At 39.6% G+C, this 144,179-nt stretch overlaps 1 pseudogene; it reads right to left on the minus strand.

Annotated features, from left to right (window-relative positions):
• Window positions 1-56,013: 56,013 nt before the first annotated feature.
• LOC132418334 (melanoma-associated antigen B4-like) lies at window positions 56,014-57,442 on the minus strand (annotated as a pseudogene).
• Window positions 57,443-144,179: the final 86,737 nt, after the last annotated feature.

Below are 144,179 nucleotides of genomic sequence, written 5' to 3' on the forward strand. Positions count from 1 at the left end.
ATTGAGTATAGTTCCCTGTGCTATACAGTAGGATCTTGTTTTAACGACTTCAAAGTATACAATTCAGTGGCCTTTAGTACACTCCAGTGTTGTACAACCATCACCTCTATCTAGTACCAATGCCTTTTCATCACCCCAAAAGGTGACCCCGTACCTATTACTCAGTCACTCCGTATTCTCCTTCCCTCTAGCCTTTAGCAAACACTGATCTGCTCTCTGTCTCTATGGATTTAGCTATTTTGGACATTTCATACAAGTGGAAGGGTGTAATATGTGAGTGACTCTGTCGCTTAGCATAATGTCTTTGAGATTCATCCATGTTGTAGCATGGGTCAATACTTCATCCCTTTTCATGGCTGAATAATATCCCACTCTATGTATATATCAGATGTCCATTGATGGACATTTGGGTTGTTTCTACCTTTTAGCTATTGTGGATAGTGCTGCTGTGAACATTCGTGTACAAGTATTTGTCTGAGTACCTGTTTTTAATTCTTTGGGATGTAAACCTAGGAGTGGAATTGCTGAGTTGTATGGTAATGCTATGTTTAACTTGTTGAGGCACCAAGCCTATTGCTTTGAACTCAGAGAGCAGTGGTACAATAACTTTATTAATGATGCCTTACCTGGCAGCACTTTAAAGTGTTCATAATTATTGTTCTCTCCTGGCAGTAGAAATACTAAATTTAAATAAAAGAAGCCTGAGTCACACAATGCAAACATTTTGTTTAACATTCACTCTAGTTCTTATGTATGTGACAGCATAACAGCAAGAAAGATGAAACAACCTCGATTTTGAGAATTGCTCCAGTGCGTACCAGGAATTACATTTGACTGCTAACAACATAGGTTTGACATAACAGAGGTTTCTAATCTTTAAATGCAAGCCTTCTCAACCTCAGAATTATTGACAATTTGGGCTGGATGGTTCTTTGCCGTGGGGGCTGTCCTGTATACTACAGAATGTTTAGCTTCATCCTTGACCTCTACCTACAGGATGCCAATAACACCCACCCCTCCTCTCAAGTTGTGGCAATTAAAACATTGTTAAATATTAACAGACATTGCTAAATGTGCCCTGGGGGACAATGTAAATGAAGTTCAGGGCTCCTTTTGGTGGTTCCACAATGTCACTGATAATCAGTTTCCTTTTATTTATTTATTTATTTTTACTGTGCCATCCTTAATGTGGTATTCTCATCCTCAAGGTTACCTCATAGTGGGAAGATGGCTGCTGCAGCTCCAGCCATCTGTTCCAGGAGAGAAAAAGAAGGAGCTGAGTCAGGCCCCTATAAAGACATTTCCCAGCAGCCCTGCTGAAAGACTTGTGTCTACATCTCATTGTCCACTTTTATCTGCAATGGAAGCTTGGATACATATTTTATTGCTGGGCCTCTTTCCACACCCAACAAAATAATTGTTCTGTTACCAAGCAAAGGGGAAGAATGTATATTGCATAGCCAACTCACTGTCTAAATCACAAAATAGCAGATTCATTTCTGATTGAGACCATGGGAGAAGATCACATCCTGATGGGGAGTGGTGGCTTCTTCCAAGGGCAACTGGTGTTCACAGTGTCTGTCCCCCTGAAAAGCTGTTTATCCTAGGACAAGAAATGAAGTGGGTTATTGTTCTGGTATGCAAGGAGCCTTAACTTGGCGCAGACTCTAAGGTGTAAAGAGGGCAGGTGCGATTTCAGTGCTGTAAGTCAAGTTACCTTGAATATAAGGAGATAGACCCAGGCTGGTCAACCTTCCGCCTCTATTTGTCACTGAAGGCAAAGGTAGCAGTAGCAGCAATATGCCCAAAAGGATTTGGCAAGGCAGAAATTTTGGAGCCTCTAGCCTCAAGCAGGTGCATCTGAGCTCCAGTCCTATCAACAATATGCCCAAACCTGAGGTAGAATGAGACTTGGTAGCAATCGCCAGCATATGGAGCTGTGTGGGGCAGAATGGTCTTCTCACAAAGATCATCAGAACCCTGGGTAGCCAAATGGCAACAGGATGGGAAGGCGAGAGCAGAAGTAAAGCGAGGGCTCTTGATAGAGTATTCTGTGTTCCAGAATACAAAGATGGCAGGGACTCAGGGCAGTCACAAGAAGTAGGTCTGTGGCAAGAAGGGATTATAACACTTGGAGTATAACAAGAGAGAACTTTGTTGTCACTGGTAAGGCTGGGGTTGTGGGTTGAATTGTGTCCCCTCAAAAGACACGTTGAAGTCCCAAACTACGTTCCTGTGAATGTGACCTTATTAAGAAAGAGGATCTTTGCAGATTTAATCAAGTTAAGATGAGTTGGTTCTCCATTAGAGTGGGCCCTAGTCCAATAGGACTTGTATCCTTTATAAGAAGAACAGACAGACACGGGGAGAAGGCCATGTGAGGACAATGCCAGAGATGAGAATGGTTCATCTGTAAGCCAAGGAGTGCTAAGGATTGCTGGCAACCACCAGAAGCTAAGAGAAGGCGTGGGCTAGACTGTCCCTCAGAGCCTCCAGAAGGAACCCACGTTGCCAAGGCCTTGTTTTCAGACTTTTGGAATCCAGAACTGTGAGAGAACAAATTTCTGTTGTTTTAAGCCATCTAGTTTGTGGTATTTTGTTACGGCAGCTCTAGGAAACTAATATAGCTGGGACATATGGCTGACACACATAAAATAAACACTTGCATTGACTCAGAATCTGTCTAGGCACATTGGCCTTTTATATGTTGTTTAATGTGAACTATTGTGATAGGTAGTACAGATTTCATCTCACTAGCTTGTCCTTAAAATACCCTCAACTATTTCTGCTGTGGGGTCTTCTAACAAATGCTTTTCTGATGATAACATTGATCGAATGAGCTCCGACCTCTGGGATTTCGCATGAGATGATGTACATGAAAGAACTTTATCAGTGATAAAATTCCATGCAACTGTTAGTTACGATTGTGTTGTTAGTATAGTTTTATAATTGGGTACCTGAAAACTGAGTGGTCAGAGGAGTGTCAACAACTGCAATTAGATTTTTACCCTGGGTGATTCCAGGGGCAAAGCAAATAACGGTGAGACGTGAACATCTAAGCAAGTCCCCTGAAGAAAGTCAGCCCTTACAATTGCATCTTGTTATAAAATTCAGCCATAAAATAAAACGGTAAGAAAAGCATTTGGAACAGGAAAGTGCCAAACAGAGCCCACTGGAGCTTCGCTTTTCTGTGATGTTAAAACAAAGCCTGGCGTTCTGCGTGCTTGACAGATGATTTCAGAGCCACCTTAGGCTACCAGCAATATATGAGCTGCCCTTTTCTTTAATGGAGAAGCACCAAGAAGATGCTGCTTCTGCCTCTCCTAGAAATAGTCTGGTTATGCAAAAACATGTTAAGACAAAAGACTCATAATTTCAAGCCTTGAGAGAATATCCTCCTCCTGTGTTGTAAAATAAAATAAACTTGAAGAAAACAAAGGATAAGCTCTAAGTTCCCAAACTTAGGCTCAGACATTTATGCCCTAAGGTATGAAAGCCATCGTGGCAAAGGCTCTAATAATATGGTCTAATGAGTTGGAAAAATGATGGCATGGTGGTTGCGTTGCTGAACTCTACGGCAGACAGCCCAGGCAGAGCTCCAGCCAGTGGAGTTTTCCAGAAGGATCTAAAAAAACGGGCAGAACAAAATCATGATGGAAGAGCCTCTTGAATGACAAAAAAAAAAATGGAGTGTTTTATTTTCCATGGTTTGTTTACTTCCTAGGGGCTGCCTAAATCCAATCTTAACCTTTCTGGAGTCCCTTTTAAAAATCAAAAGAGCCTCTGCAAATCAATTAGCAAATTCCTTAAGAGGTAGACAATATATGTTCTGCCTGTTTTTCAATCTTAGTGATATTAACATTTATTGTGCACCTATTACCTCTCACCATTCTGACCCATTCACCTGTGAATGAGCTCTAACAAATCAGATTCCCCCCCTTAAAATGGACTTTCTATAATACTGTGTAAATCTCCACATTGGGATGATTCTCTTTTGTCCTGGATGCTAGATACTTGTCAGTGTAGGCAAATTTTGAATGTGATCCGTTTTGGAAATTAGGTCACTCTTTTGAGTAATATGGAGCTTAAATTCCAGTCAGCTGAGACCATCATGTATTTTGTATAGGGGTTTCTATGTTAAGTCTACTGAAATTGTGTGATTTATTTTTTAGTTTAAGTTTTATTCTACAATGTTAGTTTCTGCCCTAGTATTCTGCTTAATTGACTTCTTTATATTTCTAGTGTCAAAAAAAGTTCTTCTCAGCTGTATGTAATCTTAAGCATTTTCTTTACCTTTATGATAGGTACTGATGAGAATTAAACTGAATTGGACTAAGAGTGATGTGGTCCAGATCTAGGAACCTCCCTGTAGGGTGACAACAACTCATTAATCTAGAATCTTATAAAACAGAGTTTAGTTTCATCTAATATAGTAAATAGCTTTCCATTTTACTCAAAGAAATTTAATTCCAATCCAGAAAATATTTATTGACGAGAAAAGGGTTGGCAAACTACTGACAATTCGAGCTGGCTTTCTGTTTTTGAAAATAAAGTGGGATTGGAACATAGCCATGCTGATTTGTTTACATATTGTCTGTGGCTGCTTTTGTGGGTTGCAGTGACAGAGTTAAGTAGTATGGCCCATAAATCCTAAAATATTTACTATTTGGCCCTTAGCAGAAAACAGTTGGACCTTAGGAATAGAAGGACTTCACTCCTGTAATTATTTTTCTTTCCGCATAATCAATTTCCCCATCATTGCCAATAGCAGGCTGTAGTTTCTTCTGTCTTAAAACATAAAACAAAAATACCTATCTTTTTTTTTTTTTTTTTTTTTTGCGGTACGCGGGCCTCTCACTGTTGTGGCCTCTCCCGTTGCGGAGCACAGGCTCCGGACGCGCAGGCTCAGCGGCCATGGCTCACGGGCCCAGCCGCTCCGCGGCGTGTGGGATCTTCTCGGACCGGGGCACAAACCCAGGTTACCTGCATCGGCAGGCGGACTCTCAACCACTGCGCCACCAGGGAAGCCCCCAAAATACCTATCTTGATTCTTCTATTTTTCTGTTCCCCTTTACCAAAACCAAAAACTTGTTTTCTCTACTTTCTATCCTTCCTTTCTCTCTTCTTTCTCACTTGAACACATTGCAATGTGGTGTTCATTCCTAATCACTCCTCTGAAATGACTTTGTTCAAGTTGCCTGAGTGACTTTCACATTGCCAGCCCGAGAATTAAACATTCTCAGTTCTCATCTTAACGTTGACCTATCATCTCTGTTCAGATGTAGTGGAGTTTCTTTTTCTTAAATCACTTTCTCCCCTTGACCTTCAGGACATGGCTCTCTCTCACTTGCCTTTGTGTTCTTTTCACCTTCCTGCTTCTCAGCATTGGTGTGCCCTAGGGCTCCATCGTTAGATCTCTTCTTTTCTCTATCTTCTCTCATTCCCTAGGTGCTTTTCATACATTGCACAGTTTTAAAGACTGTTCCTATATGTGATGACTCCCAAATTGTATCTTTAGCCTGCATCTCTAGACTGAACTCCAATGCCAACCAGACATCCCCACTTGGATGACTAATAAGCATCTCAGACTTAGCAGGTTATAAAATAAAGTCTTGATTTCCCTTATGCAAACCAGCTCCTATTATAGTCATCCTTATTTTAGTAAATGTCAGTGCCATGTGGTGTTCATTGTTCATATCAAGCATATAGGATTGATTTCTCTTTCATACTCCATATCAGTCCGTCAGCAAGTCCAGCCAGTTCTAATTTTCAAAATATACCCCCCAAATGAGACTATTTTTCATCATCTTTGCTGCTACTGCACTGATCTAAACTATCATTATCTCACATTTGAATTATTTCAAAAGTCTTCCAACTAGTTAATCCGATGCTACTCTTGACCCATGCCCTACCCCAGCCCCATAATCTTTTCTAAACATGACAGTCACGTTGATAATATTAAAATGTAAGTCAGGTCATGTCCGTTCTTTGCTCAGAACACTCTAACAGCTTTGCCTCTTAGAATAAATTCTCAAATCTTCCCGTTGCCTGCAAGTCCCTACCTGATCGAGCCCACTTTCCTTTCTGATGTCATCTTTACCTTGTTTCTTCCTCTGCATCCACGCTACCCTCCTTGCTGGCTTGCACACACACCAAGCATGTTCTAGCAGTTGCCTGTGCTGTTCCCTCTGCCTGAAACCTTTTATTCCCAAATATTCACATGGCTTTTATCCTGACCTCTTTCAGATTTTTTGCTCAAAACTCACCTTAGCAGGGAGGCTTCCCAGAGCACACCTCCATAACTCTCTATCCTCTTACTCTGTTTTATTTCCAGAGCATGTATTACTACCTGACATAAGACAAATATAAACTAAAATAACTGGACAGTACATATATTAACATCTGACAGTTTGAAACAAAAAGCCTTACGTGAAGAAGATCATTACATAAGCATAAGTGTTCAGTTCATCTGGAATATATAAGCCTCAATATATGCAGTTAACGACATGACCTCAATATAGCAAAAGTGGGTAGAAATGAAATGAAAGTTCCACAAATTGACAAATACAACTCCCTCAGTAATTGATCAAACAAATTGTTAACAATAGAGAATTTTTAACATCACAGTGAACAGTCTTGATCTAATAGACATATTTAAAATCCTGCACTCAACAATTGCAGAATATAGTCCTGCAGAATACAATTTAAACAAAATGACTATCTGCTAATTCATAAAACAAGCCTGATCACAATGCCATTAAGTTAAGGATAAATAAAAAGATAATTTAAAAAACCTTTTTATATTTCAAGAATTTAAATGTCCTTCTGAATGATTAATGGGTTAAAAAAGAATTATGGATCAAACTTACCAATACTTACAAATAAAATGTAATAAAAGTTGAATACATCAAAAATGTAAGGTGCAGCTGAATAGATACTGAAAAGGAAATGTACAGCCTTACATGCTTATATTAGAAAAAGAGGCTGAGAATCAATGAACTAAGCATCTAAAGACAACATAAGATTTTTTAAAAAGAGAATAATCTTACAGGAAGTAGAATGAAGGAAATAATATATGGATAATTGTATAATTTAATGAAAGAGAAAACAGCAATTCATTAGGGATCAACAAAAATCCAAAGTTAGTTCCTTTAAAAGATTAATAGATATATAAACTTCAAGATTGACAAAAATAATGAACAAGAGAAAAACCTAAATCCATTATATTAGGAAAGAAAAAGAAGACATAATTACTAATAATATTGAGATAAAGTACACTTGAACAATTTTGTCAGTAAATTTGAATATTAGAATGAACAACTTAAGTTTTCCAAAACTGAGGAAGAAATAGAAAAAAATAGACTCGTCAATATTAAAGAAATGTAAACAGTAGAGAGAAGTAGACATGCTTAGGCTGGTTTTGCAAATGCGACTGCTTTCTTAAAAGGAAGTTCTGATGGCTCTATTTTGAATTCCATATGCACAGAGGTTATAAAAGACCAAAAGTAGCATCTCTTGGGATGTAGAAAATGTCCAATTTTGAACTGAACATGAAGTGGGAATCTAGGCTACTTTTCTCCCGATATTGGTGTCATCTATTCCACACTGTCAACTATTTCCTCACATCATATCCTTAAACTTTTTGGAAGGTGAAACAAAAATACATAAAGGTTTATTTTTGTATTGTTCATTAGTACACTTTCCAAAAGAACGGTGTGCGTGTATGTGCGTGTGTGTGTGCGTGCTCCTGTGTGAAACAAACATTTTTAACATGCTAAATTGAGTTGCTATCCATTACCTAATTTTATATGCTATTCTCTTTCTGGGAAAAAAAAATCACGTTACACTACCAAGTGCTGAGTTTTTAAAATAGAGCAGAAATCTGACAATTGGAAAGGAAGAGCTGCTTTTGTTTGATCGAAGTAACTTCTCATCTCTACATATAAAAGGGCCAAAATAGAGTGATTGGAAATTTGTGTGGTTCTTACCTAGACATTTTATGGAAAAATTGAATATAAAAGAATTAAGGTTATATTATCTAATAATAATAATTATCTATTATCTATTATCTAATTATATTATCTAATAATAATAATCCCATAAAACCTAAAATGAAAAATAGTGGAATTGTAACCTAGAAAATCCAAGCAATAATTCCATTTCCTTATACATTTAAAATTTTCAGGTTGATATTCATAGCTATTGGATGTTAAAAGGGAAGTGCTAAGTCCAGTCCGTTCTCCTCTTAGGGTTTTGTTGGTCAGAATGGACATAATGGCATCCAGCTGCTGATGTGTGTTAGCAAATGTAGTTTGTACCTGAAGTTTATTGGTCACTCCCGCTTCCACCCTGAATCTGGACTTGCCTGTGAAGAGACCTGGATTTGTAGGGCAGTTTCAGAGGCCACTGGGAAGGACCACAGGCCTGCTCCACACACCATAACCAGCAGGACAGTGAGTGACACTGGTGGACCCCTGCCCTTACCGACAAACACAGAAGGATGTGTCGTAAAGCATTAGGGAGCAGAAGAGAAGGAGGGCTTGTTCCACTTGAGAGGAAGCTGGTGAAAGCAGTAGCACAGACCAGCCATCTTTAACTTTCTTATTCCTGTTGCCGGAAAATGTAGCCCAACGTCAAGCTTTTCACCATTTAGGCTAGCTATGCCTGTTGGGAAGGAATGAATAAAGGATAGAGAGAAAGATGGTGGTTTCCTCCCTAAGGCCTTTGCGAAAGTGTGAAATTCTTGGCAGAAGCTCTTTTCTGAACAGCAATATTGGGTTCTTCTTATGCCAGTCTTTCTCCTATGCGTTAATTAGCTTTTGCAGTGTAACAAACCACCTCCAAACTTAGGAGCTTAAAACAAAAACCATGATTTTGTGGGTCAGCAGTTTGGGCTGGTCTCAGCTGAGTTTTCTCGTGTCTGTGGTTAGCTGTTGGGTCAACTGGGTGATTGCTGCCTGGTCTGGGAGGACATCAGCTGGGATAGCTTGTCTCTGCTCCATGAGGTCTCTCAGCCCCCAGGCTTGCTCAGGTGGTAACTACTTGCAAGAGAGCAAGGCCCAGGCTCAGAACTGGCACAGTGTCACTTCTGCCACATTCTGTTTGCCAAATCCAGTCACAGGGGCAACTCAGACTCAAAGAATAGGGAAATAGACACCACTTCTGGATTGGAGAAGCTTCCAAACCACGTTGCAAAGGGTGGGAATAGAGTAAAAGACAGAGATTTGGGACTGTTTCTACAATGGATCTACCACTCCTGAACAGCTCCACCCATACCCAGTAGAGTGTGCTGCTACCCTGAACCTACTTATATATTATTTTTATTTTTTAATTTTTTTCACATCTTTATTGGAGTATAATTGCTTTACAGTGGTGTGTTAGTTTCTGCTTTATAACAAACTGAATCAGTTATACATACACATATGTTCCCATATCTCTTCCCTCTTGCGTCTCCCTCCCTCCCACCCTCCCTATCCCACCCCTCCAGGCGGTCACACAGCACCGAGCTGATCTCCCTGTGCTATGCGGCTGCTTCCCACTAGCTATCTACCTTACGTTTGGTAGTGTATATATGTCCATGCCTCTCTCTCGCTTTGTCACAACCTTACCCTTCCCCCTCCCCATATCCTCAAGTCCATTCTCTAGTAGGTCTGTGTCTTTATTCCTGTCTTACCCCTAGGTTCTTCATGCCATCTTTTTTTCTTAAATTCCATATATATGTGTTAGCATATGGTATTTGTCTTTCTCTTTCTGACTTACTTCACTCTGTATGACAGACTCTAGGTCCATCCACCTCATTACAAATAGCTCAATTTCATTTCCTTTTATGACTGAGTAATATTCCATTGTATATATGTGCCACATCTTCTTTATCCATTCATCTGATGATGGACACTTAGGTTGTTTCCACCTCCGGGCTATTGTAAATAGAGCTGCAATGAACATTTTGCTACATGACTCTTTTTGAATTATGGTTTTCTCAGGGTATATGCCCAGTAGTGGGATTGCTCGGTCGTATGGTAGTTCTATTTGTAGTTTTTAAAGGAACATCCATACTGTTCTCCATAGTGGCTGTACCAATTCACATTCCAACCAGCAGTGCAAGAGGGTTCCCCTTTCTCCACACCCTCTCCAGCATTTATTGTTTCTAGACTTTTTGATGATGGCCATTCTGACTGGTGTGAGGTGATACCTGATTTTAGTTTTGATTTGCATTTCTCTAATGATTAATGATGTTGAGCATTCTTTCATGTGTTTGTTGGCAGTCTGTATATCTTCTTTGGAGAAACGTCTCTTTAGGTCTTCTGCCCATTTTTGGATTGGGTTGTTTGTTTTTTTGTTTTCGAGCTGCATGAGCTGCTTATAAATTTTGGAGATTAATCCTTTGTCAGTTGCTTCATTTGCAAATATTTTCTCCCATTCTGAGGGTTGTCTTTTGGTCTTGTTTATGGTTTCCTTTCCTGTGCAAAAGCTTTTAAGTTTTATTATCGAAATCAATTAAATAAGCATTTATTGAGTGGTCACCATATATTTAGGACTGTATTAGAAACTAAAAATAATCCTCAAAGGCACATGTGTAATGGTCTCTGCCCTTGTAGATGATATTTTTAACCCCAGAGAAAAATGGAAGCATTTTATTTCTCAGAGTCAACTGTAAACAAATCTGAAAATAGGTGTCAGTCTTCTGGAGGTCTCAGAGGTATATAATTTCAATCAGCTTTTCTATCCTTCACCCTGGGTCACATCCTGTCAGGTAAAGTACAAGAGATTCTAAATAAACCTTATGATATGAGGAAAACAGACCACTTAAAAACCTGTAGAAAAACAGCCTTGGAGATTCCTAACTGTACCATTTAGCCATAGAGCAATGGTGTAACGGCAAAAAGAAAAAAAACACGCTTTGGTAGTGAATTACTATTTTTCCAGTATATGCAGTATTTGTTGACTATAAACAATAGAAGAAACAAAAAAATCATTCATTCTGATTGTGTTAGATATTTTGGAACAGAAGAGAAAACAGTAACTTGATTGTTTCAAGCAGTTTGAATTCAGTCTGCCTTTGAAATAGGGCAACGCTTTCATTGTGTAATTGAAACCGCTCTATCTCACCACTTACTTTTAATGATAGCAGTTAAATATTGTGTGAGATCATAAATCTTTCTTGAGAGCATTATAGACTATGCCTCAAGCTTCATAAAGGGCATAACTATTCTTATGGGGGCAAGTAAACACAATTTAATAGAAAAATTAGAAGAGGAACCCACTATCAGCCTATTTATGAAAAATAAGAATATATAACATTTTAAAAGGCCAATATGAAACTAAATATTTCAATATGGAAGAAAGTCTGTGATGTTCTATAAACAACACTGGATTTGGAGTTAGGAGACCTCAATTCTTACCTGATTCCATCACTAACTTATTTTGTAGACTTTAGGTGAACAATATCCCCTTTCGAGGTACCACTTGAATCCATCTGTATAGTGGAGGTTATAACTCCAGGCTTATTCCCTCATGGAGACTTGTGAACATCACACAAGCAATTGTGGAAGGACTTTGAATTGTACCATGCACCATGCACATATATGGCCTAATTACAGGTGGATTTTTCTTCCAATTGTAAACTTAAAATTGAGATAAATCTTCAATTTGATTAAAAGGAAGCCAAGCTAAACTTAAGTAATATGAACTTGGGAAATTATAAAAATAGCTTATTTGTAATTTTTGTAGTAAAATTTAAAAAGAACTATCATTGCATTGCAAAACTGTGATCCTTTAAAAATTTTTTTTGAGAGGGAAAAATACAGTCTTCTATTGTATTCTACCCAGTGGATTGCTAAACCATCCCCTCCTTGGAACTCGAAATTGGGATGATTCGTAAGTAGGTTGTGAATTTTTTTCTCTTCCAACAATCTGCCTTCCTGAAGAGGAAAGGAAAAAAAGAGTTTCTCTTTTTCTTTATTCTGCATTTTCAATATCCTGCACCAAACGTCTTGCAAGGCATTTTCACAAGGCCACCAGCTCAATAAACATGAATTCATTTACCTTCTCCCTGAAAATGAACTCTTCTAAATTATCTATTTTTTAAAATGCTGCTAACATTCTAAGGACTCAAAGCTCAAAACCCTAGGCTCACCTTTGATTCCTCAAGCCTCGTCAGGTCCTATTATACCACCTCTCTTGTCTCATCAACGTTAAGTCCTTTTTATTTTATTTTTCAAGAAAACTGTCACATCCATTTCTCCACATCTCAGAAACCTCCTTGCCTCCAGCGGAGTTAGCAGATATGCAGCGCCCCTCTCACTAGCCCATATCAGACCTTGCTAAATTGATCAGGAAGATATTTCCTACTGAGTTATAACTTGAGAATCTTTCTCAACCTAGTTGAAAGGTAGACCCCACCCCCCCAACACGCAGCAATTTGCATTTACATAGGAAATAATACCTATTTGTCATACTGGTTCTGCATGACAAAGTTCAACACCCTTGGGCTGACATTGGAGGTTCTCTGTAATTAAGTTCTAACCTACATTTTCAGAATTAACTCCACTGCTTCTTAATAAAAATACTCCAATGAGACTCATCTGTTTTTTTTTCTGATTAAGAAATTTGGATTTTATTTGAAATATATAAGGAGGGCATGGAGTTTGGGGTTTTTTGTTTTACCATTTTTAAATTTTTATTTAATTTTATTTTTATATATGGACTATAGTTGATTTAGAATGTTGTGTTAGTTTCAGACGTACAGCAAGGTGATTCAGTTATACACATGCATATCTAATATGTTTACTTTCCTGATTCTGAACTTTTCTCACACTCTTTCTCCACAATTCGTTTTCATGTCACCAAAACTTGACCAGCTCTATCCCTTCCTTTCTATGAAACTCTACTGGGGGTTTCTTCCTAATCTCATTCCTATAGTCCTTACTATCGGGAGTGTTATATACATATACTGCTTTGATCTCTTAACTTTTCATATGCATATCTTATTTTCCTACATAGTATTTAAGTAGTCACCATAGGCTAACTGAAGTAACAACTCCAAAACCTCTGAGGCTAAACTCAGTAAAGGTGAATTTCTCGTTCAAGTCACAGTCCAGCAGAGGAAGAAAGAGATAGGAGGTTCTTATCAAATTTTCTATGCATGTAGTGGCGTGGAGGGTATACATTTTTGACTATACTATTGGTTAACTTCAATGAATTTTTCTGGTTTGCAAAATTTGCATTAAAATGCAAAAGATGTATATGCTTCTATAAATGCATTTATTAAATTATATAAGTTTAAATACTTGGTAGACTCCTCCATCCCCAATCCTGATCCGCAGATAAAACTATTAACAGTTTATATGCCTTTAGAATTTTTAAAAACATTTAGACAATTGTATATATAGTTATTTATCTGGAGAGATGATTCTTTTTTTTGGAGGGGGGCGTTGGATCTTGGTTGCTACGCGGTCTTTCTGTAGTTGCAGTGAGCAGGGGCTACTCTTCGTTGCGGTGCACGGGCTTCTCATCGTGGTGGCTTCTCTTGGTGCGGAGTGCGGGCTGTAGGCGCGCAGGCTTCAGTAGTTGTGGCGCACGGGCTTAGCTCCTCCGCGGCATGTGGGATCTTCCCGGACCAGGGCTCAAACCCGTGTGCCCTGCATTGGCAGGCAGATTCTTAACCACTGCGCCACCAGGGAGGTCCTGATTTACTCTTAATAGGATTATATCATACATGCTTTTCTTCAATATACGCTTTTCTCATTGTAACTGTTCAAGCTCTATGTTGTCGGCATTATTACATATAGAACAACTTCATTTTTTTTAAGAGCTACATAGTAGTTCATCATGTAGATAAGCTTTAATTAACTTTATATTCTATTGATGGGAATTTGGAACAAAAGGTTGACTTCTTTAAAATTAAAGGTGTTAACACAATATGCTACAAATTGGGAAAAATATAAAGTTATATACTTGGCTCGTGTCATAGCCACAATAAATACCAGATAGATTGAAGATTTAAATATTAATTACAAAAGTAAAATTACTAGAAAATGACTCAAGGGAATATTTCCATTAATTTATGGGAGACTTTTACAACAGTTACCTAAAACACCAAAGTTTAAAGAAGAAGAATGAACAGATTTAATTTCATAAAAGTTAAAATGTTCTGGATTAGGGAATCACCATAAATTACATGAAAGGATACATGAGCTGGAAGAGTAGATTTAGGATTTTGGACGGTAGACAATTTATGGAACGTCTAGAGGAAACACACATAAGTGCTCTATGGCTTTCTCAGCATGTAGAGCTTTTGAATGTTTGCAACATCTCACGTTGGTAACTCACATAGCCTGGGTTCGCCTATAACCTCATGACCAATTCTAGACATAAGCTAGTTGCTCATATAGTATCATGATTTGTGGGGTTCCTCTAGACCAATATAAAGTATCCCAAACTCTCTCCTTATTTTCAAGCCTAACAGTTTAAAATGCAGCTATAATATTGGAAGGGACGCTTTAATTGTTCTCCGTTGTTAATACCTTGTGGCTTGGTTACTGAGAGTAGCTAGTGAAGATCAAGATTCTGAGAGAATGGGGCATAGGAGCAGTGAATTTCGAAGGCAGACTGAGAACAGTAAATGATCAGAGGTCTATTCCAGAGAAAGCAAGTTTGCATGGAGCATTAGGTGGAAGGACTCCAGGTATGCTTTACAGGACATGTTTCACAAAAGTAAGCTAAAATGTTGAAGTAGGCACTAGGAGATGCCAAAACAAAACCCATTTTTTTACAAATATTCCCGGGGTGGGTGTTGCATTCCTTGATCAGAGAACAGTTGATTTCCTTTTTTTTTTTAATGAAATAGTTGAGATGAATAAAATTAGAATTAAAATTCTCTTGAATATAAAATGTCTTGTTTGAGCAAAACTTGAGAAATTAAAAAGGTGGTTGTGGAAGAGTACTTAATTTTATAAAATGTATTGTGGAATATCAATTCTGGGTATTAAAAGGTGCTGTTCAGGCTTCCCTGGTGGCGCAGTGGTTGAGAGTCCACCTGCCAATGCAGGGGACCTGTGTTCGTGTCCCGGTCCGGGAAGATCCCACGTGCCGCGGAGCAACTGGGCCCGTGAGCCATGGCCGCTGAGCCTGCGCGTCCGGAGCTTCTGCTCCGCAACGGGAGAGGGCACAACGGTGAGAGGCCGCGTAACTACTAAAAAAAAAAAAAAAAAAAAAAGGTGTTGTTCATCTTAAATGCCTGCATGCTTATAAGCCCGGTACCAAATTAGCCCCTTTCAGGCATTTAGTTGTATATATGGTAAAGAATATTTTCAATGTTTGTTCCAAGGATTTATCCCAAGCATGATTGATGTCTTGGAATTATGTGTAACTAATTACGCTACTTAGCAGTTTGAATGTCCCATTGGTGTGAAATCATTGGAACTGTAATAGCATGGCACATATCAGAATGCTCTGATTTATTATCTGTCACTGATAAATTTAGAGTCACACCATCTGGGATGATTAGCGATTATTTACTGTCCCAGGAGGAAGCTGGTGAGAGTGTCCTTTGTGTGGAAATAGATTGCGTTGGAGATTCACAGGGCTGCCTCCCTGGCTACCCGTATGGATATGAGTATATTTTCCTCGAAGCTTGAAAGAACTTTATTTATAAAGGTGTAAGCAAACATTCTTCTTCTGCCTTAGGGAGGAATCGTTTTTTAGCCTCAGCAATTTACACACTTGCCTTTCAATTTGGACTTGACAGGGCAGTGATTTATAACTCCTCCCTTGTTTCTTTCTCCATGGTCTAGTTTCAGGTAAGACTTGAGGCAGGTGGAAAGAACTAACACTTTACAGTATTAGGAGAATGGGCATATGGTATGGAATCCAATGTTTTGACAGTTTTTGGTACCACTGGATTACCTTAAAACACCTGGACCATTAGGTATTTGGGAATTCATCTGTATTGCAAACGTGGCAGATTTCCAGCATTTGTCTTTAAAAAATGTTTTTTTATTGGTTGTATTTTACATGATAATAAGGTTTCTTTTCACAATTCCTGGCATTTTTCACAAGACTCTTTCTCCTAAACCTTATTTGTCCAAAGAATGTAATTTGATTTGACGCATGACTCTGAAAATATTTTCTGTTTGGTTTCTGCATTCATGCTAATGGATTATGTCATGATAGAGATTTTAATAGAAAGGCAAATGTTATGTGTTCAGCAAATTATCTAAATCTTTTTGACACCCCGCCCCCCACTTCTTAAAGGGTAGGTACCTTTTTTTTTTTTTGCAAATTCCGCTAATCCTGTTTTACAGTGATTATAATGTTCCATTGGATACCAAGTAACATCCCCTAGAGGTTTCATAGAAATATAAAAAGTTGTTTCTCTTTTGTTTGTTGGTTTTCATAAGCAGTGTCTCGGTATCCTTCTTGAATCCTATTTCATTTATTATTTCTTAGATGAGTAGTAGACCCAACTCTTAGAGGATAGGTAATTTTATATCTTTATCCTTAAACCTCTTCCTCTGAAATATCTTGAATGTTTAAAATCATAAGTCAGCAGATCATCTTTTATACCCAACTCCCAATCCCTCTGGTTTTAGATTAATTAGATTCCCTTACTGCAGTATTTTTGTCAAAGTCATTTTGATGGTGGTAGTTAGAGAACAGAGAAACCACCTGTACTGTAGCAATTAATGTTTTATATCTCTGGAGGATAAACCTTTATATGTTTAAAAGATAAGTTTTAAATAACTGAGGTTTTCTTCCATCATTGTTTTGCTTAACCTTCAGAATAATGTGGAGTGAGGCCCTTGCTTGTGGACACTTACTTACTTAGGACTTTTAGATGCAGAAAGCAAATACATTAAATCCCAAGTTTTCTCTTGCAACTTTATCAGTCAACCTCATTCACTAACTCACTCCTGAGGCTGAGTCAGTGTGTCTATCTGAGCTTGTCTACAAAAGAATGTAAACAGGGAATGAAAACTGCAAGCAAATGTGGGAAATTTACCTGAAGGGTTACTGCTTCTCTCTTTCTTTTACTGTTAAACACTGCTTAAGACCAATATGGCCTTGTTCTTGGCCTAAGGATGACATTGATACCTGGCCAGATGAATTATCTTACTTGTGGTTGAGTCCCTGTGTTTTAAAGATATAGAGGACCTATTTGGGTGGTGTCCTTAAGAGTTCACACTTCTCTGTTGACCTTTGGGAGCACCAGCATCTGTCTCTTAATCTGATGGACGATAATGTCCTTACCTGAAACAGGCAACCAGACAAATACAACCTGCAGCAACAGACTGAGAGAAATCCTCATTAGACAAGGTAGCACATTGGATCACCAGAACCTTAACATAAACTCACATGAGCAATGTTAGTCGGAGAGCTTACTATCAGCGTGGAAACTATATTATCAGATGGAATTGCCTCCAGAAGGCTCTTAAGGTAAAGGCTCCAAATGTAGGCTCCTGCGTAGAGGTGTTGGGAATGAAGTGTAATATTTTAATAGCAGCATTTATACAAAGTTAAAAAAACTTTAAAAATTTATGAATTATAGATACATATTGAAATATTGCTTGTCTTTTCCCAAATAGTTAACAATGACGAGAGAGTATCAGCTACTCAGAAATCCTGTCTTATAATCAATTTCAATAGCTTAATAAATAAAGTCCCCTGGATGTGGACCAAGATAGAATTTTATATACTTACTATACTATTAGTAATTTATTATACTATATATTTTTCCTGCAAAATGTTAATTGGTACAACCATTATAAATGTTCTTTTACTATAAAAATAAAGCCATACTTATATAATAGAGTAAAAAAATAGAGATTGCAAAATACAATTGTGTTAAGGTTACCCCCATTCAGGATCTAACTATTCCTTTAGTAAGGGATTAATGTATAGCTCTGTAGGCAAAAACAACTTAAAATAATTCTATTTTTTCTTCTTATGACATTAGCAATATCACATAAATTAAAATAGTAGGTATCAAGTAAGAATGCTATATTTAATTTTACATTCCTATTTGGAACAACTGTCAAGTTCATTTCTGTTCTATTAAGATCTTCAAGGCATAAGAGCCAAGTTGGGCAAGTAGGCTGTTAGGTCTGATTGGAGAGACACCTTTATAAGAATAATGCTAGAAAGCATTAATTATGATCCAGCCAATTCACATTATGGATTCTAAGAATGAAAGCACTTTATACACTCAATAATTAATTTTCTAAAATGGATTGTTTTTCTTAGATGGATGAATAATTGTATATTCAAATTATTGCAAAATGAAGGTGACATTTTTGTAGAACATTTCCCCAATTTATAGATGATATTAATGGTGAAAAACAATGCAATCCAGGGGACTGAAAGTGTCAAGATAGGAAAGAGAGGAATATTTCAACCTAGATTTTGTCAGTTGCACAGCAATGCTTTGGACAGTCACGTGACTTTTCTCTGTCTAGCTTTTACTTGTTTTTTTTTTTTTTTTTTTTTTTTTTTTTGTGGTATGTGGGCCGCTCACTGTTGTGGCCTCTCCCGTTGCGGAGCACAGGCTCCGGACGCGCAGGCTCAACGGCCATGGCTCACGGGCCCAGCCGCTCCGCGGTATGTGGGATCTTCCTGGACCAGGGCACGAACCCGTGTCCCCTGCGTCGGCAGGCGGACTCTCAACCACTGCGCCACCAGGGAAGCCCCTAGCTTTTACGTTTAACAAGTGACAAATGGTATAGATGCCTGTGAATTTTAAAAAACCTACCTCCTCAGAGCATGGTAGTTGTGGGACCCACACAACATATTTTGTCTTTGGCTCCATATCATTTGGGCCACACGGGCAGCAAGTCACAGAAAATCCAACTCCACCAGGTATGTACGGTGAAGAAATAGACTAGCTCACGCATAGAGAAATGCAAAGGTGAGACAGGCTTCAGGGACGCTTCATCCAGTGTCTTTGGTCCCATTTCCCCGTGATTCTCTTCACTCTGCTTCCTTCGAAGTGTGGGCTTCTTCCTGGATTTGACATATTTGTGCATGACAGCTTGCAAAAGGAAAAGAAGAAAGAGTTCCTATGAAAGCTGTCCCAGAAAAATGAAGAATAATTGTCTTGAGACACCCCCCCCCCAACCAAAGACCCATCATTGGAAATCTCACTGGCCTTCAAGGAGTCAGGTGCCCATTTCTGAACCAATCACTTGCAAGGAAGAAGACTAGATTACCTTTAGCCCAGTTCGGCCTATTTCCAGACCTGGGAGGGGGTGGATCTGGCTCCCCTTGAGGCACACTGGGCTATGTAAGGAGAAGGGACCAAATTGGGGTGCTGTTTGGAGGGTGGAACAGGGACTAGATGCTGAGTAGGAAGGAAACACTGTATATTACAACCTTTATGTTACCGTCTCTTTCGCTGCGCTCTTACTATAACACCCATATGTACCTACTCTTGTAAGTGTCCTACATTCTAGACCTAACTCACTAATCTCCCAAATTTCAAAGGTACCTCTCTGTGTCCCATCTTCACAGGACCTCTCTTTTAGTTAAGAGCTGAAAAAACTATGTGAGTTAAGGATAAGATATGATAAAAAATGATAATACCTTCAAGGAATATTTGTATTTTTATGTAGATGGTAGTTAACCCAAGGTACAAGACTTATGCTGGCCAGGAGACAGAAGAAATTATATGATAGGACATACCTCCTGGGGATCCTCAAATCTATACCACACAGGCAGATGAATACATACCATCAAAGTTGGTGAACATTAATATTGTAAGACAGATTGCCAGATGTGTGCTCTAAGGACTGTTGGAGCATGGTAATCACTGCGGGGGGGGGGTAATGGGATGGAGTTAATAAACTTGATGGGTTTATACTTTAGAAGTTGAATGTGTATATGATACATATACATAATAATATCTACATGTATCTATTTAAATCAGTAGCACCATAAATTATTCTGAATAAGCTAGGTGCCTTCTTTGTGATAAGGAAATACTGCAAAAAAAAAAAACCCCACATGTTTTGAATACTTTGAAGTCATGCAAATTCCCAGGCTTCCTAGATAATTCTCAAAGTTATAAAAATGGATTTTATAACACATTCATTATATTAGATGAGTTGCTTTTTCTTTGTAATGCTAACAGTAAATTGTAAAATTTATGAGGCTGCTTCTAGAAAAACAACATTGGTAGAGGAAGTAACTTGATTTTAGAGGATAAAAGCCTCTAAAAACAACCGGCTGAAAATATTAAGAGTAATGATCACTACTGTCCTGAGATGAAGTTTTATCTCATTTTATCTTCACTCCAACAGTGTAAATAAAAACTTCCATTTTTCAGATGAGTAGATGGAGGCTTGCAGTCATTTGATTTTGTTTATTGTTGGTCACACTGCTTGTATGTGGTAGGGCTAAACTTTATTTTCTTCTTGGTACTTTATCACAGCTGGCATCCCAAACTGATGACAGTGCTGTACAGAATCAGCTTCTTAAGTAGAACAAATGATTGTGCAGTTGTATGATTTGAAGACCCCCAAAGTGTTTTTCCTCTGTCTTTAGTAGTTCTAGAAATTCCACCATTAGTTCATTTCATTCTGTTAAAGAATGCTGTCTCCTAGCATCCCCAGTATAAAGGCAAACTTGGGGACATAGTATCTCCCTAACATATTTGCGTGAATGAGTTTTCTTCCCTCACAGAGGGAGGAGCCTCACTGAGCGTATAGGAATTCTGAGTAGGAAGAGAGCTGAGAGGAGCATCAAAGCTGTGGCTTAAATATGAATTTTGCTGGAAATTAGCTTTCTTCTCTAATTTGCTTTAATGTTATTTGTGGGAGGCAGGTGCCTTGGATTTAACTTTGCACTCTGCCATTTTCCAGCTGAGTGGCAGCCGGTCAGTTAAATTCTTTTTCTCTTCTGTGTAAGATGTAAATAACAGTGCTTGCCCTGTGTCCTCAAAGCGTTCATGAAATGATCATATGGGATAAAATAAGTGTATATATTTAAACACTATAAAGTGTTCTACAAAATGTAGTGATCAGTACCATTATAAATGGTAAAAAAATTCAGTTTTATGGGCACTAATCTAGGATTTTAAATGCTTTTCAAGAAAAAAATAAGTGCAGAGAGTGATACAATTATTTCTGTTGACTTACCACAACTATAGATGTGTGCATTCTATTAAGTGTATGTAGACTATAAAAGCTGTGATTCTGTGCTCATTTTTCCATTGTTGTCTTTCCATAAAAACCTAGAATCCTCATTTTTAGTGCTGTCAGTCTTGCATCCATCAATTTAAAGTATTTCCTACTAGTGAGCTTTAATTATTCCTTAGATGCTTGTGATAGCTAAAGCTAATAAAATCTGGGTCTGTGATTATAAACCGTCACCAACACCTCAACCATTTGGTAATGGAGGTAGAAATCCTCCACTACATCCATCCACATTTGCTTCTCTGAGACATGTTACATGGAAGCACCAAGATGACAGTTCGCTCTATAATGTTATTAGTCTCTGAATTAGGCTAATTCATTGTTGTCCTCTAGTCTTAGCATTTTCCACAAATGCTGAGCTGACATTTATTTGGTCTTGGACTGTTGCAGGATCATTCTCCCGTTTTAATTAAAATAAAGTTTAGAAGGAAATAGAATGGCAGCACTGCTTCCCTTGGCAATAATAAAGTACTATGGTATATACAGATATTACCCCTTAAGCCCTGTCAGTTTGGCAGGCCTTTACTTATTTCTGTATAGACAAAGTAATAGCATTATAAACATTTTGGAAGATAGAGGATATTTTGCCATAATTTTGCCCTCCTTAATACTGCAACTTACATTTTCATATTTATATATGCCCTTTCAGTATTTATCTGAATATATACTTTAAAAATAATTGTAATCATAGTATATGTTCAGTTTTTATTGTTGCTGTTACTTTGCATGATAGAATAAGCACTTTATGTGTTGGGTATATACTTATTTTTATTGCTTATATAAAATGACCACCTAATCTGTAGATAGACGAGTTTTTAATGTGTTTTTCTCTTTTATTAAAAAACACCACCTTGAGAAGTGGGTACTTTTTTTTTTTTTAAACAGAAATGTATTTTTATTTTATTTATTTATTTTTTTGCGGTACGCGGGCGTCTCACTGCCGTGGCCTCCCCTGTTGCGGAGCACAGGCTCTGGACGCGCAGGCTCAGCGGCCATGGCTCACGGGCCCAGCTGCTCCGCGACATGCGGGATCTTCCCGGACCGGGGCACGAACCCGTGTCCCCTGCATTGGCAGGCGGACTCTCAACCACTGCGCCACCAGGGAAGCCCGAGAAGTGGGTACTTTTGACCGTTTTCCCAGCTCAGCCAGAGTGATTTGGACTTAGATCATTCAGACAGTTCTGTCCAGTTTTGTATGATCAAAGATATGTAATTTCAAGATGACTGACTCAGTGCGGGGTACAGTTCTGAAACAGAATGAAATTTATCCTCATTTCAGGGGCTTAATTACATGACATTAGCCTCAATAGCATCTGTTCTAACTAATGAATCAGCATTAGGTTTTTGAAATAAAGGATGACTTATGGAAATCAACTTTTGAGTTTCATGAAGAGACTTGGTGTTGGCTTTAAACAAACCCCTTATCTAAATACGTCCTTTCTTCTTTTCTCTACATCTCACTTATTTAGGAAGGGCCACATTTTGACCTTCAGGATTGTCATTCTCTCCTCCTACAAATTACCTATGTTTACAGTTTTCCTGTCACTGCCATTTCTTAAGTTGCTCACATAACTAGACTGGGAAGAAGAGCTGTAATCTATAAGCAAAGTCTGTAAGTTCAGCTCTGTAGTAGTTTTATTTCCAAGCACCTTCAAAGAGATATAATGTGAAGATCATTGAAATATAAATGTTATTAAAATTCCCAGAGGCCCATGTGATGACATGCAGACTTTGGCTCCTTAATGTGCATGAGTAACATGGTCTTTGTTACATTTCAGATAGCTCATTTATTTGATGATTCAGGGCTTCTCAAGCAACCAAGAGACAAATATATCTTTCTTAATATGTGACAGTAATTTTAAAAACAGAATGAAGTCAGTTTTTCACTTTACATTTGGCTTTTTTCCATGATTGATATGCTGAAGTAGATTTCTCTACAGTGTGGTACAGATTCCAACTGTTGATGCCAGGAAGCAGAGCACATAGTATGTCTGTGGCCAATATAGAGAGTTGAGAGGTGGGGGGCTGGGGGGGCCAAGGTGTATTGAATTGGTCAACACTGATAAGACTGGTGTTACTAGGAGGTAAAGAAAGCAGTGGTCTATATGAGGACATAGTTGACAGGACATTGAACGGTTACCCTGGAAATCCTGGGCTATTGATGCTATATGAAAATGTATATAGTCCGTGTGTCTGTCCAATGAGGAAATAATTCAGAATACTTAGAAGAGAGAGACAGATGCACACATACACAGGGAAAGAGATTGAGAGAGATTGGTCAGTGCAGTCTTGCAAACAGAGGGGAAAAAAAAGGCCAGCCCTAGGTAAGTAGTGGCAGGCATTTTATTTGTTAAGTTGGAATCAGTAAACTTTCATAGGAGTCAGAGTGGACTTTGAGCAATTAAAAAAGCAAATAGTAAGATTAAATGACCCGATAAAACAAAATGGTAAAGCTGGGCAGACCAGCATGAGTCAAAAACTTATGAAAAAACATCACCAGAATTTGGACAAGGCAAGGAGAAGACAGATCCAGAACATATAAGCAAACAATGGAATAAAGTAAGTTTCTGAGTATATCATATAAGGATTTTTACCATCTCCCAATGGGGAAAAACTGACGTATATAGCACATCCCTTTTGTGTGTCCTTTTCTGGTAGGCTGCGTACAACATAAGATGGGTGGATAATAGCTTTCTTGTGTATGGCTCTATATACCAGAGATCTAACAGAGTGTATGACATACCGGAAGGGCTAAAAATATTCTTTGAAAGAGTAAATAAATGAAACAGGAACTTAAGTGAAGACTGGGAGTTTTCTAGGCAGAACAAGGGGGCAAAAGATACTTGAGAAGTACCAACATGAACAAGGTAAAAAGGCCTGAGCCAGCGTGGAGTGTTAAATGGACTGCGCGGAGGTTGATGTGGTTGTAGAAGAAAAGTGTGTGACATGAAATGGGTCCTGGAGATTAGGGGGGAAGGAAGGAAACAAGCCAGGTGAGAAAGGATCCTGAACCGAGCATTTAGAAACTTCATTTTTATCTTGGGGATCAGAGGGGAAGTAACATCATAAACTTATGTTCTAGAAAGATTACCATGGTACGGCTTGGAGGATGTATAGGAGATACCTGTTGCCTCTGTCATAATTTTCTTTAAGACTAGCTTTGATTATTCAACTGGACTGTTATGTGGTAAAAGGAATTCTGAAAGAGGCTCTCTTCCTTCTTTGCCCACGCTGCCTTCATTCATCATTTGGACATTGACGGCAGCGGTAGTTAGATCTGTGGCTCCTTTGAGCAAAGTGGCAATGAGGAGAGAATCTATCTTTCCAGCCCAGATCATTGTGCTGAGCTCTAGATCCTTTTTATCTGACTATTTAGTATATATCTTCACTTGGTTGTTTAACAAACATCTCAAATGTAACATGTTCAAAACTGAATTCAGCACTTTCCTTTCCCTAAGTGGCTCTTCTTTTAGATTCATTATGTTAGTAAATGCCACCCACACCACCAAGTTGCCTGATCCCCAAATCCAGGCATCCTTGTTGAATTCTTTCTATTACCTCCTCCACTTACTCCAGGACTAATAAATCCCCAGTGTTCCTAAATATCGGTTGAATGTATATCTTCTTTCACTGTAGCCCTTTGGACAGCTTAATTATTTACTTTAATATTTGCAATGATTTAATATTTGTCTTCCTGTATATTTCTTAGGCTCCATGAACAAAATAACCATTTCTGTCTTGTCAACTGTAGTATTGCTAGCACCTAGTATTAAGACTGGAATATAGAAAATTTCATGAAAGTATTTATCAACTAATATTTACCTGCCTTTCTCAAGGTTCACTTATATTTCTTACGTCTAACTATTCAGAAAAAATAGCTACGAAGCTCCAAAGCTATCCTGGATCTTACAGGCTCCGATTAGGGAGGCCCCAAGTTACTTTTTAGTGGTAGTGGGCCTTGGGGTGCCTTCTGATCCCTAGGTTCCTGGACAGTCCTGAAACTGTGTCTCTTTCAGGATGGGATGTTGTGTACCTAGCTTGTACAGCAGAGCCTGTAACTAGGCACTCCATAGGAGCATCACACATATTTAATGGCTGACTGATAAGCAATTTGGCTGCTTACAGCAACACAATACTCTGCTATTTCTATACTACACTTGGTTTAATTTGAAATTGTCCACTTAAAATTATAGGACTGTAGTTTTCTTCTTTTCTCCCTGTTTCTTTTTTTTTTAAATAGAATTTTATTTATTTTCTTTATTTTTGGCTGTGTTGCGTCTTTGTTGCTGCACGCGGGCTTTCTCTAGTTGTGGCGAGTGGGGGCTACTCTTCGTTGCGGTGCGCGGGCTTCTCATTGCAGTGGCTTCCCTTGTTGTGGAGCACGGGCTATAGGTGTGTGGGCTCAGTAGTTGTGGCGCAGGGGCGTAGCTGCTTCTCGGCATGTGGGATCTTCCCGGACCAGGGCTTGAACCCGTGTCCCCTGCATTGGCAGGTGGATTCTCAGGCACTGTGCCACCAGGGAAGTCCCTCTCCCTGTTACTTTCTTTCTTCCTTCCTTTACTTTTCTTGATCAAGAGATTTAAAGTTCCACTAATTTTGGATGAAAGGTAGTGAAGACTCTTTGCCCATTCCTTCCTCACACTGTCATAGTCACAACAAAACAGGAAAGCTCTTCTGTTGATTAAATATCAGTAGCTTTGATGAAATACTGCTGAGGTTTATAATTAAAAAGTTACCCAAAACAACCATATGGACCTTGTCTCTTCTTAGACCCTATCAGGGCTTCTGTTTTTTCCCCCAGTCCATCACTTGTGTTTTTTCTTTCTCTCCTCATCCAACTTAGTTTCCACTGCATGCCATTTTCATAACTCTGTTCCATTACCATATGGAACTCTCTTGTTCCCCATTCTTTTTTGTTGCTCCTATCTAGAAAAAATCCATCTCTGGATGAACTTGGTTCTCTTGTACTTGCTTCTCTATAAATTAATGATAACTTTTCTTAAAAGGGTCTTCCACACTGCTTGGCACTTCCACTCCATTTTTCTGAGCAGCTCAATTCCTCACCATAAAAACCATTCGAATAGTTTGCTGCTCTCCACAAACTTTTGCCCACCACATTGTCCCTCCCACCCTATTCTTAAACCATACTTGGCCTTCTACTCTAGAGAAAAAGTACGTTATCACATGGGAACTTTATCTTTCTACTGCAAAATATATTCACTGGTATTTGCTCTTACACACTTCTCTTCCCTCCTAGATGCATGGAGAAGATGTTCTCCTTACTTAAGGTTAAGCCCTGCACTTGTTCTTGGGATCCCATGTTTTCACGATCTTTATGCTCTCTTGTATTTATCCCTTTCTTGCATATTTATTTTCCATTAGTTCAATACATTCCATTGACTTTTAAACTAATTCAGGTCCATCATATGTAACAAGCAAAACACCTTACTTGACTACTCAGCTACCTCCAGCTCTCTCTCCAAGTAAGAGTTGTCCCTACCCTCGTTCTCCATTTACCACCACCAACGTACTCCCAGTCCACTTCAATCTGGCTTTCAGTGTTATCAGTAAATTAAAATTTTTGTCCATAAGGGCAACAATATCACTATTTATGAAGGACATTTCTTAGTTATCATCTGAGCTTACGCCTCAGCAGTCATTTGGAAAAATTGTCCATTTTCTCCATGCTTAAATATCCATGCTTTGCTTTTCAGGGTTTCAGTTTGACACCTCCTGTTCATTTGTTTTTTCCCCTATCTCTCTGGCTGCTTCCTTTCTGTCTCGCTTGCCAGCTTGTCTTAACTGGCCAGTAAATGTTGAGGTTTTTCAAGATTCAGTCTTAGCCCTTTTCTCATTCTATATGCTTACTATGTAGTAGTTCTCAACCCTGGATGATTATTAAAATCATATAGAGATTTTTTCCAGTTTTATTGAGAATTGACATATAATCTTGTATAAATTTAAGGTGCACAATGTGATTATTTGATATATATGTGTATTGTGAAATGATTACCACGATAAGTTTAGTTCACACCCACCACCTCATGTACTTAGGAAATATTTTTTAATATAAAATATATTGTTAGCTATAGTCATCATGTTGTACATTACATCCCCAGAACTTACTTAACCTAAAACTGGAAGTTTGTGTCTTTTGACCACCTTCACCCAATTCCCCATCCCCCACCCCACACCTGCCACCTCTGGCAACCACAAATATGACCTCTGTTTCTATGAATTTGGTTTCTCTAGATTCCACATACAAGTGAGATCATAAAGTATTTGTCTTTGTCTTTGACTTATTTCACTTAGTGTAATGCCCTCAAGTTCCATCCATGTTGGCACAATTGGCAGGATTTCCTTCTTTAAGGCTGAACTGTATATATGTACCTCTGTGTGTGTGTGTGTGTGTGTGTGTGTGTGTAATCACATTTTCTTTATCCATTCATCTGTCAATGAACACTTCTGTCTTGGATATTGTAAATAATACTGCAGTGAACATGGGAGTGAAGATGACTCTCTGAGATAGTGTTTTTGTTTCCTTTGTATATATACCCTGAAGTTGAATTCCTGGATCATATGGTACTTCTGTTTTTAATTTTTTGAGAAACTTATGTGCTGTTTTCCATACTGGCTGTACCAGTTTGCATTCCCACCAACAGTGCACAAGGGTTTGCTTTTCTCCACGACCTTGACAGCATTTGTTATCTCTTGTCTTTTTGATGAAAGCCATTGTAACAGGTGTGAGGTGATACCACTGTGGTTTGGGTTTGCCTTTCCCTAATAATTAGTGATCTTGAGCACCATTTCATGTACCTGTTGGCCATTTAATTATTTTCTTTGGAAAAATGTCTATTCAGGTCCTTTGCTCATTTTTAATTTGGATTATTTGTTTGTTTTGCTGTTGAGTCGTATGAGTGCCTTTATATAATTTGGATATTAACCCTAATCAGATGTGTGGTTTGCAAGTATTTTTTTCTGTTCCATTTGTCATCTTTTCATTTTGTTGATTGTTTCTTTCATTGTGCAGAGGCTTTTTAGTTTGATGTAGTCCCACTGTTTTTTTTTTAATATCAGATATGTATTATTTTTTAAAAATTTATTTAATTTATTTTTTGCTGCATTGCGTCTTCATTGCTGCGTGCGGGCTTTCTCTAGTTGCGGCGAGCAGGGGCTATTCTTTATGGTGGTGCATGGGCTTTTCGTTGCAGTGGCTTCTCTTGTTGCGGGGCATGGGCTTTAGGAGCACGGGCTTCAGTAGTTGTGGCACGTGGGCTCAGTAGTTGTGGTGCATGGGTTAGTTGCTCTGCAGCATGTGGGATATTCCTGGACCAGGGCTCGAACCCATTTCCCCTGCATCGGCAGGCGGATTCTTAACCACTGTGCCACCAGGGAAGCCCCCATTTGTTTGTTTTTGATTTTATTTGTGCTTTAGATGTCACATCCAAAAAATCATTGCCAAGACCCATGTCAAGAAACTTTTCCTCTATGTTTTCTTTTAGTTATATGGTTTCAGGGCTTATATTTAAGTCTTTAATCTATTTCCAGTTAATTTTTGTGAGTGTGTAAGTTAGGGTCTAGTTTCATTCTTTTGCATGTGAATATCCAGTTTTCCCAGTATTATTCATTGAAGAGACTGTCTTTTCTCCATTGAGTGTTCTTGGCTCCCTTGTCAAATATTATTTGACTGTATATGAATGCATTTATTTCTGGGCCCTTGATTCTATTCAATTGGTCTATGTGTCTGTTTTTATGCCAATACCATATTGTTTTGATTACTAAAGCTTTGTAATATAGTTTGAAATCAGAAAGTGTGATGCCTCCAGCTTTGTTCTTTCTTAAGATTGATTAGGCTCTTTGGAGTCTTTTGAGGTTCCATACAAATTTTAGGATTGTATTTCCTATTTCTGTAAAAAAAAAAAAAAAAAAAAAAAAGAAAGAAAAAGTGCCACTGGACCTCTTGATAGGGATTGCATTAAATCTATAGATGGCTTTGGGTAGCATGGGCATTTTAACAGTATTAATTCTAATCCATGAACATGGGATATCTTTCCATTAATTTGTCTTCTTCAGTTCCTTTCATCAATATTTTATAGTTTTCAGTGTACAGATATTTTACCTCTTTGGTTAAATGTATTCTTAAGCATTGTTTTTGATGCTGTGGTAAATGGGATTCTTTTCTTTATTTCTGTTTCAGTTAATTCATTGTTAATGTATAGAAATTATATTGATTTTTGCGTGTTGATTTTATATCCTGCAATTTTACTGTTGATTACATGTAACAATTTTTTTTTTTTTTTTTTTTTTTTTTTTTTTGCGGTACACGGGCCTCTCACTGTTGTGGCCTCTCCCCTTGTGGAGCACAGGCTCCAGACGTGCAGGCTCAGCGGCCATGGCTCACGGGCCCAGCCGCTCTGCGGCATGTGGGATCTTCCCAGACTGGGGCACAAACCTGTGTCCCCTGCCTTGGCAGGCAGACTCTCAACCACTGAGCCACTAGGGAAGCCCATATCTAACAATTTTTGAGTGGAGTCTTTAGGATTGTCTGTGTATAAAATCATGTTCTCTGGAGACAAATAATTTTATACCTTCCTTTCCAATTCTGATGCCTTTTATTTCTTTTTCTTGCCTGATGGCTCTTGCTAGGACTTTTCTACTACTATGTTATAGTGGTGGTGAGTGTCGGCACCCTTTCTTGTTCCTGAAGTTAGAGGAAATGCTTTCAACCTTTGACCGTTGAGTATGATGTTAACTGTGGGCTTATGCCATATGGCCTTTATTATGTTAAGGTACATTCTTTATATATGTAATTTGTTGACAGTTTTTATTGTGAATGAATGTTGAATTTTTTCAAATGCTTTTTCTGTATCTAATGAGATGATCTTGTGGTTTTTATCTTTCGTTCTGTTGATGTGATATATCACACTGATTTATGTATGTTGAACCATCCTGTTTATTCATCCATGGATAAATCCCACCTGAAAATAGTATATGGTCCTTCTGATGTGCTGCTGAATTTGGTTTGCTAGTATTTTGTTGAGAATTTTTGCGTCTGTATTCATCAGGGATATTGGCCTGTAATTTTCTTAACGATGTCATTATCTGACTTTGGTACCAGGGAAATGCAGGCCTCCTAAAATGAGGTTGACAGTGTGTTCCCTCCTCTTTGGTTTTTTGGAATAGTTTGCTAAAGATTGGTGTTAATACTTCTTTAAATGTTTGGTAAAATTTTACCAGAGAAGAATTCTGATCTTGGTCTTTTCTTTCTTGGGAGCTTCTGGATTACTGATTCAATCTCCTTAATCATCACTGGTGTGTTCAGATTTTCTGTTTCTTCATGATCCAGTCTTGGTAGGTTGTATGTTACTAGGAGTTTATACATTTCTTCTAGGTTCAGTTTGTTGACATGTGCAGTTGACCCTTGAAAAAAATGGAGGTTAGGGGCACTGACTCCCTCACAAAGTAAAAAAAAAAAAAATCCACACAGAAATTTTGACTCGTGCCAACCTGAACTACTAATAGCTTACTATTGACTGAAAGCCTTACTGATACCATACACAGTTCATTGACACGTATTTTGTATGTCATATGTATTATACACCGTATTCTTACAATAAAGTAAGCTAGGGAAAAGAAAATGTTAAAGTCATGGGGAAGAGAAGATACGTTTATAGTACTGTATTGTATTTACTGATACTGTAAGTTTATGTTGTCTGTTTACAAGATGAACCATCTATCAATGACGACATCGATATTTCCTTAAACAAAACACTGTAGATGTTATATGTGTCACTAACACTCAAAATGGAAAGATAATGTGAAAAAGAAATTCATGTTTATTTACATGTCTAATGATTCATGCATTGACAAGAAAGAAGCAGCAATATGATTGCTTTATAGCACCCTAGTGTACTCAATACTGTTGCTTCATGGTAGCTTAGCCTATTCACTGGTGAATGAATCATTATAAAATGTTTATGATACATAGTATTACAGTTATATTCATAATACAGTATTGGAAACATTGTTACATTAAAAATAAACTTACCTGTGACCATAGGCTAATACACAGTTTTTCCAATTATGAGAGACATGTTCTATGAGGTAATGTAATTCTTTGAAAACAAAGTTATAAAACAGTAAGAAAACTAACACCTTATTAGTTTTATATTAAATTACTCATTTTATGCCTATGTAAGGATAGATTAGTGTCTACATACATTTTATACATTCATGGCATACCTAACTTCTCTTAATTTTTTTGATATGTCTAGGCTATGTGGTTCATCTGCAAGTTTTCTCAAGTTGTCACAAATCTCCAAAAATTTTTCTAATGCATTTATTGAAAGTACATGTATAAGTGGACCTATGCAGTTCAAAGCCGTATTGTCTAAGAGTCAACTGTTGTTCATAATAGTGTCTTATGATCCTTTGTATTTCCGTGGTATCAGTTGTAATGTCTCCTCTTTCATTTATAATTTTGACTTGGGTCCTTTCTCTTCTTTTCGTGGATTGTGTAGCTAAAAGTTTGTTAATTGTGTTTATCTTTTCAAAGAACCCACCTCTTGGTTTTTTTTCAATCTTTTCTATTGTTTTCCTGTTCTCTATTTCATTTATTTCTACTCTAATCTTTATTTATGTGGAGGTGTTTAAACGTAGTAGTCCTACCACAACCAATTACATCAGAATCTCTTGAGCCCAGGCATGAGCTTAAGAAAACAAAGCAAAACAACAACAACAAACTCCTCAGGTGATTCTAATGTTCAGCCAGGGTTAAGCACTGATCTAGGTGATCTCACCCTATTCATGGCTTTTTTTTTTTTTTTTTTTTTTTTTTTTTACTGTCTGTAGGAAGATGACATGCAAATATTTCTGTAGCCCAGACCACTCCTCAGTGCTTACCCTTATGTGTGTTCAACTGCCTGCTCAATTTCCCTTCTAGAATATCTCAGAGGAACCTCAAACTCACATATCTGTTTCTCTTCCTGTGTCTTCTGTTACATTTAATAGACTCATCACACATCCCCTAGACAGGCCAAATACATAGGAATCATTCTTAGTATCTATGTGTCCTTTTCTTTCTGTATTGATTCCACCATTAAGTCCTGTCAGTTTCACCGCTTAAATCTCTTAAAGCCATTACATCTCCCTGTCTTCATAACCCATATCCTAGTCTACAACATCATCTGGTATCAAGCAGATTACTGCAGTAGCTCCTAACTAGCTCTCCCATTTCTGATCTCATCCTTCTAATTCTTCTCTGCACTATAGCAAATAAGCAACTGTTTAAAAGTGTACATATAATTCTTCCCATCACCTCAATAGATTTAAAACCTTTTCATAAATATACATTGCTATTAGCATAAAACAGAATAACCACAACATGGTCATTATCAGTTTAGGATTCTTTAGCTGCAAGCAACAGAACTTGACTTAGGTTAATTTAAACAAATGGAAATTTATTAAATGGATATTGGATGCTCTCAGAATTAATGGAAGGGTGAAATACCTTGAAATCAGAAAGGAAGGAAAGCTACTTTGTATGTGTTTGGGGTGCAGAGGGGGTGAAAGGATAAGAAATTGAAAGAGCAGACATTTTTTTCATGTTAGGAATAGTCCGCTCTGGATATAGCTTCTTAATTAGTTCAGTGATTAATGTATTTTACAATCTAGGACACTTTTGAAAATGAAATGGAATGCTAATTATAATTATGCCAGGAAAAGGGGCATAACCAGGATTGACTCAGGTAAATTGGAATCTCCAGTCAACCTAACATGACTACAGCCCTGGATGACAGCTTGACCTCAGCCTCATGAGAGACTGAGTGAAAACCATCTAGCTAAGCCATTCCTGAATTCCTTACCTATAGAAATTGTGAGATAATAAATGTTTACTTTTACGTCAGTGGGTTTTAAAGTAATTTGTAATACAGCAATAAATGCCTAATAAAATATTTTGTTTATGTGACGGATAAAAGAATTTTTCCCCACTAGGGTGCTGCTTCCCCAAGGGCATTATTTGTGTTCCTTGTTTGTAAACAAATCAGTGAATGACTGAATCACTGTCATTTGATTGTATCTTGAGAGCCGTTATTCTGGAATTACTAATGGGTTCTCTTAGACTTAATTACACAGAGTCTTTGGGAAAGTCATGAGCCTATGGGTGTTTGGAAAATAAAATTTGGTAATTGTAAGAAGAAAAGCCAAGATTTTCACCTGCTTAACTATCAAGTTAGATCCAGACTTTATTTTAGAGAGCGGTATTATATTTTCAATGACTGAATAAATGAATCAGTCATACAGAAACAGTTATTTTTTAAACCATAACAGTTTTAGAAAGGCAAACACTGTCACAAGCAGGAGGTACACTGTGAATAATGCTGTTTGAAATAATATTGGGCAAAGAGCCTGGCCCAGTTTAACTAGACAGTAACCTATCACTTGCAGAGTTGTTTTCTGTGAATGACTTCTGCAGCTTTGGCTCCTTGATCTTCATGCAAAATTAACTTAACCATCATCAAAGTTTTATGGTCTATAAACTAAGCCACTTCAGCTTTGCGTCACCCATATGACACACTGAAGTGTGACCAGAGAAGAGAGAATAAGCCATGGTAGAAATGAGAAAATAGTGGTGGGAGAACTACGACATAAAGGAAAATGTGCATAAAGATATAAACAAGGCATTTGCAAATTGACATTCTGTTGCAAAGACTTTTTTCCTCACTGAGGGAAAAATGAGTAGAAGCAAGGAGAAAAGAGACCAAAAGGTTACTTATTCAAGACAGGTAAGCCCATTATTAATGAGTAGAACCACCGTATTGGTTAGATACTGACTACATTACTTAGGAAAACATAGCATGAAAGTAATTTTATCATTAACAAAGGAGGGAAAGCTCTCAATTAGACAAGACCACTGAATTCATTAAGGAGATTTGTCTGTTTTATTTCCATTTGTTTGTCATAGCTGAGCAAACCAAATTTCAAACTGCAGTCAACCCTTGAATGGCATGTTGTAACTAATGAAACAGTATTAAAAGAAATTGACTTCATATACCACCATATCTTATGGACTTGTCATCTCATATGATGCTAACTTTGAACAACTGTTCCCTAAGATAAACCGAATTACCTGAGTCATTTTGTACCTTGCAGAAAAATTCAGCATTCAACCCCTCAAAAGGCTTTTTCAAACTTTACAGCTTATGCTATTAGTGTTACATGTGATTTGTTCATGAACAGGCATCACTTATGAGCTAACGTTGTACTTGAAAAAAAGCAACCAGCTTGTCTATTTCAAAATTAGAAAATAAAAATAAAGAGGCATTGAGAACTACAGTGAAGTCACAATTTCGAAAGCTGATAGTTTATTCTCTTTGTGCTGATCATGCTGAGAGCTGCAAACTAAAACTACCATGTATTAAATGACAAAACCTACAGGTTGTAAAACAAACTGCCATTTTAAAATCATTGCACGTCAAGAAAAAAAACTAATATCGTATAGTCCACAGATGAAACTGTAACAACCTGTGATATTTTTGTACTTTCTTTTAATTATGTCAATTATGAGTAATTTATTTTTTCTAGGAAAAAATGAAAACAATATTTCTCAATAAAATGGTTATCACCTACCTGACTTACTTGAATATTCAATATGGAATTCTTCTTCTGTAATAATTTCTGACTATTATAGTCATTCTTTTTCCATCAGCGCCCAACAATCTGGTATAAGTTGTAGAAATGTGCCTGCATGAATTTTGTGCCCTGGCTTCTGACCATATTAAACATTGAAACTAATTACTGCTAGTTTCAGAGACAGAAGCGATGCTTTCCCTACATGCCCTTGCATCCAGGGATACTTTATTAGGGTTCTCTAAGACCACATTTTGTCTTACTTATACTCTAACAATTTTTGTACTTTAGATAACTTAAACTCTGAATTTGAATATCGTTTATCTCTGAGGAGAGCATTGTGGATGATTTCTAACTAAAAGGATGAGGAAAGGAGGAGAGTAGGTAGGTGAAGAAGACTGTTGACTAAAACACACTCCCACCTAGTCAGAATCTAATCTGAAATGCTATTGGAGCACAGGGGAGGCCCACCTGGCTCAACGTGGAAAGAGCAGGAGGCTCCAGAGAAAGCTTCCTAAAATAAGATTGGACAGGAGGATGAGGGAGGAAAGGTGAGGGGACTGTCAAATGCGTTCAGGTCAGATGAATTAGCCGAATGAAAAAATTCTTTTGGTTTCTAGAGCATTTTGGATTTTGGAACTGTGGATTGTGGATCTGCGATATCTTTATTTTAGATATAAGAAAACTAAAGCCTGGGATTTTTAAGTAACTTACTGGATACACGATTCAGACAGTGGTTATAGAAGACAAGGAAAAATTAAGAATGTTATTGCCTAGAGCTGCATCCCTGTTCTACCACTTACTAACACTGCGACCTAGAGCAAGTTACTTCATCTTTCAGTTCCTAAGCGTCTGTAAAATGGGGATAACATTGGTTGTTGTAGGGGTTAAATGAGTTAATACATTGCAGTACTTAAAAGAGTGTCTAGCACATAGTTAAGTACTTACCAAAGTTAATACATGTTTATTTGTTCATATTATCATCTTTGGAATTCCCCCTCTAATTGCAACTACCAGCCAGGAGAAAAGTGCACGTTGCTGAATTTCGCTTTGCCTACCTCTCGATGCATCTTTTCTTGAGGAGACCCTAATATATATATTATATTTTTAATTCAAGTAAAGGCTAAAGAATGAAGGTAGGATTATTCATACTGTAAAAAAAGAGATTTGTGGAAAATGTCTTTTTTATTTGGGGAGATTTTTTTAAATGTATTTCTCCTTCATACATTATATCAACTCAAATTATTTTACGATGTTGAAGGAATTGTTAAATATTAATATCTCTTAAAAGGAGGCAACTCAAAGTGTGAGGTCAGTTTAAAAAAAAGTTAAATTTTAATTGGAAATAGAAGTTGGATCTCCTGGATTGCTGTCTGCTTGTGTTGAATTGAGGCCCATCACAAATGTTCCGATAAGAGCACTTAGAAGCACTGGGCTGCAATGGCAGTTTTAAAAGAATTTTATAAGTATAGCTAATTCAGATCTATGATTTTTTTCTCCTCTCCCTCCCCTTCAAAATCCTAGAAAATAAAAACCAGTAAACAAATGTTACTGTCAGTGACCTTGAGAAAGAGGTTAAATGTGCAAATTGCTCAGTTTTTCTTAGGTTTCAAATGGGAGAGAATGAGAGATGCAGGGCAGTTTTTCTTTTCCAGTCTCATTAAGGGTGTCTTCTGGGGGTTGCAAATTAAAGTAGCCTTTTGTTAAATCTGTAAAGGATTCTGGTGTGGAAACCTAGGGCCATGGTTGACATTTTAATATTTCTTTCACCCCATAGGGCTAATATTCTCATAGCTTTTTAGTTCAGCTTCAGCTCTCTCTGTCTCTTGTGACAGTATCTCAAGTTTTATAGCTGTAACTACGTTATTGAATGAGAATGCCAAGCAAAAAGAGGCACACGCCAGTCAAACTGACACTGAACTCAGATGTCAAGGTTATATCAAGGAAATGAAATAAGGCCTTTGACTGTTTCCCAGCTTTCTGCCCTTGGGCCTGTGGTTGTTTCCTAACTGTGTTAAATCAGATTCAATCCCTTGAGACATCATAGAACTTAAAATATTTTAATAATAGGAATAATGGAATGTTTAAAATATATTTTTCTCAGAATTATAATTATTTCAGTAAAATATTTATTTGCCTCATCTAAAATCCAAATGTAGGTATGACAACTTACTAGTTAATGAAGTATTTCTCCCCCATACTCCCTTCTCATTACCCCATAGGCAGCCATTTTAATGTGTTTTTATTGCAAAGTATGTATTGCTGTTTTACGTATGTCAATTTAATTTACTTCAAAGGCTATTTAAAAATCTAATTCATTTCTTTTTTCCTTAGCACCATATATTTAGAAACCTTGTTAAATTTTTTTTCGAATACTCAGATTCTAGCCTTAATTAAAGTGACATCTATGTGATCTGTTAGTTGAAGATTTCTGAAAAACCTTTTCTGCCTGAAAATACACCTTTCATTGATCTCCAATCATAGACTTTATTTCAAATCACATTTTGAAAGATGAATAGACTGAGTTACAGAAACATCTGTAACTTGGTCTGTGTGTCACTCTAAGTTTTCAGAAGGTTATTGACTAAAGTCCTACCTAGTACAACCCTTCTCACTTTGCCCTTGGAGATTGTTATTAAATCAGATGTAAAGAGTACAGTTAGGGACTTCTCTGGTGGTGCAGTGGTTAAGACTTCACGTTCTCAATGCAGCGGGCCCGGTTTCGATCCCTGGTCGGGGAGCTAGATCCCACATGCCTGACGTAACTAAGAAGCCCACATGCCACAACTAAAGATCCCACATGCCACAACTAAAGATCCCACATGCCACAACAAAGACCTGGGGCAGCCTAAATAAATTAATAAATAAAACATATTTAAAAAAAGAGTAGAGTTATTTATACTCCTCAGTTCAAGGCACACAATTGGCCAGTGTAATGTCGCTCTCTTGTTTTGTCGCTTCATTTTCCTTTTTTCTCCCCAATTTCTACTCCCAGTCTCCTCCCCTGGACACAGGCAAACATTTAATTGGTAAGGTCTACCCTTCATTTCTCTGTGCTCTAGAAAACTTACATTGTTTTAAGTGCGTGAATTTTTAATAAACAAAACTGTTAGTAACATTGTGCTATGCATCTCATTCTGTTTCTTATTTTTCAGCACCATAATTTTTAACATTCTATTCATGTTACTGTGTGTACATCTACTCTGTTGCTTCAAACTGCTGCATAATCCATTGTAAGCATTGATCATATTTTACTTACTCAGTCCCCTGGTGATGAAACGTAGCTTATCTCCAACTCCTTGCTACCCCAAACAATGCTGTGATAACCATCCTTATACATGTCTTCTTAGAGACTGTAAGAGAATTTCTCAGGGATATATAGCCAGGAGTGAGGATTCTGAGTCAAATGGTATAGATACACTTAATCTGTCTCAGCACTGTCAGACTGCTTTCTAGAATATTCATGCTTGTCTATACTCTATATTACCCTATGTTCCTTAACACTTGGAACTATCCAGCTGTGACATACTGCATTTTCCAAAGATGTCTGCAACAATGTCTCCCATCCCACATTCTTCTCTAGAAAACTCGCCACTTACTGTCAGGAAGTCAAGTCCAGTTCTTCTCCCCTTGAACGTAGGGAGGCTTTTGTGAGTGTTTTGGCCGAAAATAATATGGCAAAAGTAATACTATGTGACTTTTGAGGTCACATTATGAAAGGTGGTTCAGCTTCTCTTTTGCTTGGTAGAAGACTTGCCATGAATCCTTGAGCTTACCATGTACAAAATCTGACTTCCCTGAGGCCATGCTCTGAGGAATACCAAAGTAGCCCATGTTATAGACCACAAGGAGAAGGCCATACAAGGAGAGAGAGATGTCTCTCATCTCCTGGTTTCTCCAGCTCCAGACACCTTTGACCCTGGGCCAGAGCCTCTCAGCCAAATTGTTCCTGAATCCCTGTCCCACAAAGACCATGAAAAATAATAAAATGGTGGTGGTTGTTTTGAGCAACTAAGTTTTGTGCTAATTTGTTATACAGTGATAGTAACAGGAATGCCAGTTTTCTAATTTTTGCTAATCTGATATAAATGTAAAGTGATAAATTTCTCTAATTACTAGCGACCTTGAGCATCTCATATTATGCTTGAGTTAATTGCTTTCTTGAATTAATTGCCTGTTCATTTTATTTGCCCATTTCCTCTTGGGTCTTTGTTTAGAAGCTGTTCCTTTTATGTTCTAGATGTTAGTCCCTGTCATTTTAGATATTATATATTATTTCTCCTGTTCTGTCATCTATCTGCTGACTCTGTCATTGAACAGAATCCTTCATTTTGTTGTTGGTATTGAAGTATAGTTGATTTACAATATTAGTTTCAGGTGTACAACATAGTGATTTAATATTTTTATAGATTATACTCCATTTAAAGTTATTATAAAATGTTGGCTATATTCCCTGTGCTGTACAGTACACCTTTGTTGCTTATTTTATACAGAGTAGTTTGTACTTCCTAGCCCTCTATCCCTGTTTTGCCTCTCCCTGCTTCCTTCTAGCCACTGGTAACCACTAGTTTGTTCTCTATATGTATCTGTGAGTCCGTTTCTGTTTTGTTCTATTTTTTAGATTCCACATATAAGTGATAACATACAGTATTTGTCTTTCTCTGTCTGACTTATTTCACTAAGCATAATACCCTCTAGTTACAGCCTTGTTGCTGCAAATGGCAGAATTTCATTCTTTTTTTATGGCTGAGTAATATTCCATGGTATATATGTACCACATCTTCTTTTTCCATTCATCTGTCGATGGGCATTTAGGTTGCTTCGGTATCTTGGCTGTTGTAAAAAGTGCTGCTATGAACATTGGGGTGCATGTATCTTTTTGAATTCATGTTTGTTTTATTTCTGTTAGATACATACTCAGAAGTGGAATTGCTGGATCATGTGCTAGTTCTGTTTTCAGTTTTTTGAGGAACCTCCATACAATTTTTCATTGTGGTTGTACCAATTTACATTCCCACCAAAAGAGAACCAGGTTTCCCCTTTTTTCCTCATTCTCTCTAACATTTGTTGTTTGTGGTTTTTTTGATGATAGCCACTCTGCACTCTGACAGATGTGAGGTGACATCTCACTGTGATTTTGATTTACATTCCTCTGATTAGCAACGTAGAATATCTTTTCATGTGCCTCTTGGGCCATTTGTATGTCTTCTTTGGAAAAATGTCTATTCCATTCTGTCCATTTTTAGTCAGGTTTTTGTTGTTTTTTGCTCTTCAGTTGTATGATCTGTTTTTATATTTTGGGTATTAACACCTTATCAGTCATACCATTTGCAAATATTTTCTCACATTCAGTAGAGTGATTTTTCATTATTTTTTTCTGCTGTGCAAAAGCTTTAAAAAATTTTTTTTAATTTTTATTTTATTTATTTATTTATTTTTTGCTGTACGCGGGCCTCTCACTGTTGCGGCCTCTCCCGTTGCAGAGCACAGGTTATGGACGAGCAGGCTCAGTGGCCATGGCTCACGGGCCCAGCCGCTCTGCGGCATGTGGGATCTTCCTGGACCGGGGCATGGACCCGTGTCCCCTGCATCGGCAGGCAGACTCTCAACCACTGCGCCACCAGGGAAGCCCCTAATTTTTACTTTTTATTTTTAAAAAAAATTTTATTGGAGTATAGTTGATTTACAATGTTGTGTTAGTTTCAGGTGTGTGGAAAATCTTTTTAAGTTTAATTAGGTCCCATTTGTTTTTTTTTTGCTTTTGTTTCCTTTGTCTTAAGAGACAGATCCAAAAAGATATTGCAACTATTAACGTCAGAGTGCTTGCCTGTGTTTCTTTTAAACACTTTAAAAAATATATTTATTTATTTATTTATTTAGGCTGCGCCGGGTCTTAGTTGTGCTATGCGGACTCTTAGTTGTAGCATGCATGCAGACTGTTAGTTGTAGCATGCATGCAGGATCTAGTTCCCCAACCGGGGATTGAACCCGGGCCCCCTGCATTGGGAGCACCGAGTCTTACCTACTGGACCACCAGGGAAGCCCCTTGCCTGTGTTCTCTTCTAAGAGTTTTATGGTTTCCAGTGTTACATTTAGGTCTTTAATCAATTTTGAGTTTATTTTTGTATATGGTGTGAGCAAATGTTCTGATTTAATTCTTCTACATGTAGCTGTCTAGTTTTCTGGCACTACTTATTGAAGAGACTGTCTTTTCCCCATTGTATGTTCTGAATACCTTTGTTGTAGATTAACTGACCCATAAGTGCAGGGCTTTACTTCTGGGCTCTCTGTTCTGTTGCATTGATCTTCATGTCTGTTTTTGTGCCAGTACCATATTGGTTTTATTTATTTATTTTTAACATCTTTATTGGAGTATAATTGCTTTACAATGGTGTGTTACTTTCTGGTTTATAACAAAGTGAATCAGTTATACATATACATATGTCCCATTATCTATTCCCTCTTGCATCTCCCTCCCTCCCTCCCCCAACCATCCCACCCCTCTAGGTGGTCACAAAGCACCGAGCTGATCTCCCTGTGCTATGCGGCTGCTTCCCACTAGCTATCTATTTTACGTTTGGTAGTGTATATATGTCCATGCCACTCTCTCACTTTGTCCCAGCTTACCCTTGCCTCTCCCTGTATCCTCAAGTCTATTCTCTAGTAGGTGTGCATCTTTATTCCTGTCTTGCCCCTAGGTTCTTCTGACCATTTTTTTCCTTATTTATTTTATTTTTTTTTAGATTCCATATATATGTGTTAGCATACGGTATTTGTCTTTCTCTTTCTGACTTACTTCACTCTATATGACAGACTCTAGGTCCATCCACGTTACTACAAATAACTCAATTTCCTTTCTTTTTATGGCTGAGTAATATTCCATTGTATATATGTGCCACGTCTTCTTTATCCATTCATCCGATGATGGGCACTTAGGTTGTTTCCATCTCTGGGCTATTGTAAATAGAGCTGCAATGAACCTTTTGGTACATGACTCTTTGAATTATGGTTTTCTCAGGGTATATGCCCAGTAGTAGGATTGCTGGGTCGTATGGTAGTTCTATTTTTAGATATTTAAGGAACGTCCATACTGTTCTCCATAGTGGCTGTATCAATTTACATTCCCACCAACAGCGCAAGAGGGTTCCCTTTTCCTCCACACCCTCTCCAGCATTTACTGTTTGTAGACTTTTTGATGATGGCCATTCTGACCAGTGTGAGATGATATTGCATTGTAGTTTTGATTTGCATTTCTCTAATGATTAATGATGTTGAGCGTTCTTTCATGTGTCTGTTGGCAATCTATATGTCTTCTTTGGAGCCATGTCTGTTTATGTCTTCTGCCCATGTTTGGATTGGGTTGTTTGTTTTTTTCATTTTGAGCTGCATTAGTTGCTTGTATGTTTTGGAGATTAATCCTTTGTCATTGCCTTCATTTGCAAATATTTTCTCCCATTCTGAGGGCTGTCTTTTGGTCTTGTTTATGGTTTCCTTTGCTGTGCAAAAGCTTTTAAGTTTCATTAGGTCCCATTTGTTTATTTTTGTTTTTATGTCCATTTCTCTAGGAGGTGGGTCAAAAAGGGTCTTGCTGTGATTTATGTCATAGAGTGTTCTGCCTATGTTTTCCTGTAAGTGTTTGATGGTGTGTGGCCTTACATTTAGGTGTTTAATCCGTTTTGAGTTTATTTTTGTGTGTGGTGTTAGGGAGTGTTCTGATTTCATTCTTTTACATGTAGCTGTCCAGTTTTCCCAGCACCACTTACTGAAGAGGCTGTCTTTTCTCCACTGTATATTCTTGCCTCCTTTATCAAAGATAAGGTGACCATATGTGCGTGGGTTTATCTCTGGACTTTCTATCCTGTTTCATTGATCAATATTTGTGTTTCTGTGCCAGTACCATACTATCTTGATCACTGTAGCTTTGTTGTATAGTCTAATGTCAGGGAGCCTGATTCCTCCAGCTCCGTTTTTCTTTCTCAAGATTACTTTGGCTCTTCAGGGTCTTTTGTGTTTCCATACAAATTGTGAAATTTTTTGTTCTAGTTCTGTGAAAAATGCCAGTGGTAGTTTGATAGGGATTGTATTGCATCTGTAGATTGCTTTGGGGAGTAGAGTCATTTTCACAATGTTGATTCTTCCGGTCCTAGAACATGGTATATCTCTCCATCTATTTGTATCATCTTTAATTTCTTTCATCAGTGTCTTATAATTTTCTACCTACAGGTCTTTTGTCTCCTTAGGTAGGTTTATTTCTAGATATTTCATTCTTTTTGTTGCAGTGGTGAATGGGAGTGTTTTCTTAACTTCACTTTCAGATTTTTCATCATTAGAGTATAGGAATGCAAGAGATTTCTGTGCATTAATTTTGTATCCTGCTGCTTTACCAAATTCATTGATTAGCTCTAGTAGTTCTCTGGTAGCATCTTTAAGATTCCCTATGTAGAGTATCATGTCATCTGCAAACAGTGACAGCTTTACTTCTTCTTTTCCAATTTGGATTCCTTTTATTTCTTTTTCTTCTCTGATTGCTGTGGCTAAAACTTTGAAAACTATGTTGAATAGTAGTGGTGCGAGTGGGCAACATTGTCTTGTTCCTGATCTTAGTGGAAATGGTTTCAGTTTTTCACCATTGAGGACGATGTTGGCTGTGGGTTTGCCATATATCGCCTTCATTTTGTTGAGGAAAGTTCCCTCTATGCCTACTTTATGGACTTTTTTTTTTTTATCATAAATGGGTGTTGAATTTTGTCGAAAGCTTTCTCTGCATCTATTGAGATGATCATATGGTTTTTCTCCTTCCATTTGTTAATACGGTGTGTCACGTTGATTGATTTGCGTATATTGAAGAGTCCTTGCATTCCTGGGGTAAACCCCACTGTATCATGGTGTATGATCCTTTTAATGTGCTGCTGGACTCTGTTTGCTAGTATTTTTTTTGAGGAGTTTTGCATCTGTGTTCATCGGTGATATTGGCCTGCAGTTTTCTTTCTTTGTGACATCTTTGTCTGGTTTTGGTATCAGAGTGATGGTGGCCTCGTAGAATGAGTTTGGGAGTGTTCCTCCCTCTGCTGTATTTTTGAAGAGTTTGAGAAGGATAGGTGTTAGCTCTTCTCGAAATGTTTGATAGAATTCGCCTGTGAAACCATCTGGCCCTTTGCTTTTGTTTCTTGGAAGATTTTTTTTTTTTTTTTTTTTTTTTTTTTTGCAATACGCGGGCCTCTCACTGTTGTGGCCTCTCCCATTGCGGAGCCCAGGCTCCGGACTTGCAGGTTCAGCAGCCGTGGCTCCCGAGCCCAGCTGCTCCGCGGCATGTGGGATCTTCCCGGACCAGGGCATGAACCCACATCCACTGCATTGGCAGGAGGACTACCAACCACTGCGCCAGCGGGGAAGCCCCTGTTGGAAGATTTTTAATCACAGTTCCTGTTTCAGTGTTTGTGATAGGTCTGTGCATATTTTCCATTTCTTCCTGGTTCAGTCTCGCAAGGTTGTGCGTTTCTAAGAATTTGTCCATTTCTTCCAGGTTGTCCATTTTATTGGCATAGAGTTACTTGTAGTAATCTCTTACGATCCTTTGTATTTCTGCAGTGTCAGTTGTTACCCTTTTTCATTTCTAATTTTATTGGTTTGAGTCTTCTCACATTTTTTCTTGGTAAGTCTGGCTAATGGTTTATCAATTTTGTTTACCTTCTCAAAGAGCCTGCTTTTAATTTTATTGATATTTGCTATCATTTCTTTCATTTCTTTTTGATTTACTTCTGATCTGATCTTTATGATTTCTTTCCTTCTGCTAACTTTGGGCTTTTTTTGTTTTCTTTCTCTAATTGCTTTAGGTGTAAGATTAGGTTGTTTATTTGAGATTTCTCTTGTTTCTTGAGGTAGGATTTTATTGCTGCAAACTTCCCTCTTAGAACTGCTTTTGCTGCATCTCATAGGTTTTGGGTTGTCGTGTTTCATTGTCATTTGTGTCTAGGTAATTTTTATTTCCTCTTTGCTTTCTCCAGTGAGCTCTTGGTTATTAAGTATTGTGTTGTTTAGCCTCCATGTGTTTGTATTCCTTACGTAGTTTTTTCCTGTAATTGATGCCTAATCTCATAGCGTTGTGGTCGGGAAAGATACTTGACACGATTTCAATTTTCTTAAATTTACCAAGGCTTGATTTGTACCCAAGATATGATCTATCCTGGAGAATGTTCCATGAGCACTTGAGAAGAATGTGTATTCTGTTGCTTTTGGATGGAATGTCCTATAAATATCAATTAAGTCCATCGTGTTTAATGTATCATTTAAAGCTTGTGTTTCCTTATTTATTTTCATTTTGGATGATCTGTCCATTGGTGAAAGTGAGGTGTTAAAGTCTCCTGCTATGATTGTGTTACTGTCGATTTCCCCTTTTATGGCTGTTAGTATTTGCCTTATGTATTGAGGTGCTCCTATGTTGGATGCATAAATATTTACAATTGTTATATGTTCTTCTTGGATCGATCGCTTGATCATTATGTAGTGTCCTTCTTTATCTCTTGTAATAGTCTTTGTTTTAAAGTCTATTTTGTCTTGTATGTGAATTGCTACTCCAGCTTTCTTTTGATTTCCATTTGCATGAAATATCTTTTTCCGTCCCCTCACTTTCAGTCTGTATGTGTCCCTAGGGCTGAAGTGGGTCTCTTGTAGACAGCATATATACGGGTCTTTTTTTTTGTATCCATTCAGCCAGTCTGTGTCTTTTGGTTCAAGCATTTAATCCATTTACATTTAAGGTAATTATCGATATGTACGTTCCTATTACCATTTTCTTAATTGTTTTGAGTTTATTATTGTAGGTCGTTTTCTTCTCTTGTGTGTCCTGCCTAGAGGAGTTCCTGTAGCATTTGTTGTAAAGCTAGTTTGGTGGTGCTGAATTCTCTTAGCTTTTGCTTGTCTGTCAAGCTATTAATTTCTCCGTCAAATCTGAATAAGATCCTTGGTGGGTAGAGTAATCTTGGTTGTAGGTTTTTCTCCTTCATCACTTTAAATATGTCCTGCCACTCCCTTGTGGCTTGCAGAGTTTCTGCTGAAAGATCAGCTCTTAACCTTATAGGGATTCCCTTATGTGTTACTTGTTGTTTTTTCCTTGCTGCTTTTAATATTTGTTCTTTGTATTTAATTTTTGATAGTTTAATTAATATGTGTCTTGGCATGTTTCTCCTTGGATTTATCCTGTATGGGACTCTCTGTGCTTCCTGGACTTGATTAACTATTTGCTTTCCCATATTAGGGAAGTTTTCAACTGTAATCTCTTCCAATATTTACTCAGTCCCTTTCTTTTTCTCTTCTTCTGGGACCCCTATAATTCGAATGTTGGTGTGTTTAATGTTGTCTCAGAAGTCTCTGAGGCTGTCCTCAATTCTTTTCATTCTTTTTTCTTTATTCTGCTCTGCAGTAGTTATTTCCACTATTTTATCTTCCAGGTCATTTATCCGTTCTTCTGCCTCAGTTATTCTGCTATTGATCCCTTCTAGAGAATTTTTAATTTCCTTTATTGTGTTGTTCATCATTGTTTGTTTGCTCTTTAGGTCCACTAGGTCCTTGTTAAACATTTCTTGTATTTTCTCCATTCCATTTCCAAGATTTTGGATCATCTTTACTATCATTATTCTGAATTCTGTTTCAGGTAGACTGCCTATTTCCTCTTCACTTGTTAGGTCTGGTGGGTTTTTGCCTTGCTCCTTCATCTGCTGTGTGTTTCTCTGTCTTCTCATTTTGCTTATCTTACTGTGTTTGGGGTCTCCTCTTCGCAGGCTGCAGGTTCGTAATTCCCGTTGTTTTTGGTGTCTGTCCCCAGTGGCTAAGGTTGGTTCAGTGGGTTGTGTAGGCTTCCTGGTGGAGGGGACTAGTGCCTGTGTTCTGGTGGATGAGGCTGGATCTTGTCTTTCTGGTGGGCAGGTCCACGTCTGGTGGTGTGTTTTGGGGTGTCTGTGGCCTTATTATGATTTTCGGCAGCCTCTGTGCTAATGGGCGGGGTTGTGTTCCTGTCTTGCTAGTTGTTTGGCATGGGGTGTCCAGCACTGTAGCTTGCTGGCCGTCGAGTGGAGCCCGGTCTTGGCATTGAGATGGAGATTTCTGGGAGATTTTCGCCGTTTGATATTACGTGGAGCTGGGAGGTCTCTTGTGGACCAGTGTCCTGAACTTGGCTCTCCCTCCTCAGAGGCACAGCCCTGACTCCTGGCTGGAGCACCAAGAGCCTGTCCTCCACACGGCTCAGAATAAAAGGGAGAAAAGAAAGAAAGAGAGAAAGAAGAAGATAAAATAAAATAAAGTAATATAAAATAAACTTATTAAAATAAAAAATAATTATGAAGAAAAGAATATTTTTTAAGTAATAAAAAAAACAGAACCCTACGACTCATGGTAAAAGCAAAACTATATAGACAGAATCACACAGAGAAGCATACACACACACACTCACAAAAAAGAGAAAAAGGGAAAAAAATATATATATATCGTTGCTTCCAAAGTCCCCCTCCTCAATTTGGGATGATTTGTTGTCTATTCAGGTATTCCAGATACGCAGGGTACATCACGTTGATTGTGGAGATTTAATCCGCTGCTCCTGAGGCTGTTGGGAAAAATTTCCCTTTCTCTTCTTTGTTTGCACAGCGCCTGGGGTTCAGCTTTGGACTTGGCCCTGCCTCTGCGTGTAGGTCGCAGGAGGGCGTCTGTTCTTCGCTCAGACAGGACGGGGTTAAAGGAGCCGGTGATTCGGGGGCTCTGGCTCACTCAGGCCGGGCAGAGGGAGGGGCACGGGGTGCGGGGCGAGCCTGCGGCGGCAGAGGCCGGTGTGACGTTGCACCAGTCTGAGGCGTGCCGTGCGTTCTCCTGGGGGAGTTGTCCCTGGATCCCGGGACCCTGGCAGTGGCGGGCTGCACAGTCTCCCCGGAAGGGGGGTGTGGATAGGACCTGTGCTCGCACACAGGCTTCTTGGTGGCGGCAGCAGCAGCCTTAGCGTCTCATGCCCGTCTCTGGGGTCCGAGCTTTTAGCCGCGGCTCGCGCCCGTTTCTGGAGCTCCTTTAAGCAGCGCTCTTAATCCCCTCTCCTCGCGCACCAGGAAACAAAGAGGGAAGAAAAAGTCTCTTGCCTCTTCGGCAGGTCCAGACTTTTCCCCAGACTCCCTCCCGGCTAGCCGTGGTGCACTAACCCCTTGCAGGCTGTGTTCACTCCGCCAACCCCAGTCCTCTCCCTGGGATCCGACCTCCGAAGCCGGAGCCTCAGCTCGCAGCCCCGCCCGCCCCGGCGGGGGAGCAGACAAGCTTCTCGGGCTGGTGAGTGCCGGTCAGCACCGATCCTCTGTGCGGGAATCTCTCCGCTTTGCCCTCCGCACCCCTGTTGCTGTGCTCTCCTCCGCGGCTCCGAAGCTTTCCCCCTCCGCCTCCCGCAGTCTCTGCCCGCGAAGGGGCTTCTAGTGTGTGGAGACCTTTCCTCCTCCACAGCTCCCTCCCACTGGTGCAGGTGCCGTCCCTATACTTTTGTCTCTGTTTATTCTTCATTCTTTCGCCCTACCCAGGTAAGTGGGGAGTTTCTTGCCTTTTGGGAGGTCTGAGGTCTTCTGCCAACGTTCAGTAGGTGTTCTGTAGGAGTTGTTCCACGTGTAGATGTATTTCTGGTGTATCTGTGGGGAGGAAGGTGATCTCCGCGTCTTACTCCTCCGCCATCTTCCTAATCCCTTATCTCTGCTTACAAAACCTCTTACCCTTCAAATAGTTACTTCTCATTCATACCTCTCCCTAGCCCCGGGCAACCATCAATCTGATTTCTGTCTCTATGAATTTACTTATCCTGGACAATTCATGTAAATGGTGTCATACAATATGTGACCTTTTGTTTCTGACTCCTGTCATTTATCATTTATCATAATGTCTCCGAGGTTCATCCCTGGTCTCTCAGTTATCTGTACTTCATTCCTTTTTATGACTGAATAATATTCCATTATAAGAATATACCACATTTTGTTTGTCCGTTCATTCACTGATGGAAATTTTGCGTTGTTTGTATTTTTTGTCTTTTATGAATAATGCTTCTTTGAATATTTGGGTACAGAGATTTGTTTGAATACAGTTTTAAAGTTATTTTGGTTATATACCTAGGAATGGAATTGCTGGGTCATACAGTAATTCTTGGTTTAAATTTGAGGAGCTACCAAACTGTTTTCCAAAGAGGCTGAACCATTTGACATTCTTACCAGCAATGTATGAGGGATCCAATTTCTTCATATCCTCGCAAACACTTGTTACTTTCCATTTTTATAACCAACCTAGTGAAATGGTATCCCACTCTGTCTTTTTTGTATACGTTTCCCTAGTGACTAATGATATTGAGCATCTTTTCATGTACTGTTTGGCCACTGGTATACCCTCTTTGTAGAAATGTCTATTCAGGTCCTCATCTCCAACTTATGAGGGAGGCTTTGGATATTGACCTCCTAGGTAAGCTCACTCATTGGTGTATTTATTCAGAGGCCAGTCTCAACACACCATTAACAGATTCCAGAGTGGGACTTGAGGGCACACTGGGGAAGTCTCAGGAGAAAGGAGCTCTAACGTGGGAAAGTGCTGGAGCTGAACACACGTGCTGGGACCAGGGCAGTGAGCTTTCAAGGAACCCTGGCGCGAGGGGCAGGAGGACTCTAGATAAATGAAGCCCACAGACAATCCCCAAATTACGGTTTATTCTTGTATTAACCTTCCTTCATCAGGACTGTTTATAGTCCTTTGGCTACAGGGTGTTTTGCTTGCTTGCTTGCTTTTTATTTTTTAAATTGCCTGAAATACAGTTTAAAGTAGTGAGGAGACAAGTGAATTAAAGGATACTAGGTCTGCCTCAGGCCGGGAAGAGTGGAACAGTGTGGCCTCTAGACGAATTCAGACCAAGGGTCTATTCCCAGCTCTGTCACAAGTCTTGTGAACTTGAGAAAATTGCAAGTTCATCATCTGCAAAGTGAGTCTGATAAGCCCTATCTTGTAGAGCTGTTGTAATATACGTGATGTTTGTAAAGCACTTGCAACAATGGTCTTTCAAGAATGGCATTTATTACTACGATAACTATGACCCCAGACCATAATTCCAACTCTTTGGGATTTTTTTCTTTAATCTCATGAGATGTCAGAAAATACGATACGCAGCACCTTTGGAACGAACAAAACTGCTTAGACAGTAAAACTATGTAAAATTTCCCCATTTGTAAATATGTCATTTGAGTGTAGAGGGACCTCTCCCAGCTGGATGCTACTCAGAGGTTCTAGAATTTGCGTCAAGGACCAGCAGCTTCCCTCCCAGGTGCCTTTTCATCCAAACCACCCCTAGTTTCATTATAATTTCACCACCACCAAAAATTGTAGCCTTCCTTTGGAGTTCCCCAGATTACACTTAAGGTAAGTAGTAGAACATCCCTTTAAGGGAGTGGCCTCTGGCCCTTTGACCCCAGTGCAAAGAGTGCTATCACAGTGGCTTCTTGACATCTCACTTCAAGGAAGTATCATCCTTGTTTCTCAGAAACTCCCTGGAGGCGATGGGATTAAAACACCTAGTTTGTGCACTGTGTTCACCTGCACTGGGACAGGAACACGGAAGCCATTTTATTCCTGCCCCGGGTGGAGATTCTCTCTGTTTTACCCACAGTCGCAAAGTAAAAATTCAGGGTAAGCTTCCATTCCAGTCTTGAGTCTGTCAACTCTGAGGCCCACCATCTAAGGGTCCCACCCTCCCCCACCACAATTCACTCGGCCTCATTTAGCCCACCATCCCGCCTAACTTAAAATCACCTCCTCAAGGGAACTGCAGTGTCCCAAAGCTCCAGACTTCCTTGCTTCAGAGCATTTACACTTGACTGCTCTCGTCTGGAACCTCCTGTCTTTCTCACCCCTTGTTGTAACTTGCCATTTATTTAGGTCTCAGAGTGTGTCTCACCATCTTGACGTGGCAGCAGCTCCTAGGCTCCGAAGGTCTATGGACAGTGGCTCAGTCTTCTTTTTCTTCCCATCCCCAGTTGTGCCACGGAGCCTTCCAAAGAGTAGCTGCTCAATTAATGGTTGGGAATAAGAGTGGCAACGATAAGGATGTCTACTGTATTATTGTTTAATTTCTCTCACAATCTTGAATAATCTAAGAAAACATCTTTCAGGTTTACAAAAAGAAGCACTAAAAGAAAAAAAGAAACCAAAAATGTACCACCATGTACGCTTTTTCTTTTCTTTTTTTTACTTGACCCACATGATTTTACTGCCGAGTCTATTCACAGTTCCATGGAAATCCCTCTTCCATTGCTGTGTTTTCTTGTTCTAGGTCACAAAAAGGAATGGAAGGTTTCTAAATTTGTTTTATGAAATATGAAAACTTTAACTTGTACCTGATAAAAGTAATGAATATGCGATCCATACTGTCACCGGCAGAATGGCGATTTCCTGGGCTCTTGCCCTCCCAAAGAGGAAGAATTCAGTCGAGAGGCGTAGAGCAGTTTTAAGCAGCAAGAGTTCAGTTAAGCAGAGCAAAGGTACGCTCCCGAGAAAGCAGGAGAGCGGGCTGTCTGGAAACCAGAAGCAGCCCCGCGATGGGGTAGGGCTGTGTTTTGTAGAGTGGTGGTCCCTCCCTGTGTCCTGTGTTATTTGACTGACAAATCGATCGACAGCTTTAGGCTATATAACTTTCCTGCTAGTATGCAGGCACTTACCCATAAGCACCCAAGCAGAACCCATGGGGTGGGACGGGGAAGCAAAAGCCGCAATGCTAAGTTATTACAAGTGAGGCGTAATGAACCCTGGGGTACCTTGAGTCACCTTGTAGGTCTTGGTGCGCCTGCGTCAACCTGTGCTGGCGGTTTTGTCTTGCTTGGTCCTGGTACGGCTGGAAACCTAGCAGTGGTCCTTGACCACGAGAGGGAGGATCTCTGGGCATGCTGCAACCACCAGTGTCCAGGTAGGGGAGGGAAAGGCGAACCGTCCAGGATGGGGCAGGCCCGCTCGTGTGTGACTCGCTCTCCTCACCTTGGCTCTGGGCACCCTCTTCAGATCCTGGGCATGAAACCCCTGCATCACGAGAGCTCGTGGCTGGGGCTCCCGGAGGCTCCTGGCGAGTGCCAGCAGCAGGGGAGCTCGGGGGCGGTACCCCGAGAAACAGAAGCGGGGGAGGAGGGCGACTCTTCCATCTCTTCTGCCGCCGCCGCTGCCTCAGTGGCCTGGGCACCCTTGAGACTCTGAGTCTGCCCCCGGGCCTGGTGGTGTTTCTCGCGGGCACGGCGCTTGCTCTTCCGGCCCCGAGGCATGATGACACAGGTCAGGGCCAGCAGGCGGGAGTGTGGGCAGGAAGGCAGGCAACGAGGGCACCTGGGGGAGGGACAAGGAGATGCTGTGAGCACCTTCAGCGGGGAGATTCCTCCCTGGCTTTAACCAAGGCCGCCTCTGCAGGGTCCTGGAGGGCACTGCCCGAGGACCCACAGGGCTCCTGTTCTCGTGCTCAGCCTGTCCCCTGAGACCCCTGTGGAGGACGGTAGAGTGAGCCTTGGGCTACAGGCTGCCAGCCTACCTGAGTGTCACTGGGGTGACAGAAGGGGCTGCCAGTGGGACCTTCCGTGTCCTAGGGCGGGGAGTCTGCTCAGTTCATCTTCAGGATCTTTAGGTGGACGGCAGCCAGGGCCTGGGCTTCGTCCCCTCCTTTGCTCTGCAGTTGACACCTCAGTGGTCCCGGGGACCCATGAGGAGGAAGTGAGTGGTGGCCCAGCTCACCGGCCTGACAGGGGGAGCACAGTGCTGACAGCTCTGTGGAGTCCTTTCTATCCTGGGATCACTGGGTCCTCAGTCCCTATTCAGTGCTCTCAGCTGGCTTCACGTAGGGCCTGGGACCCACCCTTCTGCCCTCTGATGGCTTTACCTTCAGGCTAAGGGTCTCACCTCCCTTAGACCTGATGTAAAGGAGCCTCGGCCCGACTGCCCTGTCCTGAGCCTTCAAGTGCTGAAAGCAGGGGCAAGGCTAGACTCTTTGTCATCCCACAGCTCAGCGGGTGGGGCATGTTCCCCTTAGTCGTCACTCAGGGTTCTCAGTTTGACTCCTGGGAAGGCCTGTGGCTCCTGTCTCTTTACCTGAGGACATGTGCTCATAGAAAGGCCCACCGCTCTCTGAGAGCCAACAGAAGAAAGTGAGGGTAGCCTGATGTCCCACGTCTACCTGTGGTCTCTGAAGGCAGGAAACTGGGGCCGGCAGATCCAGGCCTTGTTATGCTTGGCCGCGCCGGTCCTCACTCAGGCTCTTCCTCAGTTTGACTCCTGGGAAGACCTATATTTCTCCCTCTCTTCACCTATTACCATCCCCACTTCTCTGTCACCCTGGGAGGAGTTAAGGGTTGCCTCTGCTCGGCCTGACATCTCTCCAGGCGTCTCCCAGGACTGACAGCAGGGGAGAGATGATGTGCTGCCCCCATTGTTATGGTTTTCATGCTCCACTCCAGCCTTAGGTCCTCACGCCAACTCCTAGCACAACCTGGAAATTTCCCCTGTGCTGAGTCACCAGCCTCGGAGCAAAGTCCTCACCACCCTGAGTCCCCAGAAGCAGAAGTCAGAGTAGGCCACGTGCAGCCACAGCTATTTCTGAGGGGCTTCTGAGGACTAACACAGAGGGCAAGATTCCCCGGGCTCCGCTCTTCTGGGGTTTGTGACCTCAATAGTCCTCACTCTGTCAGGATCTGGGACTCTTCCGTCTACCGACCTGAGTCCTCCCGAGCCGGAGGCAAGTGGGTGACACATGGAACCACCCCTGCCTGGGGCTTCCCCGGGCCGAAAGGGTGGTGGGGCTATGCGTTTGTTCCTCTCTCTTTTCGGTTGTGCGTTCCCCTTGGTCCTCACTCGGAGTCCTTACGCTGGCTCTTCCCGTGACCTAGAGAGGCCTGTGCTCTCATACTACAGCCTTTACTTCCCCGAGACCACCTAGGAGGATGTGAGGGTTGCCTCACGTGGGCATGACTGCCTGTGGTCACTCCTGGCCGACAGTAAGGGAGGGATTCTGTGGCGTCCCCGCTTTTATGACTTGGGTGGTTCCCTCAGTCCTCATGGTCCTCTGCTCGACTCTTGGCATGACCTGGAATTCCTCCCTGTGCTCCCCTGAGGCTGGCCCCTGGGACCAAGTGCCTCATCTACCTGAGACGCTCTAAAAGGAAAGGCGTGGGGCGCACCATGCCAACATTCCTGGATTTGCCAAGGGGAGGTATCCGGTGGCAGGGCTCTGCTCTAGGTGGAGTCCCTTTATCCTCATTTAGAGTCACTAGATTTCCAGTCTCTACTGAGTGAGGCTGTTCCCCATAGACCAAGGCCCTCGCCTCCCCGAGACCACCCCCAGTGGAAAGAGGGGGCAGGTCAGCCAGAAAGCTTTGTCCTGGGCCTCCTGGGGCTGACCTCAGGGGCGGGACTCTGCATTCTCCTCTGTTCTGGAGTGAGTGGTCCTCTTGCTCCTCATTCAGGGTCCTCATCGTGATGCCTGACCAGACCCAGGACTCCAGCCTCCACTCCCCTGAAGCTGTGCTCCTCAGCACAAAGGCATTACCTTCTTGGGAATTCTGAATTGGAAGTCAGGATGAACCAGATCTGTCCAAAGCTGTTGGGGTCTTCTGAGGAGCAGGACTTTACAAGGCCCCACTCTTCTGGAGTCAGTGGCCCCTCAGTCCTAACTCAGGTTTCTTACCTTGACTTCAGGTAGCATATGGGACTCCACCCTCCCTACTGTCTGTCTGCCAGCCTCAGGCCAAGGCTTTCACCTTCCTGAGACACCAGAAGGGGAGATAAGAGACCTATTCCCTGGCTACCCCTGCCGGGGGCCTCTGTGTGGTCCCCTTTGTTATGGGGAGTCCACTCATCGGCACCCAGTGTCCTCACCCTGAAGCAAATTAAGGCCTGCTAGGATCTCCTACTTGGGCAGAATTGGAGATGCTGCCACAAGACCAAGGAACTCACCTCCCTGAGAACCTCTCCACCCTTCCCCCGGAGGAAAAGAAGGGGTACCTTCAGACAGGCAGCTCTGCGCATGGCCACACAAGGGAGAAAGCAGGGTAGACTTTGTGGGGCCCCCTTCTGTTCTAAGGTCCTCACCTTGAGTAACTATCAGAGGCTGGGACTCCTCCCTCCACTGACCTGAGGACACAGCTCTTAAACCAAGGCTTTTATGTCCCTGAGAAACTTGAAGAGTAAATGAGGAGATGCTGATCTTTTTGGGGTATCTGACATTGCATATGTAGAAGACCCCATTGTCACCAAAAATTTTTCTTTTTATTCATACCATTCACTTATGCAGCATTATTGTTACTGTATTCCAAAACAGTGCTTTGGGAACAGGGCCCCTTTTATCCCATGAGATACATTTTGGAGTGGTGAGAAGAAAAATGAATTAAAAGACGTAAGGTCTGGCTTAGGCTGGGAGGAGTGGAAGAGTGTAGGCTCTAGACTATTCCAGACCAGGGGACTAGACCCAGCAAGGTCACTTAATCAGTCTTGTGAACTTGAGACACCTGCAAGTTATTCACCTGTAAAGGGAGTCTGCTAAATCCTATCCTGCGTGAATGTTGGAATGTTATGTACTACATGTAAAGCAGTGGCATACTCATTAAGCAATATTGGGTTTTTGATGAATGGCAGTTATGATATGATTATTATGAACCCCAAAGTACCACCCTCCCATCAGAGTTTATTTTTAATCCAGTAGGTAGCAGAGAATATGCAGTGCACTAGGGCAAAAGAAACAAATACTCACAAATGAGCTAAATCAAAGTATCTTTTATTTCTACCAAAAGAAAGTTTAAACGAAGTAAGGCAAACCACGAGTTAAATGGCTTTTACTCTCTGTTTTCTCCATTTTTTGTTCCTAAATATTTTCTGTGGTCGCCTTTCACATTTCCATGAAAATCTCTATTGCAGTGCCATGTTTTCTACTTCTGGATCATACAGAAAATATAGATGGTTCGTGAATTTCTTTTACATATACCAAAACTGTAACTTTAGAACTCTTTAAACAGCAATAAATATGCAAGGAATGTCATTCACGAATTCCTATTCTTAAGAAAACACACTATTAGAAGAAAAAAACATTTGAAAAAACCTAAATCAATCAATAATATATAGAAGTTACTAGTTTAAAACAGGAAGATAAATAAGATCTGTACTTTGTTCCCTTCACCCCTACTACTCTGCACTATTTAGGAGCCTGACTGCTCCCTGCCAAAACAAAGTAAGCAAAGTGTCCACGGCCTCCCCCCCTACATCTGGGGCAGCTGTGGATCTTGGCTATGAAAGGGCCTCTGCCCGCAGCAGCAGCTGCAGCCCTGGCCGCGACTCTCAATCTTGCTCTCTCTTCCTCATCTTTCAGAGCCGCCTCATAGAGACCTGGTAAGGCACTGGGGATGGTACCAATGATCTTGGCCACAAACTCCAGCACTTTCATCTTGCTGGTTTCATGGTGGGCTCTCGGGCCCCACAGGAACTCATAGCGCGGAGGATCGCTGCCGGGCACCTGGCAGTAGGCCAGGTACTTCTGCTGCAAGAAATCTTTGCGGATGAACCTCGTGGGCTCCCCAAAGATCAAGTGCCTCCTCCCAGCATAGAAACCCAACGCATTGAGGAATTCCCAGAACTCCTCCTCGGTGGCACGGTTGCCCTTCGTGAAGATCATGCCCAGGAGAACCATCAGGAGACCGGACTTGGGCAGCCCCGACTCATCACTCGGACTTCCCTCGCTGGGGAGGGCCATCTTGCTGATGAGGGCGTAGGAGTGATTGCTGGGGTCGACTTCCTTCAGCTCGAGGCCAAAGACCACCTCTATGATCGCAGAGGCTCTCCTGAGGATCTCAGGGAAGTGATTCCTGTACTTCCTGCTGAGAGTCTTCAGCAGTGCTGCCTGCAGGATGGGCTCCTTCGTCTTGTACTTCTCTAGCAGGAACCGCACGAATATTCTGGACTTCCTGGTCAGAGGATCTCTGCGACTGCTGCGAATGGAAGGTGCTGCCGGGGAGGTACCTGCACTTCTCTCATCTTGGCTCTGGGCACCTGCTTCAGATCCTGGGCATGAAACCTCTGCATCACGAGAGCTCGTGGCTGGGGCTCCCTGAGGCTCCTGGTGAGTGCCAGCAACAGGGGAGCTCGGGGGAGTACCCCAAGACACAGAAGCGGGGGAGGGGGGCGACTCTTGTATCTCTTCCGCTGCCTCCTCAGTGGCCTGAGCACCCTTGAGACTCTGAGTCTCCCCCCGGGCCTGGTGGCGTTTCTCGCGGGCACGGCGCTTGCTCTTCTGGCCCCGAGGCATGATGACACAGGTCAGGGCCAGCAGGCGGGAGCGTGGGCAGGAAGGCAGGCAACGAGGGCACCTGGGGGAGGGACAAGGAGATGCTGTGAGCACCTTCAGCGGGGAGATTCCTCCCTGGCTTTAACCAAGGCCGCCTCTGCAGGGTCCTGGAGGGCACTGCTCGAGGACCCACAGGGCTCCTGTTCTCGTGCTCAGCCTGTCCCCTGAGACCCCTGTGGAGGACGGTAGAGTGAGCCTTGGGGCACAGCCAGCCAGTCCTGCCTGGGCGGTACGGGGGTGACAGTGGGGGCTGGCAGGAGAGGTAGGTCCCCTCGGTTCCCATTCAGAGTCAGGATGACAGTTGGTGGCAAGACCCCCACCCCCACCCCCTCCGCTGCTCTGAAGTTGACACCACCATCTTCCACGACACCCAGGAGGAGGAAAGGAGGGAGCGTTCAGCCCACCACCGAAGGGTCCTGGGACCCTCCGTTCTGCTGCCTGGTGGCTGCCCCTTCAGAACAAAGCTCTAACCTCCCTCGGACCTGGCAGAGGAAATTACGGGCAGTCTCAGCCTGACAGTCCTTTCTTGGGAGTCTAAGGGTTGACAGGAGGGGACGGGCCATATTCTCTCTTGTCCCTTCTCTTCGGGGTGGGTGACTCCCTCAGTCCTCACTCGGGGTCCTCCCTGGACGGCCGGTGCAGCCTGGAGCTCCTCTCTTGCCCCGAGGGCCATCTGCTCGCACCAGTGCCGGCACCTCCTTGAGTCTCATTCGGAGGCGGGGAGGGTGACCACGCGGCCGCACGTGGCAGAGTTTTACCAGGCCTGCAGCGTGCGGCAGACAGGGCGAGGCCCTGTGGCTGGCGGCCCCACTGGCCCTCACTCAAGGGCTTGGGCTGACTCTTGGGAGTGCTTAGGACGCGCCTTCTGCTGGCCTGCACCTCCCCTCTCAGACAGCAGCCCTCCCTCCTCCGTGTGTGGCCAGAAGGAAGCGGCTGACAACAGGGGAGGGGTTCTGAGGTGCCCTTGCGACGGGGAGGACGGTCCTCGCCCTGACTCCTCCCGTGCCCTGGAAATCCTCCCTCTGCTGACCTGCGGCCAGCCCCTCAGGACAAGCCCCCCTCCCCCCTGGGCCTCCCGCGTCTGTCCGTCCGTCCGCGTTCGCACTGAGGGAGCCCCTCAGTCTTTAGACCTGCCCGGAGGCTCCCAGGCCGACGTCAGGGGCGGGGTCCGCGTGGCCGCCATTCTGGGATGCGGAGCCCTGCGGTCCCCACGAGGGTCCCGTCCTTCACTCCACAGGGACTGGGGCGCTCCCTGTACTGAGCTGAGCCAGGGTCCACCAGCCTCAGAGCGAGGCCTTCCTTGCCCGAGACCCCGCTGGGGAAGCGGATGGACTTTGGGCCTAACAGCCAGGCCCGAGCCTCTGGGGCCGAGAGCAGGGGCGGGGTGGGCGGGGCCTGTGTGGCCGCCTCTTTTCGGAGGGAATGCGGATTGGGGGTGTCGGGGGCGTGTCCCCGCACTTCTTACTGGGGTCACCTCACACCTTGACACCTGACGAGATGTGGCACTCCTCCCGTGTCTCACCCTCGCCGGACGTCAGCTCTCAAAAATGGCGCGGCCCCACAGCGCGGTTACGAGGAAGTCACATCCGGTCATGCGCATCTGGGCTCCAGGAGGACAGCACGGGCGCGCTGGGGCCGGGGCGGGGCGCGCTGGGGCCGGGGCGGGGTGGGCTGCGGCCGGGGCGGGGCAGGACAGGACGGCAGGTGGGGGGTGGTTCCGGGGGAGCTTCCCGCAGGCCTGGCACGAGGGCCTTCCATTGACTCTTGGCAGGTCCTGGGACATTTCCCTCTGCTGAGCTGAGTCAGCAGGCGTCACACCTTGGCTCTCATTTCTGTCGGCGCCCTCAGCCGGAAGTATCTGGGGCCCTGAGCCTCACAGCCATGCCTGGGTCCCCCGAGACTGACAGTGAGGGCTCTTTGGGGCCCCCTCTTCTGTGGTGGATGCTGCTCTCAGTCCTCTCTCAGTGTCTTCTCTTGACTCCCTGTAGGTGCTGGGCTACCTCCCGTCTGCTGACCTGAGGCCAAGGCCTCACATCAAAGACATCAGCTCCCTGAGACTGCTGGTGTGAAGTGCAGGCACATCTCATCTGGACTCTTCTGCCTGGAGCCTCCCAGAGATGGCTGCTGCAGGTAAGATGAGCTGAGGGGAAAGGAGGCGAGACTCTTCTGTGGTTTGGAGCCCGTCAGGTCTCACTCAAGGTCCTCACATTGACTGCTGGCGGGGCCTGCGATTCCTTCCTTCTCTGGTATGAATCCATCCCTGTCCCCAGCCATGCCCCACAGAATCCCAGAGGAGTTAGTGAAGGGGCGCCTTAGCCTGACAGTTCCCACTGTGGTCTCTCTTTGTTGACAGCAGGGGCATTGCCCAAAAGTTCAGAAATGAATTTCTGTCCTTTTGTACAACTACTGTGTTACTTGCTTTTCTCTTTTAGTCCGTGTGCGATGGTCTATTAAGATGATCACTTAAAAAGGCCAGTTGTCATGCACTAAGAAAGTTTCAGATGGTTATTTCACAGCCTGTGGACCATACTGCCACATCCAGCCCAATCTTTGGTGTCCCACACTCGTGGCATGCGGGCTTTGCAATGCTGCCTCAGATTCCTTCAGTGAAGCAGTAGAGATTCATGGTTCCAGAGCACAGTGGAAGAATCAAGGGCTCAAGTTTAAAGGCTTTTCTTTAATCAATCCTGTCGTCTGCCTCTCTTGCAGGCTACAGACCTGTCTCGAATTCAGGGTATCCCCCTACCTGCCCACACTCAGGTTCTAGTTCAGTGGAGACTTATTGTCCCTCAGGGATTATTTAGTTTTGTGTTTTTGCGTTTGTTAATGTTTTTTCTTTATTCCTTCTGTAATGTTTCCATGGTTGATTTTGGGTACAGGAAAGACTAGCCCATGTTTCACTGTCATCAGCTGCTATGGATAAGGTACTACATCTGTGAATAAATTAAGGAAAATCGATATTCTTACAATATCTGTGCCTGATGAATACACATAACATACTATTCTGGTTGAGACTTCTTTTTCCTAAGTCAATCAGGAAATTCTTATTGTTGCCTCCATATAGATTATATACATTTTTGTATGGTTTCTTTTTAGGTATGTTTTTTATATTGTTGCTTTTGTTTATGGTGTATTTTCTTTTTTGTGTGTTTTTTAAAACAACTTTATTGGAGTATAATTGCTTTACAATAGTGTGTTAGTTTCTGCTTTACAACAAAATGAATCAGTTATATATATACATATGTTCCCATATCTCTTCTCTCTTGCGTCTCCCTCCCTCCCACCCTCCCTATCCCACCACTCTAGGTGGTCACAAAGCACCGAGCTGATCTCCCTGTGCTTTGCGGCTGCTTCCCACTAGCTATCTCTTTTACGTTTAGTACTGTATATATGTCCATGCCACTCTTACACTTTGTCCGAGCTTACCCTTCCCACTCCCCGTATCTTCAAGTCCGTTCTCTAGTAGGTCTGCGTCTTTATTCCTGTCTTACCCCTAGGTTATTCATGACATTTGTTTCTCTTAAATTCGATATATATGTGTTAGCATACGGTATTTGTCTTTCTCTTTCTGACTTACTTCACTCTATATGACAGACTCTAGGTCCATCCACGTTACTACAAATAACTCAATTTCCTTTCTTTTTATGGCTGAGTAATATTCCATTGTATATATGTGCCATGTCTTCTTTATCCATTCATCCGATGATGGGCACTTAGGTTGTTTCCATCTCTGGGCTATTGTAAATAGAGCTGCAATGAACCTTTTGGTACATGACTCTTTGAATTATGGTTTTCTCAGGGTATATGCCCAGTAGTAGGATTGCTGGGTCGTATGGTAGTTCTATTTTTAGATATTTAAGGAACGTCCATACTGTTCTCCATAGTGGCTGTATCAATTTACATTCCCACCAACAGCGCAAGAGGGTTCCCTTTTCCTCCACACCCTCTCCAGCATTTACTGTTTGTAGACTTTTTGATGATGGCCATTCTGACCAGTGTGAGATGATATTGCATTGTAGTTTTGATTTGCATTTCTCTAATGATTAATGATGTTGAGCGTTCTTTCATGTGTCTGTTGGCAATCTATATGTCTTCTTTGGAGCCATGTCTGTTTATGTCTTCTGCCCATGTTTGGATTGGGTTGTTTGTTTTTTTCATTTTGAGCTGCATTAGTTGCTTGTATGTTTTGGAGATTAATCCTTTGTCAGTGCCTTCATTTGCAAATATTTTCTCCCATTCTGAGGGCTGTCTTTTGGTCTTGTTTATGGTTTCCTTTGCTGTGCAAAAGCTCTGAAGTTCCATTAGGTCCCATTTGTTTATTTTTGTTTTTATGTCCATTTCTCTAGGAGGTGGGTCAAAAAGGGTCTTGCTGTGATTTATGTCATAGAGTGTTCTGCCTATGTTTTCCTGTAAGTGTTTGATGGTGTGTGGCCTTACATTTAGGTGTTTAATCCGTTTTGAGTTTATTTTTGTGTGTGGTGTTAGGGAGTGTTCTGATTTCATTCTTTTACATGTAGCTGTCCAGTTTTCCCAGCACCACTTACTGAAGAGGCTGTCTTTTCTCCACTGTATATTCTTGCCTCCTTTATCAAAGATAAGGTGACCATATGTGCGTGAGTTTATCTCTGGACTTTCTATCCTGTTTCATTGATCAATATTTGTGTTTCTGTGCCAGTACCATACTATCTTGATCACTGTAGCTTTGTTGTATAGTCTAATGTCAGGGAGCCTGATTCCTCCAGCTCCGTTTTTCTTTCTCAAGATTACTTTGGCTCTTCAGGGTCTTTTGTGTTTCCATACAAATTGTGAAATTTTTTGTTCTAGTTCTGTGAAAAATGCCAGTGGTAGTTTGATAGGGATTGTATTGCATCTGTAGATTGCTTTGGGGAGTAGAGTCATTTTCACAATGTTGATTCTTCCGGTCCTAGAACATGGTATATCTCTCCATCTATTTGTATCATCTTTAATTTCTTTCATCAGTGTCTTATAATTTTCTACCTACAGGTCTTTTGTCTCCTTAGGTAGGTTTATTTCTAGATATTTCATTCTTTTTGTTGCAGTGGTGAATGGGAGTGTTTTCTTAACTTCACTTTCAGATTTTTCATCATTAGAGTATAGGAATGCAAGAGATTTCTGTGCATTAATTTTGTATCCTGCTGCTTTACCAAATTCATTGATTAGCTCTAGTAGTTCTCTGGTAGCATCTTTAAGATTCCCTATGTAGAGTATCATGTCATCTGCAAACAGTGACAGCTTTACTTCTTCTTTTCCAATTTGGATTCCTTTTATTTCTTTTTCTTCTCTGATTGCTGTGGCTAAAACTTTGAAAACTATGTTGAATAGTAGTGGTGCGAGTGGGCAACGTTGTCTTGTTCCTGATCTTAGTGGAAATGGTTTCAGTTTTTCACCATTGAGGACGATGTTGGCTGTGGGTTTGCCATATATCGCCTTCATTTTGTTGAGGAAAGTTCCCTCTATGCCTACTTTATGGACTTTTTTTTTTTATCATAAATGGGTGTTGAATTTTGTCGAAAGCTTTCTCTGCATCTATTGAGATGATCATATGGTTTTTCTCCTTCCATTTGTTAATACGGTGTGTCACGTTGATTGATTTGCGTATATTGAAGAGTCCTTGCATTCCTGGGGTAAACCCCACTGTATCATGGTGTATGATCCTTTTAATGTGCTGCTGGACTCTGTTTGCTAGTATTTTTTTGAGGAGTTTTGCATCTGTGTTCATCGGTGATATTGGCCTGCAGTTTTCTTTCTTTGTGACATCTTTGTCTGGTTTTGGTATCAGAGTGATGGTGGCCTCGTAGAATGAGTTTGGGAGTGTTCCTCCCTCTGCTGTATTTTTGAAGAGTTTGAGAAGGATAGGTGTTAGCTCTTCTCGAAATGTTTGATAGAATTCGCCTGTGAAACCATCTGGCCCTTTGCTTTTGTTTCTTGGAAGATTTTTTTTTTTTTTTTTTTTTTTTTTTTTTGCAATACGCGGGCCTCTCACTGTTGTGGCCTCTCCCATTGCGGAGCCCAGGCTCCGGACTTGCAGGTTCAGCAGCCGTGGCTCCCGAGCCCAGCTGCTCCGCGGCATGTGGGATCTTCCCGGACCAGGGCATGAACCCACATCCACTGCATTGGCAGGAGGACTACCAACCACTGCGCCAGCGGGGAAGCCCCTGTTGGAAGATTTTTAATCACAGTTCCTGTTTCAGTGTTTGTGATAGGTCTGTGCATATTTTCCATTTCTTCCTGGTTCAGTCTCGCAAGGTTGTGCGTTTCTAAGAATTTGTCCATTTCTTCCAGGTTGTCCATTTTATTGGCATAGAGTTACTTGTAGTAATCTCTTACGATCCTTTGTATTTCTGCAGTGTCAGTTGTTACCCTTTTTCATTTCTAATTTTATTGGTTTGAGTCTTCTCACATTTTTTCTTGGTAAGTCTGGCTAATGGTTTATCAATTTTGTTTACCTTCTCAAAGAGCCTGCTTTTAATTTTATTGATATTTGCTATCATTTCTTTCATTTCTTTTTGATTTACTTCTGATCTGATCTTTATGATTTCTTTCCTTCTGCTAACTTTGGGCTTTTTTTGTTTTCTTTCTCTAATTGCTTTAGGTGTAAGATTAGGTTGTTTATTTGAGATTTCTCTTGTTTCTTGAGGTAGGATTTTATTGCTGCAAACTTCCCTCTTAGAACTGCTTTTGCTGCATCTCATAGGTTTTGGGTTGTCGTGTTTCATTGTCATTTGTGTCTAGGTAATTTTTATTTCCTCTTTGCTTTCTCCAGTGAGCTCTTGGTTATTAAGTATTGTGTTGTTTAGCCTCCATGTGTTTGTATTCCTTACGTAGTTTTTTCCTGTAATTGATGCCTAATCTCATAGCGTTGTGGTCGGGAAAGATACTTGACACGATTTCAATTTTCTTAAATTTACCAAGGCTTGATTTGTACCCAAGATATGATCTATCCTGGAGAATGTTCCATGAGCACTTGAGAAGAATGTGTATTCTGTTGCTTTTGGATGGAATGTCCTATAAATATCAATTAAGTCCATCGTGTTTAATGTATCATTTAAAGCTTGTGTTTCCTTATTTATTTTCATTTTGGATGATCTGTCCATTGGTGAAAGTGAGGTGTTAAAGTCTCCTGCTATGATTGTGTTACTGTCGATTTCCCCTTTTATGGCTGTTAGTATTTGCCTTATGTATTGAGGTGCTCCTATGTTGGATGCATAAATATTTACAATTGTTATATGTTCTTCTTGGATCGATCGCTTGATCATTATGTAGTGTCCTTCTTTATCTCTTGTAATAGTCTTTGTTTTAAAGTCTATTTTGTCTTGTATGTGAATTGCTACTCCAGCTTTCTTTTGATTTCCATTTGCATGAAATATCTTTTTCCGTCCCCTCACTTTCAGTCTGTATGTGTCCCTAGGGCTGAAGTGGGTCTCTTGTAGACAGCATATATACAGGTCTTTTTTTTTGTATCCATTCAGCCAGTCTGTGTCTTTTGGTTCAAGCATTTAATCCATTTACATTTAAGGTAATTATCGATATGTACGTTCCTATTACCATTTTCTTAATTGTTTTGAGTTTATTATTGTAGGTCGTTTTCTTCTCTTGTGTGTCCTGCCTAGAGGAGTTCCTGTAGCATTTGTTGTAAAGCTAGTTTGGTGGTGCTGAATTCTCTTAGCTTTTGCTTGTCTGTCAAGCTATTAATTTCTCCGTCAAATCTGAATAAGATCCTTGGTGGGTAGAGTAATCTTGGTTGTAGGTTTTTCTCCTTCATCACTTTAAATATGTCCTGCCACTCCCTTGTGGCTTGCAGAGTTTCTGCTGAAAGATCAGCTCTTAACCTTATAGGGATTCCCTTATGTGTTACTTGTTGTTTTTTCCTTGCTGCTTTTAATATTTGTTCTTTGTATTTAATTTTTGATAGTTTAATTAATATGTGTCTTGGCATGTTTCTCCTTGGATTTATCCTGTATGGGACTCTCTGTGCTTCCTGGACTTGATTAACTATTTGCTTTCCCATATTAGGGAAGTTTTCAACTGTAATCTCTTCCAATATTTACTCAGTCCCTTTCTTTTTCTCTTCTTCTGGGACCCCTATAATTCGAATGTTGGTGTGTTTAATGTTGTCTCAGAAGTCTCTGAGGCTGTCCTCAATTCTTTTCATTCTTTTTTCTTTATTCTGCTCTGCAGTAGTTATTTCCACTATTTTATCTTCCAGGTCATTTATCCGTTCTTCTGCCTCAGTTATTCTGCTATTGATCCCTTCTAGAGAATTTTTAATTTCCTTTATTGTGTTGTTCATCATTGTTTGTTTGCTCTTTAGGTCCACTAGGTCCTTGTTAAACATTTCTTGTATTTTCTCCATTCCATTTCCAAGATTTTGGATCATCTTTACTATCATTATTCTGAATTCTGTTTCAGGTAGACTGCCTATTTCCTCTTCACTTGTTAGGTCTGGTGGGTTTTTGCCTTGCTCCTTCATCTGCTGTGTGTTTCTCTGTCTTCTCATTTTGCTTATCTTACTGTGTTTGGGGTCTCCTCTTCGCAGGCTGCAGGTTCGTAGTTCCCGCTGTTTTTGGTGTCTGTCCCCAGTGGCTAAGGTTGGTTCAGTGGGTTGTGTAGGCTTCCTGGTGGAGGGGACTAGTGCCTGTGTTCTGGTGGATGAGGCTGGATCTTGTCTTTCTGGTGGGCAGGTCCACGTCTGGTGGTGTGTTTTGGGGTGTCTGTGGCCTTATTATGATTTTCGGCAGCCTCTGTGCTAATGGGCGGGGTTGTGTTCCTGTCTTGCTAGTTGTTTGGCATGGGGTGTCCAGCACTGTAGCTTGCTGGCCGTCGAGTGGAGCCCGGTCTTGGCATTGAGATGGAGATTTCTGGGAGATTTTCGCCGTTTGATATTACGTGGAGCTGGGAGGTCTCTTGTGGACCAGTGTCCTGAACTTGGCTCTCCCTCCTCAGAGGCACAGCCCTGACACCTGGCTGGAGCACCAAGAGCCTGTCCTCCACACGGCTCAGAATAAAAGGGAGAAAAGAAAGAAAGAGAGAAAGAGAAGATAAAGTAATATAAAATAAACTTATTAAAATAAAAAATAATTATGAAGAAAAGAATATTTTTTAAGTAATAAAAAAAACAGAACCCTACGACTCATGGTAAAAGCAAAACTATATAGACAGAATCACACAGAGAAGCATACACACACACACTCACAAAAAAGAGAAAAAGGGAAAAAAATATATATATATCGTTGCTTCCAAAGTCCCCCTCCTCAATTTGGGATGATTTGTTGTCTATTCAGGTATTCCAGATACGCAGGGTACATCACGTTGATTGTGGAGATTTAATCCGCTGCTCCTGAGGCTGTTGGGAAAAATTTCCCTTTCTCTTCTTTGTTTGCACAGCGCCTGGGGTTCAGCTTTGGACTTGGCCCCGCCTCTGCGTGTAGGTCGCAGGAGGGCGTCTGTTCTTCGCTCAGACAGGACGGGGTTAAAGGAGCCGGTGATTCGGGGGCTCTGGCTCACTCAGGCCGGGCAGAGGGAGGGGCACGGGGTGCGGGGCGAGCCTGCGGCGGCAGAGGCCGGTGTGACGTTGCACCAGTCTGAGGCGTGCCGTGCGTTCTCCTGGGGTTGTTGTCCCTGGATCCCGGGACCCTGGCAGTGGCGGGCTGCACAGTCTCCCCGGAAGGGGGGTGTGGATAGGACCTGTGCTCGCACACAGGCTTCTTGGTGGCGGCAGCAGCAGCCTTAGCGTCTCATGCCCGTCTCTGGGGTCCGAGCTTTTAGCCGCGGCTCGCGCCCGTTTCTGGAGCTCCTTTAAGCAGCGCTCTTAATCCCCTCTCCTCGCGCACCAGGAAACAAAGAGGGAAGAAAAAGTCTCTTGCCTCTTCGGCAGGTCCAGACTTTTCCCCAGACTCCCTCCCGGCTAGCCGTGGTGCACTAATCCCTTGCAGGCTGTGTTCACTCCGCCAACCCCAGTCCTCTCCCTGGGATCCGACCTCCGAAGCCGGAGCCTCAGCTCGCAGCCCCGCCCGCCCCGGCGGGGGAGCAGACAAGCTTCTCGGGCTGGTGAGTGCCGGTCAGCACCGATCCTCTGTGCGGGAATCTCTCCGCTTTGCCCTCCGCACCCCTGTTGCTGTGCTCTCCGCGGCTCCGAAGCTTTCCTGCTTCGCCACCCGCAGTCTCTGCCCACGAAGGGGCTTTTAGTGTGTGGAAAGCTTTCCTCCTTCACGGCTCCCTCCCACTGGTGCAGGTGCCGTCCCTATTTTTTGTCTCTGTTTATTCTTTTTTCTTTTGCCCTATCCAGGTACGTGGGAAGTTTCTTGCCTTTTGGGAGGTCTGAGGTCTTCTGCCAGCATTCAGTAAGTGTTCTGTAGGAGTTGTTCCACGTGTAGATGTATTTCTGAGGTATGTGTGGGGAGGAGGGTGATCTCTGTGTCTTAATCTTCCGCCATGTGGAAGCTCCTCCCTACCATATTTTTTGGGTTTTTTTTTGTTTTTTTTTTCCGTACGTGGTCCTCTGACTGTTGTGGCGTCTCCCGTTGCGGAGCACAGACTCTGCACGCACAGCCTCAATGGCCATGGCTCACGGGCCCAGCCGCTCCGCGGCATGTGGTATCTTCCCGGAACGGAGCACGAACCCATGTCCCCTGCGTCGGCAGGTGGACTCTCAACCACTGCGCAAACAGGGAAGCCCCTACCATATTGTTTTGATTGCTGTAGCTTTGTATAGTCAGAAGTCAGAAAGCATGATACCTCCATCTTTGTTCTTTTTTTCTAAACATTGCTTTGGCTATTTGGAGTCTTTTGTGGTTCCATATTAAATATTAGGGTAATTTGTTCTAGTTCCGTGGAAAAATGTTATGGGTATTTTGATAGGGATTGCATTAAATCTGTAGATTGCCTTGGGTAGTATGGACATTTAAAAAATATTAATTCTTCCAATCTGTGATCATGGGACATCTTTCCATTTCTTTGTATCTTTTTCAGTTCGTTTTATCAGTGTTTTATAGTTTTCAGAGTATAGGTCTTTAACCCCTTTGGTTAAGTTTATTCCTAGTATTTTAATTCTTTTTGATGTGATATTGAACCAGATTGTTTTCTTGCTTTCTCTTTCGGGTAGTTCCTTATTAGTGTATAGAAAAGCAACAGATTTCTGTATATTAATCTTGTATCCTGCAGCTTTCCTGAATTTATTATAATAGTTTTTTGTTGGAAACTTTAGGCTTTTTTATATGTAGTATCATGTCATCTGCAAATAGTGACAGTTTTACTTCTTCCCTTTCAATTTGGATGCCTTTTATTTCTATTTCTATTTCTTGCCTGATTGCTGTGGCTAGGAGTTCCAAATACTGTGTTAAATAGAAGTGGTGGGAGTGGGCATAAGTATGCCCAGTATGTCTTACACCAGATTTTAGAGAAAAAACTTTCAGGTTTTCACCATTGAGTATGATTTTAGCTGTGAGTTTATCATATATGCCCTTTATTATGTTGAGATATGTTCTCTCTATACCAACTTTGATTAGAGTTTTTTTCATGAATGGATGTGAATTTTGTCCAGTGCTTTTTCTTCATCTATTGTGATAATCATTTGATTTTTATTCTTCATTTTGTAAATGTGGGGTACCACATAGATTGATTTGCGGATATTGAAGCATCCTTGCATCCCTGAAATAAACGCCACTTGTTCATGGTGTGCCTTTGTATATATTGTTGAATTCAATTTGCTAATATTTTGTTGCAGATTTTTGCATCTATAATCATCAAAGATATTGGCCTGTAACTTTCTTTTTTTTGTAGTGTCTTTGCCTGGTTTTGGCATCAGGGTAATGGTGGCCTCAGAGAGTGAATTTTTCAGCTCTCCTCTTCAATTTTTGGGAATGGTTTGAGAAGGATAGGTATTAGCTCTTCTTTTTATGTTTGGTAGAATTCCCCTGTTAAGCCATCCTGTCCTGAGCTTTGTTTGCTGGGAATTTTTTGATGACTAATTCATTTTCACTACTATTGATGAGTCTGTTCAGTTTGTCTGTCTCTTCCTGATTCAGTCTTGGAAGATTGTATGTTTCTAGAAATTTAGCCATTTCTTCTTTCTTTATGTTGTTCAGTTTGTTGGCATATTAGTGTTGGTTTGTAGTATTCTCTTTTTAATTTTTGTATCTCTGTGGTGTTGGTTGTAATTTCTCCTTTTTCATTTGTTACTTTGTTTATTTGGATCCTCTCTTCTTCTTAGTGAGCCTGGCTAATGATTTATCAAATTTTTTATCCTTTCAAAGATCCAGCTCTTGGTTTCCTTGATCTTTTCTAATATTTTTATCTCTATTTTATTTATTTCTTCTCTGAGATTTATTATTTCCTTCCTTCTGCTGACTTTAGGCTTTTTTCTTCTTTTTCTAATTCCTTTAGATTGTAGGTTAAATTGTTTATTTGAGATTTTTCTTGTTAAGGTATGCCTCTATTGCTGTAAACTTTTCTTTTAGAACTGCTTTTGCTGCATGTCATAGATTTTGGAAAGCTGTGTTTCCATTTTCGCTTGTCTCAAGGTATTTTCTGATTTCCTCTTTGACTCATTGGTGTTTTAGTATCACGTTGTTTGCTCTCCATGTGTTTGTGTTTTTTTCATTTTTCTCACTGTAATTGATTCCTAGTTTCATATCCTTGTGTTTGGAAGAAATGATTGGTATAATCTCTGTCCTCTTAAATTTGTTAAGATTTGTATTGTGGCATTTGATCTATCCGAGAGAATGTTCCATGTGCACTTGAAAAGAATGTATATTCTGCTGTTTTTGGATGTAATGTCCTTTTGATATCTAAGTCCCACTGGTTTAATGAGTCATTTAAGGTTACTCTTTCCTTAATGATTTTCTGTCTGGATGATGTGTCTCTTGATGTAAGTGGGGTGTTATAGTCCCCTACTATTATTGTACTGTTGTCAATTTCTCCCTTTATGTCTCAATATTTGCTTTATATATTTAGGTGCTCCTGTATTAGGTGCATGTATGTTAACAAACGTTATATCCTCTTTTTGTATTGATCTCTTTATCATTATATAATACCGTTCTTTGTCTTATGTTATAGACTTTAAAGCAAAGTCTATTTTGTCTGATATGAGTATTGCTACCCCACCATTCTTGTTTCCATTTGCATAAAATATCATTTTGCATCTCCTTACTTTTTTTCTTTATACATTTATTTATTTTATTTTATTTTTGGCTACATTGGGTCTTCGTTGCTGCATGCGGGCTTTCTCTAGTCACAGCGAGTGGGGGCTACTCTTTGTGGTGGTGTACAGGCCTCTCATTGCAGTGGCTTCTCTTTGTTGCGGAGCATGGGCTCTAGGCACACGGGCTTCAGTAGTTGTGGCATGCAGGCTTCAGTAGTTGTGAGTTGCGGGATCTAGAGTGTAGGCTCAGTAGTTGTGGTGCACGGGCTTAATTGCTTCAAGGAATGTGGGATCTTCCTGGACCAGGGCTTGAACCCGTGTCTCCTGCATTGGCAGACAGATTCTTAATCACTGCACCACCAGGGAAGCCCTCTGCTTACTTTCAGTCTGTGTGTATATTTAGCTCTGAAGTGAATCTCTTGTAAGTAACATATAGATGGGTGTTGTTTTGTTATCCAGTCAGCTTCCATATGTCTTTTTTTTTTTTTTTTTTTTTTTTGCGGTACGCGGGCCTCTCACTGTTGTGGCCTCTCCCGTTGTGGAGCACAGGCTCCGGACGCGCAGGCTCAGCGGCCATGGCTCACGGGCCCAGCCACTCTGTGGCATGTGGGATCTTCCCGGACCGGGGCACGAACCTGTGTCCCCTGCATCGGCAGGCAGACCCTCAGCCACTGCACCACCAGGGAAGCCCCCCTATGTCTTTTAATTGGAGCATTTACTCTATTGTCATTTAATGTGATTATTGATAGGTATGTACTTATTGCAGTTTCGTTACTTGTTTTCTGGTTGTTTTTGTAGTTATTCTCTGTTCTTTTAGTTTCTCCCCTTGTGGTTTGTTGATTCTCTTTAGTGGTATGTTTGTGTTCCTTTTTCTCTAGTTTTCGTGCATTGGTTTTTGGTTTTTGATTTTTGATTTGTGGTTACCATGGGTTTATATATGTTGACCTATCTAGTTGTTTTAAAGTGGTAGTTACTTAAGTTGAAACACGTTCTAAAAGATCTACATTTTTACCCCTCTCCCAGCTTTTGTGTTTTTGATACCATATTTTACATCTTCGTGTTTATCCCTTAACTGTTTGTTGTAGTTATAGTTCATTTTACATTTTTTTGTCTTTTAATCTTCTTGCTACCTTATTTACGTGGTTGATCCACAGCCTTTACTATATATTTGCCTTTACTATGGGGAGTTTTCCTTTCATATAGATTCTGACATCTCATTATAGCTTTTTCTTTTCCATTTAGAGAAGACCCTTTAACATTTCTTTTAGGGTTGGTTTAGTATTGATGAACTCTTTTAGTTTTGCTTGTCTGAGAAGTTGTTTATCTCTCCTCCAATTCTAAATTATAACCTTGCTGAGTAGAATATTCCTAGGTTGCAGGCTTTTCCCCTCAAGCACTTTAAATATATCACACCACTCCCTTCTGGACTGCAAAGTTTCTGCAGAAAAATCAGCTGATAGCCTTATGGGGGTTCCACTGTATGTGACTTTTTGTTTTTCTTTTGCTGCCTTTAAAAATCTGTGTTTAACATTTTCCATTTTAATTATGGTATGTCTTGGTGTGGGTTTCTTTGGGTTCATCTTGTTTGGAACTCTCTATGTGTCCTGTACCTGGATATCTCTTTTCTTCTTTAGGCTTAGGAAGTTTTCAGCCATAATTTCGTCAAATATATTTTCGACCCTTTTATCTTTTTTCTTTCTTGGACTACTACAATGCAAATATTGCTATGCTTGATGATGTCCCAGAGGTCCCTTAAACTGATCTCATGTTTAAAAATTTGTTTCTTATTATGTGATGGTGTGATTTTCATTATTCTATCTTCAGATCACGTAACGCATTCTTCCATATCACCTAGTCTGCTATTAATTCCTTCTAGTGTGTTCTTCACTTCAGTTATTGTGTTTTTCTGCTGTAGACTGGTTCTTTTTTATATTTTCTAGTTAACTTGTTAAAATTCTCATTGTGTTCATCTATTCTTTTCCTTAGTTCTATTAGCATTCTTGTTACTAATGCTTTGACCTCTCTATATGGTAAATTACTTATCTCTGTTTCATTAGTTATTTTTTTCAGGTTTTTTTAATTATTCTTTGGTCTGAAAGAACTTCCTCTATCTTCTCATTTTGCTTAACTTTATGTCTTCATGAAATTAGGTGAAACAGTTACCTATCCTGGTCTTAAAAGGGTGTCCTTTTCTAGGTGCATCCTTATACAGTCTGTGTGTGCCCAGTGGCTTTGGTGGGAGAGCTGGATCTAATGTGAACATGAGTCTCATATTCCCTCAGGGTGTACTGCCAGCTATCATCTTGGTGAGAGGTGGGGCTGGAGGTGCAGGGGCTAAAGCCAGAGCCAAGTGTGAGCCTGGGCTTCTCTTCTGCTTAGTGACCAACAGTACCCTGCTGAGGGCTAGGTTGGGTCCCAAGTTGCTGGAGAAGCCCTGAGGGTTAGGTCCAAGCTGTTTCCATTCCACGTGTGTGTTCTGCCCGCTCCCAGCATGGGCATATTTGCCCTGGAGGGGAGCAGCATGGGAGCAAGTGCGGCTTGGAGCAGGCACCCATTGTGGGCTGGGGCACGTGCTGTGTTGGTCCCAGCACCAGTCAGAGCTCTAAACAGCTCCCATTCCTCCGTCTCTGGTACCAACCAAAATGCCTGCCCTCTCCCCATTCAGGTGCTGTGCTGGATCAAAGCAGGCTCCGTCCTGCACAACTGCGTACTCTCCTCAGCAATATCAGACTTCGTCCTAGTAGAAAGTTTCATCAGAGCAAGAGGGGTTGGAGTGGGTGTTCAGCGTGGCCCAGGGGTGAGTGCTGTGCCAGCTGGGGGAAATCAGCCAGAGTCCCAGGCAGTTTCAATCTTCTTCCTCTGCCTTGTTTTGAGACCAAACAAGCCTGTGCTTGCTCTTTGTGAGTGGTGTCTAGGTTTCTCACAGCCCCACTGCTAGCCCCACTGGTCTTCAAATCAGCCAAGGGGACTCCTCTTCCCAGTGTCAGGCCTCAGAGCTGGCATTCCCAGTATGTGGTTCAACTGCTCACTCCCCAGGGAGGATCTCCAAGCCATGGTTTCCCCCTCTTCTTCTGCATCCTCTCTCAAGGGCACAGGTCCCAACTTGATCGCTTCTCCTCCCTTCCTACGTGGCTCTGTGTGGATCTTACTTTACCTTGGTTGTGTAAGAGTCTTTTGCCAGTTTCCAGTTTGTTTTCAGTGAGAATTCTTCCACATGTAGATGTATTATTGATGTGTTTGTGGGGGGAGGTGAGCTTAGCAATCTCCTACTCCATTTTGAGCTCCTCTCAGAATCCTTAGTTTTGATATAATATTTACAAGTATTTTACGTTATAGAGTATGCTTTTGGGGTTTTGTTTAAATTCTTGCCCCTGCCAGGTTATCAGGCTATTTTTCTACATTATCTTTTATTACTTTATAGTTTACTTTTCAAATTTAGGTCTTTAATCCTCTTAGAGTCCAACTTTTATAAGATATTATATAGGAATTCAGTTTTTTTCAAAAATATTTTTCCAATGCTGTATACTAACTGGTTCATCCTTTGTTCTTTGATTTGTGTATGGTGCCATCTTTATTGTATATTAGGGACTTGGGGCTCTTATGACTCTCATTTGTTCCACTGCTCTGTTTGTACATTCTTGCACCAAGACCATTTTGTGATTTTTATCCTGACTTTTAGTTTGTCTTAATACCTGGTAAAGCAATTCCTTAGTCTTCGGTCATCTTTTTCAAAGGTGACTTAGCTGTTTATAGACCTTTAGACTTCTTTGCGTATTTTAGAAGAGGTTTATCAAGTTCATCAAAATTAATCCAGCTGGAATTTTGATTAGAGTTGATTTCAGTATAGATCAATTTGGGGAAAATAGACATATTTATAATATTAAATCCTCCCTTCAGGAGCATGGAATGTTCTTCATTTACTCAGATTTTCTTTTATATTCTTTCATTGAATTAAAATTTTTTCTATAGCAGTCCTTTGTATTTTTGTGACGTTAATTCTTAGAAATTTTATAGAATTCGGTGATCTTGTTAATATTTTGTTTTCTAGTTCATTGTAGTTGACATAGAAAAACTCTACTGATATATTCATTCACCTTGCTGCACTCTCTTATTAGTTCTGAATTTGTCAGTGATTTTGTTAAATTTTTAATGAGGTTGATCATATCAATGGCAAATGATGTCAGTTTTAACTATTCCCTTTATGAGAAGATGGGCCAAATTAATTTGACATTTTAAAACTCCATGTATTTGAAATACATTTCAAGAAGAGTGTTCAGTGCTACAGAGCTTAGCGGTACTCAGACAAGAATTTTTCTGAACCAAAACTAAGACATGAAGAAGGAAATATTTCCTGTCTAATTTTCAGGAACACCAAATAAAGTTCACAATTCTGAGGTTTTCTTCAATTATGGACCACGGAAATTTAACATATACTTTGGGACGTCCATAACATTTTATTTGATTTCAGGAGATGCTAATTGAACACTACTATGCATTAGAGGGCACAGAAAAAGAAAAATTCCCTGCTCTAAAACTATTTCTGCAGCAGAGGGGAGAGTTGGAGAAACAATTAAACACCTAACACCGTGAAAACCCCTATAACGTGTTACCTGAGTAGGGAAGAGTGCCAAACTTCCTGGCTATTGGAGGAGGGTTTTGCGGGAATATTTATAAAATGTTCAGGTTTTAGTAATCCTCATTTTTAATCACATTTTCCTTTGGTTTGATCATAAAGGTGATAGGAAATCAGGTAATAAATCTTGTTAATTACTTTTCTGGTTAATTTTCTAGATGACATTTATTAATATTCTAAACAGCCCTTTCATGACTACAAACATACTATTGATTAATAATCTCTCATTAGAGATGGAGTAAACTTGACTAGAGTTCATCTGAAGTTTTGAAGATTCTGCCAAACAGTTCAGATAGTTTGCTGATACTTCCAGACTGGAGCAGATATACAAGTTAGAAACCAAAAATAGCCAACCAAATCATTGTGATTGAGTTAGGTGTGAGTGAAAGATATACTTAATTTGTGTTTTCTCTGCGTTATTATACCGAGTGTGCTGTGTTGGTAAGATGTTACTCTCAAGAATATGCAGACAGAGAAAGTGAACTAGATTGGTGGAATCTATCAGTTACATCTAACAATATAGGTTCCAAGTTGAAATCCTTTACAAATAGACAATAGTGTTGGAAAAGGCACTCTCCAAATGGCAAACTATGGAAAAAATAAATAACTCTGAAGAATAGTTATCTCCAAAGTGCATACGAAAGGGTGCAGCAGACGATTCATTGATTCTAGTCAACCTTGTAAATTTTTTTAATTAAAAACAATTTTTTTTTTTTGTTTTTGGCTGCACTCTGCGGTTTGCAGGATCTTAGTTACCCGACCAGGGATCGAACTCATGCCCCCTGCAGTGGAAGTGTGGAGTCCTAAGCAGTGGACCACCAGGGAAATCCCCCTTGTAAATTTTTAAAATGAAAAAAGAAAGAAAACTTTACTCGTATTAAACCTAAGGATTGATTTTGAAGCCCTCACCTGTTCTGATTACTGGGGAAGTATGAGCATTCCACCACCTAGAGAGCTTGGCAGTGACCTCCTTATGCCTTCCTTTCCCCAGTGTACTGTTAGGTATTACGTTTATGTGCTTTAAATTTTAGGAATGATTAGGGTATTGCTTAAAACCCTGTATGTCACATATCAAAAACTCTCATCAACAAACTTCATATCAACTTGGAAGCATCTTTACCAATCTTTCAAATGCTTTCAGTGAATTTTTTGCATTTATTCAGTTGGTCAACAAATGTTTACTTACCTTCCAATATTTACCTTCCAATTAGTTGGCAGTAACAACTCATTTACACTGAAGAAGATGTAAATATATAAGCCAAAAATTTAATGAAATTCTTTGCATAATTGAAGGATGAGATTTAAAAATAGTGATCATGGTTTAATAAGCACAGCCAATAATGCAGTGCTTCCTTTTGGAGCTATAGATCTTTTTGAGAGGAATTTTCCACTATGACAGCCTTTAAAACCAAATATCTAAAACAACTGGCTTAAAATTCGATCACAGAATGTTAAACCAAGATTTTAAAAGATATTGCTCTCACTGAAGTATATTGATAGTGATAATTTTAGTGAACAAGTAAAAAAATAAAAGTATCAAAAAGTAAAATATACAATTTATCTTAAAATATTTATCACATTCATTATAATTTATAATATTGCCTAAATTTTATAATGTACAAAATGTGTTTATATGCTATTATACACATACAATTTACAAATAAATACATGTATATGTATTTGGAGTGCATGCTAATTTTTTACTGATCTTATAAGACTGCAAGCTCCAAGAAGAAAGGGATTTTCTTCTGTTTTGTTCATTGATGTATCTCAAAAGTCAAGACCGAGGTTTGGCAGATTACTGCCCACAGGCCAAATCCAGCCTGCCTACTGTTTTTATTTATTTTATACATAATATTTTATTGGAACACAGCCACACTTACTCATTCGTGTATTTTCTGTGGCTGCAAATGGGGGAGTTGAGTAGGTGTGAAAGGGACTGATGAACTGAAAACCTGGCCATTTACCATGTGACCCATTGTAGAAGTTTGCTGATCCCTAGTCTAGATTCGCATCGTAGGTGGTCAGTAAACATCTGTCCAATGAATAAATAAATTTTATGCCTGGTCACAAAGGTTGGAGAGTATAGTTTTAAGAGCTTAGATCCAGTGGCTTCTATAATTTAGGACTAGCTTCTGAGATTTTTATGCCTATTGGTTGTGTCTGAATTTGGTATAAATGTGAAGAGGCAGGGTCTAAATCTAATGCTTCTGCCCTTTTGCTGGTTACCTTATAGAAGAATAGTTCTGAATTTCCTGTATTTCTTAGGAGATAACAAAGACCTTGTGTTCTGCTTCCCTGAAGTATAACTTTTCCTTGGAGAAGTCGGGAATGGTGGGAAAGTGACTTACTCAAGCTTCTCTAGAGGAAAATGGTGATGGTCAAACTACTTAAAAATTGTGAAGTTAAGGCGCCGACCAATTTAAATAGAAGTCTATAGTAAACGACCCTGTATCCTTACCACCCATACGACTTTATACTATGACTTTGACCACTCTATACAAGTATTGTGTGGCATGTTGGAGGAGCCAGGGTTGGGGAGCTTCAATAAGCATTGTAGAACCTTGGATTTGAGAAAATGAGAGCTTTCATTCAGTCCTGTCTTTCACTCAGTGGAAACATCCAGATCACATCTATAGAAAATGGCTCTACAGGGCTGATGTGAATTTCTCTCATGGTGGAGAACTCATTAATTCACAAGAAAACCCATTCTGTCATTGGCAGCTCGGGTTGTTAGGATTTTTCTCCCTCAGACTGAGCCAAAATTGGAATTATAATATAACTTTATTTTTGTTATTTAAAATTCCAAACTAGTGGCATATGATAGATATTATTTTTCTTTCTTTTCCCCTTGAGGTAGTTGTAGCTATTTCTGTTCTGATTCTTTTTTTAGAGAGAGACTTTTAAAAAGAAATAGCATTGTTACTACCATTATATTCCAAATTGTAGTATAAAATACCAATTTGAATATACCAAATCGTAGATGTTCAAGTCAGTAGTCAGAAATTGGAGCCATTGTGATTAAAGCAAAATATGTAATCCCTCCCCTTCCATCTTTCTGTAGAATGAAAGTTTTCTTATGTGCTTTAGGTATCTGATCTTGATATTTTGCAGAATGTTTGATATTATAGCTGTAAGATTGGGATATACAACATGAGTGGAATTTAGATTTGAAGACTTACATTATTACCCCATTTAAAAAAATTATTTATTTATTTTGGGCTGCTTTGGGTCTTCATTGCTGCGCATGGGCTTTCTCTAGTTGCGGCAAGTGGGGGTTCCTCTTCATTGTGGTGCACGGGCTTCTCGTGGTGGCTTCTCTTGTTTGTTGCAGAGTACAGGCTCTAGGCACGCGAGCTTCAGTAGTTGTGGCCCACGGGCTCTAGAGGGCAGGATCAGTAGTTGTGGTGCACAGGCTTAGTTGCTCTGTGGTGTGTGGGGTCTTCCCAGACCAGGGATTGAACCCATGTCCCCTGCATTGGCAGGCAGATTCTTAACCACTGCACCACCAGGGAAGTCCCACTTAGCCCCCCTTTTTTTTGGCGGTACGTGGGCCTCTCACTGCCGTGGCCTCTCCCGTTGTGGAGCACAGGCTCTGGACGTGCAGGCTCAGTGGCCATGGATCACGGGCCCAGCCGCTCCACGGCATGTGGGATCTTCCCGGACCGGGGCACGAACCTGCGTCCCCTGCATCAGCAGGCGGACTCTCAACCACTGCACCACCAGGGAAGCCCTACCCCATTTTTTAATGTGCTGGAAAGGAAGGTGAAGATCGTTAACATACTTAATCTCTGCTGAACTTGAACAGAGAGGAGCCCAGGGATTGGACAATGTGTATCAGGATACCTTAACCACAAACCTACTGGCCAAAGAGCAAAGGGACTTGAGACCTACCCCCAGGGGGACAGTTGAATCAATTATTCCCTTTGTAAATTAGCTTTGGAAAACACCAAGTGGGAGCTATTTTTACTTTATCACATATATTACCTGTATTTTTGACTTACTTTTTAACTGTTATTTTCTGAACGTTGTTCAACAAGCAAAGTATTTAGACAATCAGAAAAAAATGGTATTTTCACTTAAGACAACAAGAACTTAGAGAACCTCCACAACCTTACCAACTCTGAAACAAAATGGACAAAATACCTAAAGACATACAGATATAAAAGGATGCATCAGTGTTACAAAATAAAAACAACCCTTTCTATTACCCAGCTCTTACTTACAAGAACATAGCAATGAATAAATAGATGGGAAAATACTGAGTTGTTGTTTCAAAGCTACTTGTTAGGATGAAGAAGGTTTGTGGATGAGGTAAGGATGGAGGGAAACTATTTACACTAGAAACATGTTTTTTTCATTAAAAGTGCAGAGAAAACATGTTTTCATACACTTGAAAGACTATCAGCTATAACCAGTACCTTTGAGTTTTGCATGTTTGATTTTGGCACGCTCATGTTCCCCATTTTTGAATACTAAATCAGATTTACTTAGATACATAAATGACCAATGAACTTTTGAAGTTGTCAAACCCTCCTTGCCTCTAGGTGTACTAAGCTAAAACCTAACCAGACAGATGTGGCAATCCTATTTAAAGATTTTTCAGGGAATGCGGGCTACTATTTTATTTTCTCTCATAGCTCTCCACATCATTGGAAGTGCTTATTCAATTAGGCTTTTCTTGGGGAGACCTTCAAGAGGGCAGAGGAGTAAGACGTGGAGATCACCTTCCTCCCCACAAATACATCAGAAATACATCTACATGTGGAACAACTCCTACAGAACACCTACTGAACGCTGGCAGAAGACCTCAGACTTGCCAATAGGCAAGAAACTCCCCACATACCTGGCTATGTGGCTGACAGGGTCCTCATGCTCTGGCCGAGTGTGAGGCCTGTGCCTCTCAGGTGGGAGAGCCGGGTGCAGGACATTGGTCCACCAGAGACCTCCTGGCTCCATGTAATATCAAATGGTGACAGCTCTCACAGAGATCTCCATCTCAACGCTAAGACCCAGCTCCACTCAATGAACAGCAAGCTACAGTGCTGAACACCCTATGCCAAACAACTAGGAAGACAGGAACACAACCCCTCACATTAGCAGAGAGGCTGCTTAAAATCATAATAAGGTCACAGACACCCCAAAACACACCACCAGATGCAGTTCTGCCCACCAGAAAGACAAGATCCAGACTCATTCACCAGAACACAGGCAACAGTCCCCTCCACCAGGAAGCTACACAACCCACTGAACCAACCTTAGCTACTGGGGGAGGACACCAAAAACAAAGGGAACAATGAACCTGCAGCCTGCAAAAAGGAGACGCCAAACACAGTAAATTAAGCAAAATGAGAAGACAGAGAAACACACAGCAGATGAAGGAGCAAGGTAAAAACCCACCACACCAAACAAATGAAGAGGAAATAGGCAGTCTACCTGAAAAAGAATTCAGAGTAACGATAGTAAAGATGAACCAAAATCATGGAAATAGAATGGAGAAAATACAAGAAACGTTTAACAAGGACCAAGAAGAACTAAAGAGCAAACAAAACAATGATGAACAACACAATAAATGAAATAAAACGTTCTCTAGAAGGAATAAATAGCAGAATAAATGGGGCAGAAGAACGGATAAGTGACCTGGAAGGTAAATTAATGAAATAAGTACTGCAGAGCAGAATAAAGAAAAAAGAATGAAAAGAATTGAGGACAACCTCAGAGACCTGTTGGACAACATGAAATGCACCAACATTGGAATTATAGACGTCCCAGAAGAAGAAGAGAAAAAGAAAGGGATGGAGAAAATATTTGAAGTGATTATAGTTGAAAAATTCTCTAATATGGGAAAGGGAAATAGTCAATGAAGTCCACGAAGTGCAGAGAGTCCCATAAGGATAAATAAAGGAGAAACATACCAAGACAGATATTAATGAAACTAACAAAAATTAAATACAAAGAAGAAAATATTAAAAGCAGCAAGGAAAAAACAACAAATAACATACAAAGGAATCCCCAAAAGGTTAACAGCTGATCTTTCAGCAGAAACTCTGCAAGCCTGAAGGGAGTAGTAGGACATATTTAAAGTGATGAAAGGGAAAAGCCTACAACCAAGATTACTCTACCCAGCAAGGATCTCATTCAGATTCAGTGGAGAAATTAAAAGCTTTACAGACAAGCAAAAGCTAAGAGAGTTCACCAGCAAACCAGTTTTACAACAAATGCTAAAGGAACTTCTCTAGGCAGAAAACACAAGAGAAGGAAAAGACCTACAATAACAAACCCAAAACAATTAAGAAAATGGGAATAGGAACATACATATCGATAATTACATTAAAAGTAAATGGATTAAATGCTCCTACCAAAAGACATAGACTGGCTGAATGGATACAAAAAAAGACTTGTATACATGCTGTCTACAAGAGAGGCACTTCAGACCTAGGGACACATACAGACTGAAAGTGAGGGGATGGAAAACGATTTTCCATGCAAATGGAAATCAAAAGAACGCTGGAGTAGCAATTCACATATCAAACAAAATAGCCTTTAAAATAAAGAGTATTACAAGAGACAAGGAAGGACACTACATAATGATCAAGGGATCAATCCAAGAGGAAGCTATAACAATTGTAAATATTTCTTCACCCAACATAGGAACACCTCAATACATAAGGCAAATGCTAACAGCCATAAAAGGGGAAATCAACAGTAACACAATCATAGTAGGGGACTTTAACACCCCACTTTCACCAACAGATCATCCAAAATGAAAATAAATAAGGAAACACAAGCTTTAAATGATACATTATACAAGATGGACTTAATTGATATTTATAGGACATTCCATCCAAAAACAAGAGAATACACTTTCTTCTCAAGTGCTCATGGAACATTCTCCAAGATAGATCATATCCTGGGTCACAGATCAAGCCTTTTGAAATTTAAGAAAAGTGAAATCATATCAGTTATCTCTTCCAACCACAATACTATGAGACTAGATATCAATTACAGGAAAAAAACTGTAAAAAATAGAAACACATGGAGACTAAACAATATGCTACTACATAACCAAGAGATCACTGAAGAAATCAAAGAGGAAATCAGAAAATACCTAGAAACAAATGACAGTGGAGACACGACGACCCAAAACCTATGGGATTCAGCAAAAGCAGTTCTAAGAGGGAAGTTTATAGCAATACAATCCTACCTCAAGAAAGAAGAAACATCTCACATAAACAACCTAACGTTACACCTAAAACAGTTAGAGAAAGAAGAAGAAAAAAACCCCAAAGTTAGCAAAAGGACAGGAAACATAAAGATCAGATCAGAAATAAATGAAAAAGAAATGAAGGAAACAATAGCAAAGTTGAATGAAACTAAAAACTGGTTCTTTGAGAAGATAAACAAAATTGATAAACCATTAGCTAGACGCATCAAGAAGAAAAGGGAGAAGACTCAAATCAGTAGAATTATAAATGAAAAAGGAGAAGTAACAACTGACACGGCAGAAACACAAAGGATCATGAGAGATTACTACAAGCAAGTATATGCCAATAAATGGACAGCCTGGAAGAAACGGATAAATGCTCAGAAAAGCACAACCTTCCGAGACTGAACCAGGAAGAAGTAGAAAATGTAAACAGACCAATCACAAGCGCTGAAATTGAGACTGTGATTAAAAATCTTCCAACAAACCAAAGGCCAGGACCAGATGGTTTCACAGGCAAATTCTATCAAACATTTAGAGAAGAGCTAACAGCTGTCCTTCTCAAACTGTTCTAAAATATAGTAGAGGGAGGAAGACTTCCAAACTCATTCTACGAGGCCACCATCACCCTGATACCAAAACCAGACAAAGATGACACAAAGAAAGAAAACCACAGGCCAATATCACTGATGAACATAGATGAACATAGATACAGTATCACTGATGAACATACTAGTAAACAGAATCCAACAGCACACTAAAAGGATCATCCAACATGATCAAGTGGGGTTTATCACAGGAATGCAAGGATTCTTCAGTATACGCAAATCAATGAATGTGATATACCATATTAACAAATTGAAGGAGAAAAACCATATGATCATCTCAATAGATGCAGAAAAGGCTTTTGACAGAATTCAACAGCCATTTATGATAAAAACTCTCCAGAAAGTAGGCATAGAGGGGGCTTTCCTCAACATAATAAAGGCCACATATGACAAACCCACAGCCAACATCATCTTCCTTGGTGAAAAACTGAAAGCATTTCCACTAAGATCAGGAACAAGACAAGGTTGCCCACTCTCACCACTGTTATTCAACATAGTTTTGGTAGTTCTAGCCACAGCAGTCAGGGAAGAAAAAGAAATAAAAGGAATGCAAATCGAAAAAGAAGAAGTAAGGCCGTCACTGTCTGCAGATGACATGATACTATACATAGAGAATCCTAAAGATGCTACCAGAAAACTACTAGAGCTAATCAATGAATTTGGTAAAGTAGCAGGATACAAAATTAATGCACAGAAATCTCTGGCATTCCTATAAACTAATGATGAAAAATCCTGATGAGAAATTAAGAAAATACTCCCATTTACCATTGCAACAAAAAGAATAAAATACCTATGAATAAACCTACCTAAGGAGACAAAAGTCCTGTATGCAGAAAATTATAAGACACTGATGAAAGAAATTAAAGATGATACAAACACATGGAGAGATATACCATGTTCCTGGATTGGAAGAATCAACATTGTGAAAATGAGTCTACTACCTAAAGCAATCTACAGATTCAATGCAATCCCTATTAAACTACCAATGGCATTTTTCACAGAAATAGAACAAAAACTCTCACAATTTGTATGGAAACACAAAAGACCCCAAATAGCCAAAGCAATCTTGAGAACGAAAAATGGAGCTGGAGGAATCAGGCTCCCTAACTTCAGACTATACTACAAAGCTACATTAATCAAGACAGTATGGTACTGGCACAAGAACAGAAATATAGATCAGTGGAACAGTATAGAAAGCCCAGAGATAAACGCACACACATATGGTCACCTTATTTTTGATAAAGAAGGAAAGAATATACAATGGAGAAAAGGCAGCCTTTCAAATAAGTGGTGCTGGGAAAACTGGACAGCTACATGTATAGGAATGAAATTAGAACACTGCCTAACACCATACACAAAAACAAACTCAAAATGGATTAAAGACCTAAATGTAAGGCCAGACACTATCAAACTCTTAGAGGAAAACATAGGCAGAACACTCTATGACATAAATCACAGCAAGATCCTTTTTGACCCACCTCCTAGAGAAAGGAAATAAAAACAAAAATAAATAAATGGGACCTAATGAACCTTACAAGCTTTTGCACAGCCAAGGAAACCCTAAACAAGACGAAAAGGCAACCCTGACAATGGGAGAAATTATTTGTAAATGAAGCAACTGCAAAGGATTAATTTCCAAAATTTACAAGCAGCTCATGCAGCTCAATATCAAAACAACAAACAACCCAGTGCAAAAATGGGCAGAAGACCTAAAAAGACTTTTCTCCAAATAAGATATACAGTTTGCCAACAAACACATGAAAGGATGTTCAACATCACTAATCATTAGAGAAATGCAAATCAAAACTACAATGAGGTATCACCTCACACCAGTCAGAATGGCCATCATCAAAAAATCTACAAACAATAAATGCTGTACAGGGTGTGGAGAAAAGGGAACCCTCCTATGCTGTTGGTGGGAATGTAAACTGGTACAACCACTTTGGAGATCATTATGGACGTTCCTTGAAACTTAAAAACAGAACTAGCATATGACTTAGCAATCCCACTACTGGGCATACACCCTGAGAAAACCATAATTCGAAACGAGTCATATACCACAGTGTTCATTGCAGCTGTGTTTACAATAGCCAGGACACGGAAGCAACCTAAGTGTCCACTGACAGATGAATGGATAAAGAAGATGTGGCACATATATACGGTGGAGTGTTACTCAGCCATAAAAAGAAATGAAATTGAGTTATTTGTAGTGAGGTGGATAGACTTAGAGTCTGCCATACAGAGTGAAGTAAGTCAGAAAGAGTAAAAGTACTGTATGCTAATGCATATATATGGAATCTAAAGAAAAAAATGGTTCTGAAGAACCTAGGGGCAGGATAGGAATAAAGACGCAGACGTAGAGAATGGACTTGAGGACACGCGGAGGGGGAAACGTAAGCTGGGATGAAGGGACAGAGTGGCATGATCACATGTACACTACCAAATGTAAAATAGATAGCTAGATGGAAAGTGCCACATAGCACAGGGAGGTCAGCTCGGTGCTTTGTGACCACCTAGAGGGGTGGGATAGGGAGGGTGGGAGGGAGACGCAAGAGGGAGGAGATATGGGGATATATGTATGTGTATAGCTGATTCACTTTGTTATACAGCAGAAAGTAACTCACCATTGTAAAGCTATTATACTCCAATAAAGATGTTTAAAAAATTGTAAAAAAATGTACTTTGGTGTAATTTACACCACCCACACAGTTTTCCTTGGAAAACACAAACACCGGACCCTCTCAAAATTCTCACCCATGTTCATTGCTTGTTCTTCGGATGCTTGGAAACTCATTTTGCATCCTATGAAGTAATCTTCCTGAAGTCTTGGACCTTTGAATGCCCTTGACTTTTATGACAAGAATGTACTATTTTTGAAATCCAACTTCTCACTTTTACTTCTGTTACTTAAAAAAATAAAAACCCCATATTTTCACAAGGTGTTTTTAAAAAGTCAGGCTCTCTGTTTTGTTTATTTTCTCATTTTACCTTGGAGCATATCATCTTCCAGTATTGTAGGGATTCCCTTTCCATGACCCAGATACATTTTGGGGAATCAGAGGCAGTGTCTGGTTTTGTTTTTTTTTTGCGGTACACGGGCCTCTCACTGTTGTGAGCTCTCCCGTTGTGGAGCACAGGCTCCGGACGCGCAGGCTCAGCGGCCATGGCTCATGGGCCCAGCCACTCCGCAGCATGTGGGATCCTCCCAGACCGGGGCACGAACCCGTGTCCCCTGCATCAGCAGGCGGACTGTCAACCACTGCGCCACCAGGGAAGCCCAGTGTCTCTTTTTTGCATGATTTTGTGGGTCACGATTTCAGGCAGCATTCAGCTGGAGTATTCTTCTGCTTACATGTTGATTGAGGTCACTCAGTGATATTTAGCTGGTAGCTAGTTTGGTCTGGAGGGTTCAAGACAACTTCACTCGTGCCTGGCAACTTGGTAGGGATGTTTGGAAACCTGTGCTCAGCTCGGTCACTTTCCCTTTCCATTCTCGGTGCATCTCCACATGGTCTCTCCATGACAGTAGTCAGATTTCTTCCATGGTGACTCAGGGCACCAAAAGGCAGAGGTGCAAACTCCCAGGCCTCTTAACAGCAGGGCCAAGAACTGGCACTCTGTTGCTTCCTTCATTTCTTTTATATGTTAAAACAGGCAGAGGCCTGCCTAGATTCAAGGGTGGTGGAAATAGATCCCATGTCTCAGGGGGATAAATGTAAAACAATTTTCATCCACCTTTAATCTACCATAGTTGAAGATATGAAAACTCACTGTTAGAATCTTTGTTCTTGGGACTTCCCTGGTGGCACAGTGGTTAAGAATCCGCCTGCCAATACAGGGGACACAGGTTTGAGCCCTGGTCCGGGAAGATGCCACATGCCGTGGAGCAGCTAAGTCCGTGCACCACAACTACTGAGCCTGTGCTCTAGAGTCCATGAGCCACAACTGCTGAGCCCGCATGCCGCAACTGCTGAGCCCATGCTCTGCAACAAGAGAAGCCACCGCAATGAGAAACCTGCACACTGCAACAAAGAGTAGCCCTCGCTCACCGCAACTAGAGAAAGCCAGCGTGCAGCAACGAAGACCCAACGCAGCCTTAAATAAATGAATAAACTTATTTAAAAAATACATTGTGGATACTGCGATAAAAATTTAAAAGAAAAAGGAATCTTTGTTCATAAGCCTAAGTCTGTAGTGTAAGTCTCGAAAGATCACAGAAAGATTTCTATTACAGGAGTGTACCATATCTTGCCTTAGAAAACAGAAGTTGAAGCCAATGTATTAGGTCTTAAATCCTGGTTCTGTTACACTCTAGCTGTGGGACTTTCAGCAAGTTGCATAGTCTTCTCATGTCTGAATTTCTTCATTTTGGAGAACGGAATGATAGTACTTACCTCAGACAGTTGAGAAGATTACATGAAGTAACACACATGAAGAATTTAGGAATCAAACCTGGAACATGATGAATGTTTTGGGAAGGAAGAGGTTCAGCAACTAGTCTGCAATTCATTGGTCTCTCTTTACTGGGGGAACATTCATGGGAAAGCAAGAAGGCAAATGACCGAGCCGCATCTCCATATGAGCATGCTCATAGGGACTTCCCTGGCCGTCCGGTGGTTAGGACTCTGCGTTTTCACTGCCTGGGTTCTATCCCTGGTCGGGGAACTAAGATCCCACAAGCCATGTGGCACTGAAACAAAAATGCTAATAAATGATATGGTGAATAGACTAATGACATTTGTGAGGAAGAGAAGTCAAGTCTGCGGACTGCTTTTGGCAGGGTGTCTCTGGTTTAGGATTGCTTATGGTAAACACGTCTAGGGTCTGTGGATTTATGGGGCATGGCACTCTGGAAAATGTCACATAAGCTATGTAACCATCTGGCTGTAAATGGAGATGTTTCGTAACCTAAAATACTCCGTGCTGTATGAGGTGACTGCACACCCAACTTGGAGAACTTATCTTTGAAGACAGGTCAGAGAGTGCATCTCTCATGTGGGAAGGAAGGGGCAGGGAACTCTGTACTGGGTGTCCCTGCTTCACCTCTGCCTCCGAGTGCTTGTATCCTTGAAATGATTAGTAAAGTGTGTTACTAGGTAATATCTCTGATTCATATTTGGTCTGATTTGGTAATCTCATTCTTTGTATTAACTCATGCTCAATAAATGTTAAGTAAAACAGTTATTAAGATGAAATACAATTTTAATTTTTGTTTTTTTCCCCATGGAAAAATGAGGGAGGAAGAACAGTCTTAAATATTTTCCTGCCTTTTGTAACTTTATTTTAATTACGTTACTGGAGGTCCATAGGACTATATTTGAGGGCAGAGAGTATGTCATTCTTTTGTGAGTATCCATAGTGTCATGGAATGTATATTTGTTGTATTATGGCTGTACTCTAGTTTGGTCTTGAGCTGCTTAGCATATTTCAAAGAATTCAGAATGACCAGTTGTGGTATTAAGGGATTCATTTCTATGATTTTCTCAGTCATGTTGTAGTCTATTAGTTTAGCAAAAATTCTAAATTAAGGCCTTTAATTTAGAATATGTGTAAATACAGTTCCTATGTTTTCTATGTTATTGATAATTCCAAATGGTTTCTAATCCAAATACATTGTTCTTTTTGGTTTTGGAAGTTGTACTCACATTTGGATATGGGTATGCCAAAATTCAAAACCCTCCACTTGCCAGACATACCGATTAAATGCAGCCCAGGAAAAAATCTCCAGCTGCTTTAGATAATGCAGTTTACAGAGTGCTTTTACATTCATTTATGAAACAGTCATGTGTGGGAGTCAGGAAATCCACCTAGGTTCCCTGTCCCATTTCTCCCGCTTCTTGCTGATGACCTTGAATTACTGATGCTAGGGTCCTCTGCAGAAAATGTATGGAATGTCTCTCCTTTGTCTTTGAGCTTACTTTATATCTGAAAGAAGTGGTAATTATGTTAAGGAGGAAGCCTAAATTCTTTTCTTCTGCTAGAAGGGCATCATTGGACAAGTGATGGCAATTTAGCATGGGTGGAATTGACACAGCGACAGTGCTGCAGGGTAGCACTTTGTTGGAGGGTATGATGTCACCAACAAAGCAAAGATTCACTAGGGATAAATAAAGGGAAAAAATAATACTGTCACAAAGAACTTCAAAACAAAAAGTATCTTGGATATATTGCACTGCACAGACACAATAATGAAGAATAATAACTTAAAAAGTATTTTAGAGATTTACCTCTTTTGACCCACCCAATGATACCAAGAGATGGGCTGGACAAAAAGTGTTGTTGAGTTTTTATTCATGAGAAACCAAAGCTGAGAGAGAGTGATACACCCCAGCTCACGTGGTAGTGAGTGGCAGCACTGAGATTCTCAAATAAAAGTCACCACATAAATATGCTGAACAATTGAGTGAATTCAACTGAACCAACTTTTACTGAATGTATCTACAAGGCAGCATTCTAGATGGTTTGGGGGATAAAAAAAAAGATGATTCAGATGCTCTTTCTCAAGTAACCTCCGTCAGAGGCAGAATGGGGAAGTATTTTGCAAGTGACTTGATTTATTCAGTTGTTAAATAATATAAATTAGAAACCCTAGGTATGTAATGATATCCCTTTGGATCGAAAAAAAATGGAATAATTTATACTCTATTCGCACAGATGCCAGCTCATCACAGTAGGAATGATGCTCTTCTGTCTGGAAATGAGTGGGACTCTGGCTTAGTTAGCTGGTGCCCTTAAATTCTAGTCCAGGATAATGAGTAGCTTCCCATTGAAATCTGGCATAAATATTTAGAGAAGAAATTGGACTAGCTGTTAGTAGATATTGTTATCACTGTGTGAAGACTGGGTGCTTGAACTAAGTTTGGCTTTGAAGTGCAAGTTTGTCCTTATTATGTGAATCAGGACTCAGAGTTCTCAGCTGTTTTCCCTAAGTACACACAAAGCTTGACTGCAAGGTCCAACAAGCTTTCATAGTCTCATCCAGCTGTCTTGGCAACATTAATTCCTGTAGAAACCAATAGAATGTGTTCTGGCTTTGCCTGGAATATTTAAAAAATAGAAAAAACTACACTTATGGATGTTAATTAAGATAATGGGACAGGGAGTTTGATGTGAAATAGCCTTGGAAGTAATGATGTGATATCTTATTTAACCCAAGTTTAGCTTTATAAAATAGGACCCGATTAAAGAATTTTAAACCTTTATTATATAATAAAGTCTGGTAGTATATTATCACTATAATAATAGTGAAAATAGGAGCTTGGGGGTTGCATTCCAGGGCAGGTGTGCTGGTTTCTCCTTGCCACCTTAGTTCTTTGCTTCCATCTGCAAAAGACGGCTGTCTCAATTTCAGTGTTTACAACCATATTGCAGACAGAGGCAGAAGGAAAGATAAGTGCCACCACTTCAATCAGGCCCCTCTAAAGGGTTCCTAGAAGCTCCGCCTACAGACTTCTGCTTCCATCTCATTGGCTGTCACTGTTTATAGTAGGTTGAAGATTGTAGCAATATAGGAAGGGAGAAAGAGAGGGAGGTATGGAGAGATGGAGGGAAGGGAAAAGGAGGGAGTGAGGAAGACTACAGTTTATAATACAAGATTCGTTATGAGGGAGGAGGAGAATGAATGGGCAGTCTCCTCTACAGATAGACTTTTTTTAAAAATTGGGGTATAGTTGTTTCACAATGTTATGTTAGTTTCTACTGTACAGCGAAGTGGAGTTCCCTGTGCTATACAGCAGGTTCTTATTATCTGTTTTATACATATTAGTGTATACATGTCAATCCCAGTCTCCCAATTCATCCCACCACCACCCCCCGCCCCCCCCCGCTCTCCCCGCTTGGTGTCCATACGTTTGTTCTCTACATCTGTGTCTCTATTTCTGCCTTGCAAATGGGTTCATCTGTACCATTTAATACATGATAGCTTCTTTTAAACATTAGTGAGTAAAAAACTTACACATGGTAAGAGAAAATGATTTCTATAAAGTTTTTGTATTAACTCCATTGTGACTGAAGATATGTAGGTACTCACCATACATCTTGGGCTGGGAATGCTTAGTAACAATGATTTTTCTTTAAACTTCTTTTCTTCTTTTATTATCTCTTTTTATTATTATTGCACTTCAGGGATTTTTTTCTTGTCCTGTGACCAATGTCTCTCAGAAAAATGAATGCCTTAGTTTTGTATAGTTCTTGGTTGTTCACAAAATACATTCACATTTATTGTCTAATTTTCCTCTCAATAACCCTGCTATCCTGGAGCTAGCAGGACAAAAATTATCATCCCAATTTTACAGCTGAGGAAACTGAGTCTCAGAGTTTTAGTGGTTGCTCAAGGGCATCCAGGTAATAAGTAGCAGACCTGGTATTTGTAACAAATTGCTCCATCGTTAAGCCCACCCCTCTTTCCAAGACACCAAGTCATTTCATTTTGACAGGGTTTCCATGTGGCTTGTCCCAATTGCTTTCTTTGAGCCTCCTTAGTGGTAACTATTCATTGCTGAGCTTCCTTTACTTCCCAACAGTCCACATTGTTGTCTCTTAGACCATTTCATTTTTGTGATGTAACTGAAGACTGTGGTCAGCTAACCCTGATCATGAATTTTTGAGGTACACTTGGAGGGTTGTTATTCCCTTAAGAACTTTGATTCCTCCAGCTATTTATGTATTTTGAGAGTTCATAGGGATAGGACCAAAGAAAGACAGGGCAGTGCTAAAAATTATACTTGTGCAAAATGCCCCAATTTAGGCTTGGCCAGGGCAATTGCTAGATGGACTTATGACCTGTGTCATTTCCCCTTGGCATGTTCCATGGAGATGACCATGTTTCAAAGGCTTTCACTGGGTTAGCAGATTATGATTCTTGGTGAGAAGAACAGAAAACTATTGGGTTGCTGTCTTACCAAAGGGTAGAAATAAAATCAGTCTTCTCAAGCCTACTTGGAACCATCTTCCAGCTCCCTGACTCTTGCTTGTGATGAGAATACTGGCTTTAAATGCCACTTCAGAAATCAGGGGAAAACACATGGATTGAACAGTGTTTTGCATCTGTGCTAATGCACCTCTCATTGTCATTCAGAAGTTGACTGTCAAAAGAGGACAGGGATTGAGAGATTATAAAACAGTACTACTAGTCATGGGAAACAAATATAAAAGATCGTCTTCGCCAAACTCACCTTCAGTATGTGTATGACATAACTTCGCATCCACTTCCTGGAAATTCCTGGAGCATACTTTTGTTTTCCTGGAATATGAGATGGTGTTTATGAAGGGCATCTTCCTCTTCATCATACTGCACATTGTGTTATCTTCCTTCCAGGCATGAAGTAGAATATGGCTATAAATATGGTTGTCTGTTTTAATGAAATAGTAATAGATCCATTGTCTCTGTGCTAGGGTTAAGCCAAGCATACCATTTGAGTCACATGGCTCTTTTCAACCTGTCTTCCGTGATAAGGTAGCTGGAGGATGGGAGACTGAAGTATTGAGTGTTTCTAACAGGGAATTGCCGTTTGAACAGCAGCAAGTTATGCTGGTATTTGATGGAATGAAAATAATGCTATTTGATGTTGCCTTTTCAGGCATATGGATGCACATAATGTAGTGGTCAGGCATTCTGTTAAGATCAGATACTCACATTTGAGTCCAAATTACCTTTATGAAGTTAAGCAACTTTCAGGAGTGCAGAAATGCATGATTCCAAAGGCTTCCCATTCACATCCTAGACTATGTAAGTGCTGTACCCTAGATTTGCATAGTGCAGAACTTATACAACAGTATGTAGTGGCCTTGTATACTTATGTTATACAAGTCCTGTGAAATGCTCAATAACTTTGGGGGTTGAAGATCAGTGCGTTGCTGTAATTCCAATGATTAGCTATGCTTTCTCATAAGAAATGTTGCGACAAAAATTAGTGTCCAGGGACTTCCCTGGAAGTCCAGTGGTTAAGACTCCAAGCTTCCAATGCAGGGGGCACGGGTTTGATCCCTGGTTGGGGAACTAAGATCCCACATGTCGCACAGCCAAAAAAAAATAGTGTCCAAAATTATGATTTTATTTCTTATTTTCCTTCAATTTCTATACACAAAATACTAAGAATAGAAAAAACAAACAAGAAAGAGATCTATACTAGTTTGCAATCTTCTAAGTTTTTCTAATGTTATTGCAGACAAGAATTAAAAATGCAAACCATTTAAGTATTAGCTGGATGGTCAGGTGAGGTGCACTGAAAAGTATTACTTAACACCACTTTCGCCACATTCACATGACTCTCTTTGAATCAATGAGTATTGAGGAAGTTATGCATGGGGGCAAAGGGAATTGTGTAAAACACAGCCAGCAACCAAATGCTTTATGGATTCTCTTCCGTGTGTTCATATATATTTTTCTTCAGAAATAGTTCAGTGATCTCATTCAAGATAAAAATGTATTCACTTTTATAACTCCCCAGTACCTAGCACAATGCCTTCTAAGAATAAACCACTCAATAAATTATTGTTTTAATTTTTATTTAAGTATTGCCACTTATCAGATTTATTCCACATTCCAGATTTCTCTGGGCTATTGTCACATTGCCAAAAATTCATCAAACCGAATGGTATATTATCCCTCTCTCTCATATTATTTTTTTCTGGCACCTTAATATGTTACTGATATTGAGTGTTTTAGCAAAAAATTTGGAAATTTTATTTGCAAAAACATTATTTCAATTGTCCATCTATCACTTCAGTGAATAAATTATACAAAATCTGAATCAAGGATTTTTATCTGTAATGTTCATTATACTATTAATTGATTTGGAAATGAGGGCTCCGTCGAATTTTTTTTCTTAGGGCACAAAAGACCCTTTTTTTGTTTAGATTGCATGCCTTAGAATTAGGAATTCATTTTATTTTTGTTTGTTCCATAAGTACAACCAGGAACAGAATGTGAATTGAACAAGAAGACACCTCTGCAGGTTTGGGATCCAAGGTGGGAGGGACAGGTTGAGTGGAAAAGTGCATTTGCTAGGTGACCTGCTGGTCATGGTTTTGGTAGTTTTCAAGAAGCCTGCAAGTTATCCCATAGGTTTCCTTTCCTCTTCTCCCAAGCTCTTTCCCATTGTTTTGCTGGAGTGAGATGATTGCTCATTGCTGTTTGCTTTACACTGTATGGATCCCTGCTGAGGTCACTATAGATGGAGAAGGGTGACCTCCATCGAAGCAAATCAGAGAAACTCCCATGAAGGAAGCCAAGGTGTCATTTCCTGGGACCAAATGGTCAGTACTCCTTTTATTTAGTCTTCCCCAGCAGGCTGTTCTGCAGGTCACCTAGCACATGCACTTTTCCTCTTTAGATCCAGTCTAAATGTACTCACAGCTGACACCCTGAAAATGGCATGCCACACATAATTGCCTGTGTCAGTTGCCAGTCGATTTTGTAAGTGACCAGTCAGCTTCTTTGATTAGGGTGCAGAGTAAATGCGACCAAGGTTACTGGGTTACTGGTTGACTTCTCCTTTGTGGTTACATATTGGATCACCATCAGACCTGAGTTGTCAGACCCAAGGACAAGTGCCAATAGAAGATACCCTATGGTATTGCCGGAAAACACAGTATCTAAGGTGTCTGAAAAGCGGGCAGAACATTGTAATAGAGAATCCAGAAAGAGAGAGAAAGTCAAGCAGGGTACAGGTTTCCAGCCAATTTGCTGAATTTTATGCCAGGAGTAGCCGAAGTCAGTGGGGTAGGAGTTAGGAGGACAGTCTCTTGGATATTAGAAGGATCATCAAAACAGGGATGAAGGCAGATGTCCATATAATGGATATGAGATATTAATATGGGAACTGAGACAAGGTGAATCAAAGAGCTCTAGACTTGATTCCAATATTACAGCTGAACCTGTCGGCTGTAATACTTTTTGCACCTAAGTCTTGGGGGAACATCTTAGCCCTCATATGAGAATCAATGGCCCTTAGCTGAAAATGGAAAAGGGATTTAACTGTTGGGAATCACGCTGGATCTGAGAGGCCCTGGCCATTGAAACTGCAAATCGGTGTCCTTAGCCGTGGGGAAATACATGAGCATGTGTGTCGTGCAGAGATTCACAAATGTGATCATGCAATAAATCATCTGGAGGTCTTGTTGTAACACAGAATGCTGGGCCCCACCCCAGAGTTTCTGATTCAGTAGGACTAGTGCCAGAGAATTTGCATTTCTAACATGTTTCCAGGTGATGCTGATGTCCACGTTCTAGGAACCGTGCTTTGACAATCGCTGGTATTAGATTAATGCTATTTTATCATTGAAAGAACAACAGAGTAAGTTTTTCTGGCTTCCAGTTCATGAAGGCAAACCAGGCCTTTGTGGTTTTCTTTCCTCCATCCTGAGAAGGCAATAAAAAGATGGTTTAAAAAAAACCCCCAGATACAGAAGAGAATCTCAAATTTCCAGAAGAAACGTATGCCATTCCTAGAAAGAGGATTTATGGCTGTTGATGGATAAAACAAAATGGGAAACAGCAGGCTAGGAAATGTGGAAGAGATCTGCATCATTTTCTCAAATGATCCTAGGACAGCTCCAGGCTCAAAGTTAGCAGCAACAATGGAGAGTGGAAGTTGGAAGGGTAATTTAAAAAGGGGGAAGAGCATGCAGGAGGTGATTACATGAAACATTAATTGGCTCCCCATAATCCAATACACCCCCTTCAGAATGCTCAATAGGCAGAGAATAGGTCACCCAGCATTTCACTCTCAGACAAAAATGAAAACACACCAAACAAAAACATACGAACAGACCACAAAGACTTGAAAGGCTTTTATTTAAGGAAAATGAATAAATTGCTTGGGAAGAAGTTGGACTACTGTGGTAGATGCTGATACCTTCATTCTTGAATTCGTGAGCCTTCTAAAATGAAGTCTACCAGTTAATAAGCCCCAACTATGTACAAAGAGTTGTTTATCCAAGGAGAAGTTTAGCAAGATAAGATCTACATGTAGACCAGCACTTGATTTTAATTATGAAAGTATAACCAAAGACCACCAGGCACGTAACAAAAATAGCAACAGATATGAGATAAAAAGACCATTTGACCCTAGAAGAAAGTGACAGTTTTGGAAACAGAATAACACAACAAAAAGTTGGTATCTTCAGAGTGATGAGAAGATACTGACTATAACACAAGAGCAGAAAAATAGGGAAAAGAAAGTTAAAGAGTGAGCTCTTGGGAATTAAGCATATGCTTGCTAAAATGTAATTTTAAATAGAAGTTTTAGAACATGAAGTCAAGGAGAACTCTGAGAATAGACAGAAAATTGGTAGAAAATAAGAGAAAAAATAACACAAAGAATCCATCTGGGAGGGCTAACATTTGGCTAATAGGAGTTCTAGAAAGATAATGGAAAACAAAAGGGAAGAAATCATTGAAGACAGAAGTACATTTTCTAAAGTTGAGAAAAGAAATGTTACTCATACTGAAGGAATCCAATGAATTATGGAGTAAAGGAATAGAAAAAGACAAAGATAGACACCTTATAAAATGTTAGGACACAGCTGATAAAAGATCATAAAAGCTCTGAGGGCAGGGACGGGAGTTTACCTGCCAAACTTTGTAGAATCAGAGTTACATCAGATTTCTCTTTAGCAATCTAGAAGATAAGAGACAATGGAGAGAGGAATCAAAGAGAAAACCATTTTAAACTTAGAATGGTATACCCTACCAAGATGACTAAAATTAATACTACCCAAAATGGGAAGGAGGGTAGAGTGAAATAAATTTTATATAGATTTGGGAAGATAATTACCAGGAAAAGTAAAAATTAAACCTATTACAAATAGTTTGCTTCTGGAAAGTTGGACTGATGTATGTGTGTTGCAGAGGATTGGAGGGATTGTTGTTTTTCATAATAAATCCTTCAGATTAATTTTTACCAAGTACACGTACTATTTTTCCAAAATCAAAAAGGAATAAACAAAATCCAAAATTCCTTTGCCACTGAAAAGGGACTGCAGCTTTAAGATAACATGCATGGTGAACACACAATTTTTGTTAGGAATTCTTCCATTAAGGACACATTGGCTGAAATAGCTGCCTGTTCTAGAAAAATACCTTAAGAATTACAGTACAGAACCAGCTGTTTATATCAGCAACAACAGCCTTTTCCCCAGTTCTTTTAAGCTCATCTGCTTAGCAATATAGGAAACCCAGAATCAGATTAAAGTGAGGTACTTTTCTTTTCTTCCTAAAATAAGTGGGCTCAAGGCTTAGATTAATTTTGAGAACTCACAAAGTATACAAATACAGATGAAAAATATTCTAATAGTACCAGTACTTAAAAGGAAACGAGCAGTCAATAAATTAGCTTTTTTATATGCCAAAATAAGGGAATGCTTCACCATAGGATCATATTGTATGCACCCTGAAATATGGAGTATATTGATCAGTAACTAGCATGACTTCAGGACAAGTAAGCACTCACAAACCTCATTTCTTTCTGTGACAGAGAGATGGCTTGGTAAATTAGAGAGACGAAAAGAGTAATTTCAGTTGACTGAAGGAAAGCTCATAGAAATGGAGGTGACATTGGGTATGCTAGATGACGACTATGAACTGGTACCCATTTTCCTGAAGAATGTACTTCAGATAGGGACTTATTAATGCACTCCTATTCCCTAGAAGGATTGTTAAGTGGTATCCTTTAATTGTAGGTTTGGGGGTATAAGTTATTTGATATCTTCATCTGTGACTTCTGATGGAGTAGACAATGTTTCTTAAAAGGGCAATGGAAAATAAGTTGGATGGGAAGGTGAGAGTGAGCAGAAACCTCCGACAAAGTCTGTAGGTAACTCTATACATTGGCCAGTTGTGTCCCAACTAGTTCTGACTAGTTTGACCCCATTGGACTTTTTTTTTTCTTTTTTTTGCGGTACACGGGCGTCTCACTGTTGTGGCTTCTCCCGCTGCGGAGCACAGGCTCTGGATGCGCAGGCTCAGCGGCCATGGCTCACAGGCCCAGCCGCTCCGCGGCATGTGGGACCCTCCCGGACCGGGGCACGAACCCATATCCCCTGCATCGGCAGACGGACTCTCAACCACTGCGCCACCAGGGAAGCCCTGACTCCATTGGATTTTTTACGTATTAAATGGTTGACTGTAATAATGGGTGAGTTGGTGCTTATAGACACAAATAGCAGAATTTAAAGTGAAGCTGGTACGATGGAGAAGAAGTTGGAGGAAAGGACGACTAGGAAAGGAATGAAATAGGCCCAGAGAGAAAGAGAGAGACAGAGCAGGGAACTTCCCTCTAGATGTAAGGAAATCCAGAAATAATATCTGGGCCGTAACAGCTAACAAACTGACCACAATAGTGGGAGATCCTTCAATTAAAGTGTGCTTAGTTGAGTGCTGTGCAATTCATTACTTACACAGCATACAGGAGAGGGAGAGCATTGAGAGGGTTCATATTAAGACTAATAAAGTTAAAACCCATGAGGAGAGGATGAAGAAAGTGAAATTCTTCAGAATAAAGGAGACAGCACTTGGGGAGGATTTATTAATGGTTATTAGGAATATAACAGAATCTCCCACAGAACAGAGGCCTTCTTTTCTACTGAGGGAAAAACAGCAGGAAATACTCAGTTAAGATCTAGGAAGAAGCTTTGTTGTTATTGCTAACAGAATGGACAGCAGTTGAGCTTCTTCTGATGTTTAAACAATATGGCAGGTATCATTCTCAACAATAACCCAATTAACTCAGGATTGTCTGAGAAAAAGTAATTTTCACTTTGTGACTGTTGTATTCATCAGAGAATGAAAAAATATAGACAGATTGATTATAAGGAAGGAATTGGATTACACGATTATGGAAGCTGACAAATCCCAAGATGTGCAGTTGGCAAGAGTTGATGTTGTTCAGTCCAAATGCTGGCAGACTTGAGATCTGGGAAGAGATGTTTCAGTTTAAGTCCAAAGGCAGGAGAGAATCGGTGTTCTGTCTCTGAGCAGTCAGGCAGGAGGAGTTTCCTCTTACTCAGCTTTTTGTTCTACTCAGATCTTCAGTTGATTGGATGAGGACCACCCGCAATTAATGATATTTCCTGGTTACTCAGATACAAAATTAAGACAGGGCGAGTGTTGGGAATGGCAATTGGTATTTCTGTTGGGGAATATTGGAAGTAATTGAATTAACATGCATACAATAACAATAATGCTTCATAAAATATTTTATGAAATGTAAAGCTTCAGACAAATGTTAGTGGATATAATGATGTTAGAAAACTGGATCAAATTATCTTCTGACTCAGTCTAAGGATTTTGAAGTCAGGTACAGAAACAGGTTAATTCAAAGAGCAAGTCAATAAAAACATAAAAAATGCTAGAGAATAATAAAAATCAATCATAACATTAAATGTGAACAAGAAAGGTCAACAGCTATATTAAGATTGAATCGAAACAAGGCATACAAAACGAATATGCATTTACAGACAAATAATTGGATCATCTGAGGTCTATTCTGTTAATGCAGAATATGAGACTAGGAGTTGTTAGTTTGGTATTAGAGAAGGTAAATTTTACAAGCAAATTGATTACCACAATAAAAGATAAATTAAGCAATCCAAACCTAAATATTCAGTTCATGTATAACAGTTATCGTACCACAAACATCTAAAAATCAAAACAAAAATCTTGGCTTCTGTATGCAGGGAATTCTGATTGTCATCCGAGTTCCACCCTGCTCACATTTCACTTTCCCCTTTGACTTCTATATTTTTTAGCCACTGTACTGTCACTTGACAGTATACCCACAGATTCACCTCAGTGTGGTATTACTCCTTCTGTCTAACCCTGGACCTCGGGAACCCTCACCCACAATTGGTTTCTATGTTTACATCAGAATAGAACAAACTTAGAAAATAAAGACTCAAGCTAGAAATTACGTTATTCAACAATGCAAAAAAAGAAAAAGAAGAAAACTGTTACTGAATAGAAAATGTATTTTTTAAAGTCTACATAACTTTTCTTATGGAAGAAAATTACATGTGTGGACACAAAGATGCTGAGCTCATCTACCACATTTTAAGGTGATAAGTAAAAAAAAATTTAAGTTGTAAAATAGGGCACCCATATAGAAATAGAATATTCTATAAATAATTCTTTGAGCAGGAAGGAAGTCTAGTATAGTACTAGAAATAAAAAATGAAAATGTAACATCAAAATTAATGTGTTTCAGTCAAAACATTAAGTAGAGTTATTCCTTTCTCTTTGAATATGCATATTAATTTTTTAAAACCCCCAAATTTAGGCTATAACACATAAAAATAAAAATGAATTAAAAAAGGTTAAATTTACACTGAAATAAATAAAAGAAAAAACTATGAAAGGATTGATAACCAGTAGATACTTTATGAGCAAAATTAGCAAAATATGTATACATCGTTGGCTCAATTAATTAAAAACATAAGTTAATAAAATCACAAATAAAAACATAAAAATAGTGTAATAGTAGTATAATGCCATAGAAAATAATTGAAGAATTTGTCAAAGATCTACCCCTAAAACAGCCACCAGATCCATATAGTTTGCATACAAGTTCTACCAAATCTTTAAGGAATAATTTCCATATTATAGATACTTTCAACATACATCAATAAGATAAAAAAACAATGATAATACCTGAGGTATGAAGTAAAACAAAGGGCAGAAAGTTGGGGGGGGTGAGAGATGATGAATTTTTTTGTTTGTTTTTGTTTTCTACTTTTATTAAAATTGAGATAATCAAAGATAAATGTTTTATTAGACTTAATATCTTTATTTTTTAACATCTTTATTGGAGGTTAATTGCTTTACAATGTTGTGTTAGTTTCTGCTGTATAACAAAGTGAATCAGCAATATGTATACATATATCCCCATATCCCCTCCCTCTTGCGTCTCCCTCCCTCCCACCCTCCCTATCCCACCCCTCTAGGTGGTCACAAAGCAGTGAGCTGATCTCCCTGTGCTATGTGGCTGATTCCCACTAGCTATCTATTTTACATTTGGTAGTGTATATATGTCAATGCTACTCTCACTTCGTCCCAGCTTACCCTTCCCCCTCCCTGTGTCCTCAAGTCCATTCTCTACATTTGCATCTTTATTCCTGTCCTGCCCCTAGGTTCTTCAGAACCATTTATTTTTTTAGATTCCATATATATGTGTCAGCATACAGTATTTGTTTTTCTCTTTCTGGCTTAGTCACTCTGTATGGCAGACTCTAGGTCCATCCACCTCACTACAAATAACTCAATTTCATTTCCTTTTATGGCTGAGTAATACTCCATTGTATATATGTGCCACATCTTCTTTATCCATTCATCTGTCGATGGACACTTAGGTTGCTTCCATGTCCTGGCTATTGTAAATAGAGCTGCAATGAACATTGTGCTCCATGATTCTTTTTGAATTATGGTTTTCTCAGGGTATATGCCCAGTAGTGGGATTGCTGGGTCATATGGTAGTTCTATTTGTAGTTTTTTTTTTTTTTTTTTTTTTTTTGCGGTACGCGGGCCTCTCACTGTTGTGGCCTCTCCCGTTGCGGAGCACAGGCTCCGGATGCGCAGGCTCAGAGGCCATGGCTCATGCGCCCAGCTGCTCCGCAGCATGTGGGATCTTCCCAGACTGGGGCACGAACCCGCGTCCGCTGCATTGGCAGGCAGGCTCTCAACCACTGCGCCACCAGGGAAGCCCTATTTGTAGTTTTTTAAGGAACCTCCATACTGTTCTCCATAGTGGCTGTACCAATTCACATTCCCACCTGCAGTGCAAGAGTGTTCCCTTTTCGCCACACCCTCTCCAGCATTTATTGTTTCTAGATTTTTTGATGATGGCCCTTCTGACTGGTATGAGATGATATCTCATTGTGGTTTTGATTTGCATTTCTCTAATGATTAATGATGTTGAGCATTCTTTCATGTGTTTGTTGGCAATCTGTATATCTTCTTTGGAGAAATGTCTGTTTAGGTCTTCTGCCCATTTTTAGATTGGGTTGTTTGTCTTTTTTGATATTGAGCTGCATGAGCTGCTTGTATATTTTGGAGATTAATCCTTTGTCAGTTGCTTCATTTGCAAATACTTATGAATTCAGTTTTTAATATGCTGAGCTTGAAAAGACAAATGGACCGTCTGTTTGGCCATGTCTAGTGAGATATTGGCTATTTATTCGTTAATTTATACATAAAGTTTTTTGAATGCCACTTTGTGTCAGGCACTAAATACAAAATGGTCTGCACCCTCAAAATTATTGTGTAAATAAAGGACACAAAGAATCGACAGATATAAATAATGTACTGCTAAAAAGGCTAAAAATACAGGTCTGCTGCTTGTTGAAGTGAGTTGTGGAGGAACCTTGCAGAGGGGTACTGGGGCTAATGCATCTGGCTTTAGAAATGGTCTTGACATCTGTTGATCATTAGTCTAATGTATGTTACCTAAAGAAGCTGTGGTAGAAGAGTCTGATCTAAATGCCCAAATTAATCTATTGAGGAGAACGGGGGACATTATAGCCGGTCTGTTTGTCCTGATTAGCAGATGTTTGACTGTTGGCTAAGGGGCCTGGGATGGGGTCTAACCGTGGAGAGAGATGGTTATCACAGCTAAGAAAATTGCAAAAAATTCCTATTACCTTAGTTTGGATTCTTCCAAAACAGACCCTGAGATGAGGCTACATGTGCACGTAGTTTATTTGGGAGTTGATCCCAGGAAGTATGGTGAGGTGAGAGACTGAGGAAATGAGGGAAAGGAAGAAATTCAGTAAAATGGAAAGCCAGTGGTCAATTGGACTCAGACTCTGGTGGGATGGGGTGCTCTGAGAGAACAGGGGGAGCGTGCTTCAGAATTGATGGCCCTACCAAGGGGTGAGGAAGCTGGGGTATTTATCCAGCTACTCTCATCCCTCATTGGTTGAGGTATATCTTGTAATGGTTCACTTCTGGGCTGCCCTGGGGGCAGGCGCAACAGACCCCTATAGCCAGAGGATGCCTGCAGGCAGAGACACAGGAAGCAGTTTGTATAGGAACTCGTGGTAGGGGATCCCCAAGGTAGGCTCTGGGGCTACTGACAGCTTCTGCAAGGCCTGTAGAAGATATCCAGTCCTGGATAATACTCCTGTTTCATTAAGGAAGAGAGTCCAGAGACATAAATCATCTCTGTTACATGAATGGTGGAGACGGTGGTGATGGTAGGAATGAGTTTCAAAGAAAGCTGCAGTTTACTGAGTGTCTGGACCACGAGCATACATCTTAGGCACACCTCATACCGGACTCATGTCAGCAAGACAGATTTCATTCTCCAGGTTTCAAGGGCCTGAGTCTCCTGACTCAATGGACTATAACTGAATAAAGGCCAGAAATAGAATTGATTTGCCTTTGTGTTTTCAATGCCAAGTCAGCGCCTGTCACACGCCCAGACACTTGATATGTCTGTTGAACTGCATTGGTTACCGTCGTCTTGGTTAGGAACAAGATGGGGCTATATCTGCAGAAAGGGGATGGGAAAAACCCAGAATGACACATTTTACTTCGTACTAAATTCAGGGCTAAATTGTTAGTCAGATTCACGCGAGACAGAAATCTTACCCAGAAGTATGATTTGCCAACGATTAGCAAAGGATATGTGAAAAGAGCCTCAGCAAATACCACATTGATATCTAGGATGCCCAAATCCATGAGCTGCGGCTTCCTAATCCCTTTTCCATGTCAGAATGCTTGTGGTGGGGATAATGAGGAATAACTGTGAGTAGTAAGAGTTAGTCCAGGAAATCCACTGAGATTGGGGGTCTCTCATTTTTAGGCCTTGCTACCCATGTAGCCAAAGTGCCTAGGTAACTGATTTCCATTCTCCAATCAGCTTATTTATCCATAAACTGCAGAGTTGTTTATAATACAGAATCCACACCCTGGGAAAAGGACTCCTTAGATAAACTAAACTCTTCCAGTACTTGTCTTCTAGATAGTAAATTGCATTTGTATATTTATAAAGAAGTTTGGTTGAGATCAAAATGGCTTTAGGTGTCCCCTAAGGAGGAAGGAATCAAGTTATGGACCTGTCGTTAATTCTTCTCTTCCCTACCATGGATCCAGAATTCTTCAGTACAGTTTTAGCATACAGAATATGTTATAGAATAATTTTAGAATTAGAATTATTTTCCATTTGAACTTAGTAGTTACCATCCTAGTGAAAATGAAGCTTAATGAGAGCAAGGACTTCATCTGCTTTGCTCACCAGTGTATCTCTACAGTGCCAACGACGGATCTCAACAAAAGTTTGTTGAATGAATACATGAATGAACCCAGGCATGCTTTATGGTTTATCTTTATAGTTTATGATGCATTAAGAGGTAAAAAAATCACATTATTTCAGTAGATGCCAAGAAGTCATATGAGAAAATATTATTAATTTAAACTAAAAATCAAATATCAACAGATTTTATTTAAAACTAAAGAACATAGAAAACAATGGAATTATTGCTTAAAAAGAGAAAACTTTGAGATTGCTCTTTGAAACAACCCTCATTAGACGTAGTATTAGAAATGCTGGTAGTTATAGGGAATTCCCTGGTGGCCTGGTGGTTAGGATTCCGGGCTTTCATGCTGTGGCCTGGGTTCAATTCCTGGTCAGGGAACTGAGATCCTGCAAGCCATGCAGTGCAGCCAAAAAAACACCCCAAAAGCAAAAAACCCCATAAAGTTACATCTATAAAGGGGTAACAGATTTATCCTGTTTTTTAAAAGGAACCAGTTATCTGCTAAGACTGTCTTAGGGTATTAACCAGAGAAATTATGAGGGAGTAAGCTGGTGTAGGAAAGTTGCAGGCTATAAAATGAATTCACAGATATTCGTTTCACACTGATACATTAATGAAAGACAGCCTGAAGATGCAATGAATACAGAATCTAGTCACAATAACTTTAAAATAATTTTGTATTAATATAATTCAGGGCACATGGAATTTATTACAGAATATAATGAAAATTACGGGAGAATGAAGAAAGATGTACAGAGAAGATGACATATCTTAACTAGAATGGAGATAGCAGTTTTTCTAAGCCATTTTATAGATTTAATATAATCTAATACCTTTGTAGGATAATTAATACTTTTTGAAAGAAATAGTAGTGATTTTCATCTGGAAGGCTATATCGCTAATAATACTAATAAATATTTTCAAAAACGTAATGATGGTGGGTGGTCCCCATCAGGTATAACAAATTTGTTCAAACCTCAAAATGTATTCTAAATAGACAGATATGAGAACTGACTGGTACCGAGTTAGCTATAGAATCATTGAATGACAGAGTGGAATAGAGCTTCCTGAAAAATACTCAAATCACTATATTTGTCAGGGTAGGGAATGGAAAGATTCTGAATCAGGACAAGAACCATGGTTCTTGTCATGGCTCTAAGGTGCACTGATGGTGTAACTTTGGGCATTTTATTTAGTATTTCTGAATTATTTAAGTTTTTTCATTTGCAAAATGGGGGATTTCTGCCTTATCACAAAGAGCTATTGATATAGTATGAGATTATGATATGCATAGTAAACCACATGTAAACCATATAATTCCTATACCTCTATAACTTATAAGAAATATATATGTGATAGTGCCATTTCCAGAGACATGGATGGACCTAGAGACTGTCATACAGAATGAAGTAAGTCAGAAAGGGAAAAACAAATATCATATGATATCGCTTATATGTGGAACCTAGAAAAATGGTGTAGATGAACTTGTTTGCAAAGCAGAAATAGAGTCACAGATGTAGAGAACAAACTTATGGATACCAAGGGGGAAAGGCGGGGTGGGATGAATTGGGGGACTGGGACTGACATATATACACTACTATGTATAAGATAGATAACTAATGAGAACGTACTGTATAGCACAGGGAACTCTTCTCAGTGCTCTGTGGTGACCTAAATAGGCAGGAAATCCAAAAAGGAGGGGATATACCTATACGTATAGCTGATTCACTCTGCTGTACAGCAGAAACTAACGCAACATTGTGGAGCAACTATGCTCCAATAAAAATTAATAAGAAATATATATGTGAAAAGCTAGAGGCAACTGAATTATGGGGAAAGGAACACAAATTTAACATACCTGGTTGGGAAAACTGCAAGGCAATATGGCGACTCATTAATGAAAACACAAGCCAAATCTCAAACTATACAGTACAATATTTTTGATTTGGAATGAAGGGTTAATATAAAATAACATATATAAAGGTAGAAAATGCCATATCATGTTTTTATGCTATTCAGAGATGAGATGCATTTCTTATTATTGACAAAATGGATATTTTGGTTACAGAACAAGTTAAATGTATTAAATTAAATAGCTTTCACTCTTGAAAATGTAATACAGCAAGCACAAAAGGGAAAGAAGCAGCACAGGGTGGGAGAAGCTTAGTTTGTGTCCAGCATATCTTCTAAATGCTCTCAATTCTCTAATGTATATACAAACATTTATAAAAGTCTCCCCCTGCTAATAAATGGGTATGAAAACCCAAGTTGCATATACGGAAATTGTCCCATGAAAAAAAATGCTCAGCTTTAGTAGTAGTTAGAATGCCAATTTAAACATTTCAGGAGCATCATATACACATTAAATTTAAATTATCAGAAGAGAAATGTTGATATAACCAGTATTAGTGGAGCATTGAAAAAATTCTGCATTTAAATGATGGTTAGATGCACATTTCTTAACACTTTAATTTCTTGGGATCAGGATATCTCATATGAAAAATGGCATTGTAACACTAGTCAACATTGAATTGGCAGCTTTTTTGTTTGTTTGTTTTTTTACTTTCTAACTGGTATAGAAAACAATTGTGTGCCTTACAACTGATGGTATCTTAGATTTGATTAAATACAGTGGGCATTGCCACCTGCAATTTACATTGATTTTTACCTCGTGGGGAACAGCCTGGCAATGTTACAAGAGTCATGACACTTTGACTTGGTATATATACTTTGGGGAACATACACAGATGAAAAACCTCAAATTAAGAAAGAATTAAATTAGGTACTAGTTGGATAAAAACACCCACTGGTTTGGGAATGACAAAATCTGTGGTCCATTAATACAGAGAATGGTACACAAACATTAAAATGACAAACATATAAATAATGTTGATCCACAGAAACGTGTTTACTAATCATTCAAACTAAAAAATAATCAAAAATTATATAAACATCTGTTAAACCTAGTAAAAGTAATTTATATGTATAACATGAGAAGTAACTGAAATTGTAGAAATGAAATATAATGTTCATAAGACTTTTCTTCTAAGTCAATTGAGTTCATAAAAATGCATTTTTACCATATAGCTCTAGGGAAGCAAGGCTTTTTCTTTTAATATATCCATGAAGCTATTTGAATTTTTTTCTTAATCTGGAAAAAGACCATACTTAAATTTTTCTGTATTTCTCTGGAGGCCAGCTATTCAATTTAGAAACTCTAATATAGAAACAAATCTCAAAACTTTAAACACGTTGCAAAATGCTATGTTCCAATGATAAAACTTAAGTCTGTATTTTCCTTCGCTTCATATTTGGAAGAAGTCTGAAAATCACTTTGATTAAATCGTTAAAGTTGGGCATTTTTTTCTTCCCAAGGTAGCTAGGGCTAAAAATCCTGTTTAAAGTGTCTCCAAACTGTGTTTTTGGATATGAGGCAAATGGCAGAATTTACCATTTTTTGAGTTTTGGTACCATGATAACTACTTTAAAGCCCTAATGGAGTCTCCAGAATTTTTCCTGGAGATCATTTCCATGTCTGAAATACCATGTGTCAAAGATAATTTGGCTGGGGCAACTCTGACAAATTCTCATAACAAACGCACTGATTAATAAAATAGTATAATTTTTAAAAGAAGCCTATTTATTGAACTGGGCCTATTATCTATCTGCAGATAATTTATACTAAGATGAATTATTTACCCACATTGGGTGCATAGTTCTCAGAAGCAACAATGCTGATTTGCTTCTAAGGCGTGTATATATATATATATATATATAAACCTCTCACAGAAAGAACCTGGGAATTCTTAGTACAGGTTAAAAGACACATATGTTTGGCTAGATAATGGAATAGGTCCTTTTCGAATTTAAGAATGTGCTAACAGTGTAGCCATTTTAGTGCCAGGGCTGGACCATGCTGAAGGGTATTTTTGGGTTTACTTGGTGCCTTGTACTGCTCTGATTGGGGTGGGGGGCAGGGAATGCCTATGGCTGGCTGCAAATATTTGTCATCCATCCATCTCTGTCCCTTCCAATAGCATTTACTGGGCCTATGCTCTTTCTAGCTAAATGCTGGGGATGAACAGAAATATGAACAAGAGGAAATATGGACTGTCTCTAACAGGATCCCCTTGTACAAACCAAGAACCACCCTATTTTCTATAGAGATCTACTCTCCTGATTCTTCCACCAATTTGGTATCATGGAATTTCATTGTCATCTTGAAATATTGTTCTCAATTTGCTCTGTCTTTGTAGACCCGTAATTCAAAGTCCAGTTGGATTCTATCCTTTCTTGAAGCTTCCTGGATTCCTGAAGCTCATGCTAAGTGGTATTTTGTTGCTCTGGTGAGATAGGGTGGGAACTTCCCTAGATTTGCGTTGGTGTTTCCTACACTGAATACTTACCTGACAAATACTAATATTTATTGATTGCTCAAGTCATGTTGGAACCAGATACCCATTTCTACCAGAAATGAAGAACTCTCTTTCCATATTGTATGTATGGGTTGTGAATATAGTCAGTATATTTTCTCATTCAAAAACATAGAAATATTATTTGACATAGTCTGTCATTTAGTCAGAATATAAAAATTTCGGTCTGCTTTATAAAATTTAGTTTTTGCCTAGGGTTCACTCCCAAGAATTTTGTAGCTCTCATCTTTTCTCAGTAAATTGATTCAACAGCTGGAGGCAGTGGTTTGCATGTCACTTCTGATGAAATGTTTTCCATTTCCTAATTACTTAATGAATATTTTGTAGAGTGAGTGAATGAAAGTTTGATACCATGTGAAAGGAAGTAATGAAAAGATTGGAAAGACAGTGTGTGTGTGTGTGTGTGTGTGTGTGTGTGTGTGTGTGTGTGTGCGCGCGCGCGCCAGTAAATCTGTTATCTTAGTTGTACACATTCAGTACAGGAAGGTAGTACAGCATTTATGCTCTCCTGAGAGCATAGACCTGCTGGTGTGTCTGATGTGGAAGAGGACAGGTGACCTATACTGTATCTCCTTCCTTGCTGCAGAATTCTGTTTACTCCTTGGATGCCAGCACAAAAAAAGCTTTCTCTTGCTCTGGCGTTGCCTAATGATGCAAGTCTCTGGCAGTTTCACTCTTGGGAAGGTTGTGACTCTTGACAACCCTCTAGTGAGAGATGCCTCTGCCTTTGATCCCCTGCAAATAATGATGACAACTGTAGTGTATTAGTTAAGGTAATGCCAGCTGCTGGGAAAGAAACCTCCAACTCTCAGCCCCTTAACACCAAAAAAGTGTATTTCTCATTCAGAGTGCTGCTCATTAGGCAGTTTAACTCTGTGATGATTTGGATACGTGGACTCCTTCCGTCTTGTGGTTCCATCGTTTTCTGTTCTTAGTTTCCAGGGCCACCCAGGAAAGGGGACAGGACATGAAGGATTATGTGTGGGATGGCTTTTATGGGCCAAGCTTGGAAATGGCATATGTCTCTTCTGCTCACATGTTACTGGAGAAAAATTAATCAAAGGCTGTACCCACCTGTAAGGACAGCTAGGAAAGATAGTCTAGGTGGATATCTAGGAAGGAGAAATGGATGGTCAACTAGCAGTTTCTTTTAGACATAGGGGCACATTTTTCCAACTCAAGCCCAGGGTAAATCATAAGCACTTCAGCCTTTGCAAAGAGAACCTGAATTTAGATCTGGAATTCTGTCTCAGCTAGATCGCTCCCTCATACTCAAAAACTGTGTGATGGCATGGCAAGGGTTAAAGGTTGTCACTTGCTGGTAAGTAGTATGAGAGGCAATCAGAACTATTTTGAAAGTCAGGCTTCCAGGAACTACAGATCGGTTGAAAGCTCTGATAGCACTTCCCTATCTCATAACAGAGTGCCTGAGAGGCAATTCTCCCCAGCTTGCATCAAAAGGGTAGTCCTCTGTTAGTTAATGTTCAGTCAGTGCCTCTTTTATACAGTGGTTGCTTCTAGCTTATTGCCTCACTAACTTTGGATTATCTCATTGCCCTCTGAGACCCTTTTAAACTTTAACATATTGTGGTTAAGTTTTTTTTTTAAGTCGACTATTATTAATTTGTTCCTCTTTACTGTCTTGTAAACGTGGTTGCTTAGTTCTGTGCATTATATATATGAAAAAAATATCAACACAGCATACCTTAGGGAAAAAAGAAACCACCAATAGGTTGTTTTTTTTTTTTAAGGCCCTAAAGTAAATACAAATGCATTTTAAAGTTGGACGATGTTAAATGTGGGGGAAATTGCTTTACAGGCCATTGGCCTGGGCTTTCCAATTTGATTAATACCTCACATTATTATTGTGGAACACTCATTACATGTAGACCTGGTATAATGGAATTTCACTTTCTAGAATAACGACCATGTAATTCCCGTGCTCAACAGAAAGTTTTATGAAACCTGGATCTTTGTGTAATGCTTGATGTCAGAGCCTTTTTGTGCAATTTTGCTTTCAGTGTTTGGAACTTATTTGCCTTCTCAGTACACACATCAAAATGATTCTTCTATGACATAAAGTAAAGCCAAAGTAGAAACTACATGGAGTTGCAGTTTGTTTTTTTTTCCACAAAACACGGCAGAAAATAAATTCTTAGATTAACTGATTACAGGGTCTCCACTTAGGTTCCTGAATTATCAGGAAAATATAAATAGCAAGAAATGGTATACATAGAGAAAAAATATATGTATATATATAGACAGAGAGAGCGGGAGGCAGAGAATACCGAAGACTAGTCATGGCTTCATTTCTTCTTCCTAAGGTATGAAAAGAAGTAGCTATTTCTTCAGAAACGGGAGCCAAGAAAGAATAGGACACACTGTGACACTAACCATTTTCCATCCTGAGAATAATTACTCAGAGTGAGCAAGAAATGTCAGAAAATCTCTTGCTCAAAACTATCCTAAGCCCTTTGATTGGAAGATCATGGAGGCTTAAGCAGGCTAGCCCATCACACCTTCTTCGACTCAAGTAAACCTCTGAATTTCGACTTCCTCAATCATGTGATCTGTAGGAATTTTGATGATACAGTGACTAGGTTCTTGTAAATTAAGAAGGCACATGTGTATATGGAAAGCCCCAGTCAGGAAGGAGGAAAACAGTGAAGAGTGAGGATAAAAGGAGAAATAAAAAGCACAGAATATCCAAAAACATTTTCCTACGTCTCCTGATAATTTCCTTTCCCAGTACCTAGGGAAGACATAGGGGAGCTGCCATGCTGGACTTTTGTTTAACTAGTGGTCAAGAGATAGTTGCTGATACGTAGGGAATGGGGCATTTGAGGCCACAAGATTGAACATGGGATCTGAAAATGCAACAGCATGGTTAGACAAGGAAAGATTATTTCCAAAAAGCAAGGAAATAACATATAACTTAAAAGGGGAATATGGATCAAAGCCATTGGGAAACTCTTAAAAATGAATTTCCAATTTGATGATTATGTTTCCTTTAGGGAAGAAAAGGGTGAAGGGATATTTTAAGAAGCTAATGCGGATACCCTCAAATTTTGTTTGAGTACACGTTAAAAACTTGTGTTCATCAGTACATTTTTTAGTCATAAAACAGTCTCAAACTTTCAGAAAAGTTGCAAGTTCAGTACAAAGAACACTTTAATATGTATTTCGTAAAGAAATACGTATTAAACCTTCTTCTACATATCTACTATACAGCCATCAAAATGATGATGTTAACACTGACACATTACTACCATCTAATGCTCAGACCCCATTCAAGTTTCACCAATTGTCCCAATATTTTTATAGCAAAAAGATCCAGTCCAGAATCATGCAGTGCATTTAATTGTCATGTGTTCTTCTTTAGACGGATGAGCTCAGACTTAAAAAGATATTTTCTAAAAGGTAAAAGAAAGGATATGTGACCAAGGACAAGTTTATGAGTGATATAATCCCAAAGGGATAGAGTCAGTGAAGATTAAACCCAGAAATACAAGTACCAAAATGATTTTTTAAAAGACTTTATTTTTTAGAGCAGTTTTAAGTTTACAAAAAATTGAGAGTAAGGTATAGAGACTTCCAATATACCCTCTGTCCCCACATATGCACATATTCTACTATTATCAACTCACCACTCACCAGAATGATACCTTTTTTTTCTTTTTCTAACCAAGGATGAACCTACATTGACACATCATAATCACCCTGAGTCCATAGTTTACCTAACAGTTCACTCTTGGTGGTGTACCTTCAGTGGGTTTGGACAAATGTATAATGACATGTATCCATCATTTTAATATCACAGAGAGTATTTTCACTGCCCTGAAAACCTTCTGTGTTTTGCCTATTCATCTCTTCCCACCACCCCTGGGAACCATTGATCTTTTTATAGTCTTCACAGTTTTGCCTTTTTTAGAATGTCATATAGTTAGAATCATACAGCATATAGCCTTCTCATATTGGCTCCTTTAACTTAGTAATATGCATTTAAGTTTCTTCCATGTCTTTTCATGACTTGATAGCTCATTTCTTTTTAGCACTGAATAATATTCCATTGTCTGGATGTACCACAGTTTATTTGTTCATCTACTGAAAGACATCTTGGTTGCTTCCAAGTTTGTCAGTTATGAATAAAGCTGCTGTAAACATTTGGGTGCAGGTTTTTGTGTGGACATTAAGTTTTCAACTCTTCTGGGTAAGTACCAAAGAGCATTATTGCTGGATTATATGTTAAGAGTATGTTTAGTTTTGTAAGAACTGTCTTCCACAGTGGCTGTATTATTTTGCATTTTCACCAACAATATATGAGAGTTCCTATTGCTCCACATCCTCTTCAGCATTTGGTGTTGTCAGTGTTCCAGATTTTGGCTTTAATAGGTGTGCAGTGGTATCTTGGTGTTGTTTTAATTTGCTTTCCCTGATGACATACGATGTGGAGCATCTTTTCATGTGTTTACTTTCCACCTGTATATCTTCTTTAGTGAGATGTCTGTTATGGTCTTTGGTCCATTTTTGTGTGTGTGTGTGTGGTACGCGGGCCTCTCACTGTTGTGGCCTCTCCCGTTGCGGAGCACAGGCTCCGGACGCGCAGGCTCAGCGGCCATGACTCGGGGGCGTAGCCGCTCCGCGGCATGCGGGCTCTTCCCGGACCGGGGCACGAACCCGTGTCCCCTGCATCGACAGGCGGACTCTCAACCACTGTGCCACCAGGGAAGCCCCATGGTCCATTTTTTGATCGGGTTGCTTTCTTAGTGCTGAGTTTTAAGAGTTCTTTCTATATTTTGTGTAACAGTTCTTCATCAGCTATGTCTTTTGCAAATACTTTCTCCCAGTCTGTGGCTTGTCATCTTCTTTCAACATCATCTTTCACAGAGCAGAAGTTTTTAATTTTAATGAAGTCCATGCTTATCAAGTACTTCTTTCATGGTTTGTGCCTTTGGTGTTGTATCTAAAATGTCATACCAGTACCCAATGTCATCTAGGTTTTCTTTTGTGTTACTTTCTAGAGGTTTTATAGCTTTGCATTTTACGTTTAGTTCTCTGATCCATTTTGAGTTAATTTTTGTGAAGGGTGTAAGGTCTGTGGTCTAGATCTTTTTTTTTTTTTTTTTTTTTGGCGGTACGCGGGTCTCTCACTGCTGTGGCCTCTCCCGCTGCGGAGCACAGGCTCAGTGGCCATGACTCACGGGCCCAGCCGCTCCGCGGCATGTGGGATCCTCCCAGACCGGGGCACGAACCTGTGTCCCCTGCATCGGCAGGCGGACTCTCAGCCACTGTGCCACCAGGGAAGCCCTAGATCTTTTTTTTTTTTTGCACGTGGATGTTCAGTTTTTCCAGCACCATTTATTGAGGAGACTGTCTTTGCTCCTTTGTATTGCCTCTGCTCCTATGTCAAAGATCAGTTGATTATATTTATGTGGGTCTATTTCCAGGCTCTCTGTATTCTGTTCCATTGATTTATTTGTTTACAAAATGTGTTTAGTTATCTTCTGTGCCACATGAACAAAGAAGGACTTAAGAAAGGTGATATAATGATAACCTGTGATGTGGAGAAAAGAGAGTTCCATACCATTGTGAGTTGGAAAGGGTAACAAAAGCTCCACTTAGGGCAAACTGAAATCTGAGATATAAGAGAAGATAGTTGCAGAGTATTTCTTGATTTCAAATGAATTCCACTTTGTCCAGATGAACTACCTCTGAGAAACAGTCATAATCTGCGTATGCATGTATATCATCACTGTTGATTTTGAAGAATTATGGAAAACAGCAGAAAAGCCAAATGAAAGCTTTAATTCTCGAATCATTATCTACCTGGAGGAAGTTTCTAGTGGAATGCTTCACGGCTCTGTCCACAGTACTGAACTGTTTAACATGCTTGTTAAGTGTTTGTTGGAGAATATACTTATTAAATTATTGTTGATCCTGGGATAAAAGATATACTACCTGACAAAATGAAGACATAAAACTATTTTGACGAGATGAAATGATGGGTCAAAATTAACAAGATAAAATATGAGAGATATAATCAACTGAATTTTTTACAAATGTGCAAAGGTTACAGACAAGCAAGTGTTGAAAGCTAGAATGAACTATGTGGTAATGGATTAGATTTGGAGACATCTGTATGAACTCACATTTAGCTTAATATAGATCGATGCTTTTGAAATATCTATAGATATATGTACATACACAGGTTACTATGTACACATAATATTTCCTTTTTATGTTAGCTAAGCGAGCCTAGAAGCTATAACACCCTGCTGGAAATGAGCAAATCCAGTGCCAAGCTCTTGGTTTCAAGTTATCATTTTCCAATAAAATGAGCGATGGCTTCTTGAAGAAGTGGTTGATGTTAGGACTGGGCAGGGAATATTCAAGGTGAGCCTTGGAGTATCTTACAGTGTCAGGCACTAGAGTAGTGCCTTTAAGTAAGGCACTACTGAAAAACAAACAAACAAACAAAAGCAACCAAAAAGCAAACAAATGAAAGCAACAACAGCAGGGGTATGGCAAACTGACACAGGGGCCAATTTTTAGAGCTCATAGTGACCAAAGCTGAAACAATGTGAGCAACAAAATAAATAACAATATTGGATTATAATCCAAGTATAAAATAAATATCCATGAGTCCAAACGGGTATAAATAAATGATTGAATGAATAAATAAATGAAGGGGAAGAGACAAATATCTTGTGCAGAAGAATTCCAAATTTTTATTTAGATACTCCCCTGTCAAGGAGGTCGAGTTGAAATCTCCACCCCTTAAGTGTGGGTTGCTCATTGTGACTTCCTTCCAAAGAGGACTGTGTGGGAAGTGGGGAAAAGAGTAACTTTATGGTGGAGAAGGCTGACTAACACTACCTCAGCCAGGTAATCAAGGTTCACATCTCCAGCGAGAAGTCATATTGAAAATATGTATTCTTGATATGCTAGGTTGAGGATAGCACTTTACCTATGTAGTCTTCTCCCAAAAACCCATTACTCAAGTTGAATCATGAGTAAGACATCAGATTCCCAATTGATGGAATCCTACAAAAGACCTGAATAGTACTCCTCAAAGCTATCAAAATGATCAAAAATTGGAAGATTCTGAGAAACTGTCACAGTCTAGGGGACCCTAAGGGGCTGTGATGGCTAAATGTATTATGGTCTTCTGGATAGGATCCTGGAACAGATAAAAAGGGCCTTAGGGAAAAAGTAAAGAAATTTGAATAATGTATAGACCCAAATTAATGTTCACGTATCATTATCTTTCATTTGTTGTGACAGAAGTACCATACCTAGTGTAAGATGTTAATAGGGGAAACTGGGTCTAGGGCATATGAGATCTCTCTGTACTGTCCTTGCAACTTTAAAAGCATTCTAAAATTAAAAAATCTGATAGAGATTAGTACAAAACCTAGGTACTTGGGTTAACACTCTAATCCTAATGCTCATCCTTTCTCACTGGTCTGTTATGGAAGACTTCTATTCAGTTGTTCTGTTCCCACTCTTGTCTCCTCGCCATAGAGGAGCCAGAGAAATTTTTTTTTCCTCTGAAATGTAAATCATATCATATCATTCTGCCCCACAACCCTACAGTGTCTTTCCATAATACCTGGGATAAAATCCAAATTCTTTACCCTGGTATATAAAACCCTATAAATCTGGTCACTCATTTCCTACCACTCATCTCCTACCATCCTTCCCCGTATTCTCTCTTTACTGGCCACAGTGGCCTCTTGTTTCTCAAATATTCAGTTGTTTGACATAACGTACGTAATACTTCTGCCTAGGAAGCTCTCTCTCAGATCTTTGCATGGCTTCTTACTTTATATATGTCAGGTGTTTGTTCAAATATCATCTCCTAAAAGAGGTCTTCCGTGACACCTCAATTTATTGTGGCCTCTTTCTCATCCCTTTTTAGCTCTTTACCCTGCTTCATTTTTTAAATAGTACTTATTATGGATCATTATAATAATATCAAACTTTGAAAAAAATGCACATTCATAACAGCAAGTCTTTGGTTTGTCTTACTCATTCCGTACCCTCATTGTGTACAACAGTCTGGACAGTAAGTTAGTGAAGGAGTAGATGAAAATCTGGCTGTTTTAATTAAGTGCAACTTCTATGTGAGCGAAAAGTGGGGTTATCAGACATGCTAACACATACTTAGATTCCATTAATAGAAATACATTCCCTTAAATAAAGGAAAGAAAGAATAGACTGATTTGGCCATTGTCTTATCAACCTGTTTCTGGAGCTATTTGTTTAATCCTGACTATTGCATTTTTAGATGTTCATGTACAAACTGAATTTGTCCAAATGAGTGCAATCAATTATAATGTGTTTAGAAACCATCAGTTGAAGAGTAAGAGAATTGGGCATGATTGTCCTGAAGACCTGGGGAGATCTTGATAGGTGCCTTTAAATATTTTACTCATTTAAATTCCCCAATGACTTTGATAGCCTATTATGTGCCAGGTACTGTGCTCAGTCCTGGAAATGAAAAGAGTAAAGACATGAATGAGGAAAAGATTGCTTTTTCCTTCTACGTGTGTTACTGGCTTTAACTTGTAGATGTTTTAGTTGTGAAGATTTTGATTTAGCATAAGGAAACAAAATTTTAATAATAAACACACTGTTAATAGAATATTTAAAAACTGATATTAGGTTCCCTGACACACTAGAAATGCTTAATCAGTGACGGCCTGGTAATCTTAGAAGAAAAATTCTTCGTTAGGAAAAATAAAAACTGAACCAGTTGCCTCTATATTTCTAAGTCTAAAATTCTGTGATTCTAGGGGATTGTAGGTTTCATGTGGATGATAACATAAGCTGTTAAGTAGAACAATCCTAAGATCCTACTTAGAAAATGCCACATTTTCCTACTGCTGGGAGTAGAAGGCTTAACCAATATTTTCTCTTGTGTGGCATTCTGACAGCCTTAGGTGCCTGCAGTATTTCAGCAGAGAAGAGATTAGATTAACTATTGTTAAAATTATTTACAAGGAAGTGGAGGAGGTCTAAGACTTGATTTACAATCTGGTCTCCTTGGCATAAAAAAAATGAAAGAGAAAAAAAGAAAGGCCCTGAAAACACTCTCTTCATGCTCCAATTAGAGCCACGATCTCTCTTCAAATGGGAAGGATAACTGGAAAAGATAATGACTACTAGACTCCTAAAAAAGTGTCCAATCCCTTCAACCTCCATTCTTCCACAAGATGCCCCTTGGTATAGTAGAAAATACTAAACATTTACAGAGTTATTTTCAAAAGAATGTTTGGGTGGTAGTGGATAGACATAGGACATATGTCTGAAAACCTCCATGGTTGGGTAAATTTAAGAGTGGAAAGGGTGTGTTTGGAGCTCTTTCCCTTTATATTGATCATGATCTCAGCAGGAAACAGGTGACTTGCCCCAAGGAGTAACCAAACAGGTTTTGTGTATGTTTTTTTTTAAAAAAGGAAGTGACTATTTACCAAGGGGTAGGTAGGGTTAAAGGAAAGAACATGGGATGGTCAAGTACTCAGTGTTAGTAACAGCAAGAAACCATTGCCACCCCTAGGCCTGAAGGAGAAAGGGAAGGAAGTTGTTACTAGAACCCAGCGAGAACTGGGACTATGCCTATGGGCCTCCTTGACAGGGTCTGTGGTCATAGGTACATGAATTTGGCCACTACTGAACTGCATCGAGAGGAAGCAGGGGAATTAACACTCCAAACTGTCTCTTCTGTTCTCTGATCTCCTGCTGATGCTTCCCACTGGCCAAAGTTACCTGGGAGCCAGAGGGCGAGATAGGCCTGGTTGATAATCCATAAAGGTCAGCATCCTGGGAGAGCAAGTACTGTGAAGAAGAAGAGAGAATGAATTTAGTGGGGCAAATGGAAAAGAATCAGCACTCTGTTGATCTCCCTGAAAAGGACCTTCATGGAATCCATAAGTAAATCATAGCACTTTTGTAGACAAGTTGAGTTTCTACTCATCATATTGTGTTGCCATCTTCTGGAGTGCTATTCTTATTTGCACGAATACAGTTGTCTCATGAGTTCTAGGTCCTTGTTTCAGCCTGGGAGAACAGGAAAGAGAAACCAAGGCACATCGTTTTGTATTTTAATGGAATTATCAGGATGTTGTACACATCATTCCTGTTCATAGTCTATTGCCATGAAAGCATTCACATTCATTTATTTAACACATATTTATTGAATGCCTATTGCATGCCAGGCACTCTAGGCACTGGAGATATCAGAGAACAAAACAGAGATCCCTGTCTTTGTGGAGTTTGCATTCTAGTAGGGGAGACAGACAACAAGTAATAATAAATTAGTAAATTATAGACTATATAAGGAGGTGATAAGTGCTACAGAAAGAATTAAAATCAGAACAGGGTAAGGACTAGTGGGAATGTTGGTGAAGAAGGGTTACAATTTCAAATAAGGTAGTTAGGCCTTTCTCTTACAGAGGTAGGAAGGGCCCAAATCAAATAGGGTTTTGTAGGGTACTGCAAGCATTTTCTCTCTTAGTCTAAGTGAAAGTGGGAAGTCATTGCAAGTTTTGAGCAGGAGAGTGAATGATCTGACGTATTTTAAAAAGATTTTGTTGGGTGCTCTATTGAGAATAGACTACAGGGGACAAGGGTAGAAGCAGAGAGTCCTGTTACAAGACCGATGCAGTAATCCAGGTGAGAGATGATGGTGCCTAGAACCATACCTCTTTGGGCTTTATGCCCCTTTTCAAAACTCTACAATGGCTTTCCATTCACTTAGAGTAAAAGACAAGGTATGGCAAATATGTGGGTATAGAACAGTATGGTATAAAACCATAATAATAATGTCTAATTTATGGGGTTAAAATCCAAGTAGAATGATAACATTGGAAAATATTAGCAAAATTTTGGAGGAGTGTGGTTAGATTTGGGGGCGTTTTAGGATCTTTGCATCGTCCAAGAGAAGGAAGGATATTGTAGAAATCATTTCACAGTGTATATGTGTATCAAATCATCACATTGTAAACCTTAAATATGTCCAGTGTTTGTCAAATTATACCTCAGTAAAACTGGAAAAAAATTTTTAAAGGAGATTGATTAAACTTTGGAAGATTTAGTATGTTTGCTATTTTATCTAGAATGACCACTAAATCGTTAGACAGAAACTCTGTTTTTCCAAAAAGTAAAAGAAAAAAAGCACCAAAATCAATTTTTAAGAAAAAAGGGCAAGGGGGTGGGGAGGAATTAGAAAGGCAGGAAAAATAGGACAATATAAAATAGTGAAGTCCAAATGTGCCTATATACATGTATCACACTTTATGTAAATACACTAATCTTTTAATCTTTTCAGTTAAAAGAGTAAGATTGAATTTTAAAAAATCGTTCAGGTAAGTTATGAGAATCATATCTAACTCAAAAAAGTATAGAATCTTGAAAGTAAATGGGTGGAAAACCATATACCATACAAATACCCAACCACAGGAAAACTGATACAGCTCTCTGAATATTGGCCAAAACAGATTTTAAGGTAAAAAGTGTTACTAAATATGAATAAGTCACTACATATTAATAGAAGGGTGAGCTCAGAAAGATAATATAGCTTATTTTTACTTGTGTGCTGCTAAGAGCATAGCTTCAAATATTGATATATAAAGCACGATGTCAACAAATAATATTCTTTTAATAGTTTATCAATTAAGCAAAAAAATAAATTATACTCCAAACTGAAGAATGTATATTGCTTTCTTAGAAAATATATGAGAATTGGTCTCATATTAGACTATTAAAAATGTATCACCAAATACTAATGAATTGATATCTCATAGACCACATTGTCCTATCACAGTGCAATTAAGTTGCAAAACAACTATATTTTTACATTTAACAACACCTTTAAATTGCTTGTGCATCAAAAAAGAAATCATAAGAGATATAAAATAAAACCAAATCATAATTATAATGCTGTATATATCAAAATTTTTGTCATGCAACTAAAGTAGTAGAGAGACATTTATAACCTTAAATATGTATAGTAAATGAGAAAAAGTGGAATGATTTAGCTTCTAACTTAAGATGTTAGTAAAAGAACAGACTAAGCTCAGATGATGCAGGAAGAAAATAAATACAAAAAGCAGAATTAAACAGGAAAAAAAATATAGTAGCCAAAAGCCATATATTGTATTTTTGAAAAGAATAACAAAATTTACAAACCTCTGGCAAGGCTGATGAAGAAAGAGAGGATACAAATAAGCAATAAATTGGAGACTACAAATAACTACAAATGCCAGGAAGTTTGAAAATTTATGTGAAATGGACAAACTGCTAGAAAAATATTACCAAAACTGAGTCAGAAGCACATCAATGGTCCTTTATCCATTAAAGAAAGGTGAATCATTAAATGCAAAAACTCTTAATGCAAACACAAGGCCCAGATGACCTACCAAACAGTGCAGGAACTGATAAATCTAATCTTGCACAAATTCCTCCAAAGTTTTCAACTCATTTTATGGGGCAGGTGTAACCTGGCTACCCATACTAAATAAGGACCGTATAAGAAAGGAAAATTACAGGGCAACCTCACTCATGAATATGGATGTGAAAACTGTAAACAAGTTATTAGCAAAGAAACTAACAATGCACAATATTCATAATATGTCTTGACTAAGTTGGGTTATTTTAGGAATGCAAGGTTGTTTCAACGTTGGAAACATCTAATAATGTAATTCACCACATTAGCACATAAAAGATGAAAAAACAATCATCTCAGTAGATGCAGAAAATAGATTTAATACAATTCAACAATTCCTGATTAAAAAAAAGTTCTTAGCACAATAGATCTCAAAGGGAATTTCCTAGCCCAATAAAGGGTAGTACAAAATAGCAAGGGCTTGCTTAGTTATGATGTGTTGTCCAGAGAAGACTGTCCATTCTCATTCAGCAGTGTAATGGCAGTCCTAGGCCATCTATTCAAGACAGCTGAGGCAAAAGAAGATATAAAGATTGTATGGTAAGTGCCCTACGTACGAACCTTCAAATTGCAAACTTTCAAAGATGAGAATATGCGTTCACATGGCCAATCATGTAAGTTAGTTCACGTATCTGGCATACATTGTCACATGCGTCCATCCTCTACAAGTGGTTGTGCTTTTGTGTATTTTAGTGTGCAGTACTGTGTAGAGTACAGTAGTAGTACAGTATATTTCAAGCTCAGGATGTCTGGAAGGAAGCGTAGGAGCAGTGGTATACAGCCTATTATGTTAGTTGGGTACCTAGGCTAACTTTGTTGGACTTAAGAACAAATTGGATTTAACGAACATGCTCTCAGAGTGGAACTCGTTCGTATGTAGGGTCTTACTGTAATTGAAAAAGCACAATTACCATTCTCATTTGATGTGATTTTCTATCTAGAAAGAGCATAAAAGAACCTACAGAAACACTTTTGGACTACACAGGGATATGTAGCAGGGTGACAACTGCATTTAAATACACTGAGACAAACAGAAAATAAAATAATATGAAATAACAGCAAGTTTCAAGTTTTCAAACTTAGTGAAGGAGCACAGGTTCCCTCCCCCAAACTCAGACCTATACAAACCACAGAAAAGGAAGCAAGCATGGGTTAGAGTGACTAACATAAAGTCTGTGGGCAATCCCTGGCGAGTCTGAAGGCTGTTGATTGGGTGGTGGTAGGCTGGAACCTTGGCCAGCAGATGCAGTGATGGACCGATACTTGCAGGGGACAGCTTTTGGGTTCACTTCTTGCCTCTCCCCACATTGCCTGGAGAGGACTATTGCTTGTTCCACCTCCGCTGAGGCAAAAATCAGCAGTGATCGGTCAGGTGTGGCCTTTGTATGGAAGTATTATGGCAGCACCATAGCACTGCTGGAGGATGAGGAACAGATGAAAATTACTGCAGTTCTCTCAGGATCTCTTGGGGGAAGCTCCACTGCTCCTGTGCCAACCCATAGAACTACAGCATTGCTTCTTCAGAGTGTTTAGAGGAGAATCCTTGAGCCCAGTGGAGAGGCAGCAATGGTGGTAGGCAGAGGAAGGGTGGGTGGATGGCAGTGAATTAACTTGCTTCTCCTTTGGAATCTTTCCTTGTGGAATTACTGTTGGATACATGTTGGACTTTTTATTTATTTATTTTTAAAATTTTTGGCCGTGTTGGGTCTTCATTGTTGTGCGCGGGCTTTCTCTAGCTGCAGTGAGTGGGGGCTACTTTTCCTTGTGGTGCACAGGCTTCTCACTGCGGTGGCTTCTCTTGTTGCAGAGCATGGGCTCTAGGTGTGCGGGCTTCAGTAGTTGTGGCTCGTGGGCTCTAGAGCGCAGGCAAAGTAGTTGTAGCGCACATGCTTAGTTGCTCCGTGGCATGTGGGATCTTCCCGGACCAGGGATCGAACCCGTGTCCCCTGCATTGGCAGGTGGATTCTTACCCACTGCGCCACCCGGGAAGTCCTGGACCTTTTAATTATACACTCTGGATCTTTTCACCTCGAATATTTTCTATTTCTTTATATCTCTCTATGTTATATACATATATATATATATAAATATCTCTATATGTAAATTTATCTTATATATTGCTTTGTGTCTTATTTTTCTATTTTCTCTCTTTATCCTTTTTTAAAAAATGCTGCTTACCCCTTTTTTGATTAATTTCAATAACTATTTTTGTATTTCTGAAAGTTCTAATTTAGTTCTTTTTTTTTCTTTGGCGGTACGCAGGCCTCTCACTGTTGTGGCTTCTCTCGTTGCGGAGCACAGGCTCCAGACGCGCAGGCTCAGCGGCCCTGGTTCATGGGCCCAGCTGCTCCACGGCATGTGGGATCTTCCCAGACCGGGGCACGAACCCGTGTCCCCTGCATCGGCAGGCTCTCAACCACTGCGCCACCAGGGAAGCCCTAATTAGTTCCTTTCTGAATGTGCAGTTTTGTCATAATATTTATTTCTTACAGCTTTTAAAAATTTTGTGAATTCATTAATTTAAATATATGTACTTTAAAATTTCTTTCTGATCACTAGTCTGTTATCTCAGGTTACTGGATTTTAATTTTCCTGTTGTGTTACTGCTTATTCTCACTGATGGTGACTGTTTCCAATTGTGTTTTGTAACTTTGGGTTGTACACTAATATTTAGTGGGAGTTTGTCTTGTTTCCACCCCCTGACCCCCGTTGAGAATCCTGTGATGCCTGGGTAGTGGAAGCGTTCCTCCAAAGTAGTTTTGCCTTTGCTTTTGCCAGGAGTCCTGGGATATCATCATCCTAGGACCAATATTTATTGTTAATTTCCCAGTTTGAGGATTTCTAGCCTGTGCAGGTTGTGAAAATTTGAACTTAAACCTTCATGAGATGCAGAACTCAGGCCGAGGGGGCTTCCTCTTTAAACCTATTTGCTGGTGGGCAAACTTTTTCTTGTAGATCCCTACACTGAAGGCGTAGTTCCTCCCAGTTCCTGAATTTCTCTGAGTCTCAGTGCCATCTTGCTCTTCGTAGAAGCTAGGGTCTTACCTCCTTTTTCTACATGGGCATTAAAATCCAATCTCCTTTATTACTGGGGCTAACAATCACCACTGTTTCCATTTACTTCCATTTTAAATACACAGTAAATATTTTTCAGGTGACGAGTGAATTATGGTTGATACAGGGCAGCATAGAAGGCAAATGAAGATATTTTGGGGAAAAATATATCTCTTGGGTCTCTCAACCATATGTTAAATGTTAGTTTCTCACTTGTTAAATGTAGGATTATCTCTGAAGTACATTTTTCTTTTCTGGAAAGGGGATGTCTTGGGGCAGTATCTTTAATTGTATATCCAGAGTTTGAGTACCACACAGATATGCTAAATATAATACTTGCTATGATCATACTTCACTAAGCCGTAAAACGGTTCATTTTCTTGATAAATTCAGATATTCTAAAGCTCTTGTCTAAGAGGTAAAATTGTTTGATGAGAAAATTACATAGTTGAATTATTCGAAGGTAATTCAAATGCAATTTAAAAAAAAGAATTGTGTGTGTGACTGTGTGTATCTAGGTAATGCAGCCCACCTTTGACATACTACTCTGTATAAATATCTTAGGATTTTGAATGCCTAACTGGTAAAAAAAAAAAAATACAGTTATTGAATTTCAGTAATAGAGACAAAAATTTTGTTTGGGGTCTTTTTATTTTCAGATATAATCTACATATCTAACAGTACTACTGCTACTAAAAAGTCACACCCTATAGCATTTTATTCTTATTAAATATTTCATTTATGTTATTTTTAAATGGTGTTTTCTCTAGTCCAACATTATATATTTTAGAACTAAATTATCCCTACTACATTTTAACGGTCAAAATGTGGGACTGTGTTCCATCTAAGCAGCTCTTTTCTTTCCAGTTATATTTTTTAACATTTATCTTTTGTGAGTCTATGTGTTTATATTATTATTTATGTTTATAAATACAATTTTAAGTCACCTAAAGCTAGAACATGGTGCATTAAATATCATATTGCAGTTATCTCAAGTTTAGGACATTCAGGAAAAAAAGTTCATATCCAATTAAATGGCATTTATTTGTAAAGTTTATGTACTTTATTAAATCATTTTTTAATTTTAAAATTTGACTTTATTATAAATAACCCTGAGAGAAAACACACAGGCATATAACAGTCTTCATTATTTATAAGGTATTTATGTGTCTCGGAAAGCAACCATGCTAAAATAATGTACTTGGAACCTGTGGTGAGTCCTAGATTAAATGATGCCTGGATTGCTGCCAGTTTACAGATTTTATCAAATTTATATCCTCCTTTCTATGTATCTCGTAGATGAGTATGTATTACATCAGTAAGCAGGCTTTGTATGGCTACAGTTGTGATTCTGAATAATGTCAAAAAGCTGTCCTAAATTGGTTGGGATTAACTAAACCATGCTGTAGTAGGAATATTACAGTGTGACAAACATGGACATAGATACCTGTGTTTCATTAATGTGTATGGAATTGACAAGGTTCTAGAAACCAGAAAGAATATGTAAAATGGCCTCTGTTTTGTGTGTGTGTGTTGAGGGGGAGGAGGCGGAGAGCATCCTCATTGGCTGGGAATCACTTATTTAGTGGGTCAGTGGTATGATGACTTTAAGATTGTGTGTTGGCAACGTCTGAATCAGAATGGCTTATTGATGTAGTTATTTTAGGGCTTGCTATTTATTCATGGGCTTTGCTTATGGATCTCTGAGATAAGTGAGATGAAATCTCTAAATTATACCATTGGTCCTAATGGCAACTATTTACTTTGATCCTAAATGGAAAAGAATTCTGGGGGGAGTAGTGTCACTGAGAATTTTTAGTAAATCAACATAGACTTTCAGCTTTCCGGATTAGGCCAACACATTTTATTCTACATTAAAAAAATCATAAAAAATGATTGCCTTCATAATAGCTAGCGTCTGCTCCTCTGTGAACCAAGGATTTTCTGTTGGGTGCTAGGTTGGTTGGTTGTTGGATAAGAGCAATGTGTGTATTTCCTACCCTTTCCTTATCGTGAATGTAAAAGCAAGCACAAGTGAGCAATCACTCTGACGGTGTGCTTATTTATGCCCTATTAAAGAACAATTACAAACCAAGAACTAGCAACCAATTAGCAATTCTGTATTAGGACCCTGGGTCCATTTCTTCTTTTACTAAATCAACCCTTTGATGCTCAGGAGTAAAGAATAATGCTTTTCAAATATTTAAGTCTTGCATTTCGGGGAAGGGGTCCAGAATTATTTAGCTTTTGCAAGCGCTGATGCCTTATAAACAGCATTTAATTCGCCCAGTTTAGGTCATTGACCTATGACAGTTTGAAAGCTTCATACATGCCTGTATTTGTAACTTTTATAGACTGTCTCTCATCTCATAGTGTCTGTCATCTGTCAAAGCAAATTTGAAATTCTTAAGAAATAACTAGATAAATTAGAAAATAAATGAAGAAAACATTTAAATGTAGGTAATTGTAAAGAATAAAAACTAGAGGTCACTGTGATTCTTGTTTGCAATAGGCTGCCTTTAGGATAATATAGTTTTTGTAAAATTTCATACAAAGTAGACTTTTCCCTCATTAAAATACACTTTAAAAGAGAATTCAAACAAATTTGGTATATTTTTAAAAAATCTACATGCTAGCCAATTTTCTTTTAAAGCTTCAAACCTTTTAACTTAGAAAACATTCTGCTTAAAGGACATTTTGTCTTTGCTATAGCTGTTTCAGAACAGTTTCATGAAGGTAGGAAATGTAAATTTGAGCTGCAGTAAACGTAGGGCATTTAGCAGGCAGTTGGCTTTTCAACCTTAACTATAGCAGTCTCTTCTATACACGGCATTATGTTTTATTAACATAATTTAAATAAGGATGTTCTGGGTTATCATTTACACAGATTAAATTTCTCATCTAATGTACATGTAACTAAATGCACATTTGCCTACATAATAGCTATTGGTCACAGTTTTTATGGTGGTCTTTCAGCCAGACAGTGGGGCTGCAGCTCTTTATGTGTATGTGCTGAAGAATACACATATACATGCTAATTCACAGATCACTGGGCTGGTGTCAAGACTCTCCCTCCCTCAGCAGTGTGAGGCTCCTCAGGCCAGCTCTCAGGAAGCTCTGCTGATTGATTGACGTTATCCCAGAAACCTGCAGCAGTGTGCCCTTCCCCCAATCAGCTGCTTCAGATTCCAAGGAGTTGATAGTTTTACTTTCAGAGAGGAAAGCGTTTTAACTGGAAAATTTGCAATCAAAACTGTTCATCACATTGAGCAAAAACAGAATTTTAAGAGTGCGCGTAGTCATTCAAATTGAGGACTACATCCTGTGACCTTTTTCAACTGGACTAAATTAAATATGTAATATCCCCAGGAGCAGTTTTTGAGAACAGCACTCAGCCTTACCTTGACTACTGAATCATTAAAACACACGTGGAAACATTCCATTTTATTTTGATCTGACCCTTTGGCAGTAAATGGCCACCTCCTTGCAACTTATATTGGAAGTCTTTTTCTCAAAAATAATTTACTTCCACCTGGTCTGTCCTTAGGCATTTTCCCGTGTGTTCAAAAACATTGACGTGCCTCTGTATTTATATAAGATCCATATATTCTTCTTTTGAGTCTGCTGCTTCTAATTCCTTAATCTTTTATCTGCATAATATCTAAGTGCTAGTGACTTGAAAACTCTAGTTCTATGGATTTAAAGAGGGGAGTATAGGCTATTTGCCCTTTAATTAGTGAACTTTTAAATATCTCTCCTTTGTCTGTTTCTTAAATGAGCAGAGAATAAAAATGGCACAGTTTTCATTAGGCCCGACTTAAAGGAAAATTAATTGCTGGTATTCCTTTCTTTCTAGAAATCTTCCTTACTGCATAGAGATCAGTATAAAATTCTGTATTAATAAATCAGTATTTCTAAACATATACTCCTCAAAATGAATGATGTATTCATGTAAAAACTAGACTTTTAGATCAGTGTAATGCTGCAAATGTAGTACATCTGGATTTCAGCAGAGTCTTTGATAAAGTCATAAAATGATGGCCATTTTATTTAGATGGTGCAATAGGGCCTATCACCAAAGGCAGTGAAATGTATTGGATGTCTTGAAGTCACTGAACAATCTCCTCTTCCCTGTCGAGGTTATGAAGCTGAATCCAACCTCTGTACCCCGACACCAAATTAAATCTCGGAGACAGAGTTTTGGATGAAGTAGAGAAGAATACTTTGCCAGGCAAAGGGGGCCTACAGCTGGTTAATGCCCTCAAAACTGTGTGTCCCGACCTGGAGGGGGTAGTGAGAAGTATTATAGTAATGGTTCAAAGTAGGCGTGATCAGCTCATGGACATTCTTCTGATGGGCTGGTGGGGAGGTAAGTGGCAGGCAGCATCATCAACCTTCTGGTTCCAACCCGTCTGGGTTCTGTCTGCTCCTGGGCAGCTAAGCTGTTAACTTCTCCCACCTGGTGGTGGTTTCAGTATCTGCAAAACAGCTCAAAGATATTGTTATGTGTATCCCTTGAGGGGGAACCAGGACCCTGCCCCAAGGCTGCACTATTGTTTCCTTTGACTGTTCTCCCTTGTCTCCATATCCCCTCCCTTCCCTAATTAGCAACTGTTTGAACCTGCCCTTTGGAACTCAGGGAAGGTCATGGAAGCTGAATGAAGCCTATTGGCTGTAATCAAGAAATGGGGGACACAGAAAAGACTTTCGTGTCCAAGAGCCCCACAGGGTCCTGCTCAGTATCAGTTATTGAGAGTTTGAACCTCTAGAAGTCTCTTGTCTCCTCCGCCAACTCCTCCTCGTTCTTCTTTTTGCTAGTCTTATTGCCCTAAGTTATGACAAAGAGAAAATCAAAAGGAGAATTACAAATAAAAATAAAAAGGAATGTTACTGAACTGTTGGATGGCTCAGGAGAAGATATGAACACTGAAGCACAGAGAGGAAAAAGATGAAATATGAAGATGAAAATGTAAGAGGCACGTTAGGACAGTGTGAAAGCTTCTAGTATGGATATAATTGGAGTCCAAAAAGGTATTTTGTATATACAGTAAATATAATTTTAAATTATACAATTAAAATGTATTATTTTGATATGCCATTTATATTTACATTTTTTAATATTTTAAAATTTAATTTGGTGGAAGAAGTGAGAAGAGGGATTGTCTTTTTAAAAAATATCATTAGTTGGGGGGACCTTCAAGATGGTGGAAGAGTAAGACATGAGGATCACCTTCCTCCCCACAAATACATCAAAAATACATCTACACGTGGAACAACTCCTACAGAACACCTACTGAACACTGGCAGAAGACCTCAGACTTCACAAAAGACAAGAAAATCCCCACGTACCTGGGTAGGGCAAAAGAAAAAAGAAAAAACAGAGACAAAAGAACAGGGACAGGACCTGCACATCAGGGAGGGAGCTGAGAAGGGGGAAAAGTTTCCACACACTAGGAAGCCCCTTCACTGGCAGAGACGGGGCCGGGGAGGAGCTTCGGAACCACGGAGGAGAGTGCAACAACAGGGATGCAGAGGACAAAGCGGTGAGATTCCCGCACAGAGGATCAGTGCTGACCAGCACTCACCAGCCTGAGAGGCTTCTGTGCTCACCCGCTGGGACGGGTGGGGACTGGGAGCTGAGGCTCTGGCTTCAGAGGTCAGACCCCAGGGCGAGGACTGGGGTTGGCTGTGTGAACACAGCCTGAAGGGGGCTAGTGTGCCACAGCTAGCTAGGAGGGAGTCCGGGAAAAGTCTGAACCTGCCTAAGAGGCAAGAGAACATTGTTTCGGGGTGCATGAGGACAGGAGATTCCTTCCCTGTCTGCCCACAGAAGGCAGAGCACTGCCTAAATGAACTCCAGAGACCAGCGTGAGCTGTGGCTATCAGCTTGGACCCCAGAGATGGGCATGAAATGCTAATGCTGCTGCTGCAGACACCAAGAAGCCTGTGTGCAAGCACAGGTCACTATCCACAGCCCCCACTCCCCGGGAACCTGTGTAGCAAGCCACTGCCAGGGCCCCGTGATCCAGGGAGAAATTCCCCAGGAGAACACATGGTGTGCCTCAGGCGGTACCAACGTCACGCCGGCCTCTGCCACCACAGGCTCACCCCAGTTATAATTATTCCAACTATAACTACCGTACCCCTACCTCCCCCCAGGCTGAGTGAGCAAGAGCCCCCTAATCAGATGCTGCTTTAACCCCATCCTGTCTGGGTGGGAAGAGATGCCTGAGGGCGACATACACACAGAGGTGGGGCCCAACCAAACCTGAACACCGGCAGCTGTGCGAACAAAGACGAGAAAGGGAAATTTCTCTGTGCAGCCTCAGGAGCGGCAGATTAAATCCCCACAGTGAACTTGATGTATGCTGCATCTGCAGAATACCTGAGTAAACAACAAAGCATCCCAAAATCGAGGCGGTGGACTTTCGGAGCAACTGTAGACTTGGGGTTTGCTGTTTGCCACTGATTTGTTTTTGATTTTTATGTTTATCTTAGTATAGTTTTTAGCACTTGTTATCATTGGTGGATTTGTTTATTGGTTTGGTTGCTCTTTTATTTTCCTTATTATTATTTTCCATTCTTTTTTTCTCTCTTTTGTTTGGAGCCATGTGGCTGACAGGGTCTTGGTGCTCCAGCGTGGTGTCAGGCCTGAGCCTCTGGCAAGGTCAGGAAATTGGACCACCAGAGACCTCCCAGCCCCACGTAGTATCAGTCAACGAGAGCACTCCCAGAGGTCTCCGTCTCAATGCTAAGACTGAGCACCACCCAATGGCCAGCAGACTCCAGTGCTGGATGCCCCATGCCAAACAACATAACCCCACCCATTAGCAGAGAGGCTGCCTAAAATCATACTGAGTTCACAGACATCTCAAAACACACCACCAGTTGCGGCCCTGCCCACCAGAAAGACAAGATCCAGCCCCACCCACCAGAACACAGGCACCAGTGCCCTCCACCAGGAAGCCTACACAAGGCACTGAACCAACCTCGCCCACTGGGGGCACACACCAAAAACAACGGGAACTACGAATCTGCAGCCTGCAAAAAGGAGACCCCAAACACAGTAAGTTAAGCAAAATGAGAAGACAGAGAAACACACAGCAGATGAAGGAGCAAGGTAAAAACCCAGCAGACCAAACAAATGAGAGGAAATAGGCAGCCTACCTGAAAAAGAATTCAGAGAAATGATAGTAGAGATGATCCAAAATCTTGGAAATAGAATGGAGAAAATACAAGAAACGTTTAAAAAGGACCTAGAAGAACTAAAGAGCAAACAAGCAATGATGAATAACACAATAAATGAAATTAAAAATTCTCTAGAAGGAATCAATAGCAGAATAACTGAGGCAGAAGAACGGATAAGTGACCTGGATGATAAAGTAGTGAAAATATCTACTGCAGAGCAGAAGAAAGAAGAAAGAATGAAAAGACTTCAGGGCAGTCTCAGAGACCTCTGGGACAACATTAAACGCACCAACATTCGAATTATAGGGGTCCCAGAAGAAGAAGAGAAAAAGTTTCTGAGAAAATACTTGAAGAGATTATAGTTGAAAACTTCCCTAATATGCGGAAGGAAATAATCAAGTCCAGGAAGCACAGAGAGTCCCATACAGGATAAATCCAAGGAGAAACACGCCAAGACACATATTAATCAAACTATCAAAAATTAAATACAAAGAACAAATATTAAAAGCAGTGAGGGAAAAGCAACAAATAACGCACAAGGGAATCCCCATAAGGTTAACAGCTGATCTTTCAGCAGAAACTCTGCAAGCCAGAAGGGACTGGCAGGACATATTTAAAGTGATGAAAGGGAAAATCCTGCAACCAAGATTACTCTACCCAGAAAGGATCTCATTCAGATTCGATGGAGAAATTAAAACCTTTACAGACAAGCAAAAGCTAAGAGAATTCACCACCAAACGAGCTTTACAACAAATGGTAAAGGAACTTCTCTAGGCAGGAAACACAAGAGAAGGAAAAGAGCTACAATAACAAACTCAAAGCAATTAAGAAAATGGTAATAGGAACATACATATCGATCATTACTTTAAATGTAAATGGATTAAATGCTCCCACCAAAAGACACAGACTGGCTGAATGGATACAAAAACAAGGCCCATATATATGCTGTCTACAAGAGACCCACTTCAGACCTAGGGACATACAGACTGAAAGTGAGGGGATGGAAAAGGATATTCCATGCAAATGGAAATCAAAAGTAAGCTCGAGTAGCAATTCACATATCAGACAAAATAGACTTTAAAATAAAGACTATTACAAGAGACAAGGAAGGACACTACATAATGATCAAGGGATCAAGATGAAGATATAACAATTGTAAATATTTATGCAGCATCATAGGAGCACCTCAGTACAGAAGGCAGATGTTAACCGCCATAAATGGGGAAATTGACAGTAACACAATAATAGTAGGGGACTTTAGCACCCCACTTTCACCAATGGACAGATCAACCAACATGAAAATAAATAAGGAAACACAAGCTTTAAATGATACCTTAAGCAAGATGGACTTAATTGATATTTATAGGACATTCCATCCAAAAACAACAGAATACACTTTCTTCTCAAGCACTTATGGAACATTCTCCAGGATGGATCATATCTTGGGTCACAAATCAAGCCTTTTTAAATTTAAGAAAATTGAAATCATATCAGGTATCTCTTCTAACCACAATACTATGAGACTAGGTATCAATTACAGGAAAAAAACTAAGAAATACAAACACATGGAGGCTAAACAATAAGCTACTAAATAACCAAGAGATCACTGAAGAAATCAAAGAGTAAATCAAAATATACCTGGAAACAAATGCCAATGAAAACTGGACGGCCCAAAACCTAAGGGATGCAGCAAGAGCAGTTCTAAGAGGGAAGTTTATAGCAATACAGTCCTACCTCAAGAAACAAGAAACATCTCAAATAAACAATATAACCTTACACCTAAAGGAACTAGAGAAAGAAGAACAAACAGAACCCCAACTTTAGCAGAAGTTAGCAGGTTCCATCTAAATGGAATCTAAAAAAATGGTTCTGACGAACCTAGGGGCAGGACAGGAATAAAGACGCAGATGTAGACAATGGACTTGAGGACAAGGGGAGGGAGGGAGAAGGGCAGGCTGGGGTGAAGTGAGAGAGTGACATGGACATATATACACTACCAAATGTAAAATAGGTAGCTAGTGGGAAGCAGCCACGTAGCACAGGGAGATCAGCTTGCTGCTTTGTTTCCTCCTTGAGTGGTGGGATAGGGAGGGTGGTAGGGAGGCATAAGAGGGAGGGGACATGGGGATATATGTATACATATAGCTGATATACTTTGTTATACAGCAGAAACTAACACAATATTGTAAAGCAATTATGCTCCAATAAAGATGTTAAAAATATATATCATTAGTTTTCCTAACATCATTTATTATATAATTCATTATTCCCTCGAGATATTAAAATGCCCTCTTTAACATATGAAATATTATATATTTTGGTGTTTCTGAGCTTCCTATTCTGTTTTCTTGATCCATGAGTATAATCCAGCAATGGCTGGATTTTTAACTTATGTCATTTTATGTTACAGTAATTGATAGGGTGAAGTCCGTCTTATCCTTCCCTATCAAGAGATCCTTGACTTTTTTTTTTAAGAGATCCTTGACTTTTTGTGTGCATTTATCCTTTGAACTGGTCCTTAAAATCATTTAGTCAATATAAAAACATTCTTCTGGTATTTTTAGTATAATTACATTAAACTTACAGGTTCATTTGGGGAAGATTATAATTTTGAAACTATGAATATTCCTATAGAGGATCATAGTGCACAAAAATTCCATATCAAGAGTATATAAAGAAATCTTACAAAATCAAAAATAAAAGCTGAACAACCCAATGTAAAAACAAAACAAAACTAAGCAAAATAGTTGAGTGGACACTTTACGAAAGGAGATATATAAATGGCCTATGAAAATGTGCTCAAATCATTACTAAACAGGGAAGTGCAAATTTAAACCATACCTACTAAAATGGCAAAAATTCAAAAGGCTTACGCTACCAAGTGTTGTTAAGTATGCAGAACAACTGGAAGTCTCAGCCATTGCTGGTAAAAGGTGGAATGGTACAGCACCTTTAGAAAACAATCTAGCAGTTACTTAAAAAGGTAAATATGTACTTAGCATACAACCCAGCAATCCCATTCCTTGATATTTTCTGAAGAAAGATGAAGACATGTATCTCCACAAAGACTCTATGAGTGTTCATAGTGTCTTTTCACATAATAGCTAAAAACTGGAAATAAGCCAGATGTCCATCAAGTGGTGAATGGATTAACAAACTATTGTGTATTTATAAATAGAATATTATTCAGCAATAAAAAAAGAACTGATGCATTCTTGACTAATGGATCTAAAGCACATGCTAAGTGAAAGAAGCTAAACACAAAAGAATACATACTATATGACTCCATTTATATAATTCTAGAAAAGGCAAAGCTAGGTTGTAGTGAAATAAAGCAGATCAGTTTGGTAGTCTGGACTGGAAAGAGAAGAGGAGTTGATTGGGTAGGGGCACTTTTTGGGGAGTTGGGAATGTTCTGTATCTTGAATGTGATGGTGGCTACATGGCCTGTACATTTACCAAAGTGCATTGGATTGCACGTCAAAATATATGCATTTTAATTATATGTAAATTGTATCTCAAATGTTATTAAAAACATAAAACAAAGACAACATCTACCTTTTTTTCCCCAGTATAAATGCCTGGAGTGGCTAGCATATCAGTGAGTGTACTGCTTTGACTTTCAAATCCTTCTGCATTTCTGGCATATAACATTTTTCTATTTTTCTTCTTGTGCACTATGTCATTTTTTTCAACTTTATTAAGATATAATTGACGTACAACATTGCATATGTTTAACGTGTACAGTGTGTTGATTTGATAAACTTATATATTGCATTGATTACCAATATAAGGTTAGTTAACAGCTCCATCACCTCACAGTTATCTTTTGTGCGTGTGCGTATGTGTGCACATGCGCATACTAAGAGCATTTAAGATTCTCTCCACTTTCAAGTATATAATACAGTATTGTTAACTATAATCACCTTGTTGTACATTAGGTCCTCAGAATTTATTCATCTTAAAACTGAAAGTTTATACCCTTTGATCAACATCTCCCCATTTTCCCCAACCCTCAACCCCTGGTAACCACTGTTACTCTATGAGTTTGGCTTTTTAAGTTTCCACGTATAAGTAATATCACACAGTATTTGTCTTTCCCCGTCTGACTTATTTCACTTAGCATAATGCCATCAGGGTCAGTTTATGTTGTTGCAAACGGCAGGATTTCCTTCTTTTTCATGGCTGAATAATAGCCCACTGTATAGACCACATTTTCTTTATCTATTTATCTGTCAGTGAACACTTAGGTTATTTCCATGTCTTGGTTATTGTGAATAATGCTGCAGTGAACATGGGAAGGCAGATATATCTTAGAAATCCTGTATTCATTTCCTTTGGCTTTATACCCCAAAGTGAGATTGCTGGATCATATGGTAGCTCTATTTTTAATTTCTTGAACTTCCATACTGTTTTCCATACTAGCTGTACCAATCTACATTCCTACCAAATGTGCATAAAGGTTCACCTTTCTCCCCATTCTTGCCAGCGTTTGTTATCCCTTGTGTTTTTGATGATAGCCATTCTAACAAGCGTGAGGTGCTATCTCAATGTGGTATTGGTTTACATTTCCCTGATGATTGGTGACATTGAGCATCTTTTTAAGTACCTGTTGATCAGTTGTATGTCTTCTTTGGAAAAATGTCTGTTCAGTTCTTCTGCCCATTTTTAAATAGGATTTTTTTTATTGCTTTTGATTTGTATGAGTTATTGTATGAATATTTGGGATATTAACCCCTTATCAGATATATGCTTTGTGAATATTTTCTCCTATCCTATAGGTGGCCTTTTCATTTTGTTGATTGTTTTGCTGTGTAGAAGTTTTTCAGTTTGATCAAGTCCCACTTCTTGATTTTTGCTTTGGTTGCTTCTGCTTTTGGTGTCATATCCAAAAAATTATTGCCAAGACCAGTGACAAGGAGTTTTTCCCCTATGTTTTCTTATAGGAGTTTTGTGGTTCCAGGTCTCAGGTTTAAGTCTTTAATCCATTTTGAGTTAATTTTTGTCAGTGGTATAAGATAGGGGTTCAATTCCATTCTTCTGTGTGGATTATCCGGCTTTCTCACATCCGTTCATTTAAGAGACTATCATTTCCCCGTTGTTCTTTGTTCCTTTGTCAAATGTTAGTTGATGGTATCTGTGAAGGTTTATTTCTAGGCTCTTGATTCTGTTCCCTTGGTCTATGTGTCTAATGCCAGTACCATAATGTTTTTATTACTACATCTTTGTAGTATAGTTTGAAATCAGAAGTTGTGATGTCTCTTGCTTTTTTCTTTCTCAAGATTGCTGTGGCTATTTGAGGTCATTTGAATTTTAGGACTGTTTTTTTCTATTTCTGTTAAAAAATATCATTGGAATTTTCATAGGCATTAAAACTCTAGATGGCTTTGGGTAGTATGGACATTTTAACAATATTAGTTCTTACGATCTAGGAACACAGGATGTCTTTACATTTGTGTCTTCAGTTTCTTTCATTAAAGCCTTGTAGTTTTCAGTGTACAGATCTTTCACCTCTTTGGTTAAAATTATTCCCAATTTTCAAAATGCTGTTGTGAATGGGATTTTTTCTTTATTTTATCAGAAGATTGTTGTTAGTATAGAAATGTTTCATATTTGATGAGCATTGCTAGCTGTTATTGCAAGAGCAGTTTTACATCAGCCATATTGCTAGTTCTAGACATTGCAGAGTCCTGTGCTTTTTGTCTTTGTTTGTTTTGCTAAATGGTGAATTTATCATGGGAATTAACTTTACCCCTGAAAAATACCCGTGATGATGGATATTTGATACTTGAGGAATGCAAAGAGAAGAGTAATAATTATTTTGTATTTATTGTTTGTTGGGTACTGTTCTAGATGCTTTCACATCTGATGGCTAATTCAAGTCTCATACCAACATTTAGACTAAGTATTATTATCCATATTTATATGTGAGGAAACTGACATTAGTAGACTGACTCTGGTTCCTGCTGGCAACAAACTGCAATCCGGAATGCAAACCAAACTTTCTGATTCCAATTCCAGGTTTTTTTGTTTGAGGTTGAAATTTATCACACCCTTAACATTGATAGATCATTCATAAAACTAAAATATGAAGATACTTTTATTATTGTAAATACTCTTAAAGACATTGTTCATAATATAGTTTGATTCCCCTTATGTTACGGCCCTAGTAATGAAGTCATTCAAAGTTAATACCAGTAATATATTTATCCCTTAAAAAATCTATCATAATGTGATAGTTGCCTGATTTGTCCTCCTATTTGGAAAGGATTCTCATGACCCCTGCCTAGGACGAAGTTCCCCTAGCTGGGGTTAGGTGTGGTAGGTGACAGGAAAGATTTATGACCTCAGTGTTCAAGAATAAGGGCAACTGTTTTCTGTATCCCAGGTGAAGGATGTGTGGAACTCCAGGACAGGTCTTAAACATAACATTTTGGGTTTTCAGTAGAGGAGTACAATGCTTCAAGTAATTTATAGGCTAGAACCTGGAAATAATCCAAAAAGCATCATACTTGGCGGGAGAGGGCCTTCTATGGAATACCTGGTTTTATTTATTTAGTTATTTTTCTATCTATCTATCTATCTATCTATATTTATTTATTTTTAGGATGAGAATATCTTTTTCTTTTTTTAATTGGAGTATAGTTGCTTTACAATGTTGTGTTAGTTCCTGCTGTACAAGTGAATCAGCTATATGTATACATATATCCCCTCCCTCTAGGGCTTCCCTCTCATGCATCTAGGTTATCACAGAGCACCAAGCTGAGCTCCCTGTGCTATACAGAAGGTTCCCACTAGCTATCTGTATTACACATGGTAGTGTATATTTGTCAGTCCTAATCTCCCAATTCGTCCTACCCTCCGCTTCCCCTGCTGTGTCCACATGTCAGTTCTCTACCTCTGAGTCTCTATTCCTGCCCTGCAAATAGGTTCATCTGTACCATTTTTCTAGATTGAACATATATGTGTTAATATATGATATTTGTTTTTCTCTTTCTGACTTACTTCACTCTGTATAACAGACTCTTTGTCCATCCACGTCTCTACAAATGACCCAATTTCATTCCTTTTTATGGCTGAGTAATATTCCATTGTATATATGTACCACATCTTTATCCATTCCTCTGTCAGTGGACACTTAGGTTGTTTCCGTGTCCTGGCTATTGCAAATAGTGCTGCAGTGAACACTGGGGTACATGTGTCTTTTTGAATTATGGTTTTCTCTGGGTATATGCCCAGTAGTGGGATTGCTGGGTCATATGGTAGTTCTACATTTAGTTTTTTAAGGAACCTCCATACTGCTCCATGGTGACTGTATCAATTTACATTCCCACCAAAAGTGCGAGAGCGTCCCCTTTTCTCCACACCCTCTCCAGCATTTATTGTTTGTAGATTTTTTGATGATGGCCATTCTGACCGGTGTGAGGTGATATCTCATTGTAGTCTTGATTTGCATTTCTCTAATGATTAGTGATGTTGAGCATCTTTTCATGTGCCTCTTGGCCATCTGTATGTCTTCTTTGGAGAAATGTCTATTTAGGTCTTCTGACCATTTTTGGATTGGGTTGTTTGTTTTTTTGTTATTGAGCGGCATGAGCTGCTTGTTTATTTTGGAGATTAATCCTTTGTCAGTTGCTTTATTTGCAAATATTTTCTCCCATTCTGAGAGTTGTCTTTTCGTCTTGTTTATGGTTTCCTTTGCTGTGCAAAAGCTTTTAAGTTTCATTAGGTCCCATTTGTTTATTTTTGTTTTAATTTTCATTACTCTAGGAGGTGGGTCAAACAAGATCTTGCTGTATTTATGTCAAAGAGTGTTTTTCCTATGTTTCCCTCTAAGAATTTCATAGTGTCTGGCCTTACATTTAGGTATTTAATCCATTTTGAGTTTATTTTTGTGTATGGTGTTAGGGAGTGTTCTAATTTCATTCTTTTACATGTAGCTGTCCAGTTTTCCCAACACCACTTATTGAAGAGACTGTCTTTGCTCCACTGTATATTCTAGCCTCCTTTGTCATACATTAGGTGACCATAGGTGCATGGGTTTATCTCTGAGCTTTCTATCCTGTACCATTGATCTATATTTCTGTTTTTGTGCCAGTACCATACTGTCTTGATTACTGTAGTTTTGTAGTATGGAATACCTGCTTGTATATCTGTGACAGAAAAGGAAAATTTAAAGCACCAAACTTTTAAAGATAATGATTATGTAACCCTCATGTCCTTCATGCCTTGATTGACAGGAAGTTCACTAAATTTAATGCTCAAATAATAGTAACTATATTAGGCCAGTATATTTGCAAGAAGTTAAGTGGGTACCAGGTCATGGACTATCACATGGTGATAGACTAAGTGGTTAGGATTTGACCTGAAGTTGATAGACAACCACTGTGTTACTCATGTGAGGAAATGGTATGGTAATTTGTACTTTAAAAGTTGCTCTGTGTCATTTTGGAGGATAAATTGGAGTGGGAAGACCCAGGAATTAATCAGACCAATGGAAAGAGTATTACATTAACCTTTTAGAAAGGATATAGGTTTGACCTATGGTATCGGCAGAGAGTCATAAAGATATTCACTGGGGAGTGAATAGAGAGAGGACTCTAGATTTTTGGCTTAGGCAGTTTAGTAGACTTAGGGACTAATTAAAAGGCTTAAAGCATGCATACAGTGAACATGGATGCCTACCCAAATATAAGCTATGAGTGCATTGAAAAAGCCTTCATTATGGTGATCCAAGCTCTAAAGAAGAGAGAAAAGAATTTCTCAAATTTTAATGTGAATATGTAATAACTGGGCATCTTGATTCTGTGGATTCTAACTCAGTTGGTCTGCATTTCTAACATTTTCTCAGGAGATTATGATGTTACTCGTCATGAGAACTTACTTTGAGTGGAAAGGCTCTAGCCATTTACTGCGCTCTGAATGCTTAATCTTTGTTTTCACCTTCTCTGATTCTCTTGTGTTTGTTTGGTACGATATCTTGGCTCTTAGTTCTCTTTTCTCGGTCCCTTTGATGAAGAGCTGATTTTAAATGACAATTTATGGCCTCACAATGGAACTCAGCTATTCAATATTGTACTTCTGTTAAAGTGATAGATTTGGCCATCACTTCACATATGTTTGAGCAGATTCTATAGGTGTCCTGCCCATGTGTCCTTGGACCTTAATATTGTAGTGCAGACTTCCAATTGTATTTTTATGACTAAAGATTTTTCCTAGTGTTCAGAGAATGCTCTATTTATGTATCCATGTTCCTAGCAAACTAGAAGAGCCAAACCAGCAGCCCTTGACCAATGACTGCTGGGAATTGGTGTGTAAATACCTAAGCTCCCTCACCTCTCAAGCTGGATATCTCTGAGGCATGTCCTCTACATAGTTTCTCAGAGTCACCCAGTGGGCTTTAAATCCAGTTACCCTCACTGGTGACTTGCTTGAAAATTCACCCTTTTTGAGCTATTTTCCTTTCCCTGTCTCACTTTGCTACTCTGTTGATGTTTACCAGGATCACCTCCCAAACAAATTGCTTCTGTGGAGAATCCAAAGACATGGTTGGTAGTTAAAACTGAGTGCATGCATGAAATCACCAGGAGAGAGTGTGTGAAGTGAAAGAGAATAATGTCTGTGATGGAGGCATGGGAAATATGATGTACAGCTGTGTGTCCAATAAATAATTTCAGAAAAGCAGCAGCCAGAGAGGTAGAATGGAAACCAGATCACTCCTACTTTGCAACCCAATTCTTTATCTTGAGCTCCAGACTTATATATCCAACCACCTTTTGGTCAACTCACCTTGAACATGAAGGTTTCTGTGAAATAACCCAAGGTCATCCTTAACTTCTCCCTCTCAATTACTATTCACATCCAACAAACCACGAAAACCCACTAAAAACTAATGCTTCTGTGTGTCACATACCTATTAAATGCAGTCATCCCCTTCTTTTTATTCTTTACTGCCACCACCTTAGTTGAAACCACCATCAAAGGCCTCTGAACTTTTTCCTCTACCCCTATTTGACCCCTTTAAACAGTTCTCCAACAGGCAGCCACAATGATCATATGTCCTTTTGCTGAAAGTAGTTCAAGGCTCTCGATTTCTCTCCACAAGAATCCCACACTCCCTAGCATGACAAGTGTCCTCAGACTTCCATCTTTGTCTCTTATTGCTTTGCTCCTGATGCTTTAAGCTCTAGCCATCCTCAGGTACTGAAAGTTACCCAAACTGTTATTTTTTGCTTCTGGGCTCATGTACATACTACTCCCTTTTCTGGAACTCCCTTCCCCAAATCCCTTCCCTGAAGACTTGACTAATTCTTTCAGACTCAGTTTGAATGATACTTGCTATTGGAGTCTTTACTAACTTCCAAAGGCTGGGACCAGAGCCCCTCATTATTGAAATATTTTATTGCTATTTTGTGATATTATCACTCTGCATTATAATTATGTGGTAACTACTCTTTTTTTTGCACTAGATTCTAAACTCCCTTGAGCTTAGAAAAATTTTTTTAAAATATTGTATTCCCACTGCCAAGCATAAAGTAAGTGTACAATAATTTTTTTGAGTGAATGAAAGAAAGGCTAGAGAGAGTATTTAAGCAAGATAAGACTGAAAATAAGTGAGATAGTTTCTGCAGCTGGGGTGGGTTATCAGTGTGTTCAGCAAAAGCAGCTGTATTTCAATATATGGTATAGTATTTGTGATGCTTTGGAGGTCAGTTTTGAACTATAAATTAAGGTAACAGAAAACATGGAATTTTGGAAAAATCATTAGGCATGGGGGAAGATGTTTAAGAAATACTTCACATATTCATTTTGGCCCAATTAATGTTCAGTTTGAGATAGATGATAATGTTATAGTTCGTTTTCACATTAAAGCACTTTTTTTTTTGGCTGTGCCGTGTGCATGCAGGATCATAGTTCCCCGACCATGGATCGAATCCATGCCCCCTGCAGTGGAAGCACAGAGTCTTAACCACTGGACGGCCAGGGAAGTCCCCAAAAACACATTTCTTGCAATGATAGTTTATTTTGCAAACCTGTATTGTTATCCTTTAGGAGATTATAAAAAACGCTAGGATTAATTTAAAGCCAAGCATTTCTTCTCCCTTTGGCACTGCTAGTAATGCGACTGAGTGACAGTGACATGTGTGAGAACTCTTAGGCCATGTCATAGCATCACTAAAGGACAGCAGGTGTTTGCCTGAGGGGCCATTAGTTGACATGAATTTTTGAAAATGTCGTGTGTGGAGAGGGAACAGCCCTAGCCCACTTCTTTTGGAAACATGGCACACAGGCTTGGGAAATTTACCCATCCTGATTGTAGAGGTTTTCTAGCTTTCTGATGTATAAGATTGAAAAAAGGGCCCTAGAGTATGAATCATTACTGGTGTGAAGTGTCAAAAATGTGCTCTATTTCAAGTATGCCTGAGGTATACTTCTTACAAATTTTACAGACATTGCTACATTTTATTCATGAAGGACCTCTTACCAAAATGCTTGGAGCATAGCACATGAGTGATAAAAATGTTGGGTGTGTAATGAAAAGGTTGTAAATTATATAAAGGAAGGAAACAACGTCTTTTGAACAGTTCTCAATCTACATGTCTATCTTTACTTTTAAAAGACAGAACTAAAATGAATTAGAAACAAAAATGCTCATTGAACAATTGTATCTATCATTTAGATAATCTTGTCAATAAGTTTTATAAAGAACAACTACTGCTCTAGAATCAGAGTTTAAGTAGAAAGTTATTCCTTACCGCATGATGATATCAGGGTGAGAAAAATTACAAATAGACTCAAAGTAACAATACATTTTAGAGCCAATTATAATGACTTTTGAATAGAGTTCAAATTACCAATCACCATGAATTTAACTAAATGCCCTGTATAATGCACATGTAATATATGCAATATATGTAAGATAGTTCTAAGATTTTTAGAGTCTCTGTCTCCTTTGTCTATGATATCGCTTTGCAAATAAAAAAGAGTTTATTTCAGGTAAATGCAAATCAAAACCACATTGAGATATCACCTCACACCTGTCAGAATGGTTGTCATCAAAAAGAACACAAATAACAAATGTTGGCAAAGATGTGGAGAAAAAGGAACCTTCATACACTGTTGGTGGGAATGTAAATTGGTGCAGCCACTGTGGAAAACAGTATGGAGGTTCCTCAAAAAACTAAAAATAGAGTTACCATATGATCCCACAATTCCATTCCTGGGTATATATCCAAAACAAACAAACAAAAAAACCTAAAACGGTAATTTGAAAAGATTCATGCATCCCAGTGTTCATAGCAGTATTACTTACAATAGCTAAGATATGATGAGAACCTACTGTATAGCTCAGGGAACTCTACTCAGTGCTCTGTGGAGACCTAAATGGGACGGAAATCCAAAAAAGAGGGGATATATGTATACGTATAGCTAATCCATTTTGCTGTACAATGGAAATGAAAATAACATTGTAAACCAAATATACTCCAATAAAAATTAATTAAAAAAAACAATAGCCAAGATATGGAAGCAACCCAAGTGTCCATCAACAGATGAATGGATAAAGATGTGGTGTATGTATATGTATACACACACACAATGGAATACTACTCGGCCATAAAAAATGAAAATTTGCCATTTACAGAACAGATCTTGTACAGATCTTTCACTCCCTTGGTTAAGTTTATTCCTAAATATTGTATTGTTTTTATGCTATTGTAAATGAGGTTGTTTTATTCATGTCTTTTTTGGATAGCTCACCGTTAGTGTATAGAAACATAATTGGTTTCTGCATGTTAGTATTGTATCCTACTAAATTTGTTTATTAAGTTTATTAAGTTCTATTATTATTAAGTTCTATTATTATCTTATTAAGTTTATTAAGTTCTAACAGTCTTTGATAGACTTTTTAGGGTTTTCTTTGTAAAAGATCATGTCATCTGCAAACACCAACAATCTTACTTCTGCCTTTCTGATTTGGATGCCTTTTATTTTTTTCTTGCCTAATACTCTGGCTAGGACTTCCAGTACTATGTTGAATAG

This window comes from Delphinus delphis, chromosome X, assembly GCF_949987515.2.
Source record: "Delphinus delphis chromosome X, mDelDel1.2, whole genome shotgun sequence".
Lineage (NCBI taxonomy): Eukaryota > Metazoa > Chordata > Mammalia > Artiodactyla > Delphinidae > Delphinus > Delphinus delphis.